We start from the raw sequence: 144,179 nt of genomic DNA on the forward strand, positions 1-144,179 counted from the left end.
GATACGCGCTCAAGACGCACGGACGGACGGACGGATATCGTTCTTCTTCTTCTGCGAGCTTTTTTCGAGTTCTTCTGCAAGCGAAGTAAGAAAAAAGAGGCAATGAGCCACGTCTTTTTCATGCGCCTATAGAAAAGGATTGAGCTCCGTGTCGTATCCCCGTTGTGTGCGCTGTGGCTGCCCGACGAAGATTGCATGCAATCACGTGGATTGCGCGCGACGGCCGCCTTTGTTTGTCTTCTCCCGCTTCATGCCTCAATATGGCTTCCGCCCGCTTGCGGCCCGTGAAACTCCCTTTGCGATCTCAGCCGCTTTCTTGCCTTTCTAGCTGCCGTCCAGGCGGGAACGCGCGCTACCGGATCGTTCAATCATTCGTGGACTCTACGCGACGGCTCATATTGTCCTCAAAAATCGTCCACCCTTATACTATGCATCCATTTTTATTTAGTTGATTTTCTAGTCGAAGCGGTATATCCTGTTTCGAGAGGTCGCCTTCGGGATACTTGCCATCCAACAACGGCGAGCTTTTCGCGGACACGAAGCTTTCATTCGGAGTTTGTTTTCTAGTGCTTTCACTTTCTTTTTTGTCAAATGTCCTGTCTATACTGGAATAGAGGGGAGTGTGTAAATACGCGCAGGTCAAAAATACTGAAATGGAATCGTTGTCGAAAAACTTCCATTTCCGTTTCGCTGACCAGGAGCGTAGCTGTATTTGTAATATTGCCGTCCAGTCGGCAATGTCCGTAAAGAAATACATATGTGGTAGTCTCATTGATTGAACTCAAAGCAACAAGGTTGACAGAAAACATTCCAGAAGCGAAGTGTCTGTCAGTTGGTGAGTACAATAAAAAACAGACGAAATACAGAAAATTACGGTTAATATAAAGGTTTGACAATACGTACGCGCTTTTCAGAATTTTCGAAATTTTACTCTTTGGAGTTTAGCAATCTTTGGAAGCTTGTATTATGCCAAGGCTGGTTCACTCTTGAAACTGAATAAGCATGACATTGTCGGCAAGCTTTATTGTATGCAGAAAAGTATCGTTATCAAAGTCCGCGTATTTAAGTACAATCAGTTTACTAACACTGGCCACGCCTGCGTTACAACCGCGGCTAGCACGTAACATGTGATGAACCAATATAATAGAGAATATAAAATGGAGGACACAAGTGCCTAATCTTTTCAAGCTACACTTGTTCTCTTATTCGCCTAACAAGGGGATGTTACCTACTTGCTTGGTCTTTCTTTTCAATTTGGACTAATAGAACTGACGTTGTAAGAAATCGTATAAGCTCAGTTCAGTACGACCATCTTAAAGTGTGCTAAGTGCCAACGACAACATACTGAGGTGCGTCCCTTTTCAATTCCACCAATGAATTGCCCTATGCATTACCTTCCCTAGCCCTATCAAAACATAACAGCTTCATGCACATATTATCGTGCCAGCTCGCTTTTCCACACCCAAGCAACTTCACTCGAATCAATTACTTGGGATAACAATTATTGACCAAACTAGCTCGAGAAAATAGTTATAAAGAGAGCTATTTTAGAAAGAGCTTCAGAAAGAACACAAGGAATGAGAGACCCCCGGAGAGAAATAAGTTTAATGGCCATGGTAGCACTGCTTTTTGTCCGATAAATGCTGCCTAGTCGAAATACGGAGTAATAGTCGCTCGTTAATATTGGCTACTGTTGGCCCAGAATTTGCTAGCAATGGTCACCACACTGTTCGTTGTAGAGTTAACTAAAGCTTCAATGAATGGCGTGAGCGGCTAACGCTTCGCACAAACGACCACTTTCCTTCGGGATATTCACCGCAGCGTTTTAATGTATCTTTCACTCTGACATTGCAGGGGAGCACTATGTATGCTGATGTCATGCACGTTCGCAATACTGAATTTGACGAGCCTCGGGGCTGCCCACGGCGCTTCATAGAAATGCGTAATGTTAAAGTTTCATTTCGTTTATTGTATATCGCGCACTCGCTACTTTCTTTTATGTTTTCGAATCATTTTTTTTTCCTTCGTGGAGATGTTGAGATGTCAGACAGCGGCAATATGAAGAATGCTTACAAGACAATACAATGCAAATGTCTTATTTTTTTTGCGAACTACGTGTCACTCCCACACAATTCCGTATGTCTGCGTTCAGTAAATTACTCCAACTTTTGGTGGCACGACGAAAAATGTAAGAAACAGAAAGCGCATAAGCAGAAGATTTCAACTGAGTTGTTACATATTTTTAGCGTGAACTGACAGAGAGAGAGAGAGAGAGAGAGAGAGAGAGAGGTTTATTTACGGAAAGGCAGAGAGGTTGGCCTGAGCCATAGCTTGCTCTAGCCTGCTACTCTACACTGGGGGAGGGGAAATGGGAAAAGAAAGATTACTGGATGACGATGGTGAGACAGAGAGGTATGTAGTATTCTTTCTTGCTGAGAGAAACGTTATAGCTGCGCATATAGTGCAGTTGCTTTCAAAAAGATTATAGCCACTCTTATGACCACAATTGCTCTGTTGGTGTCTGGCCAAGGGCCCAACACGGTCTCATCAGTTAATGACCTACTGCGATATTGTTCAGTAGAAGAAATCAGTGTTTGTCGTTCAGGTGCGTATGATGGGCAGACACAAAATATGTGCTCAAGTGTTTGTGCACATCACAGTGTTCACAATTGGGACTGGTGTCACTGCGACCGATGATATGTGCATAACGTGCACATATCATCGGCTGCCATTGGCTGCCATTGCTTACCGCTTCGACTGCTCATCGCTTCAAGCACCCTCAGTTCAGCCCCGCCGTAAAAAGGATCGCTCACGCCGACCGAGTGGGGATTTGCAGCCAAAGCCTCAAGCTAATAACGTGCTGTTTTCTAGGTCATCGGACGCAGTTGCCACCGGACGCAGTTGCCACCGGACACGTGGCGTCCCCCTTTACCTTGCACCGTGACTGGCAATCACCACTTCATCTGAGGCAATCAGCACCACACCGGCGCTGCCATTGCTTACCGCTTCGACTGCTCATCGCTTCAAGCACCCTCAGTTCAGCCCCGCCGTAAAAAGGATCGCTCACGCCGACCGAGTGGGGATTTGCAGCCAAAGCCTCAAGCTAATAACGTGCTGTTTTCTAGGTGAGTGTGTAGCTACTTGCTTGCCCTTGCTGAACTTCTAACTGGCTGCATATCCCCCAATTGCACACTGTCTATTGCACACTGTCCCAATTGCACACTGTCTATGTATGACTAAGTATGGGTATTGATTTGTGCACTTACCGCGCTCGCATCGGCTGTTTCACTCAGCCGAGAAAAAATACGGGATCATGTAATCTTTTGTGGCTCCGTCCGTGTTCATTAGGTCGCCGTCACTTGCTGGGTGGACGCCTAGTGCTTGTGTTTTTTTCGCTTGCTCATTTGCTCATTTGTGCGGGCGACGTTGAGCTTAATCCAGGTCCTGACAAGGTTGACCAAGTGGTGGCACTGGTAAAGGAATTCACTGCTTCAAATGAACGTTTTCAAAAGGAAGTGACGAACAAGCTAAAAGACATTCACACTACTGTAACAGACCTCAAAAGGCGGCTCTCCAAAATAGAGGAGCGTCTTGAGAGCGTTGACAACTTAAGTGAAAGCGTCAAGGCTGTCGGCTCTGTTGTGCAAGAGTCTCAGGAACAGTTGAAAACCATTGAGCAAAAACAGACCCATCAAGCCAACCTTGTTGTAGATGACCTGAACAATCGAATGAGGCGCAATAATCTCGTGTTCAAGGGTGTTCCTGAGCAAGCCGCTGAAAAATGGAGCGATACAGAAAAACTCATTCATGAATTCGTCACGGAAAACTTGGGAATTCAACCAGGTGAAATTGAGCGAGCCCATCGGGTCGGGCAACGCAAACCCGATCGCACTCGACCTGTTGTTGTCAAATTCCTAAACTTCAAGGACAAAAGCAATATTCTGAAAAATGCGTTCAAGCTGAAAGACCTGGCAACCCCGCGAGTGTGGATCGAGGAGGATTTTTCACCTCGTGTGCAGCTAATTAGAAAAACGCTTCGTGATTTCGCGCGTGCGAAGCGACAGAAAAATGAGAAGTATAAGTTGCAGTTTGACAAGCTTATAATGGGCAACGTAATTTTCACCGTCGATTCCTCGAGCAATAAAGTGGTCCCCATCCCGAGACAAGACGCTCCCGCGATTTATGAATGACGCCCCATTGAAACCGAAGTTAAAAAGCTATCTATTATTATAGCTAATTTTAGAAGTATTTTTCGAAAACAAGATCACCTTTGTGCGTTTGTCGAATCCTGCTCGGCAGACATCATAGTGGGAACTGAAACATGGCTGACGAGTGACGTGTGTAACCATGAATTGTCTTTTACTAAAAACTTTATCCTGTTTCGAAAGGACAGAACGGAAACACGAGGAGGTGGTGTTATGATTGCAGTAAAAAAAGATCTTCAAGCGCGTCTGCTTGATACGGGTTCCTGTATTGAAATTTTGTGGGTATTGGTCCAGCTTTCATGTGTAACTTGTGCCGTTGGGGTTTGTTACCGTCCGCCTGACTCAAAAGAAACCTTCGTTAATTGCCTAAACGAATCATTGAGCCTCGTATATGACAGATTTCCTGGCTCTCCTGTGATTCTCGCGGGCGACTTTAACTATCCTGGAATAAACTGGCGGACGGGCACAGCTGATAGCGGCGCAAGGATAGCTGAATGTAAGGACTTTCTTGACGTGATTTCGTCTTACGGTTTAAGCCAAATAGTCTCTATGCCAACACGGGGGGATGCTATCTTGGATCTTGTGCTTACCACCGAACCGTCAAACATGTCTGTTAATGTGTTAGACTGCATCAGTGACCATAATGTCATCCATTGTGAATTCAAGTTAACGCGTAAAGAAAGCGTGAATGAAAAGAAAACAATTTATGATTACGCACGTGCAGATGTTGAAATGATCTATAGCGAACTCTCGTCCTTTTGCGTAGAATTTTTCGACGGCATGCAGCATCGCGACAGCAATGAGAACTGGATGATCGTCTGTCACAAGCTAATCGAACTCAAAGAAAAATACATTCCAAAAATACACATATCTGTGTCTACAGGGAGCGCTTGGTTTACCTCCCACGTGAAGCGATGCATTAACAAGAAGAAGCGCTTTTATTCAAGAGCTAAAACCTTGCAATCTGACGATGCCTGGAAGGCTTATCGCGAACAGTCGCAGTTATGCAAAACCGAAATTGAGGCAGCAAAAGACAAATTTTTCAACCATGACATCTCCAACATGTTAACTGTCAACACAAAAAAATTCTGGAAAGTAATAAACCCCAAGCCGTCGTCTTCATGTTTCATATCGATAATGCAAGGCAACGAGTTCCTCCCGCCCTCTGAAGTCGCTACTGCGTTCAATTCCTTCTTTTGTTCTGTTTTTTCTCGTGAGCTTCCTATTACCGACAATATTCACCTCGGCTCCGTTACCTCCATCATGGAGGACATCGTGATCACTGAAAAGGGAATCGAAGCTGCTATTGATCGTCTTTCTAGCAGCTCTGCTCCTGGTCCAGATGGTATTTGTCCTAAACTGCTAAAGTTAACTAAACCTGTTATTTCTCCCATTTTTGCATGCCTTTTCCAGCAATCGATTCAGTCAGGATGCGTTCCTGACGGATGGAAAGTTTCTAAAATAGTGCCAATTTTTAAATCCGGAGACCCGTCATCTGTCACCAACTACAGACCAATCTCGCTGACCAGTATACCATGTAAATTATTAGAGCATATCATATCTTCGGCAATCATGAAGTACCTAACAAAGCACAACCATCTTTTCAGCAACCAGCACGGCTTTCAACAGGGTCGCTCCTGCGAGACGCAGTTATTCGAGCTGGTCTCTGACATTTACGAAGCTGTTAATGACTCATCGCAAATAGATGCCATATTTATCGACTTCGCCAAGGCGTTCGATAAGGTAGCTCATAACCGTTTATTACAAAAACTTCGCTATTTTAATATACATAGTCAGGTTGTGAATTGGATAAGGAATTTCTTAACCGACAGGTACCAATTTGTAACTGCCAATGAATTTTCTTCCTCACGATCACTGGTCAAGTCAGGGGTGCCTCAGGGCTCTGTATTGGGGCCTATTTTATTCCTATTGTATGTAAATGACATCAGCAATAGCATTTCATCTACAGTTCGATTATTCGCAGATGACTGCGTAATTTATAGACGAATAACTACCACCTCTGATAGTGACGCTTTGCAATCTGACCTTGCGAAAATTGCAGATTGGTGTGAACAGTGGCAAATGGAGATAAATACTTCGAAAACTAAGGCTGTAGCCTTCACTAGAGTGTCTAATCCTAAGCTTACTCATTATTTGATAAATGACTCAGTCATCGCGCGTGCGCATACAATAAAATACTTGGGAGTTCATTTATCTTCTAACATTTCATGGAGTGACCACATCGAAGCAATCTGTAGCAGTGCATGCAAAACTCTTGGTTTTATCAGGCGTAACCTTTATTTGGCAAACAAGTCTACTAAATTATTGGCCTATGCGACGTTGGTTCGCGCAAAACTAGAATATGCATCTTTTATTTGGAACCCGCACCAGTCTTATCTCATCAACAAACTCGAAGCAATTCAAAATAAAGCAACCCGCTTCATTACCAAAGATTATTCACGAACATCAAGCATAACTAACCTAAAAAAATCTCTGAATCTAAGCACCCTAGAGAATAGAAGAATCATAGCACTTCTATCTCATTTCCACAAACTTTATCACTCATCATCATCGTTCCGCGTACGCCACATCACGGCCGCCCATCGTATCTTTCCGCGCCTGGATCACCCCTTTAAAGTACAACCCGTTTTTGCTCGAACAAACTTCTTAAGTAAATCCCCCCTCTTTCTCGCAATATATCACTGGAACAAGCTACCTGCCGACGTCGTTTCTTCCCAAAATCATGAAGATTTCATGAATAAACTTAAAAGTTATTTTAATGAAAGTTAATATTGTTCTTGTGCATATCTGCTTTGTTGTACTTGTTGTCGTTGTTCTTGTACGCGGTATTTCAATGAACGTGAATTATCCTTTCTTTGCATCCTTTTGTTGTTTTGAACACTGCGAAAATTTTCCTTAGAGTTTTGTTGTCCTTTTTTTTTTTTTTTTTTTTTTTTTCCTCCACGTAGCATCTCTGTACTGTTAAGTAATAATATCTCTACATATGTATGTGCATATTTATATCAATCGTTTGTATTTGTTATTCAAATTATACACTGTAATTGTAACAGCTTTATTGTGCTACAACTCCCCTATGTAATGCCTACCCAGGCCTTTAGGGTACTTGAATAAAAAAAAAAAAAAACGTCTGGTGTACGCCACACCAAGACGAATGCGGTGGAGCATACTTGTGAGTTGCCGTTTCAATTTAGGGGGCATGCGGAACCTCATTTCCGGGTCCCATTTGTGAAGTCGCCGGTGTCGCCGTTCCGGTTTGGTCCAGTGCTGAAGTGGGTAGCTGCGTATCACGCAGCGAAGCAGGGTGTTCGTGTCAGCTCGTGAAATGCAATGCGTACTTCAGGGGCACTGCTTAAGGCATTTTTAGCTTCAGCGTCTGCCTCTTCATTTCCCATCACGCCGCACTGCGCGGGAATCTATTGGAAAGTGATAAGATGACTATTTGTTGAAGCAACCTGAATAAGTTCTGCGACTTCTATTGCCAAGCTGTAATGCGGACCTTGCTTCATGATGCAATTAATGGTTTGCAAAGCGGATTTGCCTTCACAGAAAATCGTCCAGGCACGAGGTCGTTCTCCGGAAATAAATCTTATTGCCTCCCGGATAGCGACAAGCTCTGCGGCAGTTGATGTGGTTTTATGGTCTACTTTGAATCGTCGAGCGATATCCATGTCTGGGATGACAAAGGCTGCGCGGAGGTGTTTAGAGTGGTGGACCCGTCGGTGTACACGTGCAGAAAATCGCCATGCGTTGTATAAATGTGAAATAGGGTCAGTTGTCTGAGGCCAACAGAAGAAACGAGTGACTTCTTCGTAATTCCAGGTATCGTAAAACAAACAGATGGTTTAGGCAGGAACCATGGAGGCACTGCAGGGACATTTGGCGGGAAAAACCTTGGTGGTATAATATTCTCATGCCGCGATATTACTCTTGAGAAACTGCACTCTGGGTGAGTGGCGGGTAGTACTGATAGTGGGTGCTGTCTGTGTCGGCTCAGCAATCGAAGGTGAACTCTAAGTGGCTCGCAGAGCATGTCTACACTGATGGGGCAAGTCCGAGCCTCTGCGATTGTCCCATTTGTTGAAGTACAGCGCGGTACACCCAAGCATCTTCGTAAGCATTGAGTTTGAACACTCTCTAGCGTCTTCACACAACTAGGTCTCATATTGGAGAGCACCGGCATGCTGTATTGAATGTATCCCACAAATAGAGCATTGTACAATTGAAGTAGCGATGATTCTGATGGGCCCCATCTTGCTCCTGCCACGTGGCGAAGAACGAGAGCAAAGCTCTTCAATTTAGATTTAAGTACTGCGACATGTCTCGTCCACGATAGATCTCTGTGTACGACAACCCCAAGAAACTTGTGGTGTGTTACAGCAGGTATCGCTGTCCCATTATTAAATATCGGGTATTGCGACATATGCTTGCGCTCGAACGCAAGCACTGCGCATTTGTCAATTGAAAGAGTGAGCTCCTGACGTCGTAGATATTTGCATGTGATCGTCACTGCACGCTGTAGTCGAGTTCGCAATTGCGGACGAGTAGTTCCGGATGCCCATATGCATATGTCGTCAGCGTATGCACTGATCTTCACCGTGCTGGGAAGCGTGAACTGACGTGTACCGAATATGGTAATAAACGTATCTTAAACACTTGACCATGTGTTTTTTTTTTTTTTTTGGTCTGGTCAATAAAGCAGCTTTAGTGCAATGTGAACTACGTTGTCCTAAAGATAAAATATGCATAGGAAAATGTAAGGAACTACATTTAAGGCAGGAGTCACTACATACTGAGATATCGTAACTAAATGTTTGTCAATAGAGCCACTCCCAACAATAGAATGAGAGAATATGAATAGAAGGAAGCAAGGGACAAAATTTTGATAGGCCCTATTGCTCAGATCATTTAATAAATGCAAGAATAGAATTCACATAATCTCTAAAAGCCTCTAAATTCACAACGTAGAATAATATCTTAAGCTCGAGCCGCAATCGTTGTAAGAAATGTAATAAGCCACTATCAAAAATCGCTGAAATGAAATACTTTTCCAAAAAAGAGCTCATATTAAGACTTAAGGAAGAGAACATGAACTTGTCGTCAAAGAAAAAACGAGACAGTTCCTTCGTGACATGTTCACCAGAGCGTCGTCTTATATTAGACAGAAGTCCATGTATGAGTCCTATAGATCCGTCGACGTTTATAAGAGAAAGTGAAAAAGATAAAAGGGTTTCTCTTATTTTAAATTGTCAAGTACTTTTTCATTACACGAAACTTAAACTCCTTGTGAACGCTTACCCGCTGTTGCAGAAAAGAGAGTGCACTGTCCAGTACTTTCAGTGTACACCACACACAAAAAAATAGATAAGAAATATAATACTCAAAACCTGCCCTCAGATTCTTCCTCTGAAGAAACTATTTGGTTCAGCAATGGGGAGAAAGGAAATCGGTTAAGCGAGCTTTCGGACGTATATGGCCGTCTATAGACTCGATTTTTCGCTTTTTGTTCAGCTAAACGGTCCGAGATTCGCTTTTTGCTTTTGTAAAGAACCGCAGCATTACTACACAAGAACCCTTTTCGCTTCACTCGATTCCTTTCCGAATGGCCGATCTGCCTTTAGCGTAAGGGTCTTGTTCCGATTGAATTTCGATCGAGTGCGGTACCACTAGACATCAAAAAAGAAACAATGTGAAGCAGCATTCACGTGCACAGGAGACATGAAAAGAATTTAGTGCTGCAGAAATAGCGATAAGAGAATTTCTGACGCATCTTTTCTTGAATTGGCAGTTATTGCCTGGGAGGTGCTTATGAGAATGAAACACAGGAGAATTTCGAAACATGTTTTGAAGACTATATCGAAAAGAGAAAGTCAGGAGCTAATGAATATGAAATAGACCAAATTTGATTTCATCTTGAGATAAAAGACAGTGAGAATGTACGCATGATGGCAACAAGGGGACAGAAACGAAAGCACGAGTCGAAGAAGTCATATTCAATTGCTTCTTTAACAAGCCGGAAATGAAGACTGACGTCTTCATTTGCACAGAGAACTATGTCGCTCATGGCTAGCCCGCCAAAGCATTGACTTGGAGATGGCTTCTGGAAGTGGCACTACTCTTATTTGTCTATTTCCCTAGGCAATACGTAGAGTGACGACGCCACATGCCCTTCACCGTGAATGCAATTTCGTCTCGGCTATTGGTTCTCGCCTGACTTCAAAGGCATGTTTCCACGTTGTGCTGGCTACCTAACCGTTCTTCGAAACTGAGTTACGCACATCAGTTGCCGCAGCTAATGCATGATTTCTAGCTAGGGATAAGTCGTTTATACGAGCTCTCTGATTATGACGAATTCAAGCGAATGTACGGGAAATTGAAGGTGTAAGTAATGGGCATGCTGCTGACTAAAAAAAAAAACTGGAGAAGAGCGAAGCATGTAAAGAAGGGTGTTTCAGCTTCTCTGACGTGAAACCTTGAGAGCAACGAAGCGTGCAATCTTCTTCTTCTTCTTCTTCTTCTTCTTCTTCTTCTTCTTCTTCTTCTTCTTCTTCTTCTTCTTCTTCTTCTTCTTCTTCTTCTTCTTCTTCTTCTTCTTCTTCTTCTTCTTCTTCTTCTTCTTCTTCCTCTTCCTCTTCTTCTTCTTCTTCTTCTTCTTCTTCTTCTTCTTCTTCTTCTTCTTCTTCTTCTTCTTCTTCTTCTTCTTCTTCTTCTTCTTCTGCAATCCCGGTTTCAGTTTCCTACTGTATGTAGGGAAGAGTTTCACCTCGACTAACACCATCGACTACTTGTTGGACCATATAGCTGTTGCCTTCTTCCGTTTTAGTGGACCGGTGGTGAGTAGTCGGATTCACAAATTTTTTGTGAGGCAGACCTTTATTTTTATGATGCACCATGACAACATGACAGACCGTGACGACCATAGGTCGGCGGGCTCACTCAGACTCAGATCGAGCCGCGAGTCTGAGTGAGTCCGGGTGACTAATATTGTCGTGAGTATAAGTCCGGGTAAGTCCGGTTGTAGATACTTGTGAGTGTGAGCGCGAGTGAGACCAAAGTGCAATATTCATTTGGGGGGGGGGGGGGGGGGGGACTCTGAGTGAATTCCACTTTTTTTGCCCACCTAAGGTGCCATCTAGTCATCTTCAGCATTACTATCAACCTTATTTTGATACACGTTTATTCTCATGTCGACTGACCGGTATTCCAAAGCCATGTCGTTCATACGCCATTTCAATATTTGTCGATTGCAAGCGTGAATTACGTAAAGGGGGAGGGGGTGTCCTGACCTCCCCACCAACTCATCCAGGAACATTATTGATAAATATATCTTATGCTGTTATCTTTTTCACTAAGATGACCTTGCTGGTTTCCAAGCACTCAGAACATGTATTCGAAGATACAATGGCAAACAGCACCTAGAAGATCACCGATTACTTGAAATATTGGTGTCAAAAAGCATTCGCACCATGGTCGAAAAAGCCATATCTAGACTAACGAATTCACTCAGACTTAGATCGAGCTGTGAGGCTGAATTTGAGTGAGTCTGGGTGAGTAGTGTTTTGGTGAGCTTGAGTCTGAATGAGTATGGTTGAGGAAACGTCTCGTGAGTGTTAGTCCGAGTGAGTCCGGCTCAGGGAAATTGTCGTGATTCTGAGTCCGAGTGAGTCCGAAGCCCGAAACATATTTTATGAGTCACTCTGGGTGAGCTTCACATGTTTTGCCGACCTTGGGAGCCGACAAGCCCGTCAAGATTGCGTCACAAGTTCAGTTGACCTTGCGTCATCATGATGTCCCTATAGAACAATGTTTTCGCGTGAAGTAAACTTTATGATGAACCATGACTACATCACACACCATGAAGACAGGAGATGCCGAGAAGCCGGTTCCTTATGGTGCTCCGAACCTAGAAAGATCTCTAACAAGCAGCTTCCGCTTGGTTGTAAAAAAAGTGATTCTATCAGGCATAACATTACCGAGAGATTCCAGAAGTACTGTTACTCAAAAGGTTGCGTACACACATCATGCCTCGTTTCCCTCGTGCAATCATGTATACTTAGGTTTCGCTGCACCAAAGTTCTTACGGAGGATGTCGTGACATGACTGTCCATTCACCCTAGGAGCGTAAGCGATAGAGAAGAGGGCTGCATGTGCACCACATGATTTATCGTAATGATCATTCCAAGCATCATTACAGCTGCGGCGCTTCTGAGTAATTTGCAGCGTTCTACAGAAACAACTACAGCAGATGTTTTTAACCGTTAAAAATGTGAAATTTCTAGAAATACTATAGCGCGTGAACGTATAAACAATAAAACCTGTCAAGCACACCAACAGACTTATAATCGATTCTTCAGAAACACTTAGAGCACGCCTTACGAGAACAAATTTTTCTAAAGCACAATTTCTATTTTAGTATCGCCCAATAAAAAATCGCTAAGAGAGAGAAAAAAGTGACTAGGTTGTCGCAACTGCACAAGAAATGAGTTATTACAAGTACCATTTTGTGTACATTTCTGCTCGCCAAGGCAGCTACACGACTCAAGGGCTACGGGAACATGTGAAGCAAAATTAAGTCATCCATTTCCCAGACAGCGGTGAAGTAAATGGGTAGCAGCGTCGGTGTTCCGACGGACGCCTACGTGAAAGGAGTGCCCCTGGGAGTAGGGGTGGGCTTTTAAGACGATTCAATCATTAGAGAGAGCCTGCCGAGCAAGAACCACAGGCTGACAGGGGTTCGCACGAGCCCGATGGAACGGAACGGTGCCCGATCTCTCGACCCTCGTTCCCGGAGGCAAGTTCTCGTGGGAACGTGCCTCCCTACCCGTCGCTCACGATCGCTTTTGTTTCTCTTCCAGTCCCTTGAATCATTCCCATCTTCCTGCCCAGCCTTTCCAACATCACTTTGACTTCTTTTTGTTTTTTTCTCTTCATTTTTTAACCTCTCCCTTTATCCCATCGTACCCGTCCTTTTGTGGTTGTGCTGTCATTCCTGATGTTCCTACAACGTGCGTGTTTCACATTCTGGCCATTACTTGTCCTTATTGATCTCAGTTCGGCTACTCAGTTGTTACTAAGTTTATTTTATATCTCCTCCTACTTCGTTCAGACATGTAAAGATGGCCGTTGGCGGCGTTCTGCGCAGGACAGAACTCAGTATAGAAAACAACGCATACGTCAGCATCACTGGAGTGGCACGACGTACAAAAATGTGACATTTGTTATTCGCAGCATCATATGCTATAGTTAACCGGAAAATGCGCGTATTTTTCGTAGCTGTCCGGTATATATAGAAAGATAGCTTCTAGTTGACCCAGTGCTTGTTATGGCTAGTAAACTGCTTTAGAGGTACATTGCGCGTATTTTTCGTAGCTACCCCATATATATAGAAAGATAGCTTCTAGTTGACCCAGTGCTTGTTAAGGCTACTAAAACTGCTTTAGAGGTACATGTGGTGGAACACTATTTATAAAAGATGCTTGTGTACAGGCTACCCAGCACTTCTGTGAACACTCGTCGCGCGTTGGAGAGCGCTCCTAGTAGTTGTGAAGTGCACTCTACGTCCCATCCAGCTGCAGTCAACCACGGCGTCCCCAAGCCTCGTCGTTCCTCGTGCACTGCATCTCACGCAACCATAGGGACCGGCTGGTTCGGCCGCTCATCGTATGCTGTTGCTGCGTGTATTCCTGTGCCTTCGGCCGTCCGTCGACATCCATTTGCACTACGAAGGGAACTCAGCACGGCCTAGCGCCACAGGGGCCGCAGCGGCTGCATGGCGACATTGATGGATGCCTCCTCATGCTTGCTATTTCTTTTTTGTCGCTGCTGCCAACCTCCTGTGGTTCCCGCCTTTGCAAATGGGGTTCGCTCTGCAGCCAGAGGCCGTGTCCCGGGTCTGACCTTACTTTGCGATGTGTCTTTGCTAGCTGCCTCTGGCGGCATATTAAGCGTCCTGTGAGCCAGCGCACTCACGCACAGCCCGGAACTGAATTCGGAGCGGCGGGCCAACTTGTAGCGCCGCGGGGTAAAAGTGAAAGATGCATAAGCAGGGGACCTATCTCATTACCCAGCTACACCGCGAGTCACAAATGTGCGATTATCAAAGTGTCCGGAACGTCAGCGGAAGTGATTGTTTCTGCAGCCGTGGAGCGTTATACACGTTTTCCTCAGGGTCTATGCCATTTTGTGAGTGTATTGTTGTTCTTGTCACTGTGTTCTTTCGTAGTCTGGGTTTGACGCTCAACAACACACGGACAAAATGAAAATAAACAAGCACGTGTGGAAACTCTATTGAAGGCCTATCCCAGCCTCGATCTCATTCCTTTATTTTTCTTACCTCTCATCGTTTATTTATGGCGGTGAGGAGTTCTGCTCGGTGAGCTTCTGGCGAGCAACGATTTTATTCGTCGAGTTGCTAGAAAACTAAAACTTTCAGTACATGAGTGTGCTGACTGACTCCCTTAGTATCATCTGCAAGCGCGAATTATGATGCAGTGTGTATGTATGGGCCAAATTAAGATACCAAGATTTCAAAGCACTAAATATCATAAATCAAGAAAGAAAATCATGTCTGTTGTTTTTTTTTTCGTGAGTTGAAAGTAATTACTTAAGGCACGCAATGAAATGCTTCATTATTTTGGAGTCAGCCATATTCTATTTTGACATAAAGAAATGAAATCCTGGCTTAAAATCTGTGTGCAATGAATTTTTTTTCTGTAGCAATTTTGAGAAGAACAAAAGAAATACTTTTGACGTTAGTGCTGGAATGCATGACGTAGAACGAACTATTGAACATAGTACTTTCCCCAAAGCGATCGCCAGCTGTGACGTGGCACACATTGAACTTTAATCGAGACGTATTCACTAGGCCGCGTTTTCAATTCGTCTGGCGAGCAATGTACATTGCTCTCTTTTGGCCACAATTTGTTACAAGTTGCATAAAAAAGTTTTTTACCCAAACGTAGGCACCACCGCAGAAGGGGAAATTATGAACATCGGCGGCGTTCATTTTAAGCGCTTTTTGAGAGGGCAGCCGCAAGTGGTGCCATTAACTCATCAGTAAAATATTTACCTTTTTTTGGACAAGCTTGAGTGGAACGCACTTTCATTTACACATGGTTTATGAGGCTAATGATAATATTGTTTTCTCTTTTTTTTTGTTTTAGGCATCCGAAACCAGAACATGATTATGAGTCACACCATAGCGGAGTTTTTCGAATAATTTTGCCTATCTGGGGCTCTTTAACATTCACTGAGATCGCCCAGCACGCGGGCCCCTTGCTCCTTGCCTCAAACAAAATGCGACTGCCGCAGCCGGGATCGAGCACGCTGCTTTCGGCTGAGCAGCCCAGCACTGTAACAGTTGCGCTATACTGCAGTGGCTGTACGGCCAACGAGAAACTCTCTCGGTGAATGCACCCTGAGCCCAGACATTCAATTATTCTAGTAATCTAAGCGCGAGAGCCAATCCCAGAGTGTCATTTCACCTCGTTTTAGACTCTATGAAATGTTAAGCGTGATACAAACTGTATTTTCCGCCATAGACAAGCCTCGGTCTAGTGAAAAGCACATCACATGACACGTTCTCTTTACTATTATTATTATTATTATTATTATTATTATTATTATTATTATTATTATTATTATTATTATTATTATTATTATTATTATTATTATTATTATTATTATTATTATTATTATTATTATTATTATTATTACTATTATTATTATTATTCAGTGGTGATTGGTGATTATTATTATTCATTGGGAAAGGTAGGTGGACGGGTGTATTGATTTGTACGTGCGCATCGCTCCGCAGCCCCGTTGCTATATCCAGTCATAGGCCCTTTCAACCACTCTTGGTGGTCACTATGGTCTGATCCGTTATATACTTTGAGGAAAACCTCATGAAACAAAATAATCCACTACTGAAGCGTATATATAGCGTGGTCGTCGGGGGGCGTTCCGTTCAGAGACGATGTGGTGTGGCTCGTGTGTGGAGTCCGAGGCGAGGAATAGGCGGTTAAGGATGGGAAGGAGGGGATGAGAAGGAAGGCTTCCCTGCCAGTAGCGCGATCACAATACGCCCACTTAGACACGGAGAGAAGTCGTTGCCAGGAGGGAAGAGGCTTTGGTGTGAGTCACGCGGGATTGTATACTCGGCACTCAGAATGCCTACGCCGCCGTCCCCTTTACGCATTCACTTTGGCGAGCGCAAATCTATTCGTCTTCCAGCCTCGTCACTCTCGCTGCATTTCAGTCAGCTGTCCCTCAACGAAGTATTCATATTCAAAGCAACGCAGCACCTTTTTTGGTTGTTGTCAACTTAATTTCAGCACAGCAAAGGAACCGTGACAGGCCTGGCGATGTTTTGAAAGCTGAGCCATGAATAGTAATTAGTATTTATAGGGAAATCAATGCACCGCATTCGAGAAGTCATTTTGGCACCTCCGAATTATTCAAAGTTGATAATAAGACTGCATTTTACGGTTAGTGGTTTCAGAGAAAAGCGTAGGTGTTGCTTTACGTCTGTCTGCTATATATGTCTTTCCGATTTTTATTTATCATCGACTACGTTTGAAGTGAAACTCGGCAGTCATGCAGTCACGTAAGACGCCGTAGCTTTCGGTTAAAAAAATCTCTTATTTCCTTTTATTTTTGTGTCCTCATGCCATATTCAATAGCAACACAACCGTCGATTGATCTCGTAGTTATTCAAAAATATCAGTCGAATAACAGCGCTATAACGTTAAACACCTCGACTCAGATGTCCTAAAGATGAGATTATGACGCGGCGAAGGAGCCGAATAATGACGAAATAAGTTATTTCATAAGTTCAAGACTGACTGAAAGGAAAAGGGGGGGAAGGTGAAAACTTCAGGCGTGAAACCTACATTGTAATATCAAGGGCCACAACTAGAAGGCGGTCATACGTACGCCGGCTTGAGACGTATCTGATTGTCCGCCGTGGTCGTGTAGCACATTCTATACTCGGCTGCCGACCCGATGGTCGCGGGTTCGATCCCGGCTGTGGCGGCGGATGGATGCTGGGTGGAGGTGAAACGCTAGAGACTCGTATACTGTTCGATGTTAGAGCACGTCAAAGAACACGAGATGGCCAAACCTTCAGAAGCACTCCACTACGGCATGGCTCGTAATCATATCATGGCTATGGCACCCAAAGCCTCAGATAATATTGTTATATCTGATTAGCTTGAAATAGAATGAAGGGCAAAGCGCAGGAGATAAATAGGACATTCACATACGTACTCGTGTGCCTGTTCTTGCCAGCGTGGGATTTTCGAACTGTTGGAGCGCAGAGTGTTGTGTTGATTACGGTTCAAGCCTTATTGGTGAACGTACAGTCAGGGACGTACACTGTGGCTCAGGATGTAACACAAGGTAGGAAATAAAATATCGACAAGGCGTGGCAGAATTTGGGAAATATAATAAACAGTGTCAGCGACCTTCGCCACAGCAACAGACATCAGTCCACGAGACTTCTTCCAACTCATCAGGAGTTGCGTCAAGTCACGTCAAATGGGAGCTCAAGCTCGGTGGAAGTGTTTACGTCACTTGAAGCTTCCCGTTTATTTTCTCTTATCGCGCAGGAAGCTGTTTAGTTCCTGAAAGTGTCTTGGATAATCAAATCTCGTGCATTCTTGATTGTCCTGCCTCGAATAATTAGATTCTGAAAGCTGCCGTCTCTTTTCGTAACGTAAGTCCAACTTAATCAATACACGACCAGCTCCGAGCCGATTTAAAGTTGAAGCTGAATATAAAGGAAAAAAGAACGTGTTACTTTTAAAAAAAGCAACAGGGCCCTTTTTTCTCTCACTCTTGAGTGTCTGCAAGTTTTACTTGCATAAATATTCACTCTTTCCACCTGATCTACCCTCATTGCGTATATACTCAAGTCACTGGTGTAGAGCCATACCAACGCTTTTTCACATTCCTTGAGAGTGTGCAGAGCAAGACGAAAAGCACGACACTCTACTTTTTAGCCTGGTCCTGCAAGACTAGCTGTGACTGATCCAAAGAGCTGAACGGACGGCACGTGCCCATGGTGTCTAAGAATAGGGACACCACCATGCCGGACAGACTGCGCTTCTCACCTGCGGCGCACAGGACTTCTAGCCTGCCTGCATTATGTGAATAATAAATTTTTTCTACTACTACTACTACTACTACTACTACTACTACTACTACTACTACTACTACTACTACTACTGCTACTACTACTACTACTACTACTACTACTACTACTACTACTACTACTGCTACTACTACTACTTGAGACAACTGTTTTTATTTCGATACCTTCAATACTTTCGCTGAATTGTTTATAGATGAGTCCACATTTCGCTTCATTGTTTGTACATGCCAGCGTTTTCCAGTGTGTAATATTGGTTTTAGGATGCACATGTTTTCTTTAAACAGTAGGAGAAAGGCTTAGATTTCTTTCCGCTCCTACTAAACGGGAAATCTGCTTAGACTTGTGATGAGAGTTAGAGCTTCTGAAATGTTTACTGTAATAGCTTCTGGCGGAAAGTTGTGATAGGCTTCAACATTTACAAAAAGTATTCATAAACTATCGGTAAATAACGCAGCTGGCCAGTCTATTTAAGCTTGTTAGTCACTAGACTTTAAGCACTTTGTTTCCAAGCGCATGCGCAAGCCTGTTCCTTCTTTAAATAAGGATGGTTTGTGACATTTGCACTTTGGTTTTTATCTTTTCATTGTTTCAGTAACACGAAGAGTACCACAATGTTGTTCTCTGCAAAACAGACGTTAGTTTCTTTTTCTTTAAGTTTACTTAAGATTTGCACACCGTGGTAGAGTCATCAGTGTAAGATGTTTGCTATCGCGCATTCTACCTCTTGAATAATGCATTATGTCGCGACAAATTTGTAAGCGTCAGACTGATCGCGTCATCGCGTCAGGCGTTTCGAAAGAATACAAACATGACATAAACTGCGCTGTAGTAAAAGAATGTTTTTGCAAGACACTTAAAAAAATCGCGTATCTTGAATAGAAGCCAGAAACGCGTATTCGAGAGCGGAATCTTGAGAATGGATGGGAGTGCATATGACTATGAAGGCTCTTTCGGTGCTATACAGCTTTTCTCTGCAAAGTCTACACCCCTGCAGTTCTCAGGTATTGATAACTGCACAATCTTTCTTCGATTGTTTGTTTGTTTGTTTGTTTGTTTTTTGTTTGCTTCATCCTTCATTCTGAATGCCCGCGGGCTGCCCGAGCTTGGCGACGGGACAGTACCAACACGAACCAGACACTTTTGTTATTCAAATTCCCAGCAGTCAGCGATGCAAATCTTCAGCCCCTTCCATTTTATCAGTGACCGGTGCGCATGAGCAGCGAAAAATAAGGATACGAGGCGAAAAAAAGGATGATAAGCTAAAGAAAGAAAACCGCGTACTCATTTTTCGTTCTTCTTCTGCCGACCTTCTTTGTGCTGGGGCGTTGACCTTCCACAATTTTTTTTATTATTTCTACTTTACACATGCTTCCAGAGCTTAAACTCGAAATCTCTTAGTTCGGTCATGTTACTGCGAACCACTCCGGGCACACGATGCCGTCCTGTCCACGTGTCAGTGCATTTGTCACGACGTCCGCACTACTAATCCAAACCATTCTGAGGTTGCACGTGGACGAGAGCACTTTCCTATGAGGAAATAACGCCGCCCTGGGGACATCGTACTTCGTAGCACCGGGAAAGCAATTGACACATCAAAGGCATAAAATGTCACCGGGGTGGAGACAGAGGGAGAGCTTCTCAATAGCCTTCGAGAGAATGACAATGCATCTCATTCTTCCACAACCATGTTCAATAGCGATCACTTTCGTGGGGCCACTGAATTATTTATTCCTGTATACCTGTTCGAAGAGTCCGTTATTGCTAAAGTAATGTTTCTTTCACGGTGCTCCGATCAGACACGTAGGGCAGTACACTATAGTGTTTGGGTGCTTCTGGAGAGAGCTGACTTCCATTTTAATCATTTTTCCTAAGTATGGCGTGGGATTGCGTGGTCACTGTTTTGGGGTCTGCGAAAAGTATTCCGTTCACGCCATGTGAATACAGTGACGGCAAGAAAGAGAACATTGATGACTGCTCTTTGAAACAGCGCAGTCAAGTACGTTCGATCTGAAATCCAGCTGCTCGGATACACCTTTGACCAGGCGTATTTTTCTGATCAGGGCCAAACTTGCAAACAAGAAACGATTAGTATACTTTTAAATATAGTGTTGTAAATTCTGTTCAGTATAAACACCCATTATGTGTTCGATATTTCCTTCTGAATCTGTTCACACCTTTTCCAGCGTGAGTAGCTTACCATTCGTAACCTGGTTAAGGTCCTTTTCCCAACGTTTTAAATGTTTCTTCCTGTGTTTGCATCACACAAAAAATAAAATAAAGTAAACGCGTCTTGCGCATTCAACACATGTAAGAAAATATACAGCCAAGAAGCCAAAACATACCAGTGACTGGTCGCAGCCTACATATGTTTTAAACATCTAGCGCTGATTCGCTACGAGAACTATAATTGCACTGCAAGCAACTGAGGCAAACGAACAGAAAAAAAAGCATCGCTATCTGTCTTGATCTTTGAGATCAAACCCTTTGAGCTCAATAAAGTTTATCATAGAATGACAAGAAATTATTCTTAACAATACCCTTTGCCAATCCGCTTTCAGCGATGGCATGTGTTACTTGTACATGAAGAGAGACACGCGGTTTTGTAGTTCCAAACGGAGAAACTGTTGTGCCCAGTGCCCGTATGCGCTCTGTCGTTTCCGCAAATCCCTCGGGGTTCATTTTATGCATTTGTGCTTCTAGGCCATCTACTATGTTCGCCGCTTATTAAATATAATTAGGAATGCATGTTAAGGCGATATTCTACAGTCTCTAATTTTATGGAATGTCCGTAAAATGCTTCACGAACATTTGGAGTAGAATCAAACACGGTGCTGCTTCAGACAGTATCAGCCAAGCGAAGAGCACGTGGGACTTTCCTCGCCAATAGAGAGACAACAGGGGGTGAGAGAAAAGGCGAGTGATTGAAAAAGATAAGGAAAAGGAGCGAGACTGAAGGAGAGAAGGAAGAGAAAGAGAGGAGCGAGTGTCCAGACGCTTCCTTCCTGGTTTAGATTCGTGAGCGTTGACTGGCCGTTTGCGCCACCCCGTAGGTGAAGGAAGCAATGGGAAGGGGAAAAAGCGGAGAGGCACGGGATGTGACGTCACTCAGCGGAAATGGAAAGGAGAAAGCTCCCTCACCAGCCAGATAAGAAAAATGAGAGCGTAAGACAAAAAGAGGCGTCAAATAGAAATAGTGAGAGACATGTCAGTGTTGGGACAAGCGAGTAGGAAAGAAGGTCGGAGAAATAGAGAATGCATCGAACTGCCATAAAAAAAAGGGAGGGGGGCAAGCACAGCTCCGAAGCAGGGAATAGGATCAGACTGAGGCCCCACCGTTGGCCGTGGGGAGAGAGAGGAAGGTTCGGAAGAAGTGCCTCCGCGGCTCGGACTCCGCACGCCCGGGGCATTGGCACACACGCTGCCGCTCAGCGCAGACGCTCGCATCGCACCGACGACGCGCTCCAGCGTCCGTGTTGCCGACGTGTGGGGGAAAAGCGCTGCTGCTGCTGCTTGTCTGCAACGACAAAGTAAAAGTGCGCTGTGTGCGGAGAGGCAAGGAGGGCGCTAATCTCTTTGACCGGTCCCTGAGGCAACGGGGCTGCGCGTTCTGCCCATCGAACACCGTTCGCTCCGCTTGTTTGATCGGTGAATTAGCGAGCCGCTCGCTACACACGGCTGCGTTTTGTCTCCGTTGCTCCAAACTCGCTGACGTGGACGGACTTCAACATGGGTTAGACTGCCGTGTGAAGATAGGAACTTCCCTTGATCCCAAGAATTTTCGAACTCACCGCCGCCGATGTTGCATAAACTGTTGATTCCTCTTTCCGTGGTCGTCCTCCTTCTGCTGAGCACCGTCGCTTCTGCCAAGTTCGAATGACTCTAAACAAGTGGTTCCATGTCAGTCAGCACTTTCCGATTTGTGGTAAGCACCTGCACAGTTTTTTTTTTGTACACTCTGGTCTTTAGAATACACACCCGTATGAAAGATTGCAATGGTGAAAGTAAAACAAATGAGCCACAAAGCAAGCGCATACCCTGTGACATTCAATTTAAACACTCATTGTATTTTCTCTTTACCAAAATATGTATCAATGGCTGGCATGACTAGCCTTCCTTATGGATGAGCTATTGCACACTCAGATGCCACATTTTCTAAACACACACACTAAAACAAGAATATAGCCAATAAATAACTGCGCTGGTCACGCAACGATTAGGTTTGAATAATAAGTAACTACTAGAACGGATATTAAGGTGATTGATTACAAAGCAGCTTCACGATTTCCAGCTACAATGAGAGCCACCGCTTTGGAAAACGTGTTTTAAGTAGTGAAAGCGCGTTCTGTGTAGAAAGGAAGCGAAACTTTCGATTTCGTGTCGTGTGCGTCTTTTGTTACGTCCAGTCTTAGCACTCTCATGCAGTGTACAGTATCATGTACTAACTGGCCATTCAACAAACCATACAGCTATCACGATTACACTTTTCTTTATTTTTTGCTTTTCTTACTCGGCGGCTATCTAACAGTGAGTTGAGATTTTATCGAAAACGCTGGCTCCTCTTACAAGAGCAACGACCCGTGCTTTTCGCGGGCGCTAAATATTTTAAGCTATGCAAGCATCGATATCCGCGGCCATTAGAGCTCATAATTTATAAGTACCTCATGCCCGCTTTCTCCACCCTCAGAGATTCAACGAGGCGCTGAATGTGCGTATAGGCTTGTATTTTCTTTACTCGTTATAGTTTCTCAACACCAGGTGATCTGAAGCGGTGAAAGCAGACCCGAGTATGAACACAAATTATATCGAAGTGGCTTGGGTTTTGTTTCTTTTTGGGGGGGAGGGGGGGAAGAAGTGGGTGTTAGAGACCAGCCCCACTTTAAGCACTAATTCTGTTAACAGTGAAACCCACAACTCCACCTAGGGTTCAAAAATATTTTGCTGTGACAAGTAGAGTAAAGCATTTTGCGAGCTAAAATTTTATTTATAAATATAATAAAGCAAAAGCAATTATTTTTGGTCAACAGTGTTCGTTTAGAAAAAGAGAGAGACGATAAAGACGAAAACGACGGTGGTCAACCAGGCTAGCTTTTGGCTTGCTGCCGTACGCTGGATGAGAGGGAATAAAAAGAGAACATTGAACAGAAAGATTACGGCTTCATCACGATATCATTGATATCACGCTTGCTCATTGGGGACTGGGCTGCAGATGCGCGATTCTGAGCTTGATACATGTTTAACTCCTTCAGGTGCGAATTATGATCGGCTGTTTGGAAATGTGTCTAATTTTCAAACGTAATCCTCGGGCAATAAACATTGCATTCAGAAAATCAAAGTCACTGTGTGATTATTAGGGACGCCGTAGTAAAGGGCTCTGGAAATTTCGACAGTTTAGTGTTCTTTAACGTGAACTGGCATCGTAAACTACACGGACGCCCACCGCGTTTCGCCTCCCCCGAAATTCGACCACGGTGGCAGTTATAAAGCCCGCGACGTGCGGGTCAGCATCCGAGCACCATGACCACTGGTCCACCGCGGCGGTCCCTCAAGGTCTCACTGAACAAGAAGGGTAGGGAAATAAAGCTCAGTTAAGACAAAAGCGGACAGTATGATCTGAGCGATAAGTTCATTATTCTGTAGTACATGGGCCGCGCTTCGATGAAGTCTGTACTCCTTCGAGAACAATACCGCGAATTGACATGAACATGGAATTCATTAAGGCTTTCGCCAAGTGACCTGTGCATGTCTAAAAGCGGACGGCCGGCAATCGATCTTGTTGGGCATCATTAGGAAGCCGAGCGGGCACCCGTGCATAACGAGGTTACGTGGAAAACAAAAAACGGTTCGAGAGATAGAGCAGGAAAAGTAAGGTGTTATTCGTTTTGAAACAGTGTAATCGATAAATTATTTGTTGTTTCGCTTTTTTTTTACGCACGCTATCTGATTCAAGTCGTGGCAGAAAGAGTATATTCAAGTCTTGGCGGAAGAGTAGAAAATCTATATATAGATTTTTTTTTTCATTTTGTACAAACAAACGCGTAATAGTGCACTTATTATTGAGAACAGAGCATTGCAGTTTCACGTTCAAGTAACAAGATTACAGACGACATAGGCGTGGGCTCCCCCTTCAGCCCCCCCCCCCCCCGAGTTGCAGCACTCCTTCCCTGCTATGCCAATGTGGGGGACTGACTTTACGCCCCTTTTTAGGCGACTAGGGGGGAGAGTCAACCCCCTCACCGTACGCACACGTATGACAGACAAAGAAGGAAACCAGGAAAACGTTTACTTGACAACCAAACGCCTTTGTGGAGGGGACAGTAAGAGTGAAAGAGGGCAATATATACATGGGTGTGCCGAATATGTGCATTCGATGCTTTTCTGTTTCTTTTTTTTTTAGCTAGAGCAATTCGTTTTTGCAATAACCGTTCCAAAGCTTGTTTTTCATGTTGCTTTTACATTGTGATGCTGAGCAGGTCTCACCAAAAGCTTAATTTTACTCGAACGAAGGTTTGATTTCTTATTTCTATAAAATTACGTTTCAAGTTTAGATGGCAAATCGCAAAGCTTTGCCGTTGTTCTCTTGGTTCACGGGTATAGCCTCTTGATACCTGGTATCAAAGCTCTTCGTGATGTTTGGCGCATTGTGGTTCGCTTTTCTCTACAGTTCTTTTCTTTTTCTTTGTTTCTTTCTATCGTCTTTTGTTTGCATAACTTTGATGCTAAGCCAGGTAACTTTTTTAGAGGCAATAGCTGAAACTTGTCCCATTCTTTTTCTTTTTTGTCTCGCCGAGTTTGAATCTTCAGAGTAATTTACACCCCATTCTAATGTAAAGAACGAAATGAACATTTGCTAGAAAGGACAGTTTTATCTCTCGATTTATAAAGTCATGCACCCATGCCCAACCGTAGGTTATATGATTTAGGAGTAGAAAACCTGATAATGCCATCCCGTTCCACGCTTAAAGAAGTGTTTTCGGTTTTTTTTAACGCAATATTAAAACATATCGACAAAAATATACCAGATTTCCGCATCTTCACGCCTTTTTCGATAGCGTTTCTACGTGGCATGATCAACAGAGCAGCGTTTATCACGCACACTCCGTATGCTGCAAACACTGTACCCATTCTTTTTCTTCTCGAATATTGATGACAACGGAGTGAAGTTAGCATCACCAACATATGAGCATAACTGTATTTATTCCAATTACCAGCCTAAAAGAGTACGAGAGCATCATAGCCCGTAGTTCACGACGTTCACTTCGTGCGGTTTTGTCATAACAGCAAAATGAAACAATGACCACCATCACAATACACAAGTCATCTCGAAAGATGGCTACTCATTAAAGTAACAGAATATTCACAAGATACTTCGAAAGTTAGGTTCGGATATGCAATTTTAGGCAGCAATAGAGAGAAAGATAGAGAGAAACTAAGAGGAAAGACAGTGAGATTAAGCTTTAGTACTGCAATTAAAAGGGGGAGGGGGAATAATAGAATGAGAACTGTTCATCCATCAAAAGACAATTCTATGTAAAGCATGTTGGTGCCAACACCTTGCGCTGTTAAGCGAGTTTTTTTTTTCTTACGTTGTACATCCCAACGGGAACCATGGAATGCAACAAACCAACTGTTTCCACACGTACCGTAGCACTGTTCGCTTAGTTGTTCAGTATACAAAACATCAAGGTTTCTAATCATAAAATATTATCCGCAGTTTTACGTCCCAAACTGATGACTTAATTATGAGGCACGCTGTAGGATAATGCTCTGCAAGTTTCGACTCTCCGGTGCGCTTTAACGAGCACTAACACCGCACAGTGCATGGATCTCTCGCATTTCGCCTGTATCGAAATGCGACCGCCACGGCGGGATTCGAACCTGTGACTTGCGGCGCTGCAGCCGAGCACCGTAATGGTACACCATGGCAGAACTCAAGGCGGCCAGGTTAGCACTTCAACACGGTGACCCTATAGAATCAATTCGTAAACAATACGTTGTGCTTAATGCGTTAGAGCGCCTACATCACACCTGTCCCCTCCCTTTTTTGTTGCTAAACATGAGACTATACGTTACAGCTCGGCACTAAGAACATACATGAATTCTCTAATGAGTTCGGAGCTTTGCTTCTTTCACACTAGTGTTGAGGGCGAGAAAATCCACTTAACGGGGGTGAGCAGCAGGCTGCGCCGTTTGGCAAATCCGCATAAACGTGGAGTCTGCTTGGGGGATCACGGGATAGCAGCAAAGCAGAAGCGTTGGCTGGCCCTGCCATCAACGCTCCCCTCACCCGGAGCGCGAGCGTTCATGCTTGCCTGGCTCATCGACCTGGCTCGGCCGGCTTAATGAGCACTTCGCACACGGGATTGCAGATCGGGAAAAGTGGTTGTGACGCGCGCCGTCGCTTCCACTTGCGCGCCGCAACCGCCACCAGCCCGAGCGCACTCTCTTCGCATTGAACCCCAGTTAAAGATGATGGGTGAACAGGGGAAAGACCACAGAGCAGACAGTTCCTGCGCAGACACACTCATTAGGCGCCACTTGTATACAACTGGGAGTTTGCGTAGTCCTCAATGGCTCGCAAAATTGTGGTTCGTCCCAAGGAGGTTGCAAGAAACTTTTTTTTTTAGAATGGGTGGAAGGAGGGCACCTAAAATGGTCATTTTCACTCTGTATGCCACGACGAATAAAAATTTGGGGGAAATGGAGGGAGTTCGGGACCCAGGCCTGGTGTGCGACGCCCTGGCTACTCGCCTGGCTCGTTGGCCATGAGTTTGAAGTTGGGGAAAGACGGCACAAAACCAGAAGGAACACACAGGACAGCGCTCGTCCTCTGCGACCACTCCTGTCCTGTGCGTTCATTCCTCTGTACTGTGTTCGCGCCTGTCCTTTGGGTTCATGTTGATGCTGTGCGTTCCATCGCTTGTGCTGCATCTCATGTTGTCCTGTTTTTATCAACGGCGGCGTTAAGGCTTTGCTCAACACTCACGACGCTGGTTTCCTCGCGACCGTCATCAGTAATGCTATTTGATTCTCTGTTACATGCTTGCACATCATGACATTTTCCTTGCCTGTGCACATTAATACAACAAAAGCAACTGTCCCAGCCCTGAAAAGTTTGACCAACGTTTACTGAATCGTCGTCGAGCCAGGAATCCCTACTTGGGACGTCAATTGAATACATACCCGACTACGCTGTGTCAGCGAAAGCCATAGCCCCTTGACTCTTGGTGGCAATTGTATATACTGAGCCAGGGCACATGCTCTCTGCAGCACCGCAGCACTGCTCATTAAGGCTGCGACACGTGCACAGACACTGTGTGCAGTAACTCTAGAGCTCACAAAACGCACACACTGACATCAACTTTGGAGCAACGCAAGAGTACTCATCTTACCGCTTGTGCATGCGTGGATGATTTCAGCTGTAATCTCCCTGTCTGTGTGTGCGTGTGTGTGTGTGTGCGTGCGCGCTTGTGTGCATGTGTGTGTATGTATGTGTGTGCACGGTTTCGCGTGTGCGTGCATGTGTGAATGTAAGAATAGGAGCTCAGGCAGAGGCTCGGAAGTGTTATATTCAATGTTCAGCGAACTGGAAGCGCAGGGGTAAACACAGACACAAAGAAAAGAGGAGGCACATAGCACGAGCGCTCGTGCTATGTGCCTCCTCTTTGCATTGTGTCTGTGCTTACCCCCGCACTCCCAGTTAGCTGAACCATCATGATTTACCAACTAGCCCACTTTTCCATCTTATATTCAATGTTCTTACAGCGTCCAAATAAAATATGGTTTTGGCATTACAATAAAAATTGGCTCCAACCGTTAATCGCAGTCAGTATTTTACAGGTACTCGAACACTAAGTATACAGACAGTGCTGATGAGAAATTAAGGTGTACAACGTCGAATTTCAGAAAGTCTTGTTTTCAGCCACGAAATCCAGCACTGCACTTCACAAACTAACTGATAAAAAGATAAAATTAATAGTGGGGTGGGCGGAGAGCAGGAAAGCCGTATAAAAAGCCAATATCAAGGCATAACATGGACAAGGACGTTCACGTCTCCTCTACTCGCATGACGACCAATTAATTTTTTTTTCGTGCCCTGAAACTACGCGTTCAAATGCGAACACTGCCCCCCACCTCCCGGTTGATGTGTCAGAAAGGTACGGCACGTTTGTTCCGCGAGTGTTCCGGACAGCATCACTTGCGCGGTAGCGTCGTATAATACCGCGACGGGCTTCTCTTATGCACAATTGACGACCCGCTGGGGATAGTGTGCATCCCGGTTCTGCCTTTTCACAATAAGACGTGGGCGTGCGCAATCGGCTATTTTTCATGCCGTGACAGCTGACTCTCCGAATGCTGGAATACCGACGTTCAAAAGCAATAGAGGGATGAAATGAATGTACAAGAAGCAAAGGAGAAGAATCGATTGAGAGACGAGACCGGCTTTGTTAGCGCGGGAAATGAATAGGCGCTGCCGGCAGGGACACGGAGGGCCGGTTCATGACTGCTCCCGAGCGTCGATTTACAGCTCCCCTGGGCGCACTCGATGCTACAACGCGCTGTTCGCACGCGCTCCGCTCGAAGGGACGCTCTATCCCGGCTGAGCGATGGCGCGTGTCCAGGACCTACGGGCCCGCGGGCGGCTGTCGGGGGTTCACCGCACTTTCAGTGACGGAAACGAAGCGACCACCCACTTTGGGAGACGGCAGACCAACCCGCCCACAATACGTGTTCATTTTTAGAGTCGATTATCGAACTCCTGTACCACGCTAGGGAGGGTAAGGAAATTATCGCTCACGCGATCTGTAAAGATTACTTTTTTTTTCAACGAGGATGTGTTCGATTTGGGATTCGTCTATTGAACCCGAGTGCCTTCTTCCCAGCATTTGTTTGAAAGTGACCATTCAATCACTCTCTATATATTTCTTTCGCAAACGTGCAACCGGCTAGCGGTAACCCGTTTGCGAGAGTTACCGAAAATTTGAACCCTGCACCGAAATCCCCCGCTCAAGGATATGGAACCATTCGTAGGGCGTCGTTTGAAACGATCAGGTCATCTTATCGAGGATACAAGTGGGATATTTGGTGTTCTGCATTCTGGCAAACAGGTGTAACTCAGTCCTTTGTTTGTTTGTTTGTTTGTTTGTTTGTTTGTTTGTTTCTCTCACTTCTTCAATAATAGGGGGGGTTTTACGTCACACAACCACCATATGATTATGACATACGCCTTAGTGGAGGGCTCTGGAAATTTCGACCACCTGTGGTTCTTAAAAGTGCACCCAAATCTGAGCACACGGGCCTGCAGCATTTTCGCCTCCATCGAAAATGCAGCCGCCACAGCCGGGATTCGATCCCGCAACCTGTGGGTCAGGGACTCAGGAGCCGAGTATCTTAGCCACTAGACCACCGCGGCGGGGTCTCGTTTCTTCAAGGCCATCGTCTAAACGCACAACCGCAAATGCAGAACGGCACTTTCTTTCTTTTGATGCTTCCGTGCTGTGCACGTCACCTCCAATCGATTCACGTCACCTACCATTGCTTTCCCTCGCCCCGCTTCAAGTTTTGCTTACTATCTTTACTATTATAGCTTCCAAGCTCACCCATCCTGTTACCCAGAGTAAAGTAACGCGCCGGTTTTTCTAAACATGTAAGCATCCTCACCTATCCTCTCTCCCTCTTCTTGTTTTACTTTCATCCTATTACTTTACCCGTGCTCTGCGCACACTTTTCCCCATGGAAATATTACTCGATTCAGCAACCACAGCCCACGCCCTATGCCACACAGTGAGTTTTCAGGGTGCAGCTGCATCTGCTTGCGGCTATATCTATACTGCCGTTAGGGATTTAGGCGCGCTACTTAAGTTAACCCAGAAGCAATTACGTACAATTTAGTTGCTCTCTCTTTCTGCCTCCATATACGATGTAAGTCTTGTCTTGGTTGATTCTTTATATTCCTTTGCAAAGCTACGCGCACTTATGCAAAGGGAGGGAATTGCGAATTTGTGTGGAAGATTTTTGTGACTTGCAATAATAATGAGCCTATCTAAGGCATCGGTCTATCGTATAACAAAAAAAGACAACTATAAGCTATGACCTGCTACAACGTTGTGAAACCTGTATTCGCATGACAGTGTATGTTCATGGTGACGCATGACCTGAAAGGGCTTTTGAGACAGATAAGAAAAAAACAACTACAGAGAAACAGAGACACCAAAGCTTTAGAAATGTAAGGCAGTTTAACTAAAAAAGCTGGTTTGCAATCATTCAACCATTGTGGCAAAAGGAAGATATACATGCATGGAGAAAAAAGAAAAAGTTCACACAATTTGTGGTCGCGTCCAGGCACTGCGTTGAACACTGTGCATGCACGAGATCCCAGCCATTTGTACCCGGCAATTATATGCAGTACTTTTATTTCGGCAAAGCCACAAGACGAAATAGGTTACTATACAAACGCCTATTAAAACGTCATTACGTCCTTGCGTATACAGAGTGGCTGCAGTAGCGTCTTCTCTGACTTCCGTACGTTTCCTAATTTGTCGATATAAAACCACAAATCGAACTCACTACTCATTTCTTGTCCTACAGTTTCGCTTCGGTAAAGCAATGTTGTTCGCGATAGAGGCTTCGCAACTCATAGCGTTTTCTTTTTTTTTTATTTACAAGAATGGGCCTGGGCTGAATTGTTCAAATGCGTATTCACAAAAGAAACGCGGAATTCCAAGACAGCAAAGTTGAATACGACGAGTGAATCAGCGAGCGAGAAAATGCGGCTCGTGGAAGCGTGTTGGAGTCCTTAGTTACACGTTGTACTTAGCCATGGAAACTAAATCCAACCTTGCTTTAATTGAAGTTCAGTTAGTGCCGACACCAGACAAATAGAAACCGAAAGTATGGGAGAGAAAAGAAACTTGGTACCTTTTGTCATTGCGACTACGTCTTGTCTCGCCAGAGAAAAGGGGACGCCGAGTCTGAAGGGTGTTTACAAAGGACGGCCTAATAAATAAATAGATAAATGAATAGATAAATAAATGAATAAATAAATAAAGCTGATGCATGTGTGGGGAGCAAATAAAATAAAAAGAAAAGAACGGAAGTTAGACGACAAAGAAGCTTGGAGGAAGGAGTCGAATAAAAGTAACCCAAGCGACGAGAACAAATGGAATGGTGCATTTCGCATGTCGCTGTGAACTCGGAACTAGGGCGAAGAAATACGGAACAGTGAGATAGAAAAGAAAGAAGAGAGAGCATGGACGAATTAGAAAGCAAACATATATGGAAGATGACGTAGATCGAAAAAGAAAATGAGAGGAACCTAGCACAACACAGAAGCGAAAAAAAAGAAGGGCAGTGCTTCGCTCGGTCTTATCTCTACCGCTGCCGACGACTATATTTCATTGCTAGCCTAGAAGGGTATTCCGTGGGCTTGCGCACCCGTACAGGAGCATTCGCGCTTTGAAAAAGACGCTTCTTTCGATTCATTCCGTGCCTTATATATGAGGCACGCATTTCTGCTCTCTTTTTTTTTTGTGCTCTCTTTTTTTTGTGCTCTCTTTTTTTTTTTGTGCTCTCTTCCACTCTTCTTTCGCTTCCCTCACACTTGTGTTCTTCTCACTTCCCTTACACTACCCTTTTTTTACACGTCTTCGCCATGAATCGTCGCATATTTCCTATTTCCTTCGCATTCGTAGGTTCTCGCAGTCGCAAGAATACCACGCATTCGGGGAGGCCCTGTGGTCTGTCATTTATAGCAGCCTGACGGGGTGTTTCCTGCGCCAAGATCGTGTTGACCTCCTTGTGTACAAACAACTACGAATTTTCACGCAGTGTTCGCATTTTTGTCTCTGTCTCGAAATTCTACGCAACAACTTTTTTCCTATTTTTGTTCCCTTCTTTTATGGGGGTGCCTTTCGGATTCAGCGTCATCGAGGCAGCTCAGGAAACGGCGCTGCATGAAGGCCTTCAGCACAATGGCTCATCATTTTCGGCAGTACGAGACCAGTAAAACTTTGAATGGATATGTGGGGTTTACCATCTTAAATCCACCATATGATTATGAGAGACGCCGTAATGGAAGGCTCCGGAAATTTCAACCACCTGGGGTTTTTTAACGTGCACCCAAATCTGAACACACGGGTCTACAGCGTTTTCACCTCCATCAAAAATGCAGCCGCCACATCCGGGATTCGATCCCGCAACCTGCGGGTCAGCAGCCGAGTACCTTAGCCAATAGACCACCGTGGGGGGGGGGGGGGGAACCAGTAGCACTTTGGCAATAACTTACAGTGTTGCATCGGCTGCGGCAGCTGCATTTTCGATGGAGGTAAAAATGCTGTACGCCCGTGTGTTCAGATTTGGGTGCACGTTAAAGAACTCCAGTGGTCAAAATTTCCGGAGCCCTCCACAACGGCGTCTCTCAGAATCATATGGTGGTTTTGGGATGGTAAACCCGGCATATCAATCATAATTCACCATGCGCCAACATTTCCCTAACAACCTCGACTGAGAGTCTTTTTTGTCCTATACCTCACCCAAGTCCCTGACTTCATTTCTTTTATGTTTATTGAACATCTATAATACTCAAAGAGCGTATATCTAATGCTTCGCAATATGCAATCGTGACAAATCGAAATGTAAATATGCTAGGCCTAAGTATATTTAACACATTCCTTGGCGATGTTTTCGTCGGTATGCTTAAAATAGCCATGATTTGCACTTGGACCCTCCATCTGAGCGCATTGCAAGCAATCTTTTGCAAGCGCATAAGATATGCAAGATTGTACTTTCGAGTTATCGGTTGAGGAAACTTTTGCATTTTATTCCTCATTGTGAACAAAGCCACCACGAGTGCCGAAACGTGTTTTAATTTTATTAACGTTTTTTTTTCTATTTGGTCAGGGTCTTACTTCTACGTTTGACTACGAGCATTCACGACCAGGAGAATTTTCTATGAACCCTTAATTTCATTTCTGTTTTACGTTTTTTTTCTTTCGTGACTATAGATGACTATAGATTTTCAAGCCTACAGAAAAAAAAAGTATGTAGGATGTGCCTTCTTTCGTTCGCTGTGCGTCTGATTTATAGGTGTAGGATGCATACTAACTGCCCCATCACAAGTTTTACATGCTACCTTACAATTGGATGGGGAAAGAGGGAAGCAGAAAGAAGAGGGTTCAAGGAATGCTGGACAGAATAACATAAAGTGATGAGGAACGTTGGGAATAATCAGCGTCAATGTGAAACTACAGCTATTTTATATCACTATGCGACGTACTATGCCTTACTTAAACGGTGGGAAGCGCTTCGCACTCGTGTGCAAAGTTGCATCATTCTATTGACATCACAGTGTCTTCCTAAAACAGCGTTCTTATTTATAGTTCTCTTACCACTTCATACTTTTCGCCTGATCCTCTCGCAACGCGATTTGTAAAGGTTCAATTTACGAAGGCGTGTTCCTTTCTTATCGGAATGACCTATAGTCTTCGATAAGAAAGGTTCGAAGCAAAGGAACTATTGCGTTTCTTTTACACGAGCGTTGTAGTTTTGCAGAGCTAAGAACAGCGTTATTCGCAACGCTTGCAATATTATACACAGCCTTCGTAAGTTAAACGAAACTCTCGGACCATGTCCCCAATCAATATCTACCAGAGTGTATTTAAAGCTTGTGTTTTGCTGTTGTATTTGTTGTTGTGTTTTTCTGCAGCAATACGGTTATTTTTTTCTTTTTTTTCTATTATGTAGACTTTCTTTTCAGTGTAAAACATACAAACCACATATTTACTTCAGTTAAACAACTATCTTCGCTTTCTTCCTATACGGTCGGACAGGAAGATTTATTTTTGCCATGCATTTTTACGCTTTGTGAAAATCCGCGATAAAATGCGCTGGCAAGCAGCGAGTGTCGCTTTTATTACACTCCCGGGGGCCACTGGAGAAAGCGCCCCGCGGTGTGCCTCCAACAAATGCTTAGCTCAGGCTGTTGGTTCGCAGGAACAAAAACTCAGACGCAGCAGTGCGTGCCGGCAAAGACGCCTCCGTGAAACGTCAGGAATGTTTCGGCCTGTGTAGCCCATGTGTGCATTTTTCAAGGTTTACTTTGCTTTGGCCCGTGGCAAGTGTTGTGCTCGAGAACGCCTAGGGTCTCTTGCGTCGTAGCGGGAGGCTGGGCACAACTTTTGATAGGTGTAGGCTATTGAGTTTCTATATATTGTAGGTTTAAATGTATATTCTTAACTGCCCCCTCCTTTTTATTTACTATTTTGCAGCTGAAGCACCGAACAGAAAATAGAAGTGTGAAAGTTCAAAATTTTTTGACAAGTTCGCTGTCTTTTTATATCTTTGTCTATTTAAGATATTGCTGCGTAGATTCTAGCTGTGCTAAGTAACTTTTGCCGAACTAAATGTTACGTTGAACGTGTTAAGCATTAAAACATATAAGTAAGCTGTTTCAAAGTTACAATGCACAAAGACGAAGTTATATTCGTCTCCTCCCATACCTACAAACTATATAATAATGTCGTTACATACATGCACTATATAGACTCAAAACTGATGCATAGGAAACAAGCCGTAACAAAAAAAATAGTTTTTTTTAGCCAAGTCAGTGTTACTAAAGCGCATCACTTAAAATAAATGGTCACATAGCACAATGGAGATCTTCGCGGTTATAATTTTTATATACTTCCCTTTTTCTCATTTGCCTTCTCTCAATGTCAAATGGTGCAGTGCTTAATATAGCGTTACGGCATGCTGCTTTATTTGGCATGTTCATACGTTCACTGTTATCCGAAACCATTCAGGTGCACTCAGGGGAATAAAAGTGAGACATGCAAGGGTCGACACATTCTTTTCTTCATTTTACAGTCTATAAAGTCTTACTCTAACAGCCCGGGTCGATTTAAGCAGGGTTCTGCGAAACAGGACTGATAAACTTACAAAGCGACAAAAAAGAGCACAGGTGGAGCCTCAAAGTCTGAATCATGGCTGCGCCTGCGCACTGATTCCTGCGCAAACGCTATGCATTATCAATGAGCCTTCTTTTTTACGGCATTGTTAGGGATTGATGAGCGTCTTAGCCGACATTGCATGCGCCGAGGTGCCACCGCCTTCTTATAGCAATACGCCTCCCTCCTTCCAGCATGTTGTGTTCTTTTTAGTGCGGGGCATTCCCCCTTGATAGCGTGAGTCAGTGTATTCTTTTTCCTCGCCAAAGTCATCCCAAGAACAAAGAAAGAAAAACGCACGCGATCGCGTTATTTTTCACGCACTCCGCTTTTGTCTCTTGCTGTTAACACCGCCGAGCCTCGTTGAAACCAGGCTGTTACAACACGCGAGGTCCAATCCAGCGGGCGTCCTCGGGCACGGAGAACAGCACGTCCGACGTGTAACCTTAGACGTGCTTCGTTGGCCACGGTCTTGGAAGCTCGCGCCTCGGCAGCGGCCCGAACCCCGCAGTCGTACGTACGTATGTATGTACTACGTGCTCCAGCAAATGCGCGCCCCGGGACACGGCCATCAGCGAGCGTTCGCTAAGCCATTGATAAAACATGCGGCACCGGACAAACGCGGAGGGTCGAGCAAAAAAACACATCGCCGAAGAAGCGAAAAGCGGAGAGCTATCGGCTCTGCTTTCTTAAGCTCCCCGTTCCCGAGTCTGTCGCCTTGTACTTCATTACTGCCCACTGTGGCTGGCCCGCCCAACAGTGACACGCTGTTAGAGAGACCTGCCCTTAGAGAGAGAGATACAGTGAAAGAGAGAATGAGAGAGAGAAAGTTGCGTAAGGTTGAGTTGTTCCTAAAGGACATGGACAGAAAAGGGTAGAGTGAAAGATGTTGGATATACGAACGACGTTAAAGAAATTCCTTTTAATTCTATAAGCAAACCCTTAGCGACACGGAAATAGAAAAAGAAATGTGCTGAATGGCAAAAATTAGACAAGTGCGAAGGAGAGATACGAAGGTGGCGAAGCGTGCCGTGGTGTGCGAAGAGAGTATATGCAGACGCTGCCAATGGTTAAAAGAAAAGAGGTAGGAAAGAGGAGGGGAGTTATGGTTAGTTCAGGCATGCAAAAAGCAAATAACATGAAGCTCTTCGCACTGACAAACGAAAAAAGAAAAGATTAATGAAAGCGGGCGGGGATTCTCAGTTCGCTCACTGCGCTCGGCCATTTGCCACGAGATAATGCCGTCGACCAGACACGACTGACGTGCCTAAAGAAGATAGAGGTATCCGGCCGGGTCACTCGCTTCAATTTTTGCGTCTCGGTGCTTCGTTGCATCGTGTTTTCTACCCCGCCCACCACGGCTACCTATTTTTCTTTGCTCCTCTTGCGAACTCATGGGTGCGGTGATGAATATTTTCTTTTTCTCCTTCGCAGTTGCACAAAAGAAATTTAGTTTTTAGCTTATGCGTGTGCATGGGTAGGCGTTTTAGCCGTGCGCACAGAAGCATGAACGCGATTGTTTGATGGCTGTCCAGCCGCTACGTGCGAGAACATCTGTTCGCTGTCCGTTCCGCTTACCTATTAGCTTACTTTTTGGGAACTGACTGCGCTGTGACCTGCAGAAAAGAAGAAAGAAATACAGAAAAATAAAGGAAGTTGGCGGAGTAGTCATTTTTATATATACAGTGATGAAGAAGAAGGGATAAACTAACTATTGCAAACTTCACTCGACGATACAAACCTTACCAAATAAAGAAGCCTCAGTAACTAGTGTAAAGGTACAACAAAAAATCTTGTAATATTTCTGCTCGAAAGCAAGACTTCGATTCTTTCTGCACGTGAAGCTCAAAATATTTCCCTGTAGAAACAATATGACGAGCAGTCGCCTGTAACTTTTCTTCGACCTCTGCGACAAAGGAAATGTATATTCAAAAATTAACATTGTAACCACTGCGATGTCGCAGTCTTTTCCACTAATAATTCACATTTTTTATAACGTATCCCCACCCCATCAACAGTAGGGCGCGGGATTGACCTGACGGGAGATCTATCCATCTATCCGTCTATCCGTCCATCTATCCGTCTATCCGTCCATCTATCGGTCTATCCGTCCATCTATCGGTATATCCGTCCATCTATCGGTCTATCTGTCCGTCCGTCCGTCCGTCCGTCCACCCATCCATCCATCCATCCATCCATTCGCCTCCTAGTACTCGTTCCACCCTGCCAGTACAGCGAGTAGTCATCGGGCGTTAAATGAGTGACACAAATGGAGGTAGTTAATTATCCTGGTCATTTTATGTGGCCCTAATATTTTTCCCCGGGGTCTCACAATGCGTTTTTTGTTGAATGCCATGCAAGCGCTACGGGGCTTCTTGCGAACTACTGGCCTGTCTGAACGACTCTTAAGTGGATCGTTTTAGGAGCGAAGCTCCTTAAGGCGTGGGCTGTGCGTCCCCGGTATGTAGCCACCTCTCGTTCAGTTCTTGCAGTGTTCACTAGATGGCGGTACTTGTAGCTGACGGCATTAAGTATTACGCTAGCCACCGCCCGATCTAAAGGGTACAGCCATATTCATCCGTCCATCCGTCCATCCGTCCGTCCGTCCATCCGTCCATCCATCCATCAGTCCTTCCGTCCGTCCGTCCGTCCGTCCGTCCGTTCGTCCGTCCGTCCGTCCGTCCAAAAGATGCAAGATGTTATAAAGTAGACGGCGGTACGTGTAGTTGATTATGAAAGATGCGAGGTGTTATAAAATAGGAATGGTGCCACATATGGCGTGTGTCATCGTTCGATATAGTGCGGCGACGTACGCTAGGGGGAGCGTTGCAATAAAATCGAGTGGGCAAAATGTACGGAGGATTCATGGTTTACCATGTTTACCTCCGGAGCTTCGCCCACTCATCATCATTCACTTCGTGGATGTGGCGGCACTTTTTTTTCATGTGGGCTGTGTGTGCCCATGTTTTGTTCTTATACATTTTTTTACATCTCCTGGTCTCTCTTTCAACCCCCTATTCTGCAACCTCAGTGCAGGATAACATACCGAATCCTAGCATCTGGTTAACCTACCTGCCTTCCTCTTTTCTCATTTCTCTCTCTCTTTCATGTGGACGGGACGCATGGTGGAAGAAACACAACACGGGAATCCAGTCCATTTGAGCATTGCAAATTTTCAACAAAAATGTACTGTAAGCTGGGCTAACTATCAATATTGCTCACAGCATACCCCTCGTTAGACATTGGTGGCATTTGACTCACTTTCCATAAGCAGGCTCCTTGATTCGGAATACTCGGTTGGTCTATGCTCCTCTGGCCCACATACCACAACATCCCTCTCTTTACGCAGTCTGTTCGAAACCTATAAAGGAAAGCGTTCATACTTTATTGCAAACCATGAATGACCCCCATAGGGAAAACGGCTGCCTGCTCTTGAAAGACGCATAGCGGTGGTGTTTTGGATTTACGCATATTTCCTCAATGTGCATGAACAAAAAGCAGTGTTATGTTCCGGCATCATCGCTCAGGTATTACATGGGGGGAGTGTCAAGTGGTTGTGTTTTTAGGGTGAATACACTTTATAAGCGACCCCAAACCATCCACCGCCATCGGCGGCGTCCGCAGTCTTCTCTCTATCTTTAAAAGAAAGAGGACTTGGCGGGTCGCAGCGCGACGCTCTACCGAATAAGCCACGGACGCGACGCTAATATCGGTGTCAGTAACGCACCTTATACCCCCTCCCCCTTCGCTCGCTCCTCCGCTCTCCTCGCTCGCTGGAGCTGCGCGCGCACCCCTCTCTCTCGCGCGCCCGCCTTCTCTCTCAGTCTCCCGTCGAGAGCGGGTCGTCAGGGGGAGTAAAGTTAAAATCCGTTGGCATTCGTCAGTGAGTTAACGTCAACTCCCCCGTGTGATCAACTTGCGATTCCCAGTAACCATTAAACCATAAAGGCACCGTAGTGTGATTAATAAATATAATAGTGCGAATTAATAAATACCCCTCATAGCATCACCCCGTGTATTCGCACTTAACCATGTTCAACCTCGGGGAAATGCTTGGGAGTTTTTTATAATATCCTCTCATTTTTACACAGCGTTAACTACCTGCTGGTTGAAGAACTTTCGCTTTGTGAAATTAGTGAGTGAGTAGAAAAATAAAGACCAATCAATTTTCAACATAAGGGGTTTTTATAGGATAGGACAAAAGGGTTGCGCCGTAATATTACGCGACTTTTCCAAAAAAAAAATGATACAGCAGCACTGCTTCTGTGGGGCCTTTTTCTTTCAGGTTTGTAGGTTCAATTCCAAGCACTCAAAGACAATCACGTACTACTGGCCTGTCTGAACTATTTTTCTTCAACATTTTCTCTTTTACCTTTCTGCTGGGCGAATCAGTAAAACGGCCGTGCCCTGCCTGACTAACTAAAATCGAACCCGTTCTCACGTACTTACCCCGCCCTCCCTTTTAACTACCTGCTTTTTTTTGCATGAAAACACCAACGAGCGTGCTTTCCGGAATAATTATACAACTAGCTTTACTGCACACAAATAGTAAAACAGGGGCAGTACATACAGAACGTAGAGATTCCGTGCGTTCTGTGGATGTCAGTACGTGAGTGAATGTCCACGTGACATCAAGCATGGAAAAGTTGTTCGCGTTATCACACGTTCGGGATACAGCGACGCTGATTGCTTAGCAGTGCTAAAAGTAAAACAAGTCCATTTCTCTCCATTTCACTTCGGTTGTAGCGATCAATCTTCCGATGTCAGTGAAAAAAAAACAAAAACAAAAAGAAACAAACTTGCTACTTTTTTTTTTACTTTTCTTTTGTTCCATATGCTAGGCACCACGATGTCCACACATGCTACGCGGCAGAAGTGACTACCGAGTTCTCCCGACTGTAACGAAGCTAGGTCGAGCCAAACATATAGCGCTCCGCGTGGATTTCAGAGAAACGTGCAGAGTGCTGGACGTTCAAGCGGATCGAGAAACGCCGAGAACGACGTGGTTGCAGTGCCATTATTTACGCTGACGCTGACGTCCACGTCAGCCCTGCTTCCATTTGTCACGACCCAGATTTTACTATGCGTTGGATTGCGTTCGCCGATAGCAGCCAAACATGATGAATGCACAAAGGCAAGTTATTGCTTCCGCTTTGCCGATATTCAGCACTTTCTTTTTTTTTTGTCTTTTTGTTCCCAGCACAAAAGAGAGATATGCTATAACGAAACGCAATTCTGTTACGTGAGCAAGTTTTATAGCGCCAATAAAAGAAAAAAGTAATCATGCGCGCTGACGCAGAAACGTTAACAATACCTTTGTTGAAACACAGATTTAAGAGCTCTTTTAGTTTCAGTGGAGAAAGTGATTAGGGATTTTGATTTGAAAAGGTGACAGCTGTACGACGTAGGTTGGGAAAAGAACTTCGAAGTTATCACTATGCGAGTGGTATAGCATTAAAAGAGCATTCATGGGCTCCGCCAGGCCTGTATTTCGTGCGCAGGAACGCGTTGTTCACAAAGTGCAGATTGCTGAAAATCCGGACTGTGGTGATTGAGAAAGAGGACACCATTGATATGTTGCTTCGGAGGTGACTCAAGGAATGGAGAGAGTGAAGGCAGCTTGCAGACGAGGAAATGTTTCGTCTTGAAATGTGGATGTAACTAGGATGATAATAATTGTTTGGGTTTAACGTCCCCAAACCGCCATATGATTATGAGAGGCGCCGTAGTAGAGGGACTCCGGAAATTTCGACCTACTGCGGTTATTTCATCATCAGCATCATCAAACTGACGACGTCAACTGCAGGGCAAAGGCCTCTCCCATGTTCCGCCAGTTAACCCGGTCCTGTGCTTGCTGCTGCCAATTTATATCCACAAACTTCTTAATCTCATCTGCCCACCTAACCTTCTGTCTCCCCCTAACCCGCTTGCCTTTTCTGGGAATCCAGTTAGTTACCCTTAATGACCAGCGGTTATCCTGTCTACGCGCTACATGCCCGGCCCATGTCCATTTCCTCTTCTTGTTTTCAACTATGATATCCTTAACCCCCGTCTGTTCCCTAATCCACTCTGCCCTCTTCTTGTCTCTTAAGGTTACACCTGCCATTTTTCTTTCCATTGCTCGCTGCTTCGTCCTCAATTTAAGCTTGCACTTGCGCAATTTTACTTGCACATAAATCTAAGCGCTCGGGCCTGAAGCATTCTCGCCTTCATCGAAAATGCTGCTGCTGCGGCCGGGATTTGACCCCGCGACCTGCCGTACAGCAGCCGAGGGCCTTAACCACTAGACCACCATGGCAGGCGATGTGTAAGCAGAACCATAACAAGGTTGAACAAAAGTTGGTATACGACGCGCATACATGTACATTTCAGAACATAGGAATTGTGGCTTGTGCGTTGCACATACAGACACAAGTGGATGGGATCGCACTGCTACAGAAATGAATGTACATGCGTAAATTACTGTATGCGTGTATCAATATTTGTCGATATTGCTTTTACACACAATTTAACATACCACTGAATGAGAGCCTTGGCGCATAATAATAATAATAATAATAATAATAATAATAATAATAATAATAATAATAATAATAATAATAATAATAATAATAATAATAATAATAATAATAATAATAATAATAATAATAATAATAATAATGATCACCATCATCATCAGCGTGACTACGCCCACTGCAGTGCAAAGGCCTCTCCCATGATCCGCCAATCAACCCGGTCTTGTACTTTCCGTTGCCACGTTACACCTGCAAACGTTTTGATCTCATCGGCCCACCTAATTTTAAATGCGAAGCATTTCTCAGCGGACTTCGGTCACTTTGGGCATATCTATCTATCTATCTATCTATCTATCTATCTATCTATCTATCTATCTATCTATCTATCTATCTATCTATCTATCTATCTATCTATCTAGCCGCCTACAACTTCTAGCTGTCTTGGCCGTTTCAGTAATGGTATCAATACCAAACTTGGTATGGCATAGCATGACTGTATGAAGAACATATTTGACTATTCAAAACATGAAAATTATGACATGTATGTCATGAATGTCAAGATTCACATTTCATGGACCTGCAGCTCTTGCGGTGGTTTCGTACACATGGCATGTTGCAAAACTACTATGGTATAGCATGATTGCATGGCTTACACAAGTGACAGACTCTAACATGAAAATCATGACATGCGTGTCATGTAACAACATGACTACATGCCACTCACATCATGCGCTCGCGGTCGTTTCAATAGCTTCACATGTACCAAAGTTGGTATTACACGACACGAACGGACGACACAGGTAAATGATACATCCAAATATTATAACCATGACATGCGTGTAATGTAACAACATGACTACATGCCACACTGATGATACACTCGCGGCCGTTTCGCGCTGGCTTCACATATGCCAAATTTGGTATTACGTAACGCCAATGGATGACAAATGTATGTGACTGGTGCAAATATGATAATCATGAGATGCGTGTCATGTGAGAACATGACTACATGCCACAGTCAAGGTGCCAATACATTTCTACGTGACGCGGTGCGCGTGCTCGCTGGCGTTGCTTTCGTCGCGTCACGCCGGCGTTGCCACGCCAGGCACCGGTCCTGCCATTACTCGCAGGAGCGCGCCGCGCTGCGTTGCTTTGACGCATGCGCTTTTCAGCTCGACTAGCGTCCCTCTGTCACGAAAAGAGGGAGACGCAGTGTTGTCTGAGTAGCGCATCAGCGTGAAATGCAGCATGTCGAATTTTACGCCGGTTGCCGTCGTGCTGCGCCGACGGACGCTGGTCGCACATGGCGTCAGAATGTAGAGTGCTCGCGTTTTGCTTACGTAGTGTCGCTGTGTCCAACGTGCACGTGCGTCAACACTACATTGGAGTATATTGAGCCTTTCATAATGCGCTCACGGCCGTTTTGCTAGCTCCGCATATGCTGAATTCGGAGTTACGAGATGGCAATGGATGACGAAATATATGACTGGTGCAAACATGATCATACTGACACGCGTATCATGTAAGAACATGAGAACCTACCTTGCGCATAGCGTGCTCGCGGCCGTTTCGCTAGCTCCACATATACTAAATTTGGTTTCACGTGACGCGAATAGACGACGAAAATAAAGGGTACATCCAAACATGGTAATCATGACATGGAAGTCATGTACGGCATCATTTACCTCCACCTCGTAACGTTGTGCTGATTTTAAACTGACATATCAACATTTCTCATTCGTGCTTCGCATATCATCGATTCCCACTGTATATGGGATCAGCCTTTTTTTTGTCTCCCCTTCAGGCATTTGCCTTCTCTGGGAATCCAGTCAGTTACCCTTAATGACCAGTGGTTATCCTGCCAACGTGCAAAGTGCCCGGCCCATGTTCATTTCTTGTTCTTGATTTCAACTATGATATCATTGACAGCGGTTTGTTCCCTGACCCACTCTGATCTCTTCTTGTTTCTTAAAGTTACACCAATCATTTTTCTTTCCTTCGCTGGCTGCGTCTTCCTCAATTTGAGCTGAACCCTCTTTTTAAGCCTCCAGGTATCTGGTCCGGAGGTAACTACTGGCAAGATGCAGCTGTACTAAACATAAAAAAGGCATGTATTATATATCTCAGATTCATTTAAAAGTGACCTATATAAATGAGCAGTTGTTTCGTTGCAAACAATCTGATTTCAATGCGATTTGCGGCAAAAAAGGTCAGGGAAGAGAAAACTTTATTGACCTGTCCCGTTTTCCAGGTGTGAAATGTAAAGAAAAGTGAGAGATAGCGAAAACCACGAAATGATATATAAAAAAGGAACGGCTAGCACCTGCATGTATACCTTGTTAAATATTATTGTCATGCGCCATACTAAATGCGGCTAGTAGGCATTCATATCGGTTATCAAATTTTCTCATAACTTACCCTATAGAAGGTCTTTCACCGGCTTTATGCAGTCTCTCAGAATGAATTTAGTCAAACATCGCCCTTTTATAACAAAAGTGTTTTATGCCGGGACCACCACGGCTCCGCTGACGTACTTTCGTGACACAAGTGACGTTGAAAATATATGCTAAGAAAATTCCCACAAAAAAATAAGACAAGCATCTATCGCGCGGAATCGAACCAGCAGCCTCTCGATTCTCAGCGCGCGGTGCTAGCCACACTATTCTGTTTGCTACGTCGGTATGTACTGTTCATACACTGTATTATTACTGTATGATGTGCAAAAGTAAGCTACAACACAGAGCATACGTTCTGCTAGATGCGAACGTCAAGCCATTTCTACGCACCATACACAATGTCAATGTCCTCAGAGCTTCGAAACTTTCGCGCGTTTTCATGATCAGTGGCGCGATGGCGCGACAGACTCGCGCTGGGCGCGCTCTGAAGGTCATCGCCTCCACTAAGCGCCGCCTCCACGGAGCGTGGTCTCTCCTGCGCGCACGCTTATCAGACTCGTTAATCGGGAGAGGACGAAGGCCACTTCGCACGCTGCCGCGTTTACGCAAGGAGCGCGCTGCTGACCCACGACACAGGAAGAATTTTTATAGTTACTCGCGCTTGTCCTGTGTATACTTGTGCGCTCCTTTCGTGCGTCTTCCTTTCTGTTTGTCCAGCAGGCACTAAGTATCGAGTTGTGACAGTTGTTAGTCCGCGCTCGTCCTGTGTATGCTAATTCCGTGTTTGCTTTCTGCTTGAGGTGTGCGCTGCAAATTTCAAGCTGCTTGCCGTCCCTAACAAGGCTTTGCGAGTTGTTGCTGTCACTGAATCAATACGCAATGTACCTCTGTAAAGACACATTTCGCTTTCGTATTATACCAATCCCTATATAGGAAGATCAGCGACGCCTTTTTGTAATTTTCCTTAATTCTGTTTTGCAACGTTACTCATTAAAAAAACGGGATTGTGAATTACAATTTCATTCTTTCTCTGTTCTTTTCGGCTCATACCACATGAAAATCGAATATTCTGTAAGAAAACTACCGCCCAACCAAATAGATCAGTTCTGTGTGTTAGTGTTATGTGTGTCTGTATTCCAGGGACCTTGGCCTCGCACTGCAAAGAGTGCGGATGCAGGGCCCTATTTGTTCAGACCAAGGCCGTGTATCTCGCGATAAAACAGGAAAAGAGGGAAATAGTTGAGGCCTAGGACATGGCGTCCGGAGAATTCGGCGTATGCGTTAGCACTCATATTTATCGCTAAGCAAAACAGAAACTAAATGCATAAGCGACACGTTCCGGCTCTTGCAAACACTTGGCTGAGGAGCGCTGCGCAAAATAAACACGCCCATGTTTGATTGTTGTTTTACTTGTCTAACCTTTTTTCATATTTTTATATCTCCACTTTAACCCCTTCACTTGTTTCCTTTACATCTTTCTTCGGGCGGCCCGAAGTGGCACCCCACTAAAGATTTACAGTTTATAGTTTGCGCCCTCCTGTTCTGGTAGTGAATCTTTTCTCCGTGCCTTTTTGAGTGTCCCCATTGTCATAACTATGCAGCCCAAAACTCTGCAACATATATCACGCTTGTACCAACTTGCCCAAAGGAGTTTTTTATTGAGCCGATGCGAATTCGTTTACCAATGCGCCTATGGTTGTGGAACCAAGCGTGTTCTCAAGGTGAAGACACCATTAAGCGGCATGTTTATAACCGGTGTCCGCTAAAGAACGTGAAATGCTGCAGCTTTATCATAGGAAGCTCTGTTGTGCATTCAAAGGTCTTCCCTGTGCTCGAGAACAGCGATGATACGTAAATACCAGCACGTGTTAATAGTTTATGTCCAGTGCTAAGTAGTCACAGTACGTTTTGAAAAAAAGAGGTACATACAAAAAATTGCTAACTCTGGATCAGCAGCGCTCAGCGAAACTTTACTATCAACTTACATGATTTCTGAACGTTGAAGGTTCGGGGCTTGCACGACGCCTAAGAAAGTGTTCGCTTAACAATTGATTCTAGCTGGGTTCCACGTGTAATAAAATGTCTTCTTATCAATAAAACAATAAGTATTTTTTTCAGAAGGCTACCTCGATTCGCATCATTGCATAACATTTACGAGAAAAAACGCTTGTCGGCGGTTTAACAAGCTCTACAATTTAATGATTAATGAAGCACCTGCGCTATTTCCCATCCTTTCTTCTCAACTCGCCGTAACGAGAATTGAATGGTGTAGCACGCGTAGCTTGATCAAGGCTTCGGAAGGGAACCGGGTCGAGTACAATACTAAGCGCTTGGATTCTTAATGATTTGTTAATATCTATTAGTAGTTAAGAATAATGCGTTTTCAGATGTAAATGAATGAAAAGAAACTGTGCCATACTTTACTTGAGCACCACTTCCACTACAATTGTCAGTTACGACCAGCACTGCGATGTACTAGCTTGAAATCAATTATGCAAGCATGAAATAAATTGAGCAAGCTTCAGGTAACTAAGGTCGCTAGGTCGCAATGGGTCTGCTAGGTTAACGTAGAAGCTCCCGAAGTTAAAAAAGACGCATTACGCGTATTCAAGGAATTATTTTCTTTATATATATACATATATTTATTAATTCATTTTTCCAACGGGCTAATCGAGCGGCTAGCGCCACTGTGATGCCTTCTGCCATGAGTTCAAGTGAAATTTCCCGGTGTTGCGAGCCGAAGGCATTTTACAAGCTCTCTAACGAGCAGGTGTCCCTGCTGTTTCCTGCTGAGACTTCGTTATAGGTTTCGATTTTCCGGTCTTTGAGGGAGGAGAGAGAGGGGGGATAGCGTGTTTTGCTAACACCTACCCGCAATTTTGACACTCTCTCCATTTTAGAGTTAGTACAGATGGTAAAACGAAGAACGGTCGAGCGGACCATAGTCACCCTAGCAACCCCGGATAATAAAGTCATTAGCTTTCAATGTTCCTCTCAGCATCACCCCCACTCTCTGACCATCCACAGTACACGACTGAAGAAACGTCTTAACTCTCCACTCTCTCGACGGTGACCGAAGCGCCCCGTTAAGTGGTTGCTCGGGCAACGGCTTCCATAATCTCCCCTCTCGTATCCCCTTTCGACTATGGAACACGCGTCTCATTGGTTATGTGGCATAATGGTGTCCAAGGCAGCGGCCACTTCTCGCCGAGGCGGCATGGGGCCGCATCTGCACCAGGCAGACCATTGCGAGCAGATCTTGCGATATTTGCATATCCTTCCTTCGTCATGGATCACACAGGCCATTTTCGGCACGCACGTCCATACCCAGATGTGCATTGATTACCCTTTCTTCCTCTCTTTTTGTTCTTGTGTTCGATATCTGCGTCTTCCTCGCGCCCTGCATCGTCGTTCTCGTTGTGACCCGTACAGCGTCTGCGCATAAAGTGCCGCATCCAGCGAGAACACAACGAGGTGCATGCCGTGATCAAGGCATGCAGCGGCGCGCACGCGATATATTTGCGATGCTGATGATATGGACGTCAAGGCACACGTCTTTCGCACCCCAGCGTTTTTTTTTCCTCTTTTAGTGTTGCGCGAGCCATCTTTGACGCAATGAGGGCTCAGGCGCGTACCGTAATCGTGAAAAGATCTTTTTTTCAGACGTTTGTTTTGTCGTTATGGTTTCTGCTGCAAACATCGCTGTCGGTTGCGTTCACAGTGCCATCTCAGTGAACTTAACTAAATGCGTCGAAGACAGGAGACTGACTCCAGTTTGAGATTTGGGCGCACGCTAAAGAACCCCAGGTGGTCGAAATTTCCGGAGTCCTCCACCACAGCGTCTCACATAATCGTATGGTGGTTTTTGGACGCTAAACACCACACATCAATCAAATCAATCAATCAATGACCTGAGTTTGTTCGCGCAAACAACATTCTGTACCCGCGTGTCGAAGCAGCATCACAGACATATTTGGAGTTGCCTAGGCTCCAAACGTACCCGGAGTTGCCTTGCAAGGCCTCGCAAGGATTGATATACACAGCAAAGCTGGCCGATTTGATTGTCTTCCGTGACTTTCACTAGGTTGAACTTGGTAATAGCAAAGTTGGCCCCACTTGTCGAATAACGAGCCGGCGCCGCTGCAGGGGCTTTGCGGTAGGCTGGATCCTGACGTGGAGCGCGAATACGCGCAGCAGTCCACTCACAGCGATCAGCAGCATCACCCCGCCGTCTCTTGTTCTCCCTTTCCCCTGACCGCGCATTCTAGACCTGCTCATCGGTGCCACTCACGTATACTATCAGCGTTAATCGAAACGCAAACAGTGGAGTGCGTGATCTAAGTATAACACAAAACAACTGGATGGCACCCATACCGTTCTTTTGTATTAGTTGCCCTCCTTCAATTTGCGGCAAAAGTACCCTCCGCTGGGGACTGCGCTAGTTTGGGTATTTATTTGCCACGCGCGTAGAAATAGAATTTGAGCTGTTAGTAAACCATTGTCCTTGTATATCTTCTGTGTCTTTTGTGTTAAGTTCCGCTGCTCGAAGCAGTGTTCTGAATTTCCCATGGAGGCGAAAATGCTGTAGGCCTGTGTGCTTAAATTTAGGTGCACGTTAAAGAACCCCAGGTTGTCGAAATTTCCGGAGCCTTCCACTACGGCGTCTCTTATAATCATATGGTGGTTTTGGGACGTTCATCCCCACATATCAATCAATCAATCGAAGCAGTGTTCTCTGAACAGGTATCCTTAAGTGTCACCGTTATTTCAGAAAAACGTATACACAATCAAAACACAACATATACACAATGCCGTAATTTTAACCACTGCACTTTCCGTCCTACGCCTTAGCGGTAGTTCATTGTATGACAAGTGAGTTTTTGTGCAGCGTTCACATCAGTGCTCTAAATACCTTATTGCACTGAATGAAATCCCTTAATAGCTAGTTTTTTTTTTTATTTCGGCTGAACAGAGGTTGGCGTATTCCTTTGATTTTCTCTTCACAAAGGTTCATACATCAACAGAGGCTGATCTATTTTTTTTTTGCTTTCGCATAATCGGAAATGTTCTGCGTCGAACGCCTTCCGCCCCACGCATGATATCTTGACATTTGAAATTATCTTTAATAAAAAGCTGGCAACAGTCGTTTATGTTCAAATGAAATTGAAAGTCGATACATTTGACCACGCTTGCCTCAGCAAACAAGAAACGTACAGCTTCAGAAAAAACCTCCCATTACAGTCAGAGGATTCAAACCAACTAGAGAAGACAAAAGCTAGCACATCCAATTCCTTCGTTTTCAAATTCAAACAGCATCATCATTGGCATATTCAACGCAAGTTGATCATCAGCAATCTCCAGAAAAAAAAAAGATACATGATTATCTACTGACGCTTCAAGCATGATGCGTCTACCTTTTTTCTTTCTATTTTGCGTATAAAGTTTGCGCATCTCGTGTACTTTACCGTAATACACGTGTCTCAATTCTTTCAAGCCACACACAGTCAAGCTCACTTATTTGCAAATTTTCGCTTGTTTCAATCATGTTCATAACAGCGGTTTCTAATTTCAGATGTTTTTTGTCTGTACAGTGTTTCTACGAGTAATCAAAAAATACTTCTTCCCGCTCTATTTTTTTTCGCTGTATATCTGAACCTATTGTATTTCCACTGTATTGAATTTGTGTATTTATGCTTTCAATTGATGTAATTATTGTATTTCACATTGTATTGTATTTATGCATTCATCTTTTGCATATGTATGTCCGACATATATGTGCGCGTATTTACTGAGTGTTGTGCATTATTGTGGCCAAGGCAGGGTTGTGTGTTCTGTCAGGCATTCAGTTGCCTTTTCATCACCCATTCCCACTCATCCATTTGATAAATCAATGATGTATGTTTTATATTATGAGTAAAATTCAAACCTCTTTAGTAACGCTCACTCCATAGCTTTTAACTAATTTGCCTCACTATGCCCTGCCCTCTTCACACATAATCCCGAACAAAAAGGCTGGTGTGCCTAATACGCCAAAAAAAAAAGTTAAGAACCGTCACCCATCTGCGGTGTATTCACGGTCTAATGTGAATTTAATAGGCAGTGAACTTGATTTCGGCACCGTGCTTTATTCCCGGGAGAAGTGACTGTGCTTTGAGAACCCTCACACAGCGTGCCCAACCTTGCTAACCCAGGCACTACACTACACTATGGGGACGTGAACTTCCCAAAACACATAGCCCTCTTGGAAGCGGCACTGACAATCAGGCAAGGGCGAGGACAGGGAAAGGGGAACGCGAAATGCACTCACTTCGAGCCAATTTGTTAATGCGCGCTCTGCTTAGTGACACGGCAAAGGGTTCACCGGCACTCGCCCTCCGCGCCACAGCAACTCCACGTTGGCAGCCGCGTCCGTGGCGTGCCATCGGGAGAGCGTCACATACACACATACCAACGCTGCTGCAAATCTTCGAGCATATTACAGCCATCGCCTGCATAATTTCCTATAAGCTTGCCCCTGCTCCAGCGGGTTCGTTAGTGTCCCCGGTAATGTATTATGCAGAGCACGAGACTCAACCAGCGTGACCCACAGCTGTCGCCCGTCGGCTCCACAAACGTTGCGCGTATCTGCCCCGGGCGCTGGCCTTTGTGCCTATTAAATTGCTGCTTGTCGCACTCCTCTCGCCCTTCTAAGCTAGCGCCACTCCGTCTTGGCAGCGATAGCAACTTCCGTATTGCTCAGCCTCTCTCTCGGTCCTTCTCCGTGGTCAGATGTCTTGCGTCGGCTATCTCGTGGTCAAAGCACTCAGGTGAGCCAGGAAATAAATGTTAGTGGCGACAAACAACAAGTACCAGTTTCATTGCATCAACAATCGAGAAACTCTCTTTTTAGCTCAACAATACTAAACTGTTGCTTTTTTCGCCTGACAGCTTTTGCGCTCAGTATTATTGAGGATAGAGTATACCAACTAGCGCAAACCCTCACATTGTAGCGTTTCAGGTTGTCTCAAAGTACAGAAAAATATACGTTTTCAAACCGTAAAGGCTGAAAATACGTGAAAAAATTCGCAGAATATCCACGGAGTGAATGATGGAGAGTAGGGCGAAGCATTCGTCCGTCCATTCGTTCTTGCTTCCGTCCGTCCGTCCTTGTGTCCGTCTGTGTGACCGTTCCTGCGTCCGTCTACCCGTCCGTGCGTGCGTCTGTTCGCACGTCCGTCCCTGCGTTCTTCTGTGCCTGTTGAACAATAAAAAAATAGTGCTCAATGTACCTGCCTATGGCTGCTAATGTACAATGAGAGACAGGAGCATTCGGCTTTTAGTTAACGCGCACGCTGCGTTCCCCGTTAGCAGCCATTGGCATGTACATTGAGCACTATCTTAAAAGAAAGGTTTGCTACGTTATACTCGCTGGGTGTAACCTCCTTAGTTTTAGAAAGGTTTAGCGAGCGTTGAGCCGCAGTACCATGAATACAATGAACTAGTATATACCATGAATGAACTCGAGGTGGTTAAAGGTGGGAAGTAGATACGAAATGCGAGCCGTAAGAAAGTAAAAGCCGAACTCTCCTGCCTCTCATTTCCCATTAGCAGCCATTGGCATGTACATTGAGCACTATCTGACAGGAAAAGGTTGCTACGTTATACTCACTGGGCGTAACCTCCTTGGTTTTAGAAAGGTTTAGCGAGCGTTGAGCCGCAGTGCCATGAATACAGTGAACTAGTATATACCATGAACTCGAGGTGGTTAAAGGTGGGAAGTAGACCCGAAGCGGAAGCCGTAAGAAAGTGTGCGTGTGCCACCTCTCGTTTAGTCCTTGGAATGTCCGCTGGATGGTGGTGCTTCTATATGGGGAATATATGATGAAAAGATGCAAGATGGTGGTACTTGGAGTGTTGAAAAGATGGACGAACGGACACACAGACAGATGCATGTATGGACGAATGAACGGACGCAGGGGCGGATGCATGGACGAACGCAGGGACGAGCGCTTGAACAGACGCACGCACGGACGGGTGGGTGGGTGGATGCATGGATGGTCACACAGACGGACGCATGGACAGATGAAAGCAAGAACGAATGGACGGACGAATGCTTTGCTCCACTCTTCATCATTCAATCCGTGGATATGCTGCCAATTTTTGTCTTCCTCTTTCGTTGTGCCAGCTACGAGGACAACGACTCCGCTCGACGCATGAAGAAGAACAAAACTTTATTTGCGTAAAAGACTGCGTTGCCACTAGAACATGGCAACGCCACGTAGTGGGGCCCCTATTCCAATGCACCGCTGTCTCTCGCCATCATTTCAGCCCTCATGACTAGCCTCCGCTGGTCCTCAAGGACGGGGATGGACAGCATTGCCTCCCACATCTTTCGGCAGTTGTCCCCCTCCTGCTCTTCGCAGTGTGCCGTACATTCCCACGTGATGTGGTAGAGCGTCGGTATGTTTCCACACCATGGACTGTGTATGCTGCGGGGTAGTGCGTATGCAATCTCCGGATGTTTATGTATATGTTAGTTTAGAGTCGGCGTAACGTCCCAGAGTCCATCGCCGAAAGGTTTTTGTGTGGTGCTGGGTAATGTCTCCGCAAACCTCGGTAATGAACGGGCGCCTAAGAGCTTTGAAAATGAAAGGATTCTGTGGCGTAAAGTGTCGTGTATTGGCAACATTCTACCAAAGAGGTTCAAAATTAATAATGACGGTCACTGCATTGCCTTGCAGGAGCACTACTGTACTTCAGTTGGTCGCAACAGACAACGTGCTGACATAGCATACCTGGCTACGTTGCGTAATATTGCTACGTATCCACGTTTTCTTATTCGTTCGACCGGGCACTGAGTGAATATGTTTATGTAGTGTCGATTGAAATAGCAAGCTCTGCAGACTGTTCGTTAAACTGAATTCTTTATGGACGCTGCTGAGTTATTGTCTCTAGTTGAGGCTGTAGTTCGGGCGAAATTACTGCTACTCTTCATTAAAAATAAGTACCATGATTTGCTGGAGAAATCCTGAAACAAGGGAAGCAGTGCCCCAAACATTTCTCTTTACGATGGAATCATCGGAAAAAACATTCGATGTGCGCAGAAAAATAACAGAGATAAGGGAGAACTAACATAGTTTTCCACGACAGGCTCACGAATAGGCGGATGGATATAGCATCGGAAAGTAATCACGAGCTCGTTAGTGCGTCCTCGTTGCGTATCTTCTGAGGTTTTCGATCGAGCGATGGCGAATGCTGAAGTATTATTTCCTCGGCGAGCTTCGGTATCGCGCGAATGACCTGTTCCTCACGCAAACGGGGATGCACAGATGCACGCAAGCACGACCACCTCACGTGCGCACAGCCTACACGAGTGTTCATCACGCACCCAATCAAAGTGATGAGACGCGCCCGCATGATGTTGTCGAAGTGTACATGTAAATAGAAATTCGCGTACCTGTAGTCTACGCACTGGCAGCTGTCTTACATTTTTGTTCGGCACTGCTGCGTGATTCATTTGCTTGCCTGCATACGGAAAACTTGAGACTTGCACTTTAGTATCAAAGTTTGTTTAGAGATCAAGAAAGTGTGATTTGTGCCCATAAGTGCTCCTTCCTTCGTTTATATTTTTTAAACTTACATTACCTGACGATACTCAGTCCGATCATTACTCTATTACGGGGCCTGCGTTTTACTCTCTTATTTTTGTCTACATGTGTTATTGCAACCGTTTTCGCAGTCCCTTTTTCTCTGTCTATACTATCACCCTGCTAAATATTAAGCAGACGAATATACACTAGCTGGGCATTCTTATTTCAACCAAAGAACTTTCTCTTTCGAAATGGAGCATGCATTCGCCCTGTATCGTTTTGTCTTTCATATTGTGCGCCCCTTTGCGGTGGTCTCGTGGCTAAGGTACTCGGCTGATGACCCGCAGGTCGTGCGTTTAAATCCCGGATGCGGCGGCTGCATTTCCGATGGAGGCAGGAATGTTGTAGGCCCGTGTTCTCAGATTTGGGTGCAGGTTAAACAACCCCAGGTGGCCGAAATCTCCGGAGCCCTCCACTACAGCGTCTCTCATAATCATACGGTAGTTTTGGGACGTTAAACCCGACATATCAATCAATCATATTGTGCACCGCAAACGTGCAAACCAACTTCAACAAGCCATTAAAATTATTGCGAAGCAACCGCGCCTTTTACGAGTGTCATGTCGGGAAAAAGTGCTGAGACTGAACAATCACACATCAAAGGAGACACGTAAAACGAAACCCAACACAAGAATAGCCAAAGATGTCGAACGAAGAGTGTACTTGGAACATACGAGAGAAACCTAAACTTCAACGATGATAACATGTGCTGTTTGCATGGCGGAACATTGATACGTTTGAGATGGCGAAGGCTCAACTTACGGGCAACATTTGCATCCCTCGAACTATACGTACTCTGCATATGACATATCTTCTTTCTCACAGGAAGCGCAGCCCTCTGTTAACTGCACCAGAATAGTCGAAGATCTCCAGTTTCACAGTTTCTTTGCTTGATAACGTTTTAGCGGAATCTCGGTAAAAGATTCAAACTACAAATTGCAATAACACGGCCTAGAGTGACAAAGAAGAGGTCGACTCTGGGCGGTGCAACGACCCCTGTAAACTGTTGCCAGTGCTTGAGTACCTCACTCGTGCCTTGATATTTTATAATGCCATTGTTATTATTTTATGTACTGGGTTTGCCACATGTGTAGTTGCGCGGAAGTCCGCTGTCGTGTCGTCTATTTTCGTGCAACGGCTGACGCTGACGTTTCGTTCTTTGCCCGTCTAGACTTCGCTATGCTGTTTCAGGAACGTTGTGTGTGCCTTTATTCCCCTATGTTGGGCCCCGCTTGGGAGTCAAGTCTCAAGAGAAACGAGACGACAAAGGAAACGCAGTACCTTGTTGTGCGGGTAAATTGACTCTTGTGGCATTGAATGACTGTATTGGGAGCCTTCCTGTTCAGGCATAGTAGCAAGATGTTTGCGTCTCCCTAAAGCTGTGGGCATCGAGCCATAACTCGGGTTTAGAACTCTCTGCACTTCCCTTTGACCTTTGCTCGCAAGAGAGATTCTGTTGTGACAGGCATCACGCGAGGAAAGCTAGAATCAGCAGGAACCTACCGCATCGGTGTTCGCTTCGGGCATCGTCAATCGAAAGTAAAAAAAAAAGTGTCCAACCATGAGAACAATCAGATCGTATTTGCTTATTTTTAGTTTACAGGTAGTAGAGAAAAGGCAAACAATACTTGTTGTGCATCGTGCTCGTGCTAAGCGTCGTCACGGCAGGCACCGTTAAACAGAGGCGTAGCCAGAATATGTATGCACATTAGGAAGAGGGGCTCAGTTTTCATTGATGTGTATCGATGCGTACATTTCTATGTGTGCGTGTATATAGCACATGCAAATATTTAATAATCTCGAAGTTGGAGGGGAGTCTACCCGTGCTCCTGGTGAAGCCAGAGCCGCTGACATTGAGATATTTAACCTGACAAAACGTGAAGTTGCAGAAATATTTTTTTTTCGAAAAACATCATTTGGTAAGTTATCAGTGGTGTTGCCCACAAAAGAAACAAAGCACGCAAGTTGGCAAATAGCTCCACTCAAGTAACATACCCCCATAAGCCTAATGTGACGCAGACTGGTATGCGTTAACACTTGTCAGGTGTGGATATGACAGGGTCCTTCACTATACAGCCAGTCTTTACTTTCAATATGCCAAGCATTGGCATTACCTTGTTTTTATTGTCTTAGCGTAAGGTGCTTTTACGAATATGTAACATTGGGTAACATAAAAAATACCAAATAGAACTGGTTAACGGGCTTGTTAAGTTATACGTGGAAGTATAACGAGCGTACGCGTCGAAATAAGTCAAAGTTGAGCAGCAATAGGACAAGAGCTGTTCTGTATAGGTTTGTTAAACCTGCTGGAGACCTAGTAGAACAAGTGATTATATTAGTCTGTACCTCTTTCTCACACAGGAAAGAAATATAATAGTCTATTGTGCGTTTGCCATTTTCTTTTTTATCAGGAAATGTGTGAAGCCACCTGCTGTGTTGCTACGTCGGCATTAATAACGTGAACACCAACAAATTTTACTTGGAGGACATGTCGAGTGAGTTCGAATACAGTATATTTGTTTGATATTACGTCATTCTGAAAGTAAGAGTTATGTGTTTTTCATTAAAAAAATTCAAATGATTCATGGCTTGATAACAGCAAACCACACGTAATTACATGTGCGGAATTTGCCTATAATTTTCATTATATGAAATAACGTGAGTATTAAGTTATAGTGCAGTGATATATTTGTTAGTTACGAATGTTGATATATATATATATATTTGCAATATAAATGCTGAAAATGACGCAAGTTTTATTTTGCTTAGTTTGACTGTGCGCCTAATTGGGCAGCTGATTGGCAGTGTCGATCAAAAGTTAAAATATGTTTAGTAATATACTCTCTTCAGCACAGTGTATTCTGAGTGCAATGCACATTTCCTTTTGTGCAGTGTCAATGTTACGGTGTCCCTCATTTACCGAGATGTCAAGTTTTTTTTTATTAAATGACAACATATTATTCAAGACATTTGTTGGCTATATAAAATAACATACAACTGAGTACGTAAAAATAGCGATGCACAATAGCGAACTTCTCTTTTTTTTTTCCTCATATGCTCCCAGGTTAAAATGTGAGTGTAATAGTTCTGTATAAAGAACTAGTTACGATGTAAATCCACTGCCTCAGTAGTAATGTAAACGCTTCTAAATAAAATTCACTATACAGCAATGTTCGTTCAAATTCCCAGCATGTGTATGACCTTCGTTTCTTCGCCCCGCCGCGGTGGTCTAGTGGCTAAGGTACTCGGCTGCTGAAACGCAGGTCACGGGTTCGGACCCCGGCTGCGGCGGCTGCATTTCCGGTGGAGGCGAAAATGTTGTAGGCCCGTGTGCTCAGATATGCGTGCACGTTAAAGAACCCCAGGTGGTCGAAATTTCCGGAGCCCTCCACTATGGCGTCTCTCATAATCATATGGTGGTTTTGGAACGTTAAACCCCACATATCAATCATCATCAACCTTTGTTTCTTCAAAAGCAAACAGAAGGTAATCTAGTTCACGCATCTATGTTCATGTATTCTGTTGCGCTAGGCAATTGTCACGTCTAGTCTCCCTACTTTTATTTCTTTTTCATTACGCAGTTTATTCCAGTGTAACGTATTGCCTCCTCCTTTTCATACATGCTATGACAGCCACATAACTTGCGTGTGTACTTTTACTGCTTTTGTTTGTTTGTTTGTTTACTTGCATGCCTGCTTGTTTGCTTCCTTCCTCGCTGGGTTTAATTTCATATAGGCAAATAAGAGAATCATGCGTCAAAGGCAAGATATGAATTGTGTTAAAATGTAGGTCTCCTCAGCTAGCTCTTGTCTGAGGAAGGGTTGCGATGGTCGCATGTGACAAGAATAAAAACCTTGTACATTTTCTCAAACGTGAGAAAGTGGATGAGGTAAACAAAGACATTTAGTTAGGTGCGTGGTGGATTTAAAGTTTCGATAGAAATTCTGCTTCCGTTGAAAAGCTAAAAGCCCATGATTTATCTACAAGCACACCTTTACCTACAACTGGTACTGGCAAAACAGGGAAGTGTTCATCGTAGAATAAAATAAAAAAAGTTTTCTTAGCGTTCAGATTTTGCGCAAAAAAAAAAAAAGGCTTCGTTTACAGTTAACTCGTCTCCTCGCGCTTCACATTTCGGCTTATCTTGCTTTGTTAGAATGAGACTGCGCGTGACGTGTGTGCTTCTTATTCGCAGACGGCATAGCAGCACTTTCTTAACACGTTCCTGGTGTGTCCAAGATTTCTACTTGTTTACCACGGGTTTTTATAGGTGTAGTTTGTTAGTGGATTCATCGTTCCACGCAGACTAATTTTTGCTTCAGTTCACTATTTACGAACATTGTGCAGTCTTTAGGAGGTTTTGACGGGTCTCGTAACTAATCAGAATTCATTATTCTACCAAAACATTTGATATAAAAAAGATACATCTTAATAAGCAGCGTTGGATGGTCCTGATGTGGTGACCTTCATTTAATTTGGTATAATATACCCAAGAAGTGGCGTCGCGGTGTTTCTTGAATCAATAACTGTAAATACTCTTAAAGCGCCTGTGTATATGATGGTATTTGTTCATTCTTCCCGTAGTATTTCTTCTTTGGATGTAGACATGTCGAAACATTCCGTAGTGAAAATGGATGTACCCTGTGAAAGCAACGATGTTTCTTTAGTGGTACTCCGTAGGTTTGTTCGCTTGTAGTTTTGTTATAGTGTACATGTGTCAAAACAGAACTATTGCTGCTTCTCCCGTAGTAGAGTGTACAGAGTACTCTGATTCATTCACTGCTTTTTCGAAGCCACCATTGTCTGAGAAATGAGAGGCACTTAGGAGTCTGCACGGGACGGCTTACTGCTCTCCCATAGATGAGTACGAAGTACTCAACAGACTTTTGCGTACAAACTTCCCCTCGCCCATTATGTAAGCGTTCGTGTTTCCATCTAGTCTGCTCTAGGAATGGAAGCCCGGAGTAAGCCTGTAGATGCACTTCTCAATAATTAGGTTTCGTATCAGGGGCCAAGCTTTTTATAACTGCACCCAATAGTCCTTCGTAGCCGTTGTAGCATGTAACAGGTATAACATTTTGACCTCCAAGGTGGTGCCGGTGAAAGATTTTTTCTGTGCGTTGTTGAACAATAAAAAATAGTGCTCAATGTACATGCCAATGGCTGCTAATGGGGAATGAGAGACACGAGCATTCGGCTTTTAGCTATCGCGCACGCTGCGATCCCCATTATCAGCCGTTGGCATGTACATTGAGCACTATCTGACAAGAAAGGGTTGCTACGTTATACTCGCTGGGTGTAACCTGCTTAGTTTTAGAAAGGTTTAGCGAGCGTTGGCCGCAGTGCCATGAATACAGTGAACTAGTATATACCTTGAACTCGAGGTGGTTAAAGGTGGGAAGTAGACCCGAAGCACAAGCCGTAAGAAAGTGTGCGTGTGCAATTTTCGTTTAGTCCTTGGAATGTCCGCTGGATGGCGGTGCTTCTATATGGGGAATATCTGATGAAAAGATGCGAGATGGTGGTACTTGGAGTGTTGAATAAATGGATGAACGGACACACAGACAGATGCATGGATGGACGCATGAATGGGTGCAGGGGCGGATGCATGGACGAACACAGGGACGGACGCATGAACAGACACACGCACGGACGGGCGGATGGACGCATGGACGGTCACACAGACGGACGCATGGACGGACGGAAGCAAGAACAAATGGACGGACGAATGCTTCGCCCCACTCTCCATCATTCACTCCGTGGATATGCTGCAAACTTTTTTTTTTGGGGGGGGGGGGGGGGCGTTCAAAGCTTTTCAGGCTCGCACGACATCCGTTGTCGCCGTCGTCGTCGTAGCTTCCCGTCGGACCGAAACGCAGCTGTTACATACTATAGTAATAGAGCTATATTAGCGTGCATATGGTTTTTAATTAGACCGTACTCTGTCCGTCCACCTCCCCGTCCGCGCATCTGCTCGCCCATACTCTGTCCATCTATCCGTCCAACCGTGCATCCTTCTGTGCGTGCGTCCGTACATTTGTCCATCCGTCCGTCCGTTAATTTGTGAGTTTGTAAATGCCAAGGTGTGTTCGGTGAACGCATGTGCCCATTGAGACGGGGTCCGTCAGAATAAAACTCTATGCGTGCATCTCCATTCTTGCCGAGTGCTGTAGATTTCGATGTAAGGTGCGACTGACGCGACCAGCGTCCATCGGTGCGTCCCGACGGCCACCTGGCACCGTCGTAATCTTTTCGTAAGCATTTTATAAACATTCAATAATAACCCAAGGAGCTTCAATATACCATCAGTATTCACTTCGTAGATCAGCTATCAATTTTTTCGTAGCACACCTGTGTTCTCGTGCAATCGCGGAACAACAGATGTTTCTTTCACTTAGTGTACGAAAGTTCAATAATAAAATGAGAGAAAAACTGAAGCGCAACCAGATTTGTAGCATCCAGTTCGCTAGCCTAAAATAAGGGAAGGAGGAAACGAACAGACATGGGAAGAAAAGTGGAGAGAAAACTACAAGCGTATAAACATAAAGAAAAGGTAGAGTGGAAGTACTACCGTTGGTACCACTATGGCCTATTCAAAAGTCCACTGCGACGGAAAAAGTTCAGTAAGGACTTGGTTGATTTTTGATTCGAAGACAGTTCGGGTCAGCATTTGAGCATTAACTGTTCTGACAAGGTTCTGTCGTCAAGGTTGGCTAACACAGCAGCTATAGCGGCAGTCGGCGCGCGCTGTAACGAGGGCAGCGATAAATAGCGTGGTCGATCGTTTCATCGCTGCCGCATTGGCTGTAATCAGCAGTGTCTTTCATGCCTATTCGGGAAGCAAAATACTCGGTGAAAGCGTCACTAAGCCAGAGTCAGCAAAGTTCCGTTGTCTCGAGTCGATAGAATCCAGACGGAGGCCGAAGTCGACGAGACAGGTCCGTACTATACCGTATATAGCATGCGTTGCAAACTTCGTGTGTTCCGCAGTAATTTTGTTTTCACTAGCAGTCTCTTTAATTTTTATTGCAGCACCTGACCTTGAGAACTAAGAAAATGACTTTTGTAGCAGAAACCCTAAGCACAGGGGTCGTTACGTTATAATTTCTAAATCTCGCAGGTCGTGGGTTCGATGCTGCAATATATTGCCTTTATTATGAAAATAAAAGGCAACAGCTCGACAGCAAGCTCTCTCTCTCTCTCTCTGGCGCGCGCGCGCGTTCGTGATGGATAACGCTTTCACAGGAGGGAGTGTCCAGTGCGAAATGGTCTGAGCACCAAAAGCAGCAGTATACCACAGCCGCTCGTATAGCAGCAGTACATTCCCAAAGCGCTTGTCCCTCACTGTGTGAAAGTGTCTCGAGCGACAAGTTTCTGCTGTCTCGTGCCACTCTCGTTTTATCGCAATATAGCGACGTTGCGACACAACAGGGGAGTGGCAAAAGACAAGTTGCGCCTTGTAAAGAGACAACAAAGCTCAGCGTCTCCTCCTGTCCTCTCTGTCGCTTGCGAGACGGAGAATCGCCTAATTGACACCTGGTACCACACTCAATCTAGCGCACCTGTCAAGAGGCACAGAGAGAAATAACTGGACAGTCGTCTCATATACTGTGTGTCATCTGTTGTGTGCCCCAAGCCTCGGCTGTCCCCTTCGGAAAGTCCCCATCTATCGGGCGCAAAAAGGGCTTCTGGCAGGACACGTGTGCTTCTAGAGGCCTTGCCAGAACTGGTCTCGCATTTCTTCTGCGATCAAAATAGTTCGTTGTGAGTACCTGACTCTGCTGAATTGTGTGCCGCGCTAGGAGCGTCACTGGCATTCTGTCCATTTTTGAAAATTTTATTAATAAGTTGCAAGTAGTTGCTTTAAATAGAGATGTGTTGAGGGGTATAATTAAAAGAGCTTCACTTCAGTTGTTTGGAAGAACTGTTGTTTTAAACCACTGTGTTTACATTGAAGCGCATAAAACTCTTATTGACACAAGTTTAAATAACTTTTTTCTCACACTTATGAATCCATAAGATTATTCTGCTTTCCTTCTGATTCAGTCAAACACAATTTATCATCTGCGACGTCGATCAGCAAGTCGACTATTAACTACTGAAGCTTACAACGTTTAGCAGCCTGTTAATATAATAACGTATGTGCTTTAACGTCCAAACACCACCACATGATTATGAGAGACGCCGTAGTAGATGGCTCCGGAAATTTTGACCACCTGGGGTTCCTTAATAAAGCAGCCTTGTGCGCAGCCCCAAGTCTCTCCAGACGCCGCAGTAACTTTCGTAAACGCGCCTAATAAGTGTTGTGAAGGCAATGCCGTACACGAGAATTTTAGGGGTGAAGCTCCTTATAGCGGCACCCGTTCGTCCCTCGTAACCGTTGTAGTGTGTAACAAGTATAACATTTTGACCTCCAAGGTGGTGCCGGTGAGAGATTTCTTCTGTGCGTTGTTGAACAATAAAAAATAGTGCTCAACGTACATGCCAATGGCTGTTAATAGGGAATGAGAGACAGGAGCATTCGGCTTTTAGTTAACGGGCACGCTGCGATCCCCATTAGTAGCCATTGACATGCACATTGAGCACTATCTGACAAGAAATGGTTGCTACGTTATACTCGCTGTGTGTAACCGCCTTAGTTTTAGAAAGGTTTAGCGAGGGTTGAGCTGCAGTGCCATGAATACAGTGAACTAGTATATACCATGAACTAGAGGTGGTTAAAGGTGGGAAGTAGATACGAAGCGCAAGCCGTAAGAAAGTCAAAGCCGAATTCTCCTGTCTCTCATTTCCCATTAGCAGCCATTGGCATGTACATTGAGCACTATCTGACAGGAAAAGGTTGCTACGTTATACTTGCTGGGCGTAACCTGCTTGGTTTTAGAAAAGTTTAGCAGAGTCGCTCACTGGATTCCGTGCGGACCGGTTGTGCCCTCGAGATCTCCGACAACAGCGTAGCTCTGGCTGACTGGGCTACCCCTACGTCATCTCCTGACGCCGACCTTCGACGACAGTGCAGCTCTGACCTACAGGACTTGCCCTACGCCATCTCCTGACGCCGACAAGAGCTGTCGCAAGTGGTGCCCCGTCCTCGGACTCCTGTGACCGTGTTTCCATCTTTCCTATCTATCCTATACCCTCGATTTGTCCTCGCTCGCTGGCCTAGCAAATCTTTCTCTATATATATACCTTTAATCTTATTCTTTTAATCCCTACTCACCCCCCCCCCCTCCCTTGTGAGCTACTGTTGAGGTGTCGCTTTTTGAAGCAGACAGTTACGGGGCTCACTTTTGTCTTCCTTTCTCTCTTAGAACCACTTAGAAAGGTTTAGCGAGCGTTGGGCCGTAGTGCCATGAATACAGTGAACTAGTATATGCCATGAACTCGAGGTGGTTAAAGGTGGGATGTAGACCCGAAGCGCAAGCCGTCAGAAAGTGTGCGTGTGCCACCTCTCGTTTAGTCCTTGGAATGTCCGCTGGATGGCGATGCTTCTATATGGGGAATATATGATGAAAAGATGCGAGATGTTGGTACTTGCAGTGTTGAATAGATGGACGAACGGACACACAGACAGATGCATGGATGGACGCATGAACGGACACAAGGGCGGATGCATGGACGAACGCAGGGGCGGACGCACGAACAGACGCACGCACGGACGGGTGGATGGACGCATGAACGGTCATACAGACGGATGCATGGACGGACGGAAGCAAGAACGAATGGACGAACGAATGCTTCGCCCCACTCTCCATCATTCACTCCGTGGATATTCTGCCATTTTTTTTTTACGTGAGGGGTTCGCGAGTGTAGAGAGGCTAACTTTGACAACTTGTAGTTTTGTATCACCCATCACCCCCCCCCCCAAAAAAAATAAACAATTCTGAACATTTACAAGGGGGGGGGGGGAGAGGGTAGGAAGGAGTCTTCATCTGTGCGCGCACATGAAGGCTCCCTAAGCAGGAACCTTTTTAACCGCCCGCTATATTATGATCCTAAGCGAAGATATCACTCGATGCCGGATTTTCAGGCACTAGTATTCAGGTTTTAGGCGCCAAAAAAAAGGCAGGCAGAATGCAGTTCTGGGTCCGGAAATCGTAAGTATAGGCACAATCAATTTTTACAAACCTCGGAAAATCCGAAGAAAGACGGGCTACGTGTGTCCACGACAGAATAGCAAGAAAGAAAATCACAGCATATCCTCGCTGTGAATCATGATGAGTGGGGCGAAGCATCGGATGATTTTATTGTTAAACCACCTGTCATTGCTACCAGCTGTTGCTTTCTAGAAGTTTATTCAACAAGAGCTAGGTTCAACCCCATGAGGCTTCTGAAAGGTCACTTTTGCCCGATAACATAAATAATGGTCTCAAGCTACCCGACAGCAATACGTGGGGTTAAGTAGTGTTCATATTGGCACCAATTTTCAAAGTAGGCAATTATAAGACCTTATGCCAATTAAATTATAAACGCCTAAAGGGGGCGCTTATAGGCACTATAAAACACTATAAAATCCCTTTTAACCTCGAATTCATGTTCATATTTCGAATTGGCACGATAGGATCGCAAGGAACAGAATATACATTTCCCTAAAACATGGTCTTTCTCACCTTTTCCACACCTCAGTCATGGTGAAGGCACACCAATTGCGTTGAAATTAAGTTTACGAGCCACTAGCATTACTCATAACAACTTTCTGCCGACATTTCCAGAGGACTTGGGAGTGCGTGTACATCAGCTAACCAGGATGAACGGTTGATGTTAGCGTTTCGCAGTAAACGTCAAATTTGCTTTTCAAAGGTAATTGTAATTAGCACAAAGTGAGAGTCAATTCCGCTCAATTTTCGCGACAAGAGGAGCATACTACGTTACTTCCATCGTATAAAAAGATGTATGATAAAATACATTGTTTGTTTATCTCTCACTCACCAACTCCCTCCCTCATCACTTAAAGAAACGTGACATGAAAGCCAACATAGATTCTTTCGTATGCGAGTACAATCAATAGAAGTAGACAAAGTCCAACACAAGGTTTCTACACAGGTGATTTCGCTTTTCGCTGTAACAATTAGGCCCATACCGTGAAGAATCTGAGCACATTACCACAATCTAAAAGAAGAAAGAAAGACAGGCACTTTCACTGAAATGAAACTGAGCATGGATGGCAATCCTGGAACGTTTGGTGCCAACAGACACCAAGTAAATATCGTTGGCTTCTCATCCTTTTGACCCCGATTCAGGCTGGAATGCGAGGCTCTGCAGTAAAAGCCACCAAAAGAATACACATCGTACCAACAAACAAAATGAAATCTCTGAGCTGCTCTAAACAAGCAGAAGCGGTGTTTTGCCCCGGTCTGAGATCGCAGGGAGAAAACCCAAATCCTAATTTCGGCGTGCTAACCACGGTAATGTGGTGTACTTGCGCTTGTTTTGGCTACTGTATAGTTGTGCGCGTTGTTTTGCCCCAACATAAGCCCCAGAACTCATTATGCCGTTAGCTTATGCAGCGTTTCTCGGGGCAGCACTTTCCGCGATGCGAACACGGGTAATCTTCAGCAACAGTGGGCGCTTCGTATTATTCCACTACAGTGTGGTGATTACGGCACGGAGGCGTTGAGTTTTTTTTTTTTTTGTACTGCACGCTTCGCAATTTGAACCGTGGTAGCAGAGGCACCGACTTTGCATTTCTGTGTATTCTTTGTGTTTCTGTGTATAGTCGCGTTGTATGTGTTAAGCACTTCTGAGGAACCCTCCTTTAACAATCCACAAAATAGTGGTGCTGCAGTTGAATGTTGACGTTAGGATTATGATCATATCGAGTTCGCATACGAGCGCACCTGCGGTACTTACAGGGGCTTGACAAAGCAAGTGTACATAATCTACCTTAGTTTATCATAAAGGAAGCTCTTCAGTTTGTTTCCGCAAACACGGATAATTGGCAATTTTATCTGAGTGTTTACGAAAAAAAAATGGCAGCATATCCACGGGGTGAATGATGGAGAGTCTGATCGTACTTCCATGCCATCTTGAATGCTTGGGTCTTCGCGTAAAATTTATTCACGCTAGCATACCACGCACTATCACGCGATTACTCTGTTTCGTGCTATACTGAAAAACTCCATGTGTGTTAGTTTAGGACACACACCTTTTTAACACCTGGCTGGAACGTTTTGGTTCCTTTATTTACTGGCTAAAATTGTGAAGCACCGTTCTACGGGTGGCCAGAGCGTATTCAAGCGTCGTAAATCTATTTTTTCCTTCTGGTCTTCTAGTTTCCGCTTGGACACCTTATTGTTTAAGGCGAGAACAAAATTTGATCGATTAATTAATTTATTGATTGGTTGATATATTGATTGACTCGAACACTAAAAAAATTCAATTTGGTTTTCATCTTGATTTCTTCCATCATCAATACCAGCTGTTTTTGTTTGTTTCTCGCCCTTGGTTTCAGCATCAGCACAAGGAACTACAGAAGCCCTGCTGACCGCTGTGATCTGTACCGTTCTCTCGGTGTCGGTAACAGCTGCGCCTGGCTCAGGAGGTGTGACTGCAAATAACGTCGAGCCACCGGAGAAGGTAAGTGAAAAGAAAAAAAGAAATTATGATGTCAGGAATCTGTAGTCCGCAAAGAATTGGGGGTGAGAGTGAGCTATACTAAGTTGTAGAAAATTCAGAGTGGTTAAACAGAATAAAAATCATTTCCACTGTCCTACCCTGCGAGATAGTGTCATTTTTGAGACTGGAACAATAAAAATAAAACAAAGTGAAAGCACAACCCATGCACACTACAACTGCTGTTCAGTAGCAAGGATAACAGTGATCGCTGGAAGGTGCTAGAAGAGCACGCGCATGTCTATAGTCCACCAGAACAGCAGTAATGTCCTGGCAGCCCTCTGTCGGAATGGCCGTGTTTTATCGTTCGAAACATTCGCAGCGCATACGCTTATTGAGATATATCCTTGAGAGTATTCACACTCGGAAGTGTCTGCACACTTTACCTTCGGTCGAGCCCTGTTCTTGCTTGTATTTTTGCTCAGAACGGTGACTCTACTTCTTTTCTGTTACTCGCAACGACTGCATGATAACTGTGATCTATTGCTTTTATGAGAATCAATATTACTATGTAATATTAATGATGATATTATAATATTGATTGAGGCTGTACGCTCAAAACCTGGATGTGATGATGAAGGACGCTGTATAGTAGAGGGCTCCAAGGATGTGAACCACATGTGTGTTCTTGAACGCGCTTAAGTATAAGTAAATGGGATTCAAGCCTTTCGCTTACATTGAAATGCGGCCAACATGGCTGGAATTTCGCCCCGTGACATCCGGGTCAGCAGTCCAGTACCATACTCGCCAGACCACAATGGCGGCCAATACAGCTGTAAAGTTAGTTATGCACTCAATCAAGGCTCAGCCTTTAAGCTGCATTGAATGTTGGAGTGGTTGTAATGCACATGGTCCAACATCTGTGTACAACAATAAACCTGATAAGAAGCGTAATAACCAGGACAATTTACTTTTGTTTTACCCCATACACATGCAGCCCACGTATTTGTCTTTGTATTGGACCGTGGCGTCAGAGTTAGGTAACGGCAATCACCGCGAATTTCATCTTTCGTCACCGGCTTTCATTTCACCCCGCAGCACAACCACCACGTATATCATCAGCATCATTAGCCTGACTACGTTCACTGCAGGAAAATAACCTCTCCCGTGTTCCGCCAGTCAACTCGGTCCTTTGCTTGCTGCTGCCAATTTATACCCGCAAATTTCTTAATCTCATCTGCCCACCTAACCTTTTGTCTTCCCCTAACCCGCTTGCGTTTTCTAGGAATTCAGTTAGTTACCGTTAATGACTAGTGGTTATCCTGTCCACGTGCTACACGCCCAGTCCATGTCCATTTCCTCTTCTTGGTTTCAACTATGATATCTTTGATATCCTATGATATCCGAGTACAATCGACCACATTCATACTATCAATCAGGTAATAGAGAAATGCTCAGAATATAACCAGCCACTATACATAGCCTTCATAGATTACGAGAAGGCGTTTGATTCAGTAGAAATATCAGCCGTCATGCAGACACTGCGGAATCAGGGCGTCGATGAAGTATATATAAACATCCTGGAAGAAATCTACAGGGGATCAACTGCTAACATAGTGCTTCATAAAGAAAGCAACAGAATACCAATCAAGAAGGGTGTAAGGCAGGGTGATACAATCTGCCCAATGCTATTTACCGCGTGCTTACAGGAGGTTTTCAGAAGCCTAGAATGGGAACAGTTAGGGATAAGAGTTAATGGAGAGTACCTTAGTAACCTGCGCTTCGCCGATGACATTGCATTGCTGAGTAACTCAGGGGACGAATCGCAACTCATGATTACGGAGTTAGACAAGGATAGCAGAAAGGTAGGTCTTAAAATGAATCTGCAGAAAACGAAAGTAATGTACAACAACCTCGGAAAAGAGCAGCGCTTTGCGATAGGTAATAGTGCACTTCAAGTTGTAAAAGACTATGTCTACTTAGGGCAGGTAATAACCGCGGAGCCGAACCACGAGGTTGAAGTAACTAGAAGAATAAGAATGGGGTGGAGCACATTTGGCAAGCACTCTCAAATTATGGCAGGTAGATTGCCACTATCCCACAAGAGAAAGGTATATAACAGGTGTATCTTGCCGGTACTTAGCTACGGAGCAGAAACCTGGAGACTTACAAAGAGGGTTCAGCTTAAATTGAGGACGACGCAGCGAGCAATGGAAAGAAAAATGGTAGGTGTAACCTTAAGAGACAAGAAGAGAGCAGAGTGGATTAGGGAACAAACGGGGGTTAAGGATATCATCGCTGAACTCAAGAAGAAGAAATGGACATGGGCCAAAAATGTAGCGCGTAGATAGGATAACCGCTGGTCGTTAAGGGTAACTAACTGGATTCCCAGAAAAGGAAAGCGGGTTAGGGGGAGACAGAAGGTTAGGTGGGCAGATGAGATTAAGAAGTTTGCGGGTGTAAATTGGTAGCAGCAAGCACAGGACAGGGTTAACTGGCGGAACATGGGAGAGGCCTTTGTCCTGCAGTGGACGTAGTCAGGCTGATGATGATGATGATGATGATGATGATGATGATGATGATATCCTTAACCCCGGTTTGTTTCCTAATTCACTCGGCTCTCTTCTTGTCTCGCATATATCTGGCGTCATATATTGCCCCATCGTTTCTGGTTTCTGCACGAGAACACGGATATAGCTCGCGCGTATACATGGTGTTTTAGCTATAGTGGTATGCGCTATGATATAAGATACGCCACTCGTCACGCGCAGTGTGCTGTCAGAAAATACCGGCATGTTTGTGCGATGCAGCCCCACACAGCACTTCAAAAAGAATACCTGCATAGTAGGTGATAACTTCAGTTCTATGTGCAGAAGAAGCACGTACACAACCAAACAAAATGTATTCGAAAGAAAAGACGAGGCAAAAACGGCGCATTTGCTCTTTTTCTATAGATTCCAACACCCCTCAAGAGAGCACGCCTCCGACTGCGTCTACGAGTATCTAAAAAAAAAAAGAAAGGGTACGCGGGCTGCTTGAAACATAAGAAAGTGTAGGTGGTAAACAGGTTGCAAGTCGACCGTGACGTGAGAGATATTCTAAAAGTGTAAGGGCGAGCACTTACTGAAACGAACCTTGAAACACGTGCTCGAGATGCTTACACCGTGGAGAGACGAGATTTCAACAGCGTATACACTGCTGCAAACAATGTTTTATGCGTTAAATCATTGTTAAAACTGATGCATGTGAAGTGCATACAACTTCTAACTCCATTACGGCCTTATCTAACTTTCCCACCTCCTTACCTCATCGAATTTATATTCATAGGTATCCTTATATATCGAAATATGCGATAACATTATATTTTAAGTACTGTACACGAACACATCATTATATGAAACGATCACTCTAACAGCAATTAAAATATAGTGCGGCTCAAAAAACAACAAAAAAAAACATTGTCGCGAACCACTTATTAGCTACACCACTTTAAACAACTCTGACGTTCCGGCGTCCGCTCATGAAGTTCCATACGTGACTCGCCAACTTTTTCTGTGATCCGTACGGTCAAATTTGTGTCCTAATCATAGACTTCGGTATATTGTATACCTACGTACGCCTTAACTGCTTTTTTTCTTTTTTTAATCTTCTTTATTTATTACCCTCATTCAAGTCTCCTGGTGCGTGGTAGATGTTAGGGAAGATATAAGCAAAGATATAATAATAATAATAATAATAATAATAATAATAATAATAATAATAATAATAATAATAATAATAATAATAATAATAATAATAATAATATTATTATTAATAATAATAATAATAATAATAATAATAATAATAATATTCCTACTTGTAGCATTCCCAACATACGTAAGCGAAGTACAAAGCTATGTTCACTTGTAGATACTGAAACACCTTTACTCATAACAAGAACTCTCTTTCTAAACCTCGCGGCTACTATAGGTAGTGAACCCCGGCGAAAGCCTCAGCATCCCGTGCTTCCTGGAGACTCCCGGACGCAGCGTGCAGTGGATGCGCAATGGTCACCCCGTGGTTCTCGACCTGGGCTCCGGGGCCACAGGCAGCCGTCGCCAGTGGAACATCTCTCGTGACGGCACTGCGGCGCTCACCATCACGCAGGTGACGCGAGCCGACGACGGCTTGTGGGAGTGCCGAGAATTCGCCGACGACGACTCCGTCAGGAGAGTGACCAAAGTGCTGAAGCTCGTCGTGACGGGTAAGGGACACCTAACTGTACGGAGGACGTGTTCGTTCTCGCATGAGAATTTCTCCATCATCCATCACCAGAAGCCATTGTAACGATGAATTATCTTCCATCATAACGCTGAATATTGAAGTTGGCACGCTAGAGGCATGATGGGCGGCATGATGAACATCGAGGGCCCTCTGAGCAAGTGAGAGTGCCTCTCTGTCTACTTGATCACTCTGAACCATGCATGACGGAAAAAAAGAGGTTAACTACATCGCCAGGCACACAAAAAAAATTTTCTCCGGCCCAGAAAATACGCCTTCTGGCCGCAGCTGCTGCTGTTAACTGCTGTTCTCTTTTGATATCCCTCCACTGTAGTCATCTATACACAGACGCCTAGGTTAAGAGGGGTTTAAATTCTTACGTTTAGGCGCATAAGTCGGAGGGTTGGGGGTCGGTTAAGTCAGTGTCCATCTGCGTTCCTTTAGAAAAAGAACACCCACCACCTTTTCACCATGTCCTCTACCATATGCATCATTTTGCTGGGAGATACATTCTGATTTATTGATATGTGAGTTTAACGTCCCAAAACCACCATATGATTATGAAAGACGCAGTAGCGGAGGGCTCCGGAAATTTCGACCACCTGGGGTTGTTTAAAGTGCACCCAAACCTGAGCACATAAGCCAACAACATTTCCACCTCCATCAGAAATGCAGCTGCCGCAGCCGGGATTTGATCCCGCAACCTTCGGGACAGCAGCTGAGTACCTTAGCCACTTAGATACATTCTGTCATTGTGGTGTATCATGGAAAACAATCATCAACAAATTTTAGTGGACTGTGTACATTAAATTATATTTTCTCTTCGTGGAAGCTTTGTTATATTACAAACTCAAAACCACTTTCAAAAACTTGTGGCCAGTGTTTCACGCACTGCGATCGCGTTTCAAAGAACGAGCAACCAGAGTGACGTCTGCTATCGCCATTTACTAGAGTTCGAGGCAGGCTTTTAAAATATTACGTCAATTATTTTCATTGAACTTGTTTTGATATTTAAACTTCACATGGATCTTTCGTTCAGGCATCACAGAAGCAAACATATCTACGAAAGTAGTAAAAGTAGTATGCTTTTAACTGGAGTGCTAGCAAATACTGAGACGTGACTAAAGAGTTTACGAGTTTTTTTTTTTCAAGGTATGACATGGTAGTAGGTATAGCACGAACAGTGATTTATCATAAATAAGGGTCACCATAGGATTCATGTTTTAATTTTGGGACTGGGAAAGAGTGCACATGAATGAATTGAGGTTTATGTTCTGTTAACCTAGTTATCACGTGCGAAATTGACGATTGCTTTAGTTTTGCAAAAATTACGCACGAAGTGCTTCTTCAAAGCATTCGCCTGGTTACTTGGTACCACAGCGGTGAGGCTTAGAGTGAGCGCTGTTGCAACGTTTTTTCGCAGAGTACCACGTGGCGTGGCGTAACGCCTGCCAGACTTGCGCCCCGCCGGCTCAAGGTCATTGCGACGCGATGAATGATCTTGGGAAACATGGCGTAGTAGTGCTTCCGCTCTTCAATAAGGATATACAAATCCAAGGGTTTAGTCTGCCAGCGTTCTTTTCAAAACTGCAGAAGGGCTTTCATATCCCATATAAACCATTACCAACTCACTCAAGTTTAAGCTTCTTTTTTTTTAAGTTAGGTGTGCATGTAGACGTCCTCGTTCGCAAACACACACTTTATTGCTCGTAAACAAACCCGTGTAGAGCTCCAACGAAAAAAAAAAAGGACTCGCACAAATCGGCTTTTTGCTCATCCGATAGTTGTAGAAAGAGAGGAGAAAGTTTCTAGAGGTTCGCTTACTCGAAGTGAAAGTGAATGTTTTGGCTTCCCCCATGACATCGCTATGTCGTCAGTACGTCTTTGTACTTCGAATTCTGTTTACTATTCCTGTTCCTGCACCTATTCAGACACTTTAGGTTATGAGAAGGCTTTTACGTCATTTCCGAGAAAGTCGGCCAGAGCACAAGAGGTGGCACATCCGCTTAATTGGATAGAGATAATGAAAAGTATATATGGCATAGCTGAAAGTGAGAAAGGCAAGAGTGTGTTTACCCAGTCGGTATTTGAATGGCGCCAATTCGCTGCACGGCTCAAATTCACGGTTTGCTGACAGCTCCATTCCATCTTATTTCTATGTTTTTTTTTGTTTTTTTTTGTTTTTTTGCCTCGCCCAACTCTTGTTCAGAGACATCGATCTGCGAAAGATGTGCTTGTTCAATTCATAAAAAAAAAAGACAAGAAGGGGAACCGAGAGGTGTTTGCTCTTCCAACTTGGAAGAAACCTAAAAAAAAAAGAAGCCCCAATCGCTTACTAACAAAGACATTTCGTTCCGAAGAGAGTCCTTGGACATGCATGGCACTAACTTGAAAAACAAAATCGAGCCTCACATTTCGCCAGTGTTTTCTCAAATTAGCTGCGACGGTTGTTTCACAAAGTCAAGGCCACAACTGCTCTGCCGCTAGCACTGCAGTGAAGGTGAATCCGATGACTGTAAAGTATATTTGGCGCTATTTTTTCTTTCAACATATGTTTGACGTTACAAGTGTTATGACTAAGTGGGATACATTTCGTAGTTCTTGAAAGGCTATGCAAAAAAAAAAATGTTGTAGGAGAGCTGTAAACTCCTGTGCAATCTGCAGTGGACTGAATTTAGCCAGATTTCGTACCAATGCAAGTCTTATAATACAAGCAAATTATACATAAACAAACAAAACGATGAAAACAAGTAAATTTCGGCTATCGATTTCTCTGATGATGACTCAAACACTCATTTACGTCGATTTATTCGAAATCACACAAAGTAAAAATACAGTAAGCTCAACGAGTTCGTTCACATTTTGCAGATCATCACAAATGTACGTATACTAGTGTTTCGAACACTGTTCGACCATTTAGAGAGCGGTTTTCTCTACAATGGGGCTCAATAGGCTGCTCCAGTTTCAAGTAGAGATCTTAATCGATTTAGAGTACTATGTAATACTCTGGAGTGTGCTATCTATGTCTGTGAATGTTTATTGTTTCTGAACTACTGCTAGTGTGTTTCAGATTGTTGACTTTGTAAACAGACACGTCGGTGGGGCTGGTGCTAGGTGGGGAGCTTGAGCGTTTCAGTAAAATTCACCAGGGATACTGGCATCGCTATTCAGTCAAATGTAATGTTTTACGTAGTAACAACGAATATTTAACTGTTGATACGTACGCTAATTTACTTTGCCACAGAAAAAGCTTTCAGTTCGAGTGAAAACCAGCCAGCACGACTGCCTTACAAAGGTGAACAGGTGTGCCGTAGTTCTTTGGGTTTTTCTTGGTTTTGAGCTAGTATAGTTACCACTGATAATAATAATAATAATAATAATAATAATAATAATAATGTCTTAGGTGTCACGTCCCAAAACCACAATATGACTATGAGGGTCAAATCAAATCAAAAGGGGGAATTTTATTGCAGTATAATATAAAAAAATGCGTACAGAAATATTTGGACCCATTGCCTAAGTGGCTAGTGAAGGGTCCAATACAAAAAGATTTTAACAAAAAATAGCATAATTGCAGTTTTTTGGGAAAAAGTAAACAATTGTGAAAGCATCATACTTGTGCGATCTAGTGATATACAAAAAAGAAAAAAAAACAAAAAACAATGGTCACCTAATACAGCTAACACACATGAGAACGATTATAAGAATGCCTAAAATCTCAAGAAAATGTGTGGTTAGCAACAAAGTATCGTTTGCAGGAGATGCCAAAACTTCTATGGCATTTATTTCCAGGGGCAAATTGTTCTAAACCTTAGCATCAGAAAATTGTATCAGTCTTTCACCATGTACATTTGAACATAAAGGAAGGTTAAAATCATTAATGCAAGCGTGTCGCGTATTTAGTGACGGAAACGTCAAAATGGTGCGGAGAAGAGGCGTGTTATTTTATTTACTAAACAGGCAATCTTGTAGCTGCGTACGTCTGTATGTAAATGGCAGTATACGCAGTCTCTGAAAAGAGTATTCGAAGGATAACGCAACGGGGACAAGGTAACGGGGACAATAAACGGGGACAATCAGACGCACAGCTCGTTTTGGTAATTGGATTAGGGGGGTAAGGTATGACGTATACGTTAGGCCCCAGGAATCACAACAATAGCTGAGGTGACAATGAAATATGCTGAAATATAATGTCCGCATCAAATTCAAGTCAAAGTTTTGACGTGCTCGTATCAGAGTGTAGCAACTGAAAGACAACCTTTTGCAAACAGTGTTAATTTGCTCTTTTCAGTCAAGGTTATTGTCAAGTATAATACCTAGATATTTATTAGTCGGAACACAATCAATCGATTGATTGTTTTAGTGATACGTCAATTGAGGCGTAATCGAGACTTTTCCATCTTGACCAAAAAATAATATATTTTGTTTTATCTGTATTTAGTAGCAATTGGTTCTCGTGAAACCGCTTTGAAATAAGGAGTAGCTCATTAGACAAAACATGTTGTTAGGCTTCAATTGACTACCTGTCAATAAAATTGGAGTATCATCATACTGCTTTAGACGACTATAGTATTCGCGGGAAATCATTAACATACAAGGCAAATAAAATGGTACCCAATACGGACCCTTGCGACACGACACGTAACAGTCGTTGGTTCGGATAGATAACCATCAATTAGTACCTTTTGCTTTCGTGATGTAAGATAACTGTAAAATTAGTTATAAGCATCATCAATAATACCAAAACACTTTAGTTTTCCCAAAAGTGCCGAGTGGCAAATAGTGTCAAAACGGGTGGCTCCAGAAATTTCTACCATCTGTGTTCTTTATGTGCACTGACATCACTATACACGGATTTCCACCATTTCACCTCCTCTAAAATGCGACTGCGCGTGCCGGGATGTAAATCTTGACCTTCGGATCAGCATACGAGCACGATAACCACTAATCGGCCGTGGTGGACTGGTAGCAATAATTGACACGGACACATGAGCGCAATGTTCCCGTCACAATATCGTTGAAAAACTTAATCATGCTACGCAGGTGCTCCTGAAGAGCCTTTTCTGACAGTGAGTGGTGAGCGGTTGCAAGATGGCTCCCGCGTCATCGTCCAAGAGCGTGAGGAGGTGGAAGTGGGTTGCGTGGCGCGCCGTGCCGTGCCAGCCGTTCGAAACATGCACTGGATGCTGGGAGAGACCAACATGACCGGGGCCAGCCAGTTGTTCGTGGAGTTCTCTCCGCAGGAGGACTCGTACACGACGCGCAGTGTGCTCAGCCTGAACGCGTCGCGAGACCTGCACGGAGTCCAGCTTTCCTGCCACGTGTACCACGTGTCGTGGCCAACCTCTACGGCTGTGGCCGCCTCTCTAGATGTTCTATGTGAGTGCCCATCATTGTTTTCTTTCATCAATGCTCGTCGCTGCTTCGTGAATTGTGTAAACAGCTGTTTGTGAAAGTTACCTCAAGGAATACGCAGTTTCTTTCATTCCTTTTCGTGTGGTGTCAAAGCACAGGCAACCAGTTTGCCTCTCAACATACTTTTTTATCACCCTGGCCTTACATTTGGCCTCACTTGATCAACCGGTGATTCCGCGTTCATTTTCAATGTCTAGCGAAACTCTACAAGAAGGTTTTATAACTAATTCCACTCTGAATTATATGAAATTGATGTAACGCCACCGAGAGCATGTGCTGCTCACTAGCCAAACTGATCCTTACACTAAAGCTTCGTTGAAGAGGAGAACCTATAAGGTAGAACTATGTTTCGCGTTCGTTAATTTGCATGCAAGCAATAAAACATTACAAAATAAAGTATGAACTAATTCTGGATCTTTAGTAGCCACAGCGTTAATGCGTGCATAGATCAAGCGTGAGGCTCCGAAAATACACGCACGATTTACGGCCTCCAACTTCTTGGGGCAAATTCTAGTCGCCAAATGAGTACGTGCTTCCCGTGCAGGCAGAAGCTTACAGGATTGCCAGTTTTATTTTTGTTATGATATATTACTCTGTTTGTGGTCAGCTTGTAGTACCTTTTTAGAATGATACTGCGAAGCGAATTGACCAAGAAAACTCGATCATTATGTACAAGCGTACATACTGAAAATGACACACTGACCCAAATGAGATTACCAAATGTGAATTCCTTCGGACACATTGGCAGGAGAAAACAAAGGAACCATATTGACTATCAGTACCACGCGAGTAGAGACTCCGGAACGTGCTAACTTTATCAAGAAATCATAGTAGATTTGCCTACTGTAAACAGCAGCTCCGAACAGCTCATTGAGTAGTGTGTCTGTATTCCCTCTTCGAAGACGTGCCGTCCTTCTCAATTTCCCGGGAGCCAGGCTTCGGTTTCCCGATCCTGGAGAAGATGCCGGTGTCTCTGCATTGTGCCGTGGACGCCAATCCACCGTGCGCGCCACGATGGCTGAAGGACGACGGGCCGCCTCCAGTGCCACAGAGTCCAGACGGATACCTCAACTTCTCGGCCATCGAGCGCCAACATGCCGGTTGGTACCGCTGCGCCGCCGTCCATCACCTAGGGATGTTCGCCTCATTCGGATACTACCTCAACGTGAGATGTGAGTACGTGGTCATCTAAGACATTTTGTGCACATTGGAGTTCCTTAAAGGGCCCGTCAACAGGCTCTGACTTTTTTTACACCTACCAAACAAGCTCGCGCATTTTTCATACGCATGACCAACCTCATTTCCACGCACAGTGACGTCAACTCGGCGATCGGCAACGTCACACAGCGCGCAGCTCGTCGATTGGTCTAAACCAGGTCTCAAGAAACAATAATGAACTCAACATCACCGACCGCCTGATTGACGTCACCGTGCGTAGAAGGAGTTTGTTCAGACGTATGAAAGATGCGCGAGCTTGTTTGTGTGGTGTAAAAAAAAAAGTCGGGGCCTGTCGACTTGCCCTTTAAGGTTATACCGACTTGAAACAGGCCTGTCTACACTGACTTTCGGCGAGTGTCATCAAGGTAAAAATGTCACGGGTCACTTAGGATAACTGATGAAAGGCTGACGCAAGTGTACCAATGTGCTAACACGGCGAAGCAAACGAAGACATGGTGGTGCTCTTTTCTGTTCTTACATTCTTCATCCATATACGTACTCTTTAGTCCGCAATCTTCGCCATGTACCCCCCGCAATAACCCAACTGTAACATCATTTAAGCTAGCTCAGTTTCCAGTATCAGTGTGAGTATGTGGACACATCTGGACTCTCAATCTTCTTGGCTGCGTGAAGCAGGCTGCGTGTGGCAGTCTGTCAGCAAGATCTGTTCGAGTACAGTTCGGGGAACAAATAAGGAAGATATGCCTGAAACTGCTGTTCTTTTGCACAAATGAAACGTACAGGAGTCTTGATCAGATACACAGAAGAGTGTAAACAGGCAGTTTTCGGCTTTCCCACTCATGACTGAATCTATGGGTTTAATACTGCGGAGCAGAACGGTGGTTGGTCGGGCTAATATTGTTAACGACTATATCAAGTACTTAATGTAATATACAGAAGATAATCATTCACTGTTGTCTCCCTTGTACTCAACATCGTCATCATAACGGCCGGCCACCCTCTTTCACGAAGGATAATACATAAAATGTTGTAAAAAAGAAACGCGCTAGATACCTGGCTGTGTGATGCAGAAAAATTCCTGCTCTCTCGAGAAACGGGAACATCATTCACGTTTCTAAAATGTTTTTTTTTTATATTTTTGATGCTTGTTTTTCTTTTGTCTTTCCCCTCCATTGAAGCGCGTTTTTCAGGCAGCTTCTTCTCTTTCGCGGAGTCCGGCCCATTCACTCCACTGAGAGTGTCATCTGTAGACACGAACGAAATATGCTACTCAGCCCAGAGAGACTTCCTTCATTCCTTTCAGATAATCAAGAAAATGAAGGGGAAAAAACGATCAGCCGTCAAAAAACAAAAGAGTTCAGGATTATGTCAGCGTATCTTGGCGCGCTTCTCTTTCTTTGATTGACAAAGTTTTCGAGAGAAAACGAAACAAGTGGGGAAGCTGAGACTAACTTTTAATAATCCAGTCCACCGCTGTCGCACCTGTTCATTCTTCTCTTTCTCCGGCTAAATATAGCTCGCTAAGCAAAGACGTTATTACGGCGGCCATTTGCCTCAAAAATGCGCGTCGAGAAGCTAACAGTTTATTCTTCGTATGAAGCAACGAAACGCCGTTTTCCGTCACTCCTTCAATTCTTCGTGCTTATATAGCCCATCTTAACAATTCGAGAAAGTTGGGCGTATAAAGGGGCGTCGCTTCCGCTCTTAACTGCATTTTTTGTCGGCGTCGACAGGGTGGCGTGTCTTTTGTCGGACGTGGGACAGATGTTGCCCTGTCGCTTAGAATGCTCGACAATGACAGCGCATGTAACGCCCTTCTCAGCTTGTGTTCTCCTCCCTTTTCTTCTTATAACTTCCTCATTTTTTCTTGTTTGCCGGCTGCTGTCCGACAAGAAACAAGGAGAAAGCGAAATAATGTATTAAAATTTAAGCATCAATGAAATGCACAGAAAAAGCGTTGACCATCATATACCTTCCTGGCATCAGCATGACAAAGAAAATGCGCTCGTGTTGTCAGTGTCATTGTGTGTACTTTGTTAGTTTCACGTCAGTTTAAGCACTTGACAAGTACCAACTATGCGCACTTCTATGCTTCTGAAAATCTTTGAGTTATGTGCTCAGTGGTATAAAGTATTATTATTATTATTATTATTATTATTATTATTATTATTATTATTATATTATTATTGTTGTTGTTGTGACATCAAGCACTTCGGTGCCACTTACACAGGAGCCTGCAGCTACACAGGCAATGCGTAGTTTACACCTTGGATAATTTTCTGTCTCTCTTATCGCCTTCTTTAGCATTCTCGCTGCGGTGGTCTAGTGGCTAAGGTACTCAGCTGCTGACCCGCAGGTCACGGGATCGAATCCCGGCTGCAGCGGCTGCATTTCTCATAGAGGCGGGAATGCTGTAGGCTCGTGTGCTCAGATTTGGGTGCACGTTAAAGAACACCAGGTGGTCGAAATTTTCGGAGCCCTCCACTACGGCGTCTTTCATAATCATATGGTGGTTTTTGGGACATTAAACTTTACATATCAATCAATCAATCCTTTAGAATTCTGCCTCAGTGCAAGGTTGCTGACCATACGTGAACCTGGTTAACCTCCCTGCCTTTCCTTGCTTCTCCTATCATTCTCTATTTGGCTATTTGTTGGCACAGTGTCATAACCAAGAGATTATTGTGTGTGCTCACGCTAACAGCTTACCATTTTTTATACGCATTCACAACACATATGCTGTCGCGTTTCGATAGAACCACATTTGTTGGGTTTTGCTTGGCAAGACTGCGATATTATGAGGGTCGCCATTTTGAAATTCTCCAGAAGTTTCGACCACCCGGTGTTCTTTTAAGGTGCACTGACATCGCACATTATGCGCCTCTCCAGCATTTCGCCTATACCGAAATGCAACCCTCGCGCTTGGGATAGAATACACTGTCTTCGGGTTGGCAGCTATGCACCATAACCACTTTGCACCACCGAGGCGAGCATGATGCCAGCTGTCGCACATAGGGATAGTTGTGGGAAGGAAGGGCAAATGATTCGAGGGCTGTGTTTTGAATAAGCCTCTATTAAAATGAGAGAATGGGAACTATTCATGTACTTCTAGATAACTGGAGCTCAAGATCACTTTTCGTAGTCCCCGTCTGCGTATTCTGTGTAATAGTGGGTATGAGAAAGTGTGCTAAGTAGCCGTGCGACAATCGTGTGCTCGTCATCTTAACGTGGACTCGGAAACGTTCAACGCAGACGGTCCAGAAATAGTCGAGCAGCCACCGTCGCAAGTGTCAGCCGATTTCGGTGAGCCCGTGCAGCTGGACTGCAAGGCTGACGGCAAGCCGCCACCATCTTACTGCTGGACGCGGGTGCGCTCGGGTCGGCTAGAAAGCATGACCTCCGAAAGCTCCCTTCTACTGGACCCAGTGCTGTACTCGGATGCTGGAAGCTACCAGTGCACGGCAACAAACCACCTCGGATGGAAGGAGGAACGAGCGCGCACCAGGAACATCCTGCTCACGATATCAGGTTCGTTTACCAAGTTCACATGTCTTAAATGCCTAAAAAAAAACGAGAACGAGAAACTGCCATTGTATCCCGTTTGAACAAGAGTTATTCAAAAATTTGCCAAGTGATGACGTCACATTATGACGTCATAGCATCGTCGTTCGGTCAAGCGTGGGCAGATCTCGGAGGCACTGCCAAAAGTGGGGCCGAAAGCTTCTACTTCCCCCGAATCCCGGAAGCAATGCGTCCTCCCTCCCGTCCTCCAGTCAAGACGAAGTATGAAGAAGATGGCTTTCAAGTTGTCTTATGCGAATTTATAAAAGACCTTGTAACTTTCACAGTTTGTCATTAATATAAGACTTTGGCAAATACTCATTGACGAAGCTCACAATCAGGGAAATCATTTATGAGAGGAGTATCGTCATCAACTTAGGGGACTGCTACGTCGCAGAGGTCACCGAACGAGGATTCCTGAAAAATTTTCGGAATTTTTCAGGAATCCTTTCAAGAAAAAGAAAACGTCCTCTTGGTTCGGGAATCAAGGCAGGGGCCAACGCTTTCCCGACCGAGAATATCTTGTGTCCTAAAGTTATACGCCTCGGTGGAACACAAGTCATCCTTTGAGAATATGGGACTAATAAGCACATAATGTAAAATAGCCATGCGTGATGCATCTGTGCTTAACTACTGAAAAGTTCTTGAACTATGTTGCGTTGCATATGCACGGCTCTAAATTGAGGGGCAACATTTTCTACGCTTTAGTATCTTAATCACTAAGGTAAACGCTAAACTTGGATTTAAAGGGACCAGGAACCTTAACTTGGTTTCAAGGGACCGGGAAAAATGTCCGAATCAACCAACTATACCGGATTACCCAAAGCATCAAGAAACCAATAAAAACGCCAGGCCTGTACGGAAGGCGCAGCACAATCACGGCGAAAGCTAGAAGAGTGGCCTTTTAGAGCCTTTTCTAAACAATAAATGGGTAACTGCTGCAAGCACACTTTTTGATGCCCACTACGGTTATAATATTAAAAATTTTAGAGTAGTATACCGGCATTCGCTGTGCTATTTTTCGTCATTCTTCTGAGAAGTGTGGTATCCTCTAAACACTTGCGAGAAATTTCCGTGCCGATTGTTCATGCAGTGACTGACGGCGATGAGGAATTATGCTTGAAATGGGTATGCGCCATAATTGATAGCTGAACAAGAACAAGTTCTTGTAATGGGTTGGAGCATTGGACGACCCACTCGTTACGTTATTCGCATTGTGCGACGACTAGTTGTTCTTTCGCTGTTTTAAAACGCCTTATAGGTCATATTAACGCGATTGCTTGTCTGACATCAAGCTTGCCTAAGACAAGTTTGCGAACAAGTCCTAAGCACCAGTTTGGCTCAGTGGTAGAATACTGGAACCCGTGTTCTAGCCCCACGGTGTCATTGGCCATAGGTTTCTTTTTTTTCTAATTTCGTGCGATGTGGTTACGAATGCAGGCGGCGGCGGCGGCGTAAGTGGCGGCGGCGGTGTACAACTGCACGTGACCCGGGCTTTGATCTTATAACAGCTTTCGCTGTAAAACCGATTCTTGTTACATCAATATACTTAAATTTTCTTGATGAATACGTAAGATATTTGCATAAGCTCAATTGCAGTATTTTGCATAAGATCAATGTAAAATCTGCAACTTTTCTCATCTTTCAGTTTCTTTCTCGATGTGATCAGTGTGCCACAGTCGCATGTTTAATTAGCGCGAAGGATGCTCAGGACCACTTTATTATTAGTACCACACCATCACCACCACGCACACGTGATGGTGTTTGTTACGCAGGTAAAATGCCTGCTAAATGGTAGTTTATGCATCAGCATCTAGCAAAAGAGTTTAGTGTCAGCATACCAACCACAGCGGTACGAGGAAGATCTCTTATTTTTGTACAACTAAAAGACTGTCAACAGCTGCCGCCTGGTTTGAGTTTAGTATCTTCAGTAACCGGCAGCACTGAATTTAGCGAATTGAGCGCACGATGCATCGAGTTATGTTGAAGCTGCTGAGTCCTGGATCCGCATGTGAACATAACCATAGTCCCTAACTAATGAAGATAGCGATGCAGACAACAATCAGCTTGATTGGGTTGTGCGTGAACATCGGTTTTGTTTTCGTGTCTCACAATGCAGCGCTTCACCCTCGGCGCGCTCTGAGGATCGTGAGAACTAACCAAGCTGCTGCCAAAAGTGACCGAATCAACGAGTGTTTAGTGCCTTTACACAATGCATATGTTGGCCAGGGCCAGAGAGCACATCCAAATTATCCTGTTTAACGAGCTAATGAAGGTCAAATGAATGATATGACCGGCGCTTATCACACCTTGAAGTGTCAATGTTCTTTTACTTTCACAATATACGTGCTTTCTTGAAGGATAGTGATTAAGGAGGCTCCAACGTGTTCGGGGTGAAATCTGCTGAAACAAGTTAACTGTTGTTGCAGCTGATTTTTATTAATGAAACTGACGGAAACATTTTGTGCCTATTGAAGGCAATATGTCATCACTGTGAGCATCGCGTGCTTGCGTCTCACACACAAGCGAAGCCAAAACAGCGGCGATCGCTAGAATCTATTTTGATTAATGTCGGCATGTTTAGCTGTATTAGAAACTAATCGTACCTGCTCAAATACGCGCCATCTTTTTCTGTACAGGTCGACCCGACGTCCGAGCGGTGAACAAAACCCTGATGGCGATTGTGGGCAAGCCTGTTAGGATCACGGTGCTAGTCTGTGCCAACCCTCCACCGACACGAGCTTACTGGATCGTGAGGCGCGTACTTCTGAACCCCGGAGACGCGTCGCACGCCCATTACATCGCCAGGAACTACAGTGTGAGTACTTCAGCAAGACGGCAGAGGCAGAACTTGCGCAACACACGAGCACGAATGCCAATGTGCCGCCTTTTTGGTGCAAAACGCCTCATGCGCTTTGGCCATGGGCATCTACTGATTGATTGATTGATATGTGGACTTTAACGTCCCAAAACCATCATATGATTATGAAAGACGCCTTAGTGGAGGGCTCTGGAAATTTCGACCACCTGGGGTTCTTTAACATGCACCCAAATCTGAGCACTCGAGTCTACATTCCCGCCTCCATCAGAAATGCAGCCGCTGCAGCTGGGATTCCATACCGCGACCTGCTGGTCAGCAGCCGAGTACCTTAGCCACTAGACCACCGCGGCGGGGATCTGCATCTACTGTCCTCTTAGCCCGTCACAAGTGTCTCCCGTCATCGCCGTCACGGTGAAGCACGTGGCAATTAGGCCGGTGCATTCATTCAGGAAAAGCTCTGTTTCTGCAACGGGCACTAGACATTGCGTGTTGCAATGAGAGAGAGAGAGAGAGAAAATTTAATGCGGAAAGGCAGGGAGGTTAACCAGAAAACATATCCGGTTTGCTACCCTGCACTGGGGAAGGGGTAAGGGGAGACAAAAGAAAAAAAAAGAGGGGAAAGGGAGGAAGAGAAGCACAAACACACACACACACACTCGCACACAGTAGTGTCACAATTGCAATGAGAGGACGCTCTACTCTCATTCATTCTTATTGATGGGTCCCTATGCGAAGCACCGATGCTTCTCACCACTCCATGCTTCACGTCAGTAAAGCTGTTTTTTTTTTTTTTAGGGGCGAAGCTCCTTATAGCAACACCCGTTCGTCCCTTGTAGCCGTTGGTGTGTGTAACGAGTATAACATTTTGACCTCCAAGGTGGTGCACGTGAGAGATTTCTTCTGTGCGTTGTTGAACAATAAAAGATAGTGCTCAATGTACATGCTAATGGCTGCTAAAGGGGAATGAGAGACAGGAGCATTCGGCTTTTAGTTAACGCACACGCTGCAATCCCCATTAGCAGCCATTGGCGTGTACATTGAGCACTATTTGACAAGAAAAGGTTGCTACTTCATACTCGCTGGGCGTAACCTCCTTCGTTTTAGAAAGGTTTAGCGAGCGTTGTGCCACAGTGTCATGAATACAATGAACAAGTATATACCATGAACTCGAGGTGGTTAAAGGTGGGAAGTAGACCAGAAGCGCAAGCCGTAAGGAAGTGTGCGTGTGCCACCTCTCGTTCAGTCCTTGGAATGTCCGCTGGATGGCGGTGGTTCTATATGGGGAATATATGATCAAAAGATGCGAGATGGTGGTACTTGGAGTGTTGAATAGATGGACGAACGGACACACAGACAGATGCATGGATGGACGCATGAACGGACGCAGGGGCGGCTGCATGGACGAACGCAGGGACGGACGCACGAACAGACGCACGCACGGAAGGGCTGATGGACGCATGGACGGTCACACTGACGGACGCATGGACGGACGGAAGCAAGAACAAATGGACGGACCAATGCTTCGCCCCACTCTCCATCATTCACTCCGTGGATATGCTGCCAATTTTTTTATTTTTTTAAATCTCGAATCCCTAACACTATGCGAAGTAAGATTGTTCTAAATGTCGTATTTGTCGGTTTTCTTTGAAGCGCTCCAGTGCTATGCCGGCTACAAACCGTTGGTGGTACGTCGTGAAAGTTGGCATCACTGGCACCCTAATATCAAATATATACTGCACAGCGTTTGAGACAGCAAGAATTACGAGTGCTTAACTCCTCGATTACAGCGGAGAGAGAATAAAGGAAAGCTGGGAGATTAACATTGACATCCGGTTTGCTGCCGAGCGCTGGGGATGGCGAAATAGGGGGCAAAAAAGACGGTGTAGAGAGAGAAAAAAAACGCGTGTGCACTTTGGAAAAAACGAAAAACGCAAACAGAAAGGACGTTCTGGCTACAACCCTTTAAAAAGCCCGGTCAATCACCAAAAGCGCTGTAGCGCTAGCAGGGCCGTCTTCTGTGTCGTTGCATCCTGTCGATATTGCAAAATGATTTTCTCTGACAGAGGTTGATTATCTGATTTTCAGAGTTATTTGCGAAGACATAGTTGCTGTCCCCATGGAGCCATATTTTCAGCTATAGGACCTACAGAAACAGCGTATTTTTCTCTCCTCAAGCTCACTTCCTACTCCTAATAAGACACTAAATTCTAGAGTACGCACATGCATAACGCTAGAAAAATGCGCCAAAATTACGAAAAGTTTCTGCTCTAAAGCTGTCTTATTTGTTCTGGAGTGACACGTAGAGCACTTCAATCTTAAACGCGCATTCTTATGTCCTAGCCAGCCAACAACAAAAACGCCTGGCTTCAAACTCCCAAAAAGCTTAAAGCTTAGGAAAAAAGGGGCGTGATGCACGCGTCATGTCAAGCAGAAATTTAATGATCTTGAGGCGGACGATTATTGCTGGGTATTGGGGGCAAGCACAACGATATGCCACTAGCCGGGGCAGATGTAAAAAAATCGTCTCGTTGAAACAATCTTGTGATAAAAAAGTGTTTCTAAATTTCAAGTAGTTTTTTTTTTCTTGACTTTAGCCAACAATTATCAAAAGTTATTGAAAAACTAGCGTACCATTCGTAAGACAGTTCATCCTTACAACCACTGCAATAATTCTCATTTCCCCTCTGTATAGTAGCATAGCAGGCCTCCTAGAGAGAGAGAAAGAGAATAAAATGAGGGAAAGGCAGTGAGGTTAACCAGAAACAGGAGCATCCGGTTTGCTACTCTGCCCTAAGGGAAGAGAGAATGGAGAATAAAGATGTGAAAGAAAGCGAAAAGCGATATGGACGCGCGAAATAAAAAAGAAAAAAAAAGTGATCTGGGGTGCCATAGCTTATACAATAAGCCACTACCACGCAAAAAGTTCAATAAGGCCTTCCCTGGTTTTCTGTTCGAAGACAGATCTTGTCGCCTTTCAAGCACTGGTTGTTCTGAGACAGGTCTGTCGTCAAGGTCAGCTAACGCAGCAGCTAGCTGCCGTCTTTGCACGCTATAACAAAGGCCGTGACAGAAAACGTGCTCTATCGTTCTATCGCTGCCGCAATGGCCGCATGCAACACTGTCTTCCATGCCCATTCGGAAGCCGAAAGCTTTGGTGAAAGCGACACCCGGCCACAGTCGGCAAAGCGCCGTTGTCTCAGGACGAGAGAGTCCGGACGGAGGCTGAAGTCGACGCGACGTGTCCAACCATGCAGTCGCGTGTGCCGTAAGCACACAGAGTTCCACAGTGATTTTACTTCTTCATTAGCGATTTTTCAGATTTTCATTGGCAGACCTCCTAGAATGCTTAACATCCCTGCCTCTCGTTTCCTTGCTCTTCTTTTAAGATAGAGAATTTCCCTTTTTCAATGGCACAAGCACAAAACTACACTCCTTTTACTACCAAGCACTCTCGGTCCAGCACTGACTTCTGGATCTCCGAATAGCCAGAAACAGCCTCATAAAAATATAAATCGGTGGTTCTGCTTCAAGAGTGATATCGAATGCATAATGATTATTGAAGTTCTTGCGCTGCACAAAGCCTGTTGACCTGTTCATGCTCACTATATTCGCAAAACCGGAGGTGTATAGATGTGTCACCGAGCTCTCCTAAGCCTTACAATAAGCCGATATTGGTTACAGTGATGCGCAAATATTGCACATGTATATTTTTCTGGTGTTAAAAATGCCCACGGGATTTTTCTGCCCTTTATATTCTTCATGTTTTCAATAAAAATCTCAGCTGTTATCTTACGTAAGTGCTGTTAATATTTTTGGTCCACGTTTTTCTCGCACTATTTCACTGATAATAAAACGCCAACTCGCGCAGCAGTCTATTCTACTATAAGCAAACGATGTAGGAGTATATATTTACTTCGAATAAGGACAATTTAACTGTCCGCACAGAAAATCAATATTAATCGACTAAGGTCAATGAAAAATTGCGCGAAGCAGGAATCGTTGTGCAACCTTGTGGAGCAGACCTGAACCACGGGATTCCCTCTACGTGACCCCTGAGATGCACATTGTCTGCACGATACATAAAAAAAATTACTAACGCAACGAACACACCAGTAAAGCTCTTACAGACCAAGCCACATGAACGCCGACGTGACGTGCGGTTTCCACTAGCAAACACCTAAGTCACACTTTACGGTCACCTCCATCTTTGTTTTTTTTTCGCAATTGCAAGCACATCGTAACTTTCATTAATTAATTAATTCATTCATTCATTCTCTTTATTTTGTAGAATTTACAAAATATTACATTTTGGATGGCCCTCTGGGCTAAAAGCTGTTATCAAAAAGCTTGAATGGGGCCCAGGAGACCAACTACATGGCAAACAAGTTAAAGCTGAGAAACATTTTCAAGCGCAAAAGTAGCCAAAAATGTTGTTATATAAACAAACATATAAAATAGCACTAAAAGCGTCATAGACACATCATTTCTAATAGAACACTGTTGAACAACAAACAATACAAATTGAGTGCTCAAAAGTTGTTTACATAAAAATTGCAATACTACACCAAAAAAAAGGCATTGATAGCCTAAGTTACATCCACGATTTTAGCAGTAAAACTACACAAAACATTACCACAATAAAACTATTATAAAAGAAAAAAAAAGACCCTTCAGCTTCGCCTTTAAGAGTTGAACGCGATAGCGAAATTCGGTCCCTAGGGCGCCCTTTAACCGCTTAGTGCATACTTATTAATATATTTTGTTACATACACACACACATGCGCACACACGCGCGCACACAGTAGATTGTACAAGCGCGCGCGTGCGAATGGTACATACAGGTTTTTGATCTAAAGCAAGAGTCGCATGGCCTCCAAGATACACGCCGCTCGCTTGCCATCTCAGAGGCCATAAAGAGTCTGACAATGCCTCACAGATGGCAGCACATTATCTAGCGTTTGCTGTTTGCTTGGTCAACGCCTCTGGAAAGGCATGATATGTTTTCCGCTAGATGGACGCAGTAGTCCATTTTTAGAGTTGTTTGAAAGTTCCTGTGTGTTTTTAGCGGCGATGGTTGCACTATCCCGGCCTTTGTCGACGTAGTTTGATGCCTCCCAAATGCGCCTACCAATCGCCGAATGAGCTCGTTCTCGTCGTGATACCTGTCGAACAAAATGAATTAACGGGGCCCTGAAACACGTTTTTAAGTAACCATGGAATGAATTCACTAGAGTAGCTTATTGCCTCACGAATTCAACGCCGCAAAAATTTCAAGAATCCGTCCAGTGCGAGTGGAGTTACAAAGGTTTGTCGCATGCTGCAATTGCATTCTCTCTTCTCTGGTCCCGACGAAAGCGCTAGAAGCTAAGCAGAGAGGGATGGCAGGGGCAACGAAACTATACATCACCCGCCGCCTCGTGACCTTGAGCACTTCTTTCTCTTCCTTTTCGAATGCGCGGCTTTTTCAGTGTGATCGCACGCGCACGCGTGGACAGTAGTGGCCTGCCATGGCAATCTCTATAACGAGCTTTTTCGCTCACACACGATTTTTCGCTCAGGACCAAACGGGGCCGACTCCAACGGCGGAATATCTGCGACACTAGCTCTCTAACGCTATTGCGTTAAAATGGTGATTTATCATATACAGATATATACAGCGAGAAACAATCGATATATATGTGGGGTTTAACGTTCCAGAACCACCATATGATTATGAGAGATGTCGTAGTGGAGGGCTCCGGCAACTTTTACCTCCTGGGGTTCTTTACCATGCGCCAAAATCTGAGCACACGGGCCTACTGCATTGTCGCCTCCATCAAAAATGCAGCTGTCGCAGCCGGAATTCCATCCCGAGAACTGTGGGTCAGCGGCCGAGTGTCTTAGCCACTAGGCCACCTCGGCGGGGCCGCGAGAAGTAGAACAGAAGTTCGTGAAGCAATTGAAGTGTATACACATTTAGTAATTCACAAATATTTCATGTGAAGTACTGAGTGCAGGTTTAAGTAAATGTGTATGCTTATTTAAAATTCTTGTTTTATACCCTCATTTTTCAGAGTGCCGACACACCGTTTTGTAGAACCACGTCTCTCGAGATTAGGTCAGTTCACCCCGACGATGGCGGAGAGATACTTTTTGTTGCGAGAAATCCGAAGGGCATTGATGATGCCTCCATACTCCTCAACGTAACACATCAAACGAGCTTGTCATTTACAGAGGCGAGCTCCTTTGCAGGTAAGTAGTGCGTTACGTTCGGTAAGCTATCGCTGTCAAAGAAATCCAGAAATACGGAAAGACGGGCTAGTTGGTTTTGCTGCATACCGATTTGCATGCCCTAATCAGACAGCAAGAGACATTGTAGAGGCGTGGTATGTCTCTAGACCTAGACATGTACGTTAGACATCCTTCAGTATCGCTGAATGAAAAAGATATTGCATTGCTGAATAACTTGTGATATTACACTGCATCTGTTAGAGGACTTATTGTTTTATTCGAAAGAATGTACGATGCAACTTTTGCTCATGCACAGTGATCATGACGTGCTGAAGAGAGTATATATTCTGTTTTCTGATTGAAAAATAGTGATTTGTTAGTCTTTACTGCTTTTGTGTCCATTTCATCTGTGTCCTCGTGTGTGTTCGCTAAAGTTTCAGTATGTACAAAGAAATTCGTTTAACTATATATAAAGATAACGAATACGCGTGCTGTCAAAAAAGCGAAAAAAATGCACGAACTCACACGCAAGCTGCGCTATAGTGAGTAAGCATTATGGTTGTTCCTGCTTGTGTGATACCTTTTTTTTTTAATTTTTCTTAAACATATTTGGCTGCCTTGCGCAGCTCAAGGCCCGACATTCAGGAGGCCATCCTTGAGTGCGCTGAGAGGGTAGAGGGGGGACTACTTCAAGTAGTTCATCCCCGCCACACTCTTTTCTATTGCCCCCTTCCCTTTAAAAAGTGATAAATAAAGTTGTTCATTCACTGTTTCGGTGCTTCGTTTGATCGTTTCTGCGTTTACTTGCATATTTGCATTTCTTTTTTTCCTTGTTTGATTTTTATAATCTCATATTTACTTTTTATTACAATTTTTTATGTTTATTTTTCTCCTTTTTTTGCTTAAGTTTTCAAGCTAGTGTTGTAAATTACAATAGCTCAGGTGCGGTTACATGTTCCGTTCTTGCGTTTTTTGTAATCCACACATTGTTTGAGATGTTCAGCAAGGAATTAGCATGCAACAATTAGTGTAATAAACCACAAGACATCAATGGGCTAATTTCTTTCGCACAATGGGCACTACTGCCAATGAAATTTTGTATTTCTAAAATATTTGATCAATAATGGTATAAATAATCACAGATAAGGTTACGCATCCAAGCCGAGAGCTTCCTTTAAATTTCGCACTTTTTCAAAGTCATGCGAGCGCTTAAAAACGAGAAGCCCAAATTTCTTAGTTAAAAGGTAAACGCGACAATGAATTTCAACATCGCTTCTCATTTTTGTAATATCATAAGCGTGTGTCTTCACTCTGTCATTTCAGAAAGGCGAGGACTTCACTGGCTACTACCAACATGCATGAGCTTATCTCTAGTCCTTTCTGACATACTGAGAAGTGGCGGAAGCTGACACTCACATTAAGGCAAGTTCTCTTATTGTATGCTGGTTACAGAAATCCTAATCTAGCTGCAGAAGCCTTGCACGCGACATGAAGCTTTCCTGCACAATGAATAGTAATAATAATAATTGTCTGTGTTTAACGTCTCAAAACCACCACATGATTGTGAGAGACGCCGTGGTGGAGGACTCAAGAAGTTTCGACCACCCGGGGTGCTTTTACGTGCACCCAAATCTAGGCAAACGAGCTTCAAGCATTTTCGCCTCTATCGAAAATGTGGCAGCTGTGGTCTAGATTCAATACCGCGACCTGCGGGTCAGCAGCCGAGTGCCTTAGTCATTACACCACCGTGGCTGGTACTGCGCAATCAGTATTCCTGTACTAAGAGGCCTGTCTGCCGAGTTTAAGGATGGAGGAAATACAAAACGCAGAGTTTAAAAGGGCAGTTAAATACTGATATCTGTAGTAGTTTTACGTTCCGATACCACAATATGAATATTAGAGGTAATCTGGAGGACTCCAGAAATATCTTTTACCTGTTGTTTCCTAATGTGCATCTAAATCTAAGCCCACGAGCCTCTATAATTTCGCCACTGTTGAAATGCACCCGCCGCTTTCGGGATTCCCGGGACCAACGGATCAGCAGTTAAGCACTGTTAAACGTGCATCTACAGTTTAAAAAGCATTTTCGTTTGCTTTAATTCTCTGAGCCAATGGAAATTTTCAGCGACAAAAAGCAACACATTCACAAGAACAGGAATTATGTTGGGACTTCAAGAAAAACATAAAGACCCCAGCCAGCACCATCGAAGTATAACAGGCGTAAATCATTTATAATAAAATGAACAGGGCTTGCGCTAAATAGTTGGTTTGAAAAATAAGGGTATAAGAGAAGATAAAGGAATAGGGGTGGCGTGGGATATTATGAAAGAAAGTGTGAAATACTATCAGCGCTCTCCAGACAGGGGAACCAGGCGAGCAGACCAGCGGGATTTATTTTTAATAAAATATGTGGTTATACAATTGATTTCGTTCGAGTACCCTCTGTCTTGACTAAGAAACTTCTTCTTGAGTTTCTTGGGTCTTGTGCTTGGCTCTTCCTTTGTTCATCCTTGTCTCTTGTTTCACAGTTGATCTTTACTCTCAATTCCTCCTCCTGCTCGACAGAAGGCTGTTTGTGACATGTTAAACACTGTTCTGAAACGCCTATTATGTTGCCCCATGATTTCTCGGTCGGTTTATTTAGAGCCTTTCTTGTATTATGCGTGTTTCTAGCTAATTATAACATTTGGAAGCCTGGACGGATAATGCATGGGGTATTAGCATGACATTTATTTACGTTATTCTGTTCATCGCAGGCTGTCGCCGTCTAGGGCATTGAGCTGTACTTTTTCTTTCTTATTACCTATGGTGATGTTATCTGTTTCTTTTCCCTTTTTTTATTATTGCTATCATATTTTTTCCATCTTTTCTTGTATGATAATCTTTGCTCTAACAGGGATCGTGGTGGACCCCAAGAAATGATGCAACTATGCTCTTGTATAGCATGTGTCATCTCCCTCGGGTTGCTCCTTCTTTCCGTCCCGCTCCTCCTCAGAAGGAAACTTTCAAGTTTCATGTTCTTCATATTTCCGAGAACACTGTATTATGTTTCTGAGGTTCAGTACATTTTTATCTACGTTTTTATTTTGGGTGTGCCTCCATGGTAAGGTATTTGAAGGCATTGTTCGGAACAGTATTGGAACATGGCCGGCATTGACTTTTTGAGACCCACTCAAGTGAGTGGGTTATTGTTATTTTCTTGAAGTGTTACCGTCATAAGGGTTTCCTTCCCCTTTTTTCTCCCCGCCCCTTCAAGTTTATTTTTTCAAGTTTCAAGTTTTTATTTCCTAAAACAAGGTACAAAATCTAAGATATACAGACGAGGGTCCCAGAGCCAGAGACTGTAGTGGGACCCCCGGTTTGTCGATACAAATCGACGGTAAAATTTATACAGAGTAACAGAAAATTCTTACAATATATGGACATCAGAATGCACTTTTATATCACAAAGCCCCTTTTTCTTTTTCTCTGGACAGATAATTAGCGAGTAGTCGGAGACCGTGGAGAGCCATACAGAGGTTTTAGAATTGTTGATTTGATTGATATGTGGGGTTTAACGCCCCAAGACCACCATATGATTATGAGAGACGCTGCTGTAGTGGAGGGCTCCGGAAATTTGGACCACCTGGGGTTCTTTAACGTGCACCCAAATCTGAGCACACGGGCCTACAACATTTCCGCCTCCATCGGGAATGCAGCCGCTGCAGCCGGGATTCGAACCCGTGACTTGCGGGTCAGCAGCCGAGTACCTTAGCCACTAGACCACCGCGGTGGGGCAGTTTTAGAATTGTTGAAAAAAGAAAGAAGAAAGGATTTATTGTTTTTTTCTATTTTATTTTGACTAATTTGTCATCAGTTCGGTGTTACCATTGATACTCGCTGGTATTTGGATGTTTAAGTATCATCCTCCCAATTAGATTTTCGGTCTGGGTAGTCCGTCACCCAAACGTGCCAGCCGGGGGTGACTCCGCATGTCTCCCCCTCATTGTTCATGGGTAGCTGACATTTGAATAGAACGCATACTAGGGCCCTGTTGCTGGGAAATCAGCCCCGGATTACCGAGTCACTCGATGGCCCGAAAGTTTGTGTGAAGTAAAAACTTCGGGTAGGTGGTTTTAATTGGTCCCATGTTGTACGCTGGATTCCTCTGTGTTGATGTCTGGGATCGTCATGTTGTATGTTAGTTTCTTTCTGATTTGCGCAGGTCTGGGTTAATTGTGTACGTACATCCTATATCTACCAACAACCTGCGCTTTGAAATTTTGTCCGTTATGATCTGAGATCCATTCACAAGACCAGGAAACAGGATGGGCCCTGTTCTATTGTCTCTCTCCTGTGATTGTTAATGTCATGTTTTCTGTGGTCGAAATTTCATAGATATGCACCATGTCGCCAAATTTCAAATTTGGTTAAATTATCCTTGGCTGTGTGTGAAGCTTTAGCAATAGCGGTTGCCGATTATTTCGTAATTTTTGTCGTTGTTTTTGTCTATAAGTATTCCTCGTGTATGATCACGTTTTCTTTTTTATTTTTTGATGTTTTAAGGTCATAGCAACTCTAAAACAAAAACAAGTTGAGCCATCTTAAAGGGGGACCACTTCAAAAACGGAGGCTGATGAAAATGTATTGTAAAGGTAAGCAAATCCTTCGTATAAAGTATTATATGTGTGTCGAGAGCTAGAAACTTGCGAGTTTTGTGAGGTGTGATAGGATCCATTGTTTTGAAAGCCCAACAGCCTGAGAAAGATAACCAGTTAAGCTTACAGATTCACATTGTTTCTACCAGAAGTCTCCAACTACGTGTTCGAGAGAAATTAAGAGATGTCCAAAGAGTGCTATTAATCTGAAAGCCGCCGTGCATTGTCTGCAAGTATGCACGAATCGAGTTCATTTCTTGAATTCCTCAAGGTATTGATGCCCAGTCGCTCTTATCTTCTCTCAGTTTTTCTGTGTGTTATTAAGGAGCTACTTTGAAGATGCATCGAACGCTGTAGGTATTTACTATTATTTTCCATTCAACAACAAATGCGAATGAGCACAAGATACAATTTCGCCCATCTTTCTGTGGAATATTTCGTGGGGTTCATTAAATCTATTATACAGTTTCAAATTAGGTCACAATGTGAACTTTTCTAATGAACACCCCATATATGAAAGAACTGGTACGGGAGAAACTTACTTTCAAGAATATTAACGTTGCTCGTCGTAATGATCACTTGCCAAGAAGCGCCGTCCTGGTCATTTATTCTTAAACGTATACTGCTACTTAATAGACACCGCGTTACAAGCTGTGCTAATAATTGTGAAGTATTCAATAAGAACCGGCAAGAGTTAGCTAATAACTGGATACTGTGCAAGTCATGTGAAGGACTGATTTTCTCTCTCTTTCTTTGTTTTTTTTTTCTTTACAGCCTGTTTTCATTTTTCAAATTTCAAGAGCGGAAATATTGACCGATTACTATAAGCAGGAATGAACCAAGGCATCGCTCCGGTCCCGAAGATTCCTCAGCGTTCGGGGCTTGAGCTCAATCAACAGGGCTGACAACGCATGAAAGCTACCAAAGAAGCTACAGTGGTTTCGTCCAGCAGCATATAAATAGAAAAAAATAAATCTATGGTATTTTGCGAAGGTTACCGCCCATGTGCCAACCTTGTGTTTACTTTACTTGCTGTAGAACATAAACTTGAGTACATCTGTGTTTGCAAGTGGAGACAGGGCTGCACAATGTGTAAATCATTATCATTCATCACTATCAGCCTGACCATTCCCACTGCAGGGCAAACGCTTTTTCCGTGTTCGCAAATGAACCCGGTTTCGTGGTTGCTGCTTCCATGTTGTATTCGGTGCATAGTACACAAGAAGGCATGAAAAACATTAGTAGTGCAATTTGTCTGTTTTGAGCTATTATTTATGACGACTACAACTCAAGTAACGTCCACTGTAATGTCCTGTGGTAAACACAACGCACCAGAATGCACACACTACTTATATGTAGAAAAGTCGTAACGCTCTGGTATTACAGTGAGAACGTAGCTTGATATTTAATTTTAAGTTTTTTGTCCAATATGCTCGACCTATTTAATAGCCGAGAAATATTGTACGCTTTTTTTTTGGGCAAGTATCTCGCTATTTCATAATAAAGAAACGTAAAATATTCTTTATGGTGAAAACTTTCCCAAATATATCATTCAGTAAGAGGTGAAATAAGTCCTCTAAAGTTAAACTACTGAGCTGAAAGTCCTGAGGCAGAATAGGTACCGCTTATCAGACTACGTTGTATTATTTCCACAACTCTCCCTCTCATCTATTGGTTTTCCACTCGGAGAGACACTGCCATGGAAAATTCGAAACGTTTTTCGAAGCACAAACAGTCGAAACGTTTGTTATTCAGCTTAGTCACATGGCCAAACATTTCAATGCTGCTTTCAAGTTACAATCGCATGCCTATGACAGAACAAGCAGTTGTTGCGCCAGACCGTGACAGCTTGGGAAATTCGGGAAAAAGCTGCTTGTCGCCGATCGCTAGGCGAAATAAGTGGGGGGGGGAGGGGGGAGGGGGAGGGGAGAGGGGGCACTTTACACCTTCGTTTATACAGACTTCAAAAAAGTACATCTTTCTGTTAAGGTTCCAGGAAATTTTGTTGTATTCAGACCACCTTGAATTATGAGACACTTCTGTTCCATACGCAACAATATTCTTTGCAGACAAAAAAAACTCATTCACGTGTTTTACTCTGGCATGCAAATGACGTTGTAGGCGCGGATTGCCAGTCAAGGTCCTGTACACAAGGGAACGCAGCTTGACAGCAAATTGGCAGGTGCCCTGAAACCTCCCGACTCCGGTCTCTGTCCCCAAATACAACTCTTTCTCGAAGGTAGCCCCAATACAACAGAAACGCAACCCCACAAATAAGAGTGATTGTGAAATGGAGACTTGCGTAAGCGCAGAATAATTCCAGCCTTGCTTCTCAGTGTAGTCACTAAAAATGTATATTCACAGTGTGCTCGGTGTAAAAAAAAACGTCCTCGTTGCCGAAACGCCGTCTCCGTTTCATGTAGTTGCGTAACAAAGTGATTGCGTGCTTCAGCATCGTGTTTAGTTTCCTCGTGGCGTATAAATGTGGTATCTGTATCGAGATATATGGTAGTGTCGAGAGGGCAAGGTGCTTTTTTTAGCCGCTGATCATCTTGTATGTCTGGCTATAAGATAACACTATGCTCTACAGTCATTCGTTTTAGCTAGCCTATTCCAAAACATGTTAATCGAAAAGCTACTCAATCAGAAATCGCGAAATTGACACGGAAACAAAGGGAACGGGAAGATAAGCTCGAGGAATTGCAATTGGCATTTATTTGCCTGCTAATGCGCATTGGTGCTATATGCCCTATTATTTTTTCAAGATCATCAGTGGAGTGCACAAGTAGGAGCAGAAGCACGACTGTAATAGCTTATCACTTCACCAGTTGGAATCAAAATAATCCTGCTAGACTCTTCTTACACTGGGTTGAGTGAGCAAGCGAGGTTTATGAAAAGTTGATTAAATTATGTTTAACAGGATCCAAAAGAATATCAGAATGTAGATCTTATTAAATAAACACTATATTGTACTCTACTGAAATTAACTACTACTTAATTCAATTATTGGTCGGTGGCCACATTGGTTCAGTTTCCAAAGATATCACATCTCCGAGAGCACAGCCTATGCTGTTGCTCTCCTTTTTTTTTTGTCCAGCCCTAAGGGCCCCGGAAACAAATATTTCTTATTTGAAACACAGCATCTCTCGAAGCTTATGCGAAGCCGTCACAAAGGGTCAAATGTGCGTATTGGTTGTTACAAGGTTTCTTCCCGGAAAATATCGTGTGTTCGATCAGGGCAGAAAGAAATGAGAACACAACCACCATCCTCTTCAATTTTGCGCGTCGCTAGACATCAAAGGCTGGCGAGGTGAAAAGAACGAAGCGAAGCAATCAGTCGAGTCAGACAAAGCGTGTCCTTGTAGGTCAGGCGCACACGGAAAACATTGCCACAGACGAGCGCAGCGTAGCAGAAAGTACGCCGTCTAGACGACCGAACTCCTTCCGACAAGCTTTCTTTGCGCAGTGCTCGGCTGTTATGCCGCGAAGAGTTAAGTGCAGCCGCCTACTACCCCGCTTTTTCGAGCTTCGTTGGTGAAGCGTGCGAACGGGATACCGAAATGGAGACGGTCGTGTAATTTCTTCGACGCATATAAAAGGAAACGTAAAAAAAAAAGGGTCTCTCTAGTGTGCGGACCAGGGCCCAGTGACGGGAAAGTAGGTCCGGCAATGGATATCCCGCTTTCTTTCGAGCGGGAGTCCAGGCAACAAGAGGAAGCCTTACAGAGTAGTAATCAGAAGGGGCAGTCATTTTCTGTTTGATCCTTGTTCTTCCGCGCCAATAATGACACGAGAAAAGTGTGTCATCGGACCTTATGCACCGATACGCGTGGTTCGTTCTCACGTACACGTACACGGCTGTCCACGTAAGTTCTGCCTTCCCAACATGTTCTCCTGCGCATTGATACAGTGATTGATATGCGGTGTTTAAAGCGCCAAAACCACCATATGATTATGAGAAACGCCGTAGTGAAGGGCTTCGGAAATTTCGACCACCTCGGTTTTTTTACCGTGCGCCCAAATCTGAGTATACGGGCCTACAGCATTTTCACCTCCATTAAAAATGCACCGGCTGAAGCAGGAATTAGATCCCACGATGTGCGGGTCAGCAACGAAGTAGCTTAGCCAATAAATAGATCACTACGGCGGGCCGTGCATTGATACTTTAAAGTACGCATCCTCAACTTTTGTAAGTTATGCAAACGAACGCTAATAGGCTGTTTATATGATTAAAATTATGCTGCATGATGGGATGATAAATCTATACGGGCATCTATCAATTCGCTTCTATCGCAACGCGACCGTCGCATAGAATCGAACGCGCGTCTTTCGGGTCAGTAGCCGTGCCCCATAACCACTGCCCCATAATGGTGGCAATACGTGGTTATCACAAAGTTTGCAGCTTGTGCGGTAAAGTCTCACTTGGAACAAAAACTCGTAGGATCTCTCCTGTATGCACCTAACATGACTGGAAGGCGAAACCCATTTTCGTTTGATTTTCACTCGATGTGTTAATCCTCGCCCACCTCCCTTCGAAAACTTTCCGCAGTTGACGTGGTTTCGCAAGGCCTCCATAATCAGCCTCCATTTGACCAAGCTACCATGTTATGTGATGACGTCGCATGACGTCATGAAGACGTCATGACGATGCGACAAATTTTGGCTATCTTGGACGTCATGGTGCCGTCACACGGAGACGTGATGATTTTCTACATCACTAGTCTTGACGCCACCTACGCCGGTTAATTTATGCGGGTAATCAAACATCCTAAACTCAGCCTTGATACGACTTGTAACTATTTAAAGCCAAAGCTGCTAACGTTAACTGCGGTGCATCTAGAGAAGGACGTCACTCCACCGAAAGCGTCCCGAAGGCACAGGTCTTCGAAAAGTGACGACAATGTCTCAGTGGCTGCTTCTGCAACGTACTCGCACTTATCGCAATACTTGGCTTTTCGTGTTAACACTGGTAAAAGTGATTGGCGAATCTGTAGAATGGTTTCAAATGACATTCTTCTAACTGAATTACTATTGGCACTGTGTAGGTGGTCTGGAATAGAGAAAAGTTATAGAAAATGCTTGACCACTTGTGTTTTCCACAACCGCTTACGTATCACACAGCAGACACGTTTATTTCTCCTGAATGAGTAAAGAGCAAGCCTAAATAAAATGTCTGTTTATATAAGCAGGTGTTGCGGAAAGTCTGTTCCGCAACACCTGCTGAAAGAAACAAAAAAAAAGAAATTAAAATGCCTGCAAGACTGACGTGTAGGCAGAAAATTTTCGCCGTCACGTTGCAAGGGAAAGCGATGCCTTATAAGGTAAGCCTTCTCTCACTTACGCGAAAAATATATGCACAGGAGGAAAAATAGCTTATCAATTAATCCAAGGGTGCTAGAAAATGTGTTTTTTTTATAGGCAGACAAAAAAAAAAACAAAAGAGACAGTCGCGCTTCAGTAGCTTGCTTACCCACTAAAAACCCGCAGTTTTTTCACGTCTAAAAAAATGGTGAGCACGTCTTCTACTTTAAGGCTTGTCAGTGTAATTTTGTTTTTAAGACTTCATTCATTTTCATTGCTAAATTTCGGTTGTTTCGTTTTGCTTAAGGAGTAATCACTTCTTCTGCAATGACTTAATTAGACTAAAATGAAAGGTGAATGAACGTCTTAACGATGACTCCATGTCACCACGGAATTCAAGTTATTTTGTAAAAGAAACTGAAGGAAGCAAAATAACATGGACTTTTAACACTTTCAGAGTAAAGGAAAATAAAGATCCCAAAGATATTTTTCTTTTTATCAGAGCTGGCAGCCATTCAATATTTCGCTGCGTCAAGTAACGCGGAAATAGCAGGTAAGTAAGAAACAAATACATTTGTCTAGAAATTTAAGAAAAAATGACCCCAGACGCAAATGAGCTTTGTGTGCGTTCGATTAATCGACCTGTTTTTTTTTGTTGTTGTTTATCGAGTATGCTATTCGCATATTCGATTGCGTCTGAAGTACACGTAATGCACAAAACGCACACGTTAGAGATTATGTGAGCGATGTGTTGAAATATGATAATGTAGCGTTGATGCCCGTGAAGACAGCTGTGTAGAATAGGGGACCTTGTTTTTTTTTTTTTTGTTATCCCTGGTTTCGGGGGTGTACGTTGAGAAACAACGACATGTAATAAGACGCGCTGTAGGTCCACAGAAAGGGCACAGATTTCTGAGTACAGCGCCCTTTTTGCATTAGGCAGCGCCTTTATATGCGGCTGCCATTGTCAAGAGTCGAACCTTCATCTTAGAGGTCCTTATATGGTCCTTACCTTATATGATCGCTAAGCTACTCCGAAGTGAATGAGGGGAAAGCAGCTAGCCGATATTCCATTTGACATAAGCAGGAAGCGTTGTATTGTGCAGGTCCCATAATGCGTACGTAGTGATGGCAAAGAACGTTCTGTCGATCATCGCAAAAGATCAGGCTGGTGCCTCGATGAATGGGGCGTTGATAAATCGGGCACTCAGGTTGTCGTTTCTTACACTCACTAATTATTCCAAATAAGCATAGTTAGCATTGTGTAACCCAATGAAGCCAAGCATGCAAAATTAAGTTTTCTCAGCCCAGCTGACATTTGTCGAGTTAAGAGAGGTTAAACTTAGATGAGCCTAGTTTACCCAAAGTAAGTGTAGCTGAAACTAATCAAACATAGTTGACCGTGGTATCACCTAATAAAGCAAAGCATACGTAGGTTACATTAAGTTGATTCTAATTGGGCCTTGTGCAGTTTGCTGTTTTCATGTTAATCAAAATTAAGCTTTGATGAGTCGAGGTAAGTATAGACAAATCTAATTAGACATAATTTATGATAATGTCAATCATATTTTGCAGATCATAACTAGCCTAAATAAGGCAAGCCTAATTGTTACCGATTAATCCAAGTTGAATTTCCTACAAGCCAAGAGAAGCCAAGTTCATACTGATGACTAATCACTTTTTATAACTCAATAATAATTAGGCTCTTTTATGCCTAATTATTCCTATTTGAGATTAATCCTAACTATGCCTGATTATTTAGCCTGAGACCCAACCCGACACGCCACCGATACTAGAGTTTCACGTGATACAACTGCGTCAGTTATGTATAACTACGCTGATTGGGTGGGGATGAGGTAGGTATACAACAATCTAATTTAGCATGATTGGTCTATGCTATGGCTAACTAATCGCATGTCTGCTTAAGAATTAACATAACTAAACCCGAAGAACTAAACTTATTGCAGTGGAATTGCCTATGAGCTTCGAAAATCACAGCCCAGGAAGTTATTAATTGCTGGTGACTGAGTCGAGTCCCGTAAAGCTAAATTATATCCAACAAGCGCTAAGACTAATTATGACTCACTAATATGTGTGGCCCCTTAGTAAGACCACCTGAGGTTCTTGATGTTGCGTAATTATCAAAATTATACCTAGTTAAGCCTAATTCAGACACGTGTCTCAATTAACACCTATGAGACCTAAATGAGTATATTTAGTATTGAATCAGTAATGAGTAATTAGTCTGTTCGTGGGCTTTGCCTTTCTTGGTTCATGGAGAACTCGACTTGAATTTATTTGCCACTATTATGTTTGCCTTATTTAGGCTAATTATGCTCGGCTGAATGAATACTATAGTCAGGTATGCCTTATTAGATTTGGCTATACTTACCTCGAATCATGTAAGCTGACTTAAGCCTAACTTGGCTGAACATGAATACAGCGAGATGAACTAGACATGATTTAAGTCAGCCTAATTAAACCTACTTATGTCTGACTTCATTAGGTCATGCCCTGCTAAACTCAGTTTGATTAGTTTCGGCTACGCTTACATTTGCTTAAATAAGTTACTCAAATTTAACTTGGTTTAATGCGACATAAGCAAGCTGGGCTGATAAAACAATTTGTACGGTTGGCTTCATTAGTTTATACGATGGTCGCGATGCTTAGTCAGGCTAATTAACCGTTGCAAAAAACGACGCGAGCCTGGCGCTTGAACCAGGCCCTTCGCAGCCATTACGTAAAAAAACTGCGAAGATTCGATGGAGCAAGCCGCGCCGTGGTGGTCTAGTGGCTACGGTACTCGGCTGCTGACCCGCAGGTCGAGGGATCAAATCCCGGCTGTGGCGGCTGCATTTTCGATGCAGCCGAAAATGCTGTAGGCCCGTGTGCGCACATTTGGGTGCACGTTAAAGAACCCCAGGTGGTCAAAATTTCGGAGCCCTCCATTGCGGTGTCTCTCATATTCATTTGGTGGTTTTGGGACGTAAAACCCTACATATCAATCAATTTGATGAAGGAAAAAAAAAAGCAGCGACACCCAGTTGTTGTTTTGGCTACGAGCGCTGTAAGACCGTAAACCAAAGCGACATGAGAGGCGAACTGATAAATAAGGGACCAGCATGCGCACTGCAGCAGGCGTCTCGTAGTTAGATGGCATGTCGATTCATTCTGCAACTCAATCCAGTGGTTTGCTCACTCTTGCTCACGTCCGTACATACACTCAATACTTTTAAAGTGGGCGTTCTGGCATCTTTTCATGCACAGCAGCACACAGGGCAGTGATCAAACTAGGGTACTGGAAATTCGTAGAACGCAGTAACTCGAACGCTTACAGTTCACTGAGCGTAAGAAAGAAACGTCTCAAAGACTCGATTTGTTCAACGGCTATCCGAAAATGTCGAGATCAAAGGCGCGAACGGTGTCCTGTCACAGCTTTCGCACACCGACGAGAAAAATTTCGACGTCCTCGATGACAGATGACAGAAACGGTGACGGCCGATAGCGTTCTCCATCCGGGTCCTTTTGCAGAGCCCGAACTGCCCCCTGGCGCCGCGCTATGGCATCCCGTGTGCATGTCGATCGTTCATCACAGCCGCTGTCACCTCGGAAGTCAAGATCAAGTGCGGACGTACAGTTGTAGCTTGGATTTACTTCGTCGGGCACTTTATCAAACATTGCGAGGCTGGCTACTTGCCTTCATATGACCGTTTGATAAATGCTTTCATGAACCACTATCTTTCTTTATAATACGTCTTTTTGATCTTACAATGTTTATGGCTTAATGAACGGCACGGAATGGTGAACCTGTGCTACAAAGCACGTACTGTACAAAAAAAATTCACTACAGTACAGTGTGAAGGAACGCATTGTTGCGAAGACGAATGTGAATACAACAGCAAATATTCATAATCAGCATACAGTACTGACGAATAGTCCATGATTGATATGATTTATTTCAAGGAATGCTTCATGAATGAGAATACTTCAAGATGTGCGTAGCGTTATCTTCGTTTATAATCCTGTTGCAGCTGTTTTTCGCACGTGTTGTGAGAAGAATGATGTTTGTGTGCGCGCGTTGTATTAAAAACACGCATATTTGTATTATTACAAAAATAACTTTATTGAAACGAACAGATGGTATAGGTTCATATGAATGGAGCCCTATCACAAGGCCCCACTGGCTTCTGCACCTCGCCGGCATTGATGAGGTTTCCCAACTGGCTTCACAAGTCCAGGTCGGAAAGTGGCACCTCCCACGACCAATTTGCGATTGGGTCTTTCACTAGCGGCAAAAAAGCGCCTGCTGGCTGCTTCTAGCATGTGTGCGTGATGTGTTGAAGTGTTATCTGTCTTCGCACCAAGGGCACTCGTTTTCGTGTCTGTCCGGGTACATCTTACGTAGTCTTTGCGAGTGAATGTGCTAGTCAGCACTGCAGTCAGTGCCAGTCCGTCGCCTGGCCTTCATTGAGCTTGTGGTGGGGCGAAGCCTTGGTTCGTCATCCGTACCTTTGAAATTCTAGAATTTTATAAGGCGTGCCGGGTGTGGGGGTCTTCGTTGCAGCCAAATGCTCCGAGGCTCGACCTGTCATGTCTCGACCCAGGCGGTCAGCCTCTTCATTGCAGACTAAGTCAACATGAGAGTGGCGATGACATTACCTAAGTCGATAAACGTTCAATAAAATCTGCGCTTATTAGTGGTGATAACTGCAGGCTATTCCAGTCGGTTAGAAAGGGCAGAAAGAACGAAAATTTGAAAATGTTAGTTCTGGTCTTCTTAAATGGTGCTAAAAAATTGCCATGTTCGACGTGCTGCAAGTGGTCTCGCGTAAGCCAAGGGGTCGAGAAAGAAAGAGTAGTTTACGAATTGGAAAACAAAATAAGTTGCACCAATATGACCTGAGCTGAAGACAATGGGCGCAAGATTGTGTGCGTTACTTAGCACAAAGTTATCCTGTTTTGATCTGTGAGTACCGTACACTCACGTATACTCTTCTACTTCACACTTTCGTCTCGCACATGCGCAATGCACCAAGCTGCGGGAAAAAGAAAAGGTAATTGTTTCAGTCAGCAGCCATGCTATTCGATAAGCATTTATAATTTATCGAGAATTCATACAAGACTGAGAAACAGTACGCACCTCAGTATATAGCTCATTTTGAACGCGTAGAACAACGTATGCTGTGGCCACAAACGAGACACTACAGAAAAGCCGATAAGATGCTCTACAGATGCCACGTAAAATAAGCTTGTTTACGAAAGAAGTCTGGCATCTAATGATCAAGTGCGTTTGTCTCCAATAAACTCAGGAATCTACCACGCAAAGTCGCTTCAGGATGAAAGATTATGAAAGAAAAACAAAAAAATGATCTTTCGAAAGTGTCGTTCCGTCATCCCGTACAGACGATCAACGGACAAAGAATCGAGTGACGTATCCACTATACCTTCTGTCGTTAAATTCAATTGGCCATAAAAATCCCTCATCGGAGCTAAAAATGAGCCCTGCTCTGGCGATTGGTACCTTATACGTGAGAACATAGCCCACTCAGCGTCTGGGCTAATAGCATCGCTAATTCGGATCATTAGCCTAAGCTGATTTTTTTTTTTTTTCAATTGGCTTATGGCGCTGCGCGGTGCCCATAGCGCGGAGTTGCGCCACTCCCTTCATGCTCTCTCTCTCTCTGTCTGCGCTTTCAATCTCCTGCGTGGCTCATAAAAGACAACGTATAATTTCTCGCTAATCTTTAGGGCGCACCTAGGAGCCATAGTGGCAGCAGACGCGAAAGGAGAACGACTCGCAGTGCGGAAAGTGCTTTATGCGCGTTCGTTTGCCATAACCGAGTCATAATTGGAGCTACACAAAAAGAATAATAAAAATGCTAATGGGGGTGGAGGGTTTTATAACCTTCATAGATGACTACTGAGGCCCATTTATTCGAGTATACGTCGTGGCTTAAAGTACGTAGATGTTAGATAGCGTAACGAACGAGTAACATTTTTTAGAGTACTTTTGGAGACAAAACTAGATGGCTGGCCATGGTATTTGCATGTTCATGTAAATACGAGAAGGCACGCGACCGAGGGTCCTTTGTAATGTGATATTCTTTTTTGTGCCCTCTTTTTTTTTTTGGTTTGACGTAGCAATAAACCAAAACCAAGCTGTTCGCTTAGGCTATGTGAAAGTTGGGCGCGTTTTGAGGATCTATAAGTGAGCTTTAAACGCAAAGAAAATGAATAATTCAAGAAAACAAAGTGCTTTCGCCTGTCTTCGTTTACTTGGCGCTACAAGTACATCAAGGGAACTGCTCGTGCCCTTCTATTAGCGCGCAAAAATTTGGCTATGTTGTAGAATTTCTATATTTGTGATTTAGATCTCCATCCCTTCAACAGCCTTGTGTCCGACATAAACGGGTTCTAGTAAAAATGAACGTTGCTTTTAGATGTCGTATATGCAAGAAATATATTAAAATAATGTAAATGAAAGCAACAATAAACAATGCTTCTTTCCTAACGTTATAAAAAAGCACAATAAAGGGAGGCTCGTCATTATATGCACTGTTAAGAAACGCAAAAAGTAAGCACAAATCAATTAGGCGTATGAAAACAAAGAAATCAATCGGCACAGTTTTGTCGTCCAATGCGCGACGATTAACTTTCAGAATATTTTATCACAACATCCCGATTAACAAAAGCATCTCTTCCAATTTCTCAATTTCCAGCTTTCAGGTTCACTTGCAGCGCAATTTATGGAGCACTGCTATTGTCTACCGACCATTAGGCGCTTTTGATGCCCTAATATACTCCAATTTTTACGCGAAATATTTTTTTTCTTTTGTCTCCGTCCGGCAATTTTCAAGCAGAACGTTATAAGTAATAACACGGCGATCATTCCAGAACCATGTTTTTTAACGAATTACGACCCGTATTCGTAGGGTATGGTGAGGAAAAATGCGACAAAAGTTTGATAATAGTGAATATATTTTGTATGGTTGTTTTTTAATTCACTCGTTACCATTAAAGAACACCGCAGAAACTTCCCTATGGGCACAAAGTATGTGCTATACAAATTTGACCATGCTTCCTCAATTGGAAAGTTTGTTATAAAAAATAAAGCATGCACCAAGTGTCTCATTTTGCCCTGACATGCGGGGCAAAATGAAACAGAGTGTGAAAAATATCATCTCGTCAGTTTAACCTGAGACACTGCCCTAATTATCGACGGAGGGTGGGAAGGGGTAGTAAAGTTAATCCCCTCTTTCCCCCGCCTTGCCCAAAGGAAGCTGCCGGACTTTAAATAAAGTTCATTCATTCATTCAGTTGTTGCAGTAGAATCATTTAAAGTTCATTCCATGGGCCCACACGCAGCCTTCATAAGCCCAGTTCTTGAACTCCACGCATTGAATCCAGACAGACCCCGGTGCTTTCTTGCTTCAAAACTCCTTGCAAATCAAAGACCGTCAATCTTTCATTGTGCTAATGTCTTTAGTTGTACTCTTGCACTTTTTCGCATTACATAACGATGAAAATCTGGATCCGTTGGTTGGTTGGTATGTGGGTATTAACGTCCCAAAACCACCATACGATTATAAGAGACGCCGTAGTGGAGAACTTCGGAAATTTCGACCACCTGGGGTTCTTTAATGTGCACCCAAATCTGAGCACACAGGCCTATAACATTTCCGCCTCCATCGGAAATGCAGCCGCCGCAGCCGGGATTCAAACCCGCGACCTGCGGGTCAGCAGCCGAGTACCTTAGCCACTAGACCACCGCGGCGGGGTCGACCGGTCGGTCGGTCGGTCGCTCGGTCGGTTCCTCAACAGCTTAGCGCAACCCACCCGGGGGATAAGGCCATGAATCGGACGGTGTATTGCTCGTTAAACTAATTCACTTTTTGGAGGAACGAGTAGAATTCATTAGGTATTACAGGAAATAAATTAAACTTGTGGTATTTCAAAAAACTTTGAAAAGAACGACATAATAAACACACAAAAACACGTCTATGCCTAAAACAACTGAGTTAAATTACGTTTAGCATTCTATTCTTTTAATCTCTCGTAAAAAATTGGAACAGCACTAAAAACAGTGCAATCGCATTTGACTAAAATCAAATGCAATTGCGCCAAATGGAAGAATCACCGGAAGTTCTGACGAATCTTTTCTGTCTCTTTTTGCCGTTTTGATACAGAACTGCAAGGGCATTTTCTGGTTTGCAACTTCGTCAGACAGGCTTTCTGAATTGATCATTTCCCGATATTTAACGCTTGTTATTTTAAAGCCTGCGTAACTAAAAATATATTGTTAAAACTTGATTCCAGAACGTGTTTGTAAACGGCTTGAGTTGGAGATTCAATTTTTTTTATGTGCCTCCTGAGCGCATCCTTGGGAACGCGAAACAGCCTCGATGTAGCGCGAATGGAGTGAGTCCTGTCTTCAACAGCAGTCAGTGCTTTTTCATGTCATTTCCCACCCATGAAGCTATACATATTTTATTGTACTTCCTAACCCTCCTAAACAAAATATAAAAATATATCGTTTGTATGAGTACATGGTTCCCTTTAATAGGACACACTCTAAGGCATTTCGGTGTCTTTTTGAAACGTTTTGCACCTCCCACATGCCAGAATTGAACAAAAAATTCTTTAGTCTCATGCACCAAATGAATTAAACTTTTGGTGGTAAGTAGCTATAAGCATAAAGTAAGAGAATAAATACTTAGCTCCTTGTAGTGACACCGGAGTAGCTCCATGCACGTATCCAAAAATTTAGTGGAGCAGAATTTCACCTCTTTCTTGGTGGATCACCAAAACACTGACACTAGGCGCGTAGTTTTTCTCGCGTTAATGTTGCGAGCAGTAATCAGCTCTTACACATGCAAAAGTAGACAAGTACCAGCATTTCTTACAGGAAAATAGAAAAAAAAGAAGTACTTTTCGCATTAGCTATAAAGAGGCCAGCAAAGTCAAAATGTTTCGTTTTGCCCTGTTTCCAACTCTACACCACCCTACTCTAACAACAGCGAATACCAGCCGAAGCAGCCGCATTTTCGTGTATGTACTACGTGAAACGAGAGGGGTCCACATACTTGGATTCAGGCTCACTTTAAAGAACCCCCCTCCCCCCAATGTGGTTGCAATTGTCGGAGTCATCCAATATGCGGTCTCTCGTGATCGTGTTGTGGCTTCGAGACGTAAAGCATGAACAACAATAATTAATATCATTACTATTATTACAATGTCACAATAAACTCAATGGGCTTTTCGTTCTCGCTTCATTCTCGTCCCCACTGCAATGCGTTCGCTTTTGCGAAAGCGTGCCTAGTGGCCATGGGCGCTTTGCGTAGCAAACAGCGAACGTCCTGTCTCTGATTTCGGGCCGGTAATTCTTTGGGGAAACTATGCATCTATCAGTTTTCTCTGCAGAGTATGGCTTCAGTGCTTACCCTTTGCGGCGTCCTCGAAGAACGTGGAACTGGAAGTCGAATCTTTTCGCCTGTTTCCCAGCCGTCTTCGAGTTGAACAGCATGCAGGCATGATCACATGAGAAGAGCTGTCCTAAATAAGAGCTAAGCACCGTTTCAAATTGTTCTGTGCATAGACAATGCTATGAGATTAACGCACTAAACATGCAATGCACCGCGTCAAGAGCGACGCCGCACAACAGCTATGTTTTAAGAAACTATATGTGCACGGTCGCTGCGAAGGCGAAGACTGCACGTAAATGCGGCTCTGGAATGTTCGTGGGCGTTTTTTTTTTTTCAGTATCTGATAAACGCGGCACGCTCTCGCTTGTTCTGGAATCCCGAAAATGAACCTGGCTAACGCCCCGCTTTCCTCCGCTGACCGTCGAATTCCTGGAAAGCGCTGAGCAGTACGTCAACGCCGTTCATGTCTGTTCCGCCGCGTTATTAAGCGCGGCTTTCTAAGCCTTATGTGACGAAGCATTATCGCTGTTCTTCAATTAGCAATGAAAAGCGCGAATGCAATGTGGCACTCAATCTTATTTTGGGACATGAAGCAGTTTCCTCACTTTCTTGATGACTTCCAGTGAGTTTGACGTCGGCCGCCTTATTCAATCATGTGACATTGTTTCTAGCCAGGGCAACCAGTGTGAACAGTTTCGGTAGTTCGTTCGTGGCAACCAACATGTCTGAGGTTACGAAATGGAGGAATGACGAGTGGTGAAAAAAAAACGTAGAGCCAAGTGGCCTCGGGGACGAGGAATTCGAAAACCTAACACGTGATTACATCATCCTATAAAGTCGTGGTGACGTCCATGATCACAAATGTTTGTGACGTCCCGTCATGTGACAACGTCGTCGCATGACACCGTGGTCAAAGATGCTCCGATCGCGAAGCATTGTGAAAACGGGCGGGGTACCTCTGATTTCGGAGGCAGTGAAAAACAACATTCTAGGTGCAACACTGTAGGTGCTTTCGTTGGGTGGCGCGGCACGAAGGATATATCGACTGAGAATAGGAAAAAAAGGGTAATGGCTACAACTTTCCAGTCATCTCAGGCGATTGCATGAGAAACCCCGTGAGTTTTTACCTATTTATCGTATAGCCCAGCTTAGAAAATTGTATGAAGCGTGGTGGAACTTTAGCAGACAAATTTTAACTGTCACTGAGATGAGGCCCCTCTTAAATAGGCAGTCTTTGTGAAGTTTGCTCTTCAGTCGTTCTAGTTTCTAGCTTCTTTGACATCTTTCCCTTTCAACAACCCGAGCTCACTCACACACACAAAAAAAAGATAGAAAGCTTTGTCTCCCTCAACTTCACAAAGACTGCCTATTAAATTGATCAATTGATCCAAAAATTGATCAATGGATTAATTTTTTGTTACAGACAACCGGTGCCAACGAACTCCTTTTGTCCTATCACTGGGGTTGAAGTGCGTTCTTAGTAGTGCAGACTAAAACGCGTTTTGCAATCTAGAGCAGAAAAACAGCGAATAATGAAATGGGAACCGATGCGTATACGCCTTCATAAGCACCGAAGGGACCTAAAATTATGTCTTTAAACTTTACTATTCTCACTTTAGCTCCAGCAGATTCAGAAAGTGCAGCATTCAAACCACGTTCGAAAGAGGGCAGAAAGGCTGAACTACATAGCATTTTAATATCGCAAGAAGAACGGTAAAAAATGTAAGCAAGTTTAGACCTGGTTCTGCAACTTAGCGTTATCAACGACAAGCACACTGCCATATATAAGATCACAGCTAACTTCGCAGGCCCGCTGCTAACTGGGCCGTTTAATCAGAATTTTAGGCTTGCGGCAACGTTTGGCCCGAGGAACACGAACCCTTTCTTAAATGATAGGCTTTATTGTTTTTATTTTACAGGAAGACATGGGCTCCATTATAGACAGCGCTGAGCAATACAATGGTGACAATAGCTTTACTGACACGATATACGCAAGCAAGCAAGCAAGCAAGCAAGCAAGCAAGAAAGAAAGAAAGAAAGAAAGAAAGAAAGAAAGAAAGAAAGAAAGAAAGAAAGAAAGAAAGAAAGAAAGAAAGAAAGAAAGAAAGAGTCGTCGAGTTGGCAAATAAGAGCCGACTTCGAGGACCGTACACTCAATGAAAATTAACACGTTGCCAAAATTTACTTAGAAACTTTGAAAGTCACGTTTCGGTGATCTCTCGATGCATCTGCTATGGGGTCATTCCAGACGCTGGCGAACGTTGTAATGAGGACGAAGGACTCCATGTCTATGCCGTCCGAGACCAACGTTCTGGGGAAGGCCACAGCATACAATAGAAATATGGACTTACGGATCACTTATTTAACTGTCAAAATGATTCTGCGGTGATTTTTTATTCATTCATTCATTCATTCTTTATTTCATTCGTTCAGTGATATGGATATCAGCGCTTTTTCTAGCAGATCCTGGCCATCGCTTGGTCGGAAATCCGTAGCAGGCATTTAAACGGCACCTTTAAAGGACATTCTTTGTCTTGTAGCCGTTTGCTTATATCATAGATTTTGTCGTCCTTTGCTTAAATAAGAAAATGTAGATTTCTTTATTTTTTGGTGGTGTATTAGGTTTCGGAGGGTACAAATAGATATTATTATATAGACAGCCCAACTCTGCATAGTAACCAGGACGAGCATGGAGGCTTGTGAGGATGCCGAAAACTAAGTGTGCCTTTACACACGGCTCCATTGATAACCACATATTCCTTCGTAGGTAATACTCATCATCATGAGGACTATGGGACGGCTCTATGATCTCCCATTGTAGAGCACCAAGTACTTTTAATGGCAAAACACTTTTTCTAAACACACAGATGCGCCAGTTTTTTGGTCATATGGACTGTGATTGTTCGCTATGGCGAGGTAGACCTACCATTTTATTGGGACGGCTTACTGGTTTCCCATAGTTGAGTACGAAGTACTCAAAATTGGTGAACACTTCTTCTAAACACACAGTACCAGCGTTTCTGGATGTGGTTATTCGTTGGTCCTGTCCGTGAGCTCGTTCACGGCGTAATTTTAGGGGCGAAGCTTCTTAAGCCGTGGGTCGTTGGTCCAGATGTATGCAGCGATCTATGTAGTAGCAGTAGTCGTAGTGGTAGGTAGCCAGGTCTCGTTTAGTCCTTGGAATGTCCACTAGATGGCGGTATATCTATATGATGAATATATGATGAAAAAATGCGAGATGGTGGTACTTAAAGTGTTCATTAGTTGGATGGACGGACGGATGGACAAACATACAAGCAGACGGAAAGACGTATGGACAGATGCAAGAACGAACGCAGAAACGGACGCAGGGACAGACGCACGAACGGACGTATGAACTGACGGACGCACAGACGGATGAACGCACGGATGGACGCACGAGTGGACGCTTCGCTGACGGATGCTTCACCCCACTCATCATCATTCTCTTCATGGATATGCGGTGATTTCTTTTTCGATACGGCCTCATGAAATGTGGGGCCCATGGGACGGCTTTTCACTCTCCCATAGTAGAGTACCAAGTACTCTGAATTGTTAAATTTTTTAAACAGACATGTTTGAAAACTGGTTAAACACTTTTTCGAATTACCTTACTCCTGTTCGTCTTCTTTGTTAATTGGGAGAGATTTCCTCTTTCCCATAGTCGAGTACAGAGTACTCTAAATTTGTGTTCTAAACATATTGAGTTCCCTCTGCTCCCAATCATGTCTTTACTGGCTGTGCTGGTTCTCTACTGCGAGGCCAGGACTTCGGCGTTTTTGTCGACAGGGGACTGCTTTATGCTCTCCCACAGTAGAGTACCAAGTACTCTATATCGTGAACCACTTTCTTTAAACATGTCCTGACAAATACTTATTTAGATCATCAATCGTGGACATTGGGACAGCTTATTGCTCACCCATAGTAGAAAACATCATACTCTAAATTTTCGTAAACTTTAGATGCGAAGCAGCTCTCTGACTAACGTGTGTAACGTCGTACGCACGTGCATCAGTACGAACGCGCCGCAACATGTCTCTTCGCCGCAGGGGTGAGCGGTGCCAAGTAGGTCAAACCACAGCTGCGCGTTGACGTCACACTCCCCTCACACGCTTCGTTCGTAGCTGCTCGCTGAGGTCACTCTCTTCCTGTTTCTCAGCATGCTCGCCGCAGCGCCTGCAGCTGCCGGCTCCTCCACCCGCTTGCAATACACTTCTCTGTCGCTTCAATTTCTCCTCCACCCAACACGCTCGACTGCGCGTCGACTGAAAACACTCTTGTGGCTCGTTTACCTGCGACGAATTTTACACAAAACCCAACCCGCCTCCCATGTCTTTGCGTTTCAAAGAAACGTTCACTATAGTAAAGGCTACACCAAGCTTCGCTTCAAACCCTTCTTCCAGCACCCGTGCGGACACCCGTTTCAACTAGGTCAACGCCGTGCGCAGTTCTGCTGCTTTGCATCCATCAGGGTTCCCTTCGGAGAGTTGGTCTATAATTTATTCTAAACACATATCGCAATATAAGTTTTGGGCATGTCTTGACGTACTCGCTTTGGTTACTCACTTCGGTGAAGCCGTTTGTTTTCTCCGTGAACTCGTTCACGGCGTGACTTTTGTCGACACGGCCTCGTGAAGTGTGAGGCCAACGGGACGGCTTTATGATCTCCCATAGTAAAGTGCGAAGTATTTTAAATTGTTAGCAACGTTTTCTAATCACACGATGACAAGAAGCGTTTGAGGTCCTTGTAGTTACCGGGACGGCTCTGTGCTATCTCATAGTTGAGTAGGCAGTACACGAAATTATTGAACACTTTTTCTAAACACACGAATAAATTAGACTTCCAATATTAGTTTTCCTACCAATGCAGCTCAAAGCTCTCCCATAGTAGAGTATATTGTACTTTAAATCGTCGAAAATTTCGGATTGATTGATTGATATGTGGGGTTTAACGTCCCCAAACCACCTTATGATTATGAGAGACGCCGTAGTGGAGGGCTCCGGAAATTTAGGCCGCCTAGGGTTCTTTAACGCGCACCCAAATCTGAGTACACGGGCCTCCAACATTTCCACCTCCACCGGAAGTGCAGCCGCCGTAGCCAAGATTCGATCCCACGACCTTCGGGTCAGAAGCCGAGTACTTTAGCCACTAGACCACCGTGGCGGATCACCGAAAGTTTTTTTTAAACAAACTGGGAAGCAAAACCACCCTCCCATAGTGTCAAAAGTACCTATAGCGCTGTAAATCGTTCAAATTTATTCTGAACACAAGAACACTGACACGGGTTATTCTTACGTTGTTTGTTTTGTTTTGTTTTGATTACGGGATAGATTACAGCTTTCCCGTAAAGGAGCGCAGAGTTCTGTAGATTGTTTAACACTTCTACACACACAGTGTCACCTGTGTACGCTGCCTTTTCTAAGGCATTCTTCACTGGCATGCAGTCATTATGCTGTCAATTGAAGGCCGCGTGTGTTTTATCCCAAGACGGCACCATTCGTGTTTGCCACGTCAGGCTTGCTCGTGGTTCTCCGTCAGGTGAGGGGAAGGGAAGGGAGCGAAGTTTTACAGCAGCGGGCAGTCTTCCCGCCCAGATTTATCGTGGCTTGAGAACTAAATCAAGAATCACAATGAATGCATAGATGAAAGGGAAGCTTGACATGCTTTGCAGATCGAACACGCACTGGAGAGAACCCTTCTTTGTAGAGTTACAGGTTTTTCTGATCTACTTTTGTTTGATCAGCATTGCCTTTCATTTAAAATTAGGTGCACTTGAAGAAGCACCAAACCTCAAGCCAGTAGTAGCGAAGTTAGCCATGCCATTTATTATTATCGCCATATCTGTAGCCAAATAGAACAGAAGTGGTATTATGAACTGAATAGTAAGTATTGATTCATAAATAATGGCATTTAGAATAAGTAAGACCATAGAAGCTAGGCCACATATAAGCTACAAACAAATGTAAGAAGTTATTATAAGTTGATTGGGCATGCATTTAGCTTATGTACAAAAGATAAGGGGGTTTTCGACGCAAGGAAGTTAAAGAAGAAACAAAAGGAAGAAGGCAAGTAGGTTAACCAGAAAGACGCAAAGTTATAATATTCCAGCCGGCAAGTCTGTAGGAGCATTAAACTTTGAAACAAACTTTCTTGAAGCTGCGCACCCGATTTGATTACTGGACTTCGCGTGAAACAAGTTCAACCTCATATAAATAAATGTGGTAAAATATCAGCAGGCAACCTCCAATTTAGAGCGGGTCATTGTTTTTCCAAGTTTACACGAGAACACGTCCTAAGCACCAAACTTACTCTTGAAAACTTACGCCTCGCATCAGCATATATGGCGGGCATCTAAAGCAGTGTAATGACCAAGCATTTGTTAACATGCACGCAACTTCGCCACTCCGTATTTACAGGAACGCCAGGCGGTGCCCAGATGCGCACCATCCTTTTTGGTGGACGGCACCTGAAAGCGACAGAAAAGGTTTAAAGCAATGTATTTTGCCATTGATAAATTAGAAAAATAGCTACCCGATGAATTTAAAAGTAGGCATAAAATAGCCATGGGGCCCACAGGATATTTCTGTCTCCAAACGATGTCGGCAGCCAGCCAATTTGGGGCAAAGTTGCCACCGATGCCAACCCTGTATCTGATGCAACTGACTTGCTCAATACACTCCTGTGGCCTCAGTTTCGGTTTCTAGCTCCCCCATATTAGCTGCTGTGAGCATGACATAACCGATTTCTGAAGGCTTCCACTTCACTTTCTCTAAAGGCCCAACTGAGTAAGGTCTCCGAGATAATTGTGGAAACAAATGACCAGCGATGACGTAGACACTGTACCACGTTACATAAAGTACTGACGAAAGAGGTGCAGTAAATCAATGGTCGCATCAGGCACGTCTGAAATACGAATACACACGCGCGTTGCATACGCCGCAATTATCCTTCCCACGTGCACAACATGAGTACACATGTCCAGAGTGTAGATATCAAAAAGGCTTTAACTTGCTTCAGTCCTTTTCTTTTCTGTATTGGACTGAATCATTCTTGTTTTTCTCTATAATAAACCAAGCGCGTCTTCATAAATAGTTAAAAATATAAAATAAACGTAAACTGTAGTGTTTTTTTTTTTCGCAAAGCTAGCAAAAGGAAAGCCGCAATGAAATTTTCAGAACGTAATAAATTGATTCTACGAGAGTTTCCGTCCCATGTCAGACTTTTCATTTTTTTCAAAGGAAATGCGATTTCCTCGTTGCAGTGTTTTTTTATCTCCCCTCTGTTTCTCTCCTTCCGAGAGAAGAAATAACTGTAAAAGGAGCACCACGGGCTGACTCAAGTGCGGATGTACGAGGTGAAATAAAATTGTAACCATAAATATAATAAAAATACACACATTGGGGGCAGGGGAGGAGACGCGGCGCGATCTTTTCTCCGGATAATCGTCACGGCGGACGTGAGGTACAAGCTAACAGCCTGGATCCCCGCTGATTGCTGTCCCTGTCGCATTGGTATTCGCTCTTTCTTTTTTGCTCATTGGTTCTAAAGTGTAGTAAGGAACGACCTGGAAGTGCTACACCAAAACACGTCACCCAATATAAAAAGGGTAGGCCTGCAAGTGCTCTGTATTTTTTTTTTCTGCTTTACCCTGTTATCTCTTTCACCCTATTTTCCCCCTTCGTCGTGCCTTTCCTCCCTCGTATGACTTAATATTTGTCTAGCAGTTTTCTTGTTTCGTTGCTTCACGCTCTCGCTTCTAGAAGGTACCCTCTCTCCCCATGATTCTCACAGCTCCTAAGCGAAAAGTGCTGGTCAGAGCTATTTTTTGACGTGACACGGGTGCGATACAAGGCGCCGGACGAGAAGAAAGTTTGCTTGCTGTGTCTGCCGCTTCACCGCTGACGCCTTTCATTTTCTGTTTTCTTCTGAAGCACACAAGGAAGCCCTGGCGACCAATCTTACCGTTGACTAGTCATTCGTACCTCAGGAATTACACGCGGCAAACGGGATTACTCTGCAGTCGTGACCTTTCGTTAAAATTGCTGTGGCCAGTGCCGATTCCTGTAGCACGTTGATCCGACGCATGCTCGCACTTGCATCAGCTATAGTTTCGGTGATTGTACTTTGTAGGTGGTTCTTCATGAGAGGAAACCCGTAAGCGTCTGTTATGTGATCTGCAGCAGCTGCTTATTTGAGCGTGCCCTAGCGGAAGCAAGAAAAATCACGCATGATCTTGGCGTAGTCTCTTGCCGGGCCGAATAACCAGGTACAATCGATAAGGTTTCCTCGCATCTCTAGAAGCTGGCCTCTGATGGATAACGTCAAGAGTGAACCTATCTGCTTCCTGTTGCAGCCGTTTTCGGACATGGCTCTCGAAATAGCCACTGTAGAGCATGAACTCGTGTGTACTTTTCATAAAGCATAAGCCGGCACATAATCTCGACGGGAGTGAGAAATCATTGCCCATGATAAAAGCTTTGTTTAGACACAAGGAAAAAAAAACATTTCTTTCAGATAAGATGAATAATCTGGTTGAAGGCAACACTTATAAAGACGGAAAGCTGATGTAGCTTATGGGTGTTTAATTTTAACGCGACAGCGTTAAGGAACTCGTTTTCCTGTAATTGCAGCGTCAGTGTCGGCTTTGCGTGACCAAAAAATAAAAAAAGATGCAAATAAAAAACAATAAAAATTCGAAAGATCCCACGTACCTGGAAATCGACGTTATGTGAAGCATGCGGAGAGAAGGCGACTGTGTTGCAATTTTTTTATTGAGCGACACGTCATGAAATCACGCTAAATATATGTACAAACGTTGCACGCAGAGACATATGTTGAATAGTTGCAGATGTTTATATAACCTTCCGATGGAGGTGGAAATGTTGTAGGCCTGTGTGCTCAGATTTGGGTGCACGTTAAAGAACCCCAGGTGGTCGAAATTTTCGGAGCCTTCCACTACGGCGTCTCTCATAATCATATGTGGTTTTGGGACGTTAAACCCCACATATCAATGTTTATATAACCACTCGTTTCAACTTGCGCAACGATGCCTATTAGAACATGCGTATTAGCAACACCAGAAGCGAATATGAAGCGCTGATGCTCGCGAGCATAATGACCTTGGACACTGCTACATGAGTCAAATTCAGCGCATGTTAACTAACCACAATTGACGTTAACCCGACGTGACGGCTGTATCAAAGGAGTACATATGTAAAGTTTATAAAATTGGGTAGGCTGCCTGCAATCACTTTTGATGTTTCAAGAAGATTAGCGTCTATTTGAAACGTAGTTCTGAGATCTAGCATATCTCTGTGGTACAATGCTCCATTTCCACGCATAATAACTGAGTTCGATTCCAGCTTGGACCATGATATTTATTTTTCGAATTCGTTGACTTGACGCTATTGATGTCAGGTATTTACGTTCACGCGTTAAAATTGCCTATGCATGTGCTCGTCGCTCTTTGGTCGATTCAAATTGTCAATCACCTGTGGCACATACCCGTATACCAGCGGCACAAACATGCCCGTGGGTATGTGCCACTGTCTGACGGGAAGTGTTTGACGACGTACGCGACAAAATTGTAACAACATTCATGTCCTGACCAGCATGACATATTCGTCAATTTATGTTACCCTCCCATGCTAATTTTGGTTCACGCCAAATTAAGGGGATGACCACGAGAGCACCCAAACGTAAGCGGCTAGATAGATAGATAGATAGATAGATAGATAGATAGATAGATAGATAGATAGATAGATAGATAGATAGATAGATAGATAGATAGATAGATAGATAGATAGATAGATAGATAGATAGATAGATAGATAGATAGATAGATAGATAGATAGATAGATAGATAGATAGATAGATAGATAGATAGATAGATAGATAGATACGCTCAAAGTCACCGAAGTTTGCTAAGAAATGCTTCGCATTAAAAAATCTTGGGTGTGAACTGAAATCGAGCCCGGGTCGCTTGCGTGGCGATCGGGCGTTCTACCAAACAGCCCGTCTCTTTTATTTCTTTACGGTCACAGCCACGCCTCTGCTTGTGAATATAAAGTGAAAATATCTACCTCTGCTTGGAAATTGCCCGAACGTAACTCGTCTTTTATAAACACATGTGCCCTGTGTACATGCTTCACAATGCAACATGGAGTACTGACGTAATAGTGCGTGGTACAACCGTACATTACCACCGGATTACCATATCGACTTCATAGTATAAAGCCAGTCACCCAGTACGAAAGGCACACACGCTATTTCACCCTTGAGGCCACGTAGTGGGTGCATAGCAAGCTCGAAACAATTTCATACACTAAGTGTTCGAAGTACGCACTAGGAACAGAATATAGGTATTGCGTTCAACTTTTAAACGCGAAGCTTAAGGGTCCCCCGATTTTTCATGATATAAGACAAGATGTGAGAAAACATCAACAGAAGAGAGAAGTCAATACAACACGTACATCGAGTAACACAAACGCTGTCTAACAAGCTGGGAGTCGGCGTTCATGCTTCACCGGCTTCCCTCTTGCGTCCGTATTTGCAAGTTAATCACTTTTTTCATGAAAGAAACACGTTCTCTACATTTATGCTCTAGTTGCAAGAGGCTCAGAAAAGCGCTTTCGGATAACTCAACATCGCTAGGCTGCGTGCTCTTTAGAGTGCCATAACTATAAATTTCTTTGGCTTTGGTATTCGCCATAGTCTTATGGGCCATAGCCCGGGCCGAAACCCGTAAGACTGGCGAATCTACAGCGATGCGAATATCTCACTTGACCGCAGAAAAGTGCCTTTCCTTCAGGACGAAATATGGTGGCAATAAGCCTTCTCAGATTCTTGTGCTTTCTTACTTTGTGCCCAATCTTATTTTTTTATCATTTCTTGCATTATTTATTAAAGGAGAACACATAGGCAGAACTCTTGGTTTGTTAAATAGTTTGCCCATGCACCCACATTCAAGTCAACAAAGTCTTTTAAAAATAACATCACTGTAGCACCGAGTTCGTTTCAAGGTATGAAACTATATCCAGCTGAATGTCTTAAGTCACATCACGCGCAAACTTGTAACATCAGCCACAGCTTAATCCCAAGGTTTCGACTATATACTCGATTACTGCTTTCTTTTTGCCACGTTTGCAGTGTCGTCGACTTGATGAAGCAAGGCACTCGTGATCAAACAAATTGACATAATGCTGAACGTACACTTGTACGCGTGAAAACCATAATTGGGCCCGCACCAGCTGACTAAATGACGGCGTAGTACCCCCTCGCTTATATGCCAAGTATCTGACGGTGGGCGATTTTCCATTTCCCATGCAAGCCCTACCAGAGGCGCGTGTTATTCTGGCAAGCTCCAATTCTTCTGTGATTACTGTTTTGTGGGAGTCTATTTGCATGCCCTCGAAAGGACTACCTTCACTAAGCCGTAGCTTTGCTCTTGTTGCTTTTTTTTTCAGCTGGCGTCCGCAAGGCCCTCAGAGCTAAACTGAATCGCCCGCCCCACTCTGGGCATCATTTCCACATTATACGCCGGGCTTCCACAGGTCTATTAGGTCTGCCTTGGCTGCCCATATCCAAGAATTTTCTCTGGCTAAATCCTTCCATACCTTCCTACATCAAAAAATACAGCTACACACATAAAAAACGGCATATTTACATTACTATTGGTGCTTCCATGTTCTTATTAGGCAGAATAAAGACATGAACATCTAAGCCAACGTGCGACGGCATCAAACAAAAAGCGCTACGGGGAAATGTGGTAAATTGAGACAGTTAAACAAAAAAAAACATATCACAAAAAATTATACCCAGCATTCTCTGCGAAACGATGTAAGAGTGGATCATTATTCTTCGTTTACAAAATTTTCCAGATACACCTTTAGCGCTTCGTAAGCAATAAAGGTAACCAAACTTCGTGTGATTGAACTGATCGTACATTGGATTACACATTGACATTGAATATTTTTACTTATTATACTTTTAAGTGATAGCTATACATTGGGTTTTAGCCCACCTTAAAACATGGAGGAGTGTTGTCAACCAAATTGAAGCAAAGAACAAGAAGGGAAGGGAGGAGGGGGGGGGGCGACGTTGAGCTGGCAGTGCAATATAAACCGCGTAATGTTCTTGAAGTTACGGACCTGTCTTGTTTCTTTCGGTACTTTGAACGGAAAAAAATTTAGTTGGGCAAGGATATGGAAGCATGCTTGAGCGTCGTTGTTACGCAAATTGGATGGACATATAATGTCCCGTTCCTTATCTCGAGCTGCCCGTACACAGGTCACGAAGAAGGCTTAATGGCTTCTTCCTTTAAGCAAGACAGATTTCCCGAAAAGCACCCTGGATTATAGCCGACTTAACATCACCCATTTGTAAGTATTTCCTGTTTCGTTCTGGTGTGCAATTAAAAACTGTACAGAGTTCTGAGACTATTTTTTTTTTCACACAAGCGCAACCACGAATAAAAAAATACTTGAAAGGCTTGGTAATGATCAAAGACAGTTCACTAAAGAATATAAGCTTTTTTTGTGGGTACATTGAATGGCCACTAAGCGAGCGCAAACACCCATCTTGGTAAACAATACCGTTCTGGTCGATAAAATATTATTCAGTATGCTTTTCCCACTTACTAAGGTTTGGGGAAGTGTACGCTACAAGATAAATAATAGGAAGAAAGCATTCTGAATGCGGTATGTTGATAGATAGTACAGTGAATTGCTATTGACGATTAGTGGAGAAAAATTATGGACCGATTGTTGTTTTGTTTTTCAGCTCTTCGAACAAGCAAAACGGTTTCAACTCAAAGACAGAGAGCGTTTATATTTATTTTAGCGTTGTATTGGCATCCCATTACAAATATTCACATACAATGTACAAACCAACCACTCAAACGGTTCCTGAAAGATTAAATGCGAAATATTTCTTTCGGTACTATAGAGGCTTTCACCATTTCTATCTATCTATCTATCTATCTATCTATCTATCTATCTATCTATCTATCTATCTATCTATCTATCTATCTATCTATCTATCTATCTATCTATCTATCTATCTATCACGTGCGACACATGCCCGAACACTGTACACAAACAGAATGTTGGTATATGCCAAAGGTAATTCAGAGTTTATACTGACCCAGGAATTGCGAAAAATATACACTGAAAATTTTAACATGGTAGCTCTCAGAAACCCCTACCTCAGAAAATACTATACCGACGTTGGTGGCGCTGTCAGTGAGCGCGAAATACGAATGAACGTAAAAGTAACGTCACGGTTTGTGTTGTTATTGAACTTGAGCATTCTGCGTGGCACTCAAGCTTTCTACCGCAGAGCCTCACCAGTGCTTGAAACTGCTCCAAGCCAAAATTGAAGCATATCCACAGAGTGGATGATAATGAAGGGTGCGAAGCATCCGTCCACCCTTCCGTTCATCCGTCTGTCCATCCGTCCGTCCGTCTGTCTGTCTGTATGACCCTAAAACTAGCACCATTCCACTAAACCACTAACGCCACCTAGTGATGTTATTTTCAAGGGCATGTCCACATAACACCATCTATTAAGCAATTCACAAACTAGGGGTGACTACGTACATACTACAGAGGGGAGGGAACGACCCACACACTAAGGATTGATTGATATGTGGGGTTTAACGTCGCAAAATCACCAGATGATTATGAGAGACACCGTAGTGGAGGGCTCCGGAAATTTCGACCACCTGGGGTTCTTTAACGTGCACCCAAATCTGAGCACACGGACCTACAACATTTCCGCCTTCATCGGAAATGCAGCCGCCGCAGCCGGGATTTGATCCCGCGACCTGCGGGTCAGCAGCCGAGTACCTTAGCCACTAGACCACCGCGGCGGGGCCACACCCTAAGGAGCTTCACCCCTAAATACAATGGCAATGTATTGAGAATGTTTATGACAATGTAATACACATTACAGATGTCCTCATCTGACTCAGTTAACTATAGATCAACTGTTTGTCAACGCCGTAAAAGTACGCCAATGATCGCTACTTACGATATGCATATCATCTCACCACAGCGTGCTGTTCGTTTCGATAAAACTGACGATTGAGCTATAAGCTTAGTACCAACGTTGCGTCAGACCGTGAGCTTCTCCTTGTGATTATGAGAGACGCCACAGTGGAGGGCTCCGAACATTTTGACCACCTAGGGTTCTTTACCGGGCATCCAGTGGAATCTGCCAGAAATTTTGTTACGTTATTATACCGGTTATATTATATTAAAAAAACTGTCGCTTTGGGTGACTACTTCCCCTTCTATTTTGTGTTCCATTGTATGACAAGTACACCTTAATGGCAGGAAACACAGCATATATGTAAGCAGCACAATGGTAGAGACTTCGATGCCAACAAAGTGTGTTATTTGCAAAAGGGACCTTGCGCAGTACTAAGAACAAGTCCAAGGAAAGCAGCAAGATGAACCGCATTCACTGTGTTTCTCTCGCTCAAGTGTGCTCATTAACGCACATGTCAAGGAGCCCGTGAGACGCAATCAATCGAATCGACCCAAACCAGTGCATCTAAATACAGCGATATTCAGAGAAGCAGCGGCGTAGAGCGGCATACAAATATACACATCCATCGAATTGCGCCCTGACACCCCAAAGAAAGCTGGTAGGAAAATAGAACGCTTTTAACCTGACTACCTTTCCAGTATCGTCAACCTTAGTACGGTGCACGTGCTCCCAATATGGTACAACTAGTAGCGCATATATGTGTAGGCAGCAGCAGCCAATACCAAAAGAGCAGATACATAAGAACTTGCTTCTATCCTTCTTTTGTTTTTCATGTGGTTGGTGAAGCGCTTAGAGGAAAATCCGGAAACGAAAACGTGAAATAAGAGTGAAGATACTGCAAATGTTGGTGCGTCCGCATGTGTCCTGTTATGTCGGCAAGGGACCTTTTTAACGCGAATAGGCCTTGCAGCTTAGGCCCAAGTTCGGATCAGGTTTTCCTTGGCTGAAGTCATCGGGCTTCCGTTTAACCTCTTCAGCTAACCTCGTCAATTTACACGGTTCAAAAGACAAGTACTGTGTTCCTAAACTAGGCGTTTAGGATTCACCCAATACACAGCCACTCCAAAAAAATATAATCTGCTATTAGGCGTACATGCAGTTAATAACACTAAAGCAACACTGTTCCTCAAGGCCTTATATCCTCTTTTTAATCGGCAGTTTACCTAGCTTCCTACGAAGCATTAGCATAAGGAAAAGAGATTGAAAGCACACTTTGATATACTCAACCTTAAAGCCAGTGGCCCGGGAACACTCGAAAGGTATGGGAACATTATTTGCAATCCGTAGCCTTATTGCAGCAATCAGTTTATAAGTGTAAATGCATTAAACTGGGTATTTAGAAGTATCAACTTCAGAATTAGGCTGTATGTCTAACATTTACACTTATTAGCAGAATCATTCATGTGCGATTCCGATACTACAACTGATCATGCAACGTCCGACACAATGTTTTGGCGAGCTAGTTCATGTTAATTCATACTGCATCACCCCCTCCCTCTCTTTTTTTTTTTTTTGCACGAAGCGGTAACACAGAATAGCAGACAGGTCAAAGTGCTTTGTCCTGTCTACTCTCTTGTGTTGTCCTTCTGTGCTATAAAAGCGCTACATAACGCACATGGCCGCTTATATACGAATATAAACGACAAGCAGAACGTTATCACTAGCAAGTTAAGAAACCTTGATAAAGAAACAAATATGGACGTTATCGTAAATTTCGTTTCGATGAAGAATGCACAAAAAATGGCAGATCCGACGTACAGTGGGAATCGATGATATGCGAAGCATGAATGAGAAATGCTGATATGTTACTTCAAAATCAGCACAACGCTACGACGTGGATGTAAATAATGCCGTACATGACTTCCGTGTCATGATTATCATGCTTCGATGTGTCGTTTACCTTCGTCATCGTCCATTCACGTTACGTGATACCATATTTAGTATATGTGGAGCAAGAGACATGGCCGCGAGCACGCTATGAGCGTGGCATGTTGTCATGTCCTTACATGACACGCGTGAAGATTATCATGTTTCCACCAGTCATATATTTCGTCGTCCATTGACGTCACGTAACACCAAATTTGGTATATGTGGAGCTGGCAAAACGACCGTGAGCGCATCGTGAAAGGCCCAATATACTTCAGTGTACCGTTGACGCGTGCGCACGCTGAGCACAGCGAAGCTACGTTAGCAAAAGGCGAGCTCTCTGTAGTCTTACGTAAAACGCAACCAGCGTCCGTCGGCGCGCCCCGACGGCAACCGCCGCGATTTGGGACATGCTCCATTTCGCACCGATGCGTTACACAGACAACACTGCGTCTCCCTCTTTTCGTGACGGAGGGACGTCGGACGCGCTGAAACGTGCATGCGTCAAAGCAAGGCAGCGTGGCGTGCCTGCGAGTATATGGCAGGTCCGTGCTTGGCGTGGCAACACCGGCATGACGCGATGAAATGAACGCCGGCGAGAACGTGCACCGCATCATGTCGAAATGTATTTGCGCCTTGACTGTGGCATGTAGTGATATTCTCACATGACACGCATCTCATGATTATTATGTTTGCATCAGTCACATACCTTCGTCATCCATTGGCATCACGTAATACCAAATTTGGCATCTGTGAAGCTAGCGAAATGGCCGCGAGCGCATCATGAGTGTGACCTGTAGTCATGTTGTTACATGACACGCATGTCGTTATTGACATGTTTAGATTTGTCATTTCCTTATGTCATCCGCTCGTGTCACTAAATACCGAGTTTGGTACATGTGAAGCTAGTGAAACGGCCGCGAACGCATCATGAGCGTAGCTTGTAGTCTTGTTGTTTCATGACACGCATCTCATGTTTATCATGTTTGCACCAGTATCAATCTTCGTCCTCCATTCACGTCCCGTAATACCGAATTTGGTATAGGTGGAGCTAGCAAAACAGCCGCCAGTGCATCATGAGTTTAGCATGTAGTGATGTTGTTACATGACACGCATCTCATGATTATCATATTTGCACCAGTTACATACCTTCGTCATCCATTCACGTACCGTAATACCAAATTCAATACATGTGACGCTAGCGAAACGACCACGAGCGCATCATGAGCGTGGCATGTAGTCATGTTGTTACTTGATACGCATGTCATGATTTTCATGTTAAGATCTGTTGCATGTGTTCACCATGCAATCATGTCATACCATACCAGTTTTGCAACATGTGTTGTGAACGAAACCATCAAAAGAGCTGCAGGACCATGAAATGTAAATCGTGATATTCATGACATAGATGTCATGATTTTCATGTTATGACTAGTCCATTATGTTCTTCATACAGTGATGTTATGTCGAACCAAGTTTGGCATCGATACGATTATCCAAACGGCCAGGAGGACTAAGAGTCGTAGGCGGCTAGATAGATACGCTCAAAGCCGCCGAAGTTCGCTAAGAAATGCTCCGCATTTAAAAAAGTTTCGGCAATTCCTTAGGACATACGCAGCACTGACCAACTAGCTTGAAAGCAAAACGTAACGTTAGCGAGAAACTGGAGTATAAAAATTTCTTGGGGTATCTGTAAAAATTTCGAAGTTTATTTTTCCTTCTTACATGGCGTGGTACTAGTCGTGCGACGTGTGTATTAGGCACTCACTGCTAGACTCCTTGTGTACAGCCTTTTTTGGAATGTCTGCCATCGCTACTAATGAAGGGATGATCCGGGATTATCTGAGATTACTCGTTGCAGCACCGGCTCGATTTAGCGCGGCATAATTGTGCTAAGTACACGTGTGGTGCCGAATCGACACTTGTCCGCGCTACGAGTTAAAAGTCGAAGTCCACGTGTACTCTCAAGAAAGCCCGTTTCCATTGGACAGTCTCTTTTGTCTCGCAGCAGTGATTGTTATGTGGCTAACTTGCGTTTTTTTTTGTCTTGATAACGTGGTTTTCTTCAATTTCCTATCAAGAACGCTATGTCACGCTGATTGTGCGCACGCTTTTCGTTATTTGGAAGTACTAAACACAATTCTTCAAACAAAAGAACGACATGACCTGACTATACCTATTATACTGTTTGAACAGAAATGAACCCTAAATAGTTATTTCGATTCTAGAGATGAAAAAAAGTCATCCCAGATTAAAACACGAGCGATAGAGGGAAATAAAAAAAAAAACAAGGCGAGTATAGCTAACTGCAGAAGGTATACGATCCGATATGCTGCCTGGCACTGGGGCGATAGCAGATTCGAAAGCGAGAGAGAGATAAGAGAGATAAAGATAAATAATAAGGAAAATAACAACTACACACACACAGCCCTGCCGCGGTGGTCTAGTGGCCAAGGTACTCGGCTACTGGCCCGCAGGTCGCGGGCTCGAATCCCGGTGGCAGCGGCTGCATTTCCGATGGAGGCGGAAATGTTGTAGGCCCGTGTGCTCAGATTTAGGTACACGTTAAGGAACCCCAGGTAGTCTGAATTTCCGGAGCCCTCCACTACGGCGTCTCTCATAATCATATGGTGGTTTTGGGACGTTAAACCCCACATATCAATCAACAACTACACACACACACGCACGCGCACACACAATTGAGAACGTTCTACGCAGAGTCAAGACAGGACAGCAGATTGCACGAAACCCATGTAGCGCTTGTACGCCCTTGTTCTGCGCCATTAAGCCTGGATGGCTGCGTAGAATTGTTTCCTCTGGCGGTAGCTGCTCATCTAACTTGTTGAAATCATTACAAAGAGATACGACACGTTCTGTACGTCTGTCCAGAGTCCAGTGCACGGAGAGACAATCTCTGCGATTTAAACATGAAACTGAGAAGTGCGTGGACTTCCGTTTCCGGCACCTAAAATTCATGTAATCTCAGCGTAATTTTGACTCGAACACTGGCACCAAAGTCAACATTGCCTTAGGCGGACAGATTTTCAGTGAAATGATGCAGTTATCACAGAAAGAATGATGTCCTGCTTCAATCTGTGAGCACTCTTCTTGCAGCATTCTTGCATGGTGGACTTTGAGTTTTGCCTCGACAATATGAGGACTCAAATCGCATCACTACCAAATAACCCAAGTTAGTACTTGTCCGGTGTCGTGTTTTAAGCGTTGTGTTGATGTTCATGTACAGTGATAACAGCCTCACAGGGAAGCAGAGGTCCTGTCGTTTCTGCTGACAATTTGCCAGTGACCAAAGCTAAACTAAACAAATTGTCATTAAGCACAATAGAATGCAGCTCAGTTTAAGAAGGGCATAAATTAACCATAACATAAATTATAGATCAATTCAAGTCAGCAGGAAACATCGGTAACTTCATCTAACAATCACTATTTAAATCATTGTTGGGCTTTGAGTTTTGCCTGGACAATATGAGGACTCAATTCGCATCATTACCAAATAACCCAAGTTAGCCCGTGTCCGGTGCCGTGTTTTAAGCGTCGTTTTGATGTTCATGTACAGTGATAACAGCCTCACAGGGAAGCAGAGGGCCTGTCGTTTCTGCTGACAATTTGCCAGCGACCAAAGCTAAAGTAAACAAATTGTCATTAAGCACAATAGAATGCAGCTCAGTTTAAGAAGGGCATAAATTAACCAAAACATAAATTATAGATCAATTCAAGTCAGCAGGAAACATCAGCAACTTCATGTAGCAATCACTACTCAAATCAATCATTGTCTAAAAGTATCACGCATTAGTTAAAATAAATTCTGGGACTTTTCGCACGTAACGAAAGATGTGATAACGAAGCATGTCTTCATGGTAGACTTTGGATATTTCTGACAGCTGAGGTGAGTCAACGTCTACGTAAGTCCATGCACGCGGGAATTTCAGCACTTAGGCCACACGTAAGCGCAATCACCAAAGCCACGAACGCAACCCGCTTATTGGGGCATGTTTTGCTATGCATCACCATAGCCAGCAATCAATCAGCGTGGACGGTGGTGCGTAACAATACTTGCCATTAGTGGGACTCAGTAAGGCAGCTCGGCCATCAAAAGACGATACGTGGGTTCAATCATATTTCTGTGGCGAAAAACGGGAACGCAGGGTTCATTGCGAAGAGTATCGAAATTTCATTTGTATGCTATACATGTGGACATGGTGATCGATATAGACATAGTGATCCGACATTGTTGCGCTTCAGTTGATAAAACGACGTGGTGTTAGGGAACTGGCGCAAATCAATTTGCAGTAAACAGGTTGCGTCGACTCTGCTGCACGATCTCTCTTCAACTGTGTGTGCTAAATTATGTGCGTGTTAAATTATGAGTCAAGTGGGCACTGTATTTTTCAGTGTGACAAAAGCGAGGGATTTTAAGAACTTGGACCCTGTAGTGAACTTCAACATCATTCTTCCTAGTCGTTATTTCTGATGTAAGGGCACGTGTCTTTGCCAGAGCCACCTTACATAGAGGCCACAATAAAGTTAATTCCGATCCTCTAGAGGTAGTGTTCCGTTTTAAAGCTCTTTTGCGCCTTTCGCATTTCGTTACACCTAAACTATAGCATCACTCCACAAGATCTTCGTTGTTCTTCGCAGTTTAAAGCACCAACACGAGAGGATGCTTTAACATGACACTGCGCGTATCCGTGTACCGTATCCATGAATAAATACTTGTAGAAGGAAAGGATGTGTACATTTTTTTTTTCTACTGTACCCTATTGCCCCCCCGGGTTGTTCCCTCTACAAGCTGAATTCACCCCCACGGCCATTCTTTCATCTACATAGACTCATAAAGGCTCATTTTGTTGCACGATATGGGCATGCATTTATTCGCTCTGAATATCTCTACAGGATAAACGTGCTCGGGACGACAACTATGAAAGGCATTCTTGACATGGTTTTATGGGAGAGTGGCTGAATCGGCCCCAATGGCAGGAAGAAAACGTGAAAACAAATAAACATTTAGGAAAGCGCACGCGAAACTGAGCACTGGCATCGTAGCACACTGCGAGGCAGGCAAGGACGGTACAGAAATAAAGAGCTATGAACCAGAATGGCCTTTCGTGGTGAATGGAACGAAATGCCTAGACTGGTCCTTGGAATGCTGCCACATCTCTTTCGGATGTGAAGAGGAGGAAACGTTCGCCATCGTCGCGCAAGATCGCGTATATGCGGAACGGGTGAAAGTATCCTGGTCAAGAAAGCCGACAACGGGACGTCGGAGGCATGCCGGCTTCGTTTTCTTCATTCATTCCCTTCTGGTTTGCTTAGTTTGCTTATTTCTGCTGAGATAGACCCCCTCCTCTCATTGATTCCTTCAGATATCTGCGGCCACGTATGAATTATATATATATATATATATATATATATATATATATATATATATATATATATATATATATATATATATATATATATATATATATATATATATATATATATATATATATATATATATATATATCAAAGCATACACCACAATAGAGATGTTGGTTCGGGGCACACAGAGGCCGCTGAGTTCTGGCGGACGCATTCTCTTCTCCCAGAGATGCTGGGGCATCCTATTTATCGTCCGCACCACCAGCGCGGCTCATTGTGTGATGTGGCTGCTCCCAACAGAAGGGAGCGGGTTGCCTTTCCTTTCAAACTCGATGGGTCGAAACAGGCCGGCCGCCTATTAATAAGAACGCCCAGCCGACTTCGTCGAGCGGGGAAACGCTGCCGACCTAACAGATATATAAGGGAGGACAGACGGGAAGGTCACCCGCCGGCGGCGCGTTTGTTCGTGACGACTGGGATCCTCTTTTGACGCACGTCTCACTCATTGTGTTCCTCTATCCCTTGAGGGATGTAATTGTCGAACGGTGTTGCCAATGTGTGTATGTGTGTCTTCTCTATCGTGCGCTTGAAACTTTTGATCTCTTTTCATTCTTGTCTGTATGCGGCACTTTCAACTGGCACGAAGTCTATAACAAATACGCCGTACGTCTGCTAGCGATGTGTCGTCAATTTTAACGCCGACCTAGCCAATGATCTAAAAAGGTGATGTCAGTCTAGGTTTTTGCTTTCGAAAGCCAAGGAGCCAGGTACGGTGTTCACTCAATCTATGTGGTCAAAGAGGCTTAAAGTGATGTGTGTGTGACGAACGATTATGATGTGTGTGTCGAATAATGAGTGATGATCTTCTCTCTTGTTTTTTTTCTTGCGCGAATGAACAACTCATTGTTAAATTTTTGATGACATATGCAGTACAAAAAACAGGAATACTAGGCTGTTTGACGCGATTCTTCATTCCTAAAGCATCAGATTTCACCTCGGTACGCGAATCTGCGAGAAAAATTAGACTACCCCAGCAGCCGCAAACCTTCGTAACGCTTCTTCTAGTTGCGACTTTAGGCGTCTGAGATGTGCCGCCAGAAAGGGCTTTATAATGTTAAAATTTATTAAGAGGACTTGGGCTTTTCACAATTATTCTATTTTGACACCATGTCACTCTTTTCATACAAAGCAATATGAGCTATTCAGTGTGCTGCATAGATGTCTCTAACTTGACAAGTCCGAGGCATGTGGTGAAAACATAAAGTATAAAATCATCCATGGCACACAGTGTCACCTAAGTTCAAGAACAATGCACAGACAATCTACACAATTTATATAACCTAAGATAATCTGAATCACTAATCGCAAACCTGTGGTTGTTTTTGCCCTCGTGAAGTAAAAGTTCCCTTCAAACAAAGGCACTGCACTAGCAACATTGATTTCCGGTATACCAACGTCACTGGAACATTTTTTTGCCTTTGTACATTCTATATCAAAATCTTTTTCACATAGGCGCATTATTTCTAATAAAAAATTGAGGGTCACGAAAAATCACAAGCATCAGCCACTGCTACAGCTCACTCAAATGTGTAATATATAGTTATGCAAGTTATTCACTGATTTATACACTCTCGAAATTCCCGAATTGTTGGTGTCGCCATGACCTCTGTTTAGTCTAATGAAGTAATGAAAGCTCAGGAAAAGTATATTCTACTACACTAAAATTAAAATAAATTGAAGGTAAGGAGATGACTCTGCAGATACACGTCTAAAAAAACATTTTTTTTCTATACCATGAACGTTCATATACGAATTTCTGATTATTTGGCACGTTTCTGTGATGTGCAGCTTTAGTTCCACGCTAATTTGTTTCTCTGTATCATCCGCTAGTTTATTTGATGAGCACCTAAAAATTGAAAATAACTATAATAATAATAATGATACGACAATAAGGACGATAAAGTCTTAGTAATAAACTTCTTTCACGCTGTGTTCATTCTTCTACACATTCTTCTGTGCAAGGACCTTTACGATTTGAAGGGCTGTTGAATTGGCGAGAAGCCAAAATTCTTTGCCTTTATATAGTGCGACTTCAGTTATCCAGTGCACACATCATGTGTGACTGTTGAAATGATGTACGTTAAATGAGTAACTTTACTAACTGAAGCGTGTGCTCCATCTTGTACAAATGCTCTAAAAAAAACAAACATGCAGACTGTGCATGGGTGGCTATTTTCTGCGCGTGGCTCGGAAAGCCTTTGGTACCTTTTGTATGAGAATAACTATCTCAAGCTTTTGCTCTTTCGCCTGGTGGAAACAAATCTCCTAATCGAAGCTCTCGCGGGCTCTTGAAATGCTGCTCATGCAGCCCGCACAAAACATGGAGATGAGAGTCAATCAGTTTTTTTTTCTCAGCGAACGAGATGTCATTCTATCAAGGTCTTCACTAAGTAGAAGCCGGTCGACCAAAAAAGTCCCCTTCCGGTGCTTCCATTAACTGAAATGAGAAAACGAGCACTCCATAGTGCTTCCGACCCAAAACTGCCATGCACTCGCGAAGCGCCACCGTTTTCTTCATTTCGGCTGAAGCTGACGGTTGCGCAGACCCATACAATCTGGCGAAATGACAAACCCTATAGTGAAGAGCCCACCTCAGCCACCGCTTTGTGCGGGCGCTGGTGAGCTAACTCTCCCTTACGTCACTCTGTGACCAGGCGCTGTATCTATGCGAATTCAGATATGGTCCCTAATTCAAGCATTTATTTATATGCCCAAAGAATTCGACAGTCTCGCGCTGCAGAAGCTATTATGCTTGTCAATGTATCGTACTCCCATGTGCCTCTGCCGGCGTCCACTTGCATGGATGATACTTCGTGTTCCACAATTTACAGCGAATGCACGTTACTGACCCATTACATTCAACATAAACTAGTTTTACCAATTTGTTGCCACGACTGAAGTTTAATTGCTGTTTTAGTATTACAAAAATAACAATGACAAGGTAATCGATGAGGTAGTGCTATAAAACTAAAATTGTAGTATCACAGAACGCCTTGAGAGAAAATGCGGAAACTTTCTTAATCTATCTATCTATCTATCTATCTATCTATCTATCTATCTATCTATCTATCTATCTATCTATCTATCTATCTATCTATCTATCTATCCATCTATCTATCTATCTATCTATCTATCTATCTATCTATCTATCTATCTATCTATCTATCTATCTATCTATCTATCTATCTATCTATCTATCTATCTATCTATCTATCTTTCTATCTATCTATCTATCTATCTATCTATCTATCTATCTACCTATCTATCTCGCCCCGCTGCGGCGGTCTAGTGGCTAAGGTACTTGGCTGATGACCCGCAGGTCACGGGATCGAATCCCGGCTACGGCGGCTGCATTTCCGATGGAGGCGGAAATGTTGCAAGCCCGTGTGCTCAGATTTGGGTGCACGTTAAAGAACCCCACGTGGTCAAAATTTCCGGAGCTCTCCACTACGGCGTCTCTCATAATCATATGGTGGTTTTGGGACGTTAAACCCAACATATCAATCATCAATCAAATCTATCTATCTATCTATCTAATTAAATATTAATCACATCATTCCTCTGTCAGTATAGCGCAATGCCTGGCTAGTACAAGTAACTAGTTATATAAAACAAAAAGCCGCTTCTAGTACACGAAACATGAATAGATGATAATTTTATACAATGTACTTGGAGATACGGATTCTATTCTGTAATAGCGCGAATAAATGTGAAAGCGAATTTCGTTTGTTCGTAACTTGCCAGTTATTCATAAAAACAACTATCAGAAGTGACTTCGCCCATTCATTGAGCTTTCACATCCCTAGATGTGAACTGAATGACGTATCTGCACATGTTCACTTCTGCAGCGAAATATAAGAACGAATACTGAAAATAACGACGCAGACAGTGATAATTTCCAACATTCGCGTCGTTCAGTTTCATTCTCTGTTCTTACTGGGCGCTACAGTAGTGAACGTGAATTACGAGCACGCCTAAGCATGAAACCTTTCAAGTATCTGGCCACGCATATCTGACGGAACACATATGCGCGTAGAATAAAAATCTTCCCGCTGCAAAACGAACCCTCTGAACTGACCAGCTTAACGAACAGGACAACTGGGTTGACGAATAAGTGGGGCTGCGGCGTAGGGGGAGGAAACCTTCAAGCGGAAGAAGGGAAAAGGGAGTTGAAGTTGGGGAGGCGTAGGAGCGTAGCGTTTGGCGACGTGGTGAGACGCACCCGAAGCCTGTGGAGGCTTGCCTCATGACACACACGCACAATACGCCCACTTGAGCGAGCGCGATCGAGACGCATCGCAGCGGGAACGAGAAGAGGAGCCCAATTGTGTGAGTCATGTGCAAATGCGTTCAGTATTCACCCATCGTGCGCCCCTCATCCGACGCACTCGCTTTATTTCTTTCTTTCCCACAGGTCGTCGCCTTCTAAGCTCGTCTTACAGTCTCCATACCGCCCGCTAACTGCGTCACTGCAGAATCCACCACTGACACATGGCTGCTGGCGTACAATACGATGCTCCTTAACTTTTTTTTTTTCAGCGCTTCCTCCCTAACTGAGTTTTAAGTCGACAAATGAACTTTGACAGGCTCTTCCAGCCTGAAAGGCGGGTCGCGGATGGTCTTTATTTCGAGATCATGGACGCCGGATGTCGCGAAGTCATCGCGACATCGTTACAATCGGAGAACGGTGATGCGCTTCATGTTTTATCATTAGTTTTTTTAACTTCTTCAGTGAAGGCAAAAAACAGTTTTTTTCATTACGTCGCTCCAAGACTGTTTGAAGAGCCAAATGATTAAAAATAAAAGCAGGAAATAAAGAAAAAAACGTACGAGGAATAAATAAGAAGATCATGTGACATATCAACCATGTGTTGCTAGAATAACAATTTGTTTCTTTTCTTCCTCTTTTCTAACTTCACATTGGTGGATTTTTTTCAAGTTTGAGAACCTAATGTAGCGGCTTGAGAAATCATACATGGCCCTTCAATTTGAAAGTGCGTCATAGGAGCTTCTTGCACCTTCACAAATGCTGTGTATTTTTTTTTCCCACTAGCTATGTCTAGCCGGGCTGCATGGTCTGGCCGGGCTCCAGAAACCTTCGCGCTATTTCCATACACATTATCTGGTCTTACTTCTTGCTCTTCCTATTAACATAATACTCTTCAGAAGAATAGAATTTGTGCCTTGTTGTTTTTTATTTATTTTTTCTGCCCAACCTTACTCTTTTTTTCTTGTATTACGTGCGTATACCGACTCATTATTGAATTGGAGAATGTCAGCGTCAATTGTTTTTTTTTTTCGCAGCTCACATCACCCCAATTCCGTATCTGCACTCACTTCTCGATATCAAAGCTTCTTGATAATCTTGTCTGATACTGTAATACCACGAGGCGCTACGGGTATGGTATAAATAAATAAAAATAAGTGCATAAGGACAAGAAATGCAACGTTTAGCAGAACTGCGAACACTTGAATCTTCCTCCGTCAGATCAGAATTTCTTATGTGCTCGTTATTTATCGCTACAATTCAGCGACAGTAGCCTTAGCTCGGGAGATATACCCTGTAGACACACATCGAAATGGACATCCATACGAAGGCTCGATACTCGATATCTTTCTGACACGCTATCTGCAACGACATTTCGGGCTAACGCAAGGACTCACTGGCTGTCGTGGTGGCACAGAATGAGAAGGGGGAGGGGGTGTTCGTCGCCCGCAGACAGCCGAATTCGATTATGTGGCTGCCCCGTGGAACCCTTCGACAAAGGCTGACCTCGAGTTTGCTTTGCAATTCTGATGACTGCAATATCTCTCCGCGGAGAGGTTTCGTTGGACCGAAGACGTGCGGCCGTAGAAATTTTGTCGTTATAGTTGAAGAGCGCTAAGGGACTTCGCCCCTAGATAGGGAAGAAAATGCAGCCCGTAGTCAGGAAGTGGAAGTAAAAACAGCAGATGCCGTAACATACCAGTAACAATGTGCAGTTGCGCGCATAGCCGGACACCTTTTCGTCAGCGTGAAACTCAGTCGGCCGATAACACCAGCCAGCTCTCTTGCTTTGCATTCACTGCAGGAGTAAATTGATGATCATGAGTTACTGGTTGAAGACGTCACGTCGTCCAATCTGGATGCTCTGCCACACAGTATGAATTTAGGGACGGGGCCGTCCAACGGACCCACGACGCAATTGAGTGGTTAGGCCCATATGTCCCCAACGTGGGAGGTAGTCGAAATTCCCGAGTCCTCCTCTACGGCGTCCGTCATAATCATATATTGTGGTTCTGGGATAGAAGATAGTGGAATGAAAAGGTTACCTTGTTCACATTAGTATGCTTTCACCGACGAACCCCAGCCTTCATCCAATAAATTCTGGGGTTAGTCTCTCTCAAGCAGTAATTACTGTGGCACGCAGTCACATTAGTAATTAACAGCATATTAATTACTTAAATAGCAGCTGACTGCTGTTTCTAGATGCACTGTTATAATAAATGATTGCTTCTTTTAGGGGCGAAGCTCCTTATAGCGGCACCCATTCGTCCCTCGTAGTCGTAGTGTGTAACGATTGTTACATTTTAACCTCCAAGGTGGTGCCGGTGGGAGATTTCTTCTGTGCGGTGTTGAACAATAAAAAATAGTGCTTAATGTACATTCCAACAGCTGCTAATGGCGATTGAGAGACAGGAGCATTTGGCTTTTAGTTAACACGCACGCTGCGATCTCCATTAGCAGCCATCGGCATGTACATTGAGCACTATCTGACAACAAAGGGTTGCTACGTTATACTCGCTAGGTGTAACCTCCTTAGTTTTAGAAAGGTTTAGCGAGCGTTGAGCCGCAGTGCCATGAATACAATTACCTAGTATATACCATGAACTTGAGGTGGTTAAAGGTGGGAAGTAGATACGAAGCGCAAGCCGTAAGAAAGTAAAAGCCGAATTCTCCTGTCTCTCATTTCCAATTAGCAGCCATTGGCATGTACATTGAGCATGAATACAGTGAACTCGTATATACCATGAACTCGAAGTGGTTTAAGCTGGGAAGTAGACCCGAAGCGCAAGCCGTAAGAAAGTGTGCGTGTGCCACCTCTCGTTTAGTCCTTGGAATTTCCGCTGGATGGCGGTGCTTCTATATGGGGAATATATGATGAAAAGATGTGAGATGGTGGTACTTGGAGTGTTTAATAAATGGACGAACGGGCACACCGACAGATGCATGGATGGACGCATGAACGGATGCAGGGGCGGATGCATGGACAAAAGCAGGGACGGACGCATGAACAGACGCACGCACGGACGGGCGGATGAACGCATGGACGGTCACACACACGGACGCATGGAAGGACGGAAGCAAGAACGAATGGGTGGACGAATGCTTCACCCCACTCTCCATCATTCACTCCGTGGATATGCTGCCAATTTCTTTCCGTTGCATGTCGCGTTATACGTGACGCTGAATATGCAGACACGTGTTGTTTTGCATTATTCTTCACCCCAGGAACCTTGATGTGCTCTGGCCATGGCTTTTTTCTTTCTTTTTTTACTATGGTGTCAACCTTATAATCAGTGCATTTTGTTCATTAAAATGTACCCACTCCTCCAATAGCCCTGTATAGGACTGCAGCATTTGAAAATAAATAACTAATAAAAAAGTGTTTCCTGCCCCTCCCTCTATTGAAAGTAAAAAAAATTGTGCATATTCCTTAAAGTATACCTTTTGAGTTTTTTATTGATGTTTTCTCGCTACTCAGTATAACAAATTGTCCCATCTATACTCTGTTGCGACGCGCGCCTCCGACGACGTTACGAAGGGCGCCTCGAAATCTCACCGCTGCAACCACTGTTTTGAAAGACGGCGACGCCAACACGGTCCCGAAGGCGCCACTGCTTCGAATTCCACCGGGAAGGTCACCAGCCGTTTGGTAGCGTAGGTTTCTCAGCTCGCGACTGCTTCTGCGCAGAGCTGATAGACGAGCGGACGAGACGACGGTGAGTTAAACAAGGTTTATGTACAGCATATATACAGAGGCGTTACAAGTTCGGCACTGGGGCCGACAGAGACTCGAAGAGCCGAGCTCTCCTCTCTAACACATAGGTCTGCTCTCAAATGGGTCTGCTAACACATAGCTCAACTCTCTATCACATAGCTCTCTTCTCTGACACACATGTCTGCTCTCACATAGGACTGCTCTGACACACATGTCTGCTCTCACATAGGACTGCTAACATATAGCTCAACTCTGACACACATGTCTGCTCTCACACAGGACTGCTCTCGACGCGCCGCAGGGCTTCTTTTATATGCCCCGGGTCCAACCCAAATGTCCAACCAGAAGCGCCGCTGGTCGCGAGGTCAGAATCCTCCAATGAGGTCGCCGCTGAGCCGCGTCCTTCTTTCTCATCGAATCTGGAGAGGCTGCGCTGCAGGTGGCTGCACCCAAGGACGAGTGACGTCGCCGCGCATTGCGTCAGCCGCCAGACAGGAAGACGCCGGTTGTTTACTCGACGGGCTCGCGGCTGAGATGACTCACTGCACGTGCGCGCCAGAAAGGCGCCGTCGCTTGATGACGCCGTTGAGTTGGTGATCGCGTAAGGCGGGCTCGCGGGCTGGCCTTGACACAGATTGCCTTTTTTAAAGGCATGGACGTTCGCTGTGGACTCGCAGACAATGCGCCGAAAAGCCGAGCTGCTTCCACGTGGCTCGTATGTCAGGTGCGCTCGTTCGCCAGGTCCCTCCAGGTTCGCCTCCAGGGCCATGGGGAGAATGCAGCTCGACTCCGTTCCGCGAACACATCCCATTCTTGAAGACGAATCCCAGCTCCACTGGCTTGTCGCCACAACTTGTCGACCAGCTTCGCTCGTCTCTTCTGACGATCCTTGGTTTCAGCACTTGTCGATGGTTCTGCAACTTGTCAAGAACGGATCGGCAACAGACAACACACGACACAAGCAAGTGCCCTCGGTCACCCGACAGAACACCAGACAAAGTATAGTACAACATATACCTAGCTACGTGTCTATCGGAATTTCGTTCCCTCTACATCAAGAGGCACTTGTGGGACACAGGACTCTTAAAATGAGAACTCAATTTTTTTTACGTACAACAACGTAACGAATTAGAATAGAACATAAGGTTGACTCCTTGAGCTCACTCTGGACGAGAGCGCTCAGCTCAGGTCGTGATGAAGTCAAAATTTTGCCCCGAATCGCCAGCGAGAAACCGAAAGGTTGAGAAGGTACTAGCTAGAACGCACTGCTCATTGCACCTGCATTAGCGTATAGCTTTCCTTTTTTTTTTTGTAGCGAACGTCAAAGTTGTGCTGTTGGAGCATCATGCTCCATCTCAGTAACCGGCCACTTTTAGGCGACGATACCTATGCTGTACCAAGAGCGGCTCATACCTGCGACGTTGCAGAGGGGAACAACGATACGGCTTGCTAGGGATTGGCTCCTCACAAGTTAGCTTGACATCGTGTTCGATCACCGTCGTGTTTCCGGGACGGTCCGAACACACGTCTCCAATCTTGGAAACAATCTTTCTCGGGTCCTCCTTTTGGACTTCACTTAACCTAGGCTCTAGGTTCAACTGCTCCAAGATTACCTCCGATTCCCTTTCGATTACCTCACTAGAACTAAAAATTTCTCCTCCCTCTTCCTCTGAAGCATTCAACAGCAGATTTACGACCGCTTGATGTTGAACGTACGGTTTCATCAAATTACTGTGGTAAATTTTGTTCGGCCGCCTTCCTAATTTCACTTCATAATTCGTATCGTAAAGCTTCGATATTACATTGGCGGGCCCTTCCCAATGAACCTCAAGCTTGTTCTTTTTGGACGGCCGCAGCAGCAATACCTGACTTCCTACTTCAAAAGCGCGCTTCTTCACCGATTTCTCGTAGTGCTCCTTCGACAGCACTTGTACCGCGTTTTTTGTGGCTTTCCACTAGCGCTTTAATCGAGAGGTCCTCACGCTGCTCTCGAATGAGCGTTTCCCGATCAACCCTCGACAGCTCACTCCAACTTCCCGCTACAGGCGAGAGCGTTGCAACCCTCTCGCTCTGACTCAATGGCGCCATGTCGTCTCCCCCTACGCATACCGCGCCGGTCGCTTCGGCGACGGGCCGCTCGAGTGACTGCTCAAACGACGCACACGGAGAATTTCGTGTTTGAGGTTCCGTCGACTCGCCACTAAGATCACACAGATATGCTGCTTTTGAACTTGTTTTACCACACAGAACAAGATCAAGCTCCCGCGAAAGCTTCCGCGCTTGCGATCGCGTGAGGGCCATGTACGCTAAGTTGGGGAAGAACGATTTACCCTGCTCATTGAGAAGCTGCTCTGAATTGTTAGAGAAAAGATAAGGAAAACTATCGGGAAGCGCGACAGACACAGCCGCTTCGGTGCGAAGCTTACCGAACGGGCCTTCAATGACAACCGTAGCGATTGGTAAGCAAGCTCTCTGCTCCTCGGCGACTTGCCAAATCCACACGAATTCTCCTGTAAAGTCATCCGGAGACACCAATGAAGGATGGACAACGTCCATGGTTGCCGCTGAGTCACGAAGTACTCGACACTTTTTCCCATTCAGACTAATTTCTTGGATATACGGCTCCAACAACCGCATGTTCTTTTCCGATTCTCGGATTGTTGCAAAAGGAAACTTTTGGTTACAGTTTATCGCGATGTGCCCTTCCTTTTTGCAGTTGTAGCAGATTAGCGGCTTCCGTTTGTTTTCCGATTCTAGGATAGTTGCAAACTTTTGCTGACAGTTTATCGCGATGTGCCCTTCCTTTTTGCAGTTGTAGCAGATTAGTGGCTTCCGTGATTCAAACGCCCGTGTGGTATCAGTGCGTTGTTTAGGAACCTCACTCGATTTCTCCGCTTCTGTTTGCCCTTCCCCTACACTGTCCTTCGTAAGAGACGGGTCCTTCTTGAAATTACGGTGCGGAGCGGGTTTCCGTTGATCAGGTTTCTTCGAAAAGCCCTCTTTCCTTTCATCCTTTTCAACGCGCACTGCCCTGCTATGCAACTTTCGGCGAGTATAATACTCCTCAGCTAACTCTGCTGCCTTGTTTAGCTGCACTTTACAAAGTTTGTCCTGCAGCCAAAGTTTGACATCCTCCTCCATGCATTGGTAGAATTGCTCCAATGCAACGCATTCCACCACTTTATTGCGGTCGTCATAAACACCTTCGCCCTTGAGCCATTCAATTAAATCGGCTTTAAGACGAAACGCGAAGTCAGCGTGTGACTCATTCCCCTTTTTAGCATACCGGAACCTTTGCCTGAAAGCCTCGGGTGACAACTTATAACGTCTCAAGAGCACTTCCTTAACCTCGTCTTAGCTCTCAAACGCTTCCCTCGACAAGCAAGTTATCGCGTCGGACCCTTCGCCGGGAAGAAGAGCTAACAGGTTCTGCGCCCAAAAAGACCGCTCCAAAGCATTTCGCTCGCAGACGTGTTCAAACTTGACGAGATACTTCGCCATGTCCTCCCTTACTACGAACGGTGGCAGTTGGTCCCGAACTCTAAAACCGCTGACCTGAATCGTCGGAGAAGCTACGCTAGGCGCCTGCGAACACTGTAGGGTTGCCAATTCTATTCGTTTCAAATCGAGGCGCTCCTGTCTCTCGGCTACCTCACGTTCACGAACTTCTCGCCTATCGGCCTCCTCGCAGCGTGCTTTGATATCCACCCAGGCCTCATCGACTTCCTCAGCCGACACTCCCTCATCCTTCATGATCTCAAGGATCGCTTGCTTTCGTTTCGCACCGCCCAAAGTAATGCCGAGTTCCTCACAAATTTCGATGAGTTCCTTCACTTTAAGGTTCTCCATCGTTCACACTAGCCTCTTGCTGTTTGCCCCTGTTAACAATTTACTTGCCGTACCCACTATAAGTCAACTAGCAAGACGCGCAAGCAATTTTTCACACTCCCGTGTTTACCCCCTCCGCATTAACTTTGGTTTCAAAGCACTTCGACTTTGCTTGAAACGATCAAAGCTCTCTTTAATGCTTCACACAGCCCTTCTCTAAACTACTATAACCTGAGCTAGAGTAGTCTGGTGAACTGAGGGGAAAACATCAGGCACTCAACGCATCGATGTCGCTGACGCCGGCCGATCCCGCAGCTGCCAACCACTGTTGCGACGCGCGCCTCCGACGACGTTACGAAGGGCGCCTCGAAATCTCACCGCTGCAACCACTGTTTCAAAAAACGGCGACGCCAACATGGTCCCGAAGGCGCCACTGCTTCGAATTCCATCGGGAAGGTCACCAGCCGTTTGGTAGCGTAGGTTTCTCAGCTCGCGACTGCTTCTGCGCAGAGCTGATAGACGAGCGGACGAGACGACGGTGAGTTTAACAAGGTTTATGTACAGCATATATACAGAGGCGTTACAAATTGGGCACTGGGACCGACAGAGACTCGAAGAGCCGAGCTCTCCTCTCTAACACATAGGTCTGCTCTCAAATGGGTCTGCTAACACATAGCTCAACTCTCTATCACATAGCTCTCTTCTCTGACACACATGTCTGCTCTCACATAGGACTGCTCTGACACACATGTCTGCTCTCACATAGGACTGCTAACACATAGCTCAACTCTGACACACAGCTCAACTGCGACACACATGTCTGCTCTCACACAGGATTGCTCTCGACGCGCCGCAGGGCGTCTTTTATATGCCCCGGGTCCAACCCAAATGTCCAACCAGAAGCGCCGCTGGTCGCGAGGTCAGAATCCTCCAATGAGGTCGCCGCAGGGCCGCGTTCTTCTTTCTCATCAAATCTGGAGAGGCTGCGCTGCAGGTGGCTGCACCCAAGGACGAGTGACGTCGCCGCGCATTGCGTCAGCCGCCAGACAGGAAGATGCCGGTTGTTTACTCGACGGGCTCGTGGCTGAGATGACTCACTGCACGTGCGCGCCAGAAAGGCGCCGTCGCTTGATGACGCCGTTGAGTTGTTGATCGCGTCAGGCGGGCTCGCGGGCTGGCCTTGACACAGATTGCCTTTTTCAGAGGCATGGACGTTCGCTGTGGACTCGCAGGCATAACAACTTTCACCTATCTTTCTGCGAGCATTTCTTTAAAAAATGAAAGTTTTTCTTATTTTTATAGAGCTGCAAACGCTTGTCAACCCGACATTTATTTAGCACAATTTAATTTAAAAAATATTCGTTAGCGGCGTTATAAAGAGAAGTTGTGTACTCAGCCCACAGCGAGTCAATTTTTTAGACAATCTGATTTTTTGTTGTTTTTCTGCTCGATTCTTTACGAAATAGCAAATTCGATATGATCCAGCGTTCGCTGTGATTCAAAAAAACCTGAATCATGCATGTCATTAGGCTGTCCCCCTACTTACGACACCTCGACAGAGAGCGCCGAATACTCCTTCAGGTGTTCGTTTTGAAAATAAAAATGAATAATAACAGTAACACTAACGACGGTTGTACCCCGGTGGTCGTGCTCAAGCGCTTTTTTTTCCTAATGATATGGCCCACCATTACGGCTGTCTATTTTCAGATCTAAAAAATCGATGCACAGACTTGGCGCAGCTCCCATAAAACACGCTATTGGGTCTACTGAAGATAGAACTTTT

At 44.2% G+C, this 144,179-nt stretch overlaps 1 protein-coding gene across 3 annotated transcripts; it reads left to right on the forward strand.

The window, feature by feature from the left end:
• The first annotated feature begins 21,619 nt into the window (after positions 1 to 21,619).
• LOC119171960 (cell adhesion molecule 3) lies at positions 21,620 to 95,484 on the forward strand. Of its 3 annotated transcripts, XM_037422873.2 has the most exons (12): positions 21,620 to 22,297; positions 56,267 to 56,350; positions 66,304 to 66,428; positions 70,374 to 70,647; positions 75,708 to 76,043; positions 76,982 to 77,251; positions 80,511 to 80,786; positions 83,459 to 83,637; positions 89,694 to 89,871; positions 91,174 to 91,272; positions 94,396 to 94,484; positions 95,262 to 95,484. In XM_037422873.2, the coding sequence occupies exons 2-10, from the start codon at positions 56,344 to 56,346 to the stop codon at positions 91,257 to 91,259; spliced, it is 1,731 nt and encodes a 576-aa protein (XP_037278770.2). In that variant the 5' UTR covers positions 21,620 to 22,297; positions 56,267 to 56,343; the 3' UTR covers positions 91,260 to 91,272; positions 94,396 to 94,484; positions 95,262 to 95,484. The 3 variants fall into 3 exon arrangements, with proteins under 3 accessions (XP_037278770.2, XP_075748862.1, XP_075748863.1); XM_075892747.1 differs by lacking the exon at positions 56,267 to 56,350; XM_075892748.1 differs by lacking the exon at positions 56,267 to 56,350 and having other exon boundaries at positions 77,015 to 77,251.
• Positions 95,485 to 144,179: the final 48,695 nt, after the last annotated feature.

Source organism: Rhipicephalus microplus, chromosome 4 (genome assembly GCF_043290135.1).
Source record: "Rhipicephalus microplus isolate Deutch F79 chromosome 4, USDA_Rmic, whole genome shotgun sequence".
NCBI classification, from domain to species: Eukaryota; Metazoa; Arthropoda; class Arachnida; order Ixodida; family Ixodidae; genus Rhipicephalus; species Rhipicephalus microplus.

Bases quoted from the DNA above. Each gene is read 5' to 3' on its own strand.
- LOC119171960 (XM_075892747.1), top strand. From the start codon at position 22,249: ATGACTCTAAACAAGTGGTTCCATGTCAGTCAGCACTTTCCGATTTGT. The intron at 77,252-80,510 runs GTGAGTACGTGG...CGTTCAACGCAG, and splicing joins ATACTACCTCAACGTGAGAT to ACGGTCCAGAAATAGTCGAG. The intron at 89,872-91,173 runs GTAAGTAGTGCG...CTGTCATTTCAG, and splicing joins AGAGGCGAGCTCCTTTGCAG to AAAGGCGAGGACTTCACTGG.